Genomic DNA, 144,179 nt, shown 5'->3' on the forward strand with positions numbered 1-144,179 from the left:
TCACCAATAACGGTGATGTCCGGTATTAACCCCTTAGACATTGCGAACAAAGTTTATCACCACGTCTAAAAGGAAAAAAAATGCTTCCCAGCAGCTCAGTCGGGCTGATCAGGATCACTGCGGTACAACCGCGGTGTCTCGATCAGCTGAGAGGATGCGAGGAGGGTCCCTACCTTCCTCCTTGGCATCCGATCTGTGATCTATTGCTCCATGCCTGAGATCCAGGCTGGAGCAGCAGAGCACTGATAACACTGATCAATGCTATGCTATGGCATAGCATTGATCAGTGTATGCAATCAGAAGATTGCATGTTATAGTCCCCTATGAGGGCTATAAATGTGTAAAAAAAAAAAAAGAAAAGAAAAAAAAATGTATGAATGTGATTTTATGAGGGAAAGGATTAAAGGGGTTGTGCGCTGCCCTGACTTTCGGAGCTCCGCTCACAGCGTCTGGAAGTTCATTACTCCGAATGCTGTGTGCGGACTTCCGTGATGTCACGCCCGGCGGGCGCGAACACGGAAGCCCGCACACAGCGTTCGGAGTAATGAACTTCCAGACGCTGTGAGCGGAGCTCCAAAAGTCAGGGCAGCGCACAACCCCTTTAACCCTTTCCCTCATAAAAGTTGAATCACCCCCTTTTCCCATTTAAAAATAAAAACAATTTGCAAGCAAAAATAAATCTAAACATATGTGGTATTGCCGCATGCATAAATGTCTGAACTATAAAAATGTAATGTTAGTGGTAAAATTACTGATTGCATTAGAAATTCAAATTTGTAGCACATAAAACAAGCCCTCATATGGGTCTGTAGGTGGAAAACTGAAAGCGTTATGATTTTTAAAAGGTGAGGAGGAAAAAAAAGTGCAAAAATGGCATTCAGCAAATTCTGAGCAAATTTTCGTTTTTGCATATTCGTTTTTTCCTCCTTCCCTTCTAAAAATCATAACGCTTTCAATTTAGCACTTACAGACCCATATAAAGCCTTGTTTTTTGCATCACCAATTGAACTTTGTAATGCCATCACTTATTTTATAATATAACCTGCGGGGGAAAAAAAAAAAATATATTTGTGGGGTGAAATAAAAAAAGAAACACCATTTTGTAACTTTTGGGGCTCCTGTTTCTACGCAGTGCAATATTTGGTAAAAATTACACCTTATCTTTATTATGTCCATACGGTTACAAGAATACCCAATATATGTAGGTTTTATTTTAATACTTAAAAAATTATAAACTACATGCACCAAAATTAGTATGTTTAAAATTGGTATCTTCTGACCCCTATAACTTTTTATTTTTCCATGTATGGGGCGGTATGAGGGCTCATTTTTTGCACCATCATCTGTAGTTTTTATCGTTACCATTTTTTGTTTTGATGGGACTTTTTGATTGCTATTTATTAATATGTTTATGGTATATGAAGTGACCAAAAATGCACAAGTTTAGAATTTGGTATTTTTTTTACGTGTACGCCATCGACTGTGTTGCTTAGCTAACCTAATATTTTAATAGTTCGGACATTTACGCACATGGCAGTACCACATATGATTATTTTTATTCTTTATTACATTATTTTATTTAAAAAATGGGAAAAGGGGGGTGATTTAAACTTTTAATAGGGAAGGGTTTTTTTTAAAAAAATTCACTTTTCTTTTTGTTTGTTTTTTAGCCCCCATTTAGGTAAGCTGATTGGGACATCCAATTTTGTCAGGATAGTCCCGATCAGCTCCGCTGAGCTGCCTGGATTCTTTTACTTTTGCTTTAGACGCTGCGATCATCTTTGATTGCGGCGTCTAAAGGGTTAATGCTGGGCAGCGGCCATGGGTCCTGGCTGCCCGTAGCAACCGGGACCGACCAGGTTTAACCCGTTCTCTGCCAGTGAGAAGGATTTAAACCCGTTAAACTGGACCAGGCATACAGGTACGTACTGAGTCCTTAAGGATGGGGGATGCAGGGCGTATGCATATGCGCTGCATCCCCAAGTGGTTAAGGGGTAAAAAAAAAAAAGAAAATTTTATTTAATAAAATTAGTTTGCATAAAATTGTCCTTTCCTGATCCCTATAACTTTTTTATTTTTCAATATACAGGGATGTACAAGGGCTAATTTTTTGCTCTGTGATCTGTAGTTTTAATCTGTACCATTTTTGTTTTTATGGCACTTTTTGATAGCTTTTTATTATTTTTTTTCTGATATATGACAATGAAAAATCAGTTTTTTTGGTGGTTGGTATTTTTTTTTACATTTAAGCTATTTACTGTATGGGATCATAAACATTATATTTTGGTAGTTTGGGTATTTATGCACCAGACGATACCAAATATGTTAGTTTTTTTTTCTTTTTTAGTCAAATGGGAAAATAAGGGTAATTTTATAGTTTTTTTTAGGGGAGGGAATTTAACGGAAAATGGTCACCCATTTACCCACACTAAGCACAATACACCGGGTTATAGTGCAAGTAAACAGGAGACTGATGCGAGGTCCCTAGCTCATATACGTACCTTCTGTCCAGCACCCGGTCCTTCTGAAGATCGGCTTCTTCTGTGAATTGCGTGCTGGAGGCAGGCTCACCGGTTAGATTTGAATATTCATGGACGCTGGTCACGAGAGTGCTCAGTAGGCACAGGCGCTCATGTGACCAGTACCCATGAATATTTAAATGCAACCATTGGGCCTGCCTACAGTGTGCAATTCACAGAAGAAAGAAGAAAATCTTCAGAGGGACCAGCGCTGAACAGAAGATACGCATATGAGCTAGAGTCCCCGCTCATCCGCACTATAATCTGGTGTATTGGGTTTAGTCTGGGTGAACTGGTGACTGTTTTCATTTAATATAATTTTAGAGACTTTTCTTTATTTGTTATTTTACACTTTTTAAGTCCCATTAGATTTCATTTACTGTATAATACCTATGGCAGAGCATTACACAGTGAAACTGGCGATCCAGTAATATAGCCTTGCCAAGCTAGGATACATCAGTGAATCGGCAGGTAAGGGAGCCCGCAGATGTTTACTTTCACTTTAGACGCCGTGATCATCATTGATCACGGCATCTAAAGGGTTAAATGGCGGGTAGCAGCAGATTCGATGCTGCCCACCATAAGCAGTGAGTGTCTGGCTCCTGCGCTCACTTCAAAGCCACTTTAGGCGTCAGGCATATAGGTACACCCTGCATCCTTAAGTACCTTAAGCAGTTAATGTCACTTTTTTGTGCAGATTTTTTTGGGCGGCCATAATTTTTCATAAATGTGATAAATAATATGCTAGTCCACCAAAACTAACTCAATGACATTGTAAAGGTGCATTCATACATCTGTATTTTTGCTGCAGATTTGCTGCCCATTGAAAGCCCTGATGTCACAGTGCCCAAGACACCTCATTAGCATATTTAGAAAAAAAGAAGATAAGGAGCGATTGTAGGCATCATTTTAATCAGCATCACCTGCACTACCAGCCAGTACCACTGCTTAGTGTAGGTGACTTTGCTGACAGTTTTCCTTTATGCAGGTTTCTAAAGTAGCACTGAAGGTGGTCTATGTTTGCTGGATTTTTTCAACCATTGTGAAACCATTCAGCAGGATTTAAAAAAAATCGCAATTGATAAATGAATGAGTATTGCATGTAAAATGCCCAGCATAGACCAGTCTACAGAAATCTCTTAAATTCTAAGTTTAAACAAAATTAGCAAAAAATACGCCAATCCCAAAAAAGTAGCAAACAAACCCGCAAATTAGCCTATTGCAAGTTAAAAAAAATATTTAAAAATCTCCCCAATAAGTTTATCTGACTAAAGTAAAGGCAGTTCACTCACAGCTTTGGAAACAGGTAAAAAAAAAAACATTTTTTTTTATAAATTGTGCAAAAGAATAAATGATATCATTGTTGATAGAGTTGAAAAGTTTTTGCAGGAGGTTTAAATGGGTATTCCGCAGCTCAGCATTTGGAACAAAATGTTCCAAATGCTTAGAGCTGGCACCGGGAGCTCGTGATGTCATAGCACCGCCCCTCATGACGTCATGCCCCACCCCTCAATGTAAGTCTATGGGAGGGGGCGTGACAGCCTCCCATAGGCTTAAATTGAGGGGGCGGAGCGAGGCTATGACGTCACGAGCTCCCGGCGTCGGCTCTAAGTATTTGAAATATTTTGTTCCAAACGCTGAGCAGCGGAGTACCCCTTTAAGCAGTCCATATGTGTAAAGGTGCTTTACACTTAAGGCAATGTGGGAGCACCCAGAGGCTTGTGTGGGCAGTGGACAAGTTCTCCACCAGAACTAACAGTATAATACATCAACCTCATCTATCTAGGTATAAAAGACTTTAAGACACAAAAGAAATTAGTGATGACTTTGAGTCACATGAAAAATGCTTTCAGTCCCTGTGACACTTGCTGCCATTTAGCTACTGTCTAAAAGGGATTATTGTAGTGGAATAAACAAACGGTGATAGATTCCTTGTTTCTTAACAACAGCAGCAACACAAGTTACCTTTCAGGCTATTTTCGGCTTTACTTGTTTTTTTCAGGTCCTCCAGCATTACGAGAAAACTCTTGTTCCACTTGGGCAATAGTCTTTGTGACTCACCATGAAGAATGTTTTACTTCTGTAAGATAAGATAAATAATCATTAAATAACTATTTTCTTCAATACCAAGCATTGTTTCACATCAATCTAGAGGAAATGTTGTTTCATAATAATAATAAGGGATGGCACCATTAGGTATTTCTCACACCTTAATGTGTACCTGCTGTTTTAGAATACTTTTAAAACCTGCATGATTTTTAGACATTAACCCTTTGGAGTGGTGACAAGGTGATATTTTTGGGCTCCTACTGCTGTTATTAAACCCCTGAAAGTCTCCTGCAGGATAAACAAGTATTTCTCACTTTTATTATTTCAGGGGGCCGGATCAGAGTCTGTCTGTTTGCAAGTAGTAAGCACACAGTTACTTTGTCCCTAGTTGTCTGGCCAATCACAACACAGCACTTACTCCTCTCTGATATGCCATGGCATAGTGCTTGTGAAAGGGCACTGGACTGAACAGAAAATCACAAGTAGATTATGTTTGGCCTAAGGTTATGCCACAATATATACTTGACGTACCTAGCACAGCCACAATGAAAAAAGAGAGTGTAAACAAGAGCACTATGACCTTTTCAAAAAGATGATCAATAGAGTAACTAAGCGTTAAACCCAGGGCTCATGTCATGCAGGAAAGCATGGGAACGGAGTTCCTGCACTTTTTCCACAGCAGGAACCCTGTTCTTATTATCAAGAGTCCTGCAGGACCAGTCCTTGAGTGGAACTCTTGGGTGAGTTCCCACACTTTTTTTTCCCAGGACGTAACCACTGGTTAAATCCCCACTGATCTAATATTATTGGTTTATCCTGAGAATAGGCCAGGATGTTTTACAACCCAAATAACATCTTTAACCAATGTTCAATTTTTTGAGGATATCTCATGTCCTTAATGTGCTAATAAGAGAAGGGTGTCCCTTCTTACCAAGCCAAGTCACACATTCTCAATTTAGCACACATTTCACAGTCACCAACCCTTCCCTAATACACAGAGAGGCCTCTCTGCTTTGAGGGTTTGGTACTTTAGCACTTGTGTGCTATGAAAAAAGCATTTTTATGATGTCATTGGCTACGCTAGAGTCATCTGCAAATCCCAGAGGGCATCATCAAGGTGTGTCTGCGCTGAGAATTTCACCCTTCGTGTTCTCTGTTTGTGCTTTGGCATTTGGACGACACCCTCTAAAGCTGAGAAACAAGTTCAGGCTAAAATTAATGAGGAACTTTCTAAACCTGAGGTCATTTACAATGCAGGCAATTTTTACACCCTGCAAATTCCACTAGTTTTCATGTTCTCTTCAAACAGGCAGAATATGTTGTGGTGACTATTGAAAAGTAGTTAGCAAAAGTAAATACGGTACTAAAAAAATGGGGTAGTATTAAACAGGAATCTGTTGTCACTTTGCTGCTGCCCAGACTCAGTCATTTAGGTGGTCCCATGTGACTTCTCCCCACCCCACCAGCCTTGATTGATAGAGCTCTACCTGTTTGGATATAGGTAGAGATCTATCAATTTAGGCTGCCAGGGAAGGCAGAAGCCACCGGGGAACACCCTGATGATGCATGGTTCTTTTAGCATGAAAGTGTTGACAGGTTCCCTTTAACTGATAGTGTCCCTTTCACTTGTGACAACCTGTGAGACAGAACTATACAAAATCATTTTCCTTGGACAATGAATTGATCTGGAAAAATAGGTTGACATATCCATAGGCAGCTTGGGGTTGAATGTGAGAAATTGCAGCTGTGCATGTATTTTACACATTGACAGTACAACTTAATCCAAAATCTTAACTGTCAAGCTGCCACTATGTTAACAAAGAGTTCTATTCATTTAGATTCCTGGACATTTAGTTTTTAACAACTCAAAATAGTGCAAAGATATTTCATAATCCAACCAGGCAGCTGTGTACATACATATTTTTTATAAATTCTATTTTTAGTTTATTTAATAAATGTTAAGTGCATATATATATATATATATATATATATATATATACATATATATATATATATATATATATATACATTAATTATACAGAGAAAAAGATTGACAACTACCATATTTGCAATGTAGTTTTATTGTGCATCCAACTTCAATTTATTAAGAAAATGTAAAGATCAATTATTTATCTATATAACATCTAAAGGAAAGATATCTTTAACATGTGCATTGTAAAGATATTACTGATTTCTGTTAGAAAATTGGATGAGTTTGTTTGAAAATGTTCACTATTCCTAAATGTGTAGAAGGATATCGTCATATCTGGAAATAAAGAACTGCAACTATAATCAGACGTCATGAGGGAGGGGTGTGGTGTGAAGTCACAATTATGGCCGCCCATGTGATCAGACATCTTTTGGTGGAGAGCTAATTTCCTTTTGGTTGAGAGCTAATTTACATACTTTTTTCCCATGTATCATTGTGAGGATAAATCTCCATACACTAGCTGAGTCTCATTAATTAGAAACAGTACCTTCTCAAGCTAAAAGTCGTAAAATTTTTACACAAAAGCTATCAAACCTCCACCTTACAAAAAAAAACTAAATTGCTGTTTTGTAGTTGATTCACAAAAAACTGAGACACTACCAGTGACACATTTACACAATGAAGAACAAAGCTCTAAGTCAACAGCCAATTACAGCACAATTCCATAAAATGTCTCTGTCTTTTGGCTTAGATCAAGTGTAGCATATGTTTTGCTAGTTGGTGGTGTTGCAGATTACCAAGGCAGAATGGAGAACCACATGACGGCATGTGTTATGGTTATGCAGGTGATGGCACCTGCATCCATAACCTGGATGTCCAAATCTGGCCTTAAAGATGTACTTTGGAACATTTAGTTTCGAGTGCTGTGCACATGTTGCAGGGGTCGGCCACGATCCCTTGTGACGTCAGGCCATGCCCCCTTCAATAAAAATCTATGGCGTCAAGCCCCTTCCATAGATTTGCATTGAGGGGGCGTGGCCTTACATCACGAATGCAGCCGGAAGGCTGGCCTGTGGAGTACCCCTTAAAGGTTTAAGGTAGGGTTAGAGCTGAGGTGCAAAAGTGCCCTGTGAGTGGTGACACCAGGGGGCCAAAACTAGGTATGGGGACCCACTTGAGGGGAAGCACGTAGCACGCACTTAACTTTCACTCTTCTGAGCACTTCACCTTTAACTTCCTGTCCTGGCTGCTGGTTGTTACGAGGAATTTTATTAGATCCGACCAGATGTCGGTACATCTGATTTGTTATAGTCATCTTTTCTGTCACTGTGTTCATTTTGCGGGTTGTTTTGTCAAAAGGACTTTTTCAGGGAGCAGTGCCCTTCTAGATATTCCTTTAGAAGGTCTAGGGAAGGCTCCCCACCTCCCTGCAACCCAGGGTCCCTGCTTTTGGCATGCCAGCTGGAACTTGCCAGCTGGGTTAATGCCCATGTGGAAACTCGGCGTGTTGCTGGTCCTCCATGAGCTCCAGCGACAGGTGGTTTTGGGCAGTGGTGGTAGTTAGGGGCTTTCTCCTTTCATTAAATGACTTGCAATAGACCACACCCTTGTGCACATTTTGGGTGACACACTTACACTTTTGTTTTTGTACTTGGGTGATAGATAAACTTACTTCGGCATCATCAATACCAAATGAGCTGTATGTATCTTATACAATCACAGCAATATTTGACAGAAGAGCATAGAGGGAAATCTGTTAGCATCCATATAAAATATATTTATCTCTCAGAGCATCACTGGTTCTTTTAAAGGGGTACTCCGCTGCCCTGCTTCCAAAGCTCCGCTCCCCAGCGTCCAGAAGTTTATTGTTCCGAACGCTGTGTGTGGGCTTCTGTGTTCAGGGCCGCCCCTCGTGACGTCACGCCCGCCCTATCGTGAAGTCACGCCTGCCCCCTCAATGAGGGGGCGGGCTTGACGTCACGAGGGGTGGCCCTGAACACGGAAGCCCACACACAGCGTTCGGAACAATAAACTTCCGGATGCTGGGGAGCAGAGCTCAGGAAGCAGGGCAGCGGAGTACATCTTTAAGACATTGGGGCAGGTTTATTTTTTGCATATACACCAGAATTCCTGCTTGAGACCAAAACATACACCACTGGGGATATTTATCAAAACGTATGCAGTGAGAAAACTAATTAGTTGCCCATAGCAACCAATCAGATTGCTTCTTTTATTTTTCAGACTGCTTTTTTATAAATGAAAGAAGCAATCTGATTTGTTGCTTTGGGCAACTGGACAGAATTTCTTCTGCACAGGTTTTGATAAACCAAAGGATAGGAGATAAAGGCTGACATTTATCATTGTCTTTAGACGGTTTTTTGTGACTAGAAAAGGTGCAAAAATAGGCGCAAGCGGGGTTTTTTGTGCCTTTTGGTTTACACATTTCTGCTGATTTTGAGTTGCAATCCACTGATTTTGGCAATATACATGACATGGAAGGGTTTTATGAACTGCACCTTTTTGTGAAAAGGCACAAAAAGGTGCAAAGCCACTAATAAGAAAAATTTCAGAAAATGTTTACCTGCACAAAATTTATCAAATGCTTTGTTACCATTTAATAAATTTGGGGCTCCTACACATTACCAGCACACAAAAAAAAAAGTGGAAAAAAATTCTTCACTTACACCTACAATGATAAATGTCGGCCTTGATGTCTGTGTAATAGTTCAGACATTTAACACATGCGCTGATAATGTTCATTAATTATTTTTTTACACTTTTTGAGGAAATGGATTTTTCACATTTTCTTAAATTTTTTTTTACATTTATTTCACATTTTTTATGTCCCCATAGGGGATTGCTAATACTGTTCAGTGCTATACATAGGGATAGCACTGATCAGTATTATTGGTATTATTATCTACTTCTCTGGTCTGCTAGAAGGCTGGCCAGAGAAAAAGACCCCAGGAAAACAGTAGAGGCAGGTGAGGCTGTTTTGAAAATATGGCACATCTTACACTGTCTACTCTTAGGAGGGCATTTATCAAGACCATGCCATTCTAAAAAATGCTCCACTAGCACTCAGGCTTGCGGGATTAATGTAGATGCGGACATTTCTACATAAATCCAGCAATCCTGTGCACCCATACTGAACTCTCTGCTAGCTCTAAGACTTCCACAGCAAATTATTCTGGTTTGCCAGCATAAACTGCCATAAATCTGGCAAACAGGGAGGACCACACCCCCTTCACCTAAAAACCTTTTTTTTTATGGCATTGATAAATACTCCCCTAAGTGTGCACCATCTATTAGGTGGTACAGTTACCTGCAAAAGTTATAATATTTTTTTGGCACAATTAAAGCCTCTTGTCTGCCCTTTCCTTGAGGCCGTGCCCCCTTTTGCTGTAAACAAGGTGAAAAATGAATATGAAAACTTGCCTCTCACCATTTTTTTTTACACAATCTTGTGCAAATTACACCCAAAAAAGTTACTTTATTTTTGAAAACTATACTAAGTGTAATCTAGCTGCTCAGTGGGAACAAAACTTCCCAGTCCAGGATTATCCTGAGAGCCTGCATCTAAGGCAGGGCTGAAGTCCTGCAGGAACGCATGGAAAATGAGTTCCTGCACTTTTTCCACAGCAGGAACACCATTCCTATTAGCAGGAGTCCTGCAGGACCAGCCCTTCTGTGGAAGAGTCCCACCCTTTTTAATTCCAGAACTTGACCCCTGATCTAAGGGGTTAATCATCTGAAATTGGTGTTGTCTCTGATCCTGGCCATGTCAGCTTTAATATACAGTTGACACGTGCTGCACATGAAGTGAGCTCAACTCCATGTACTCTACACAGTCCCTACTAAATTTGTGTTAAAAGTACATAACATATACTGGGGAAGATTTATCAAAGCTTGTACAGAGGAACAGTGGTGTGGTTGCCAGTAACAACCAATCAGATCCCAGCATTCATTTTAGAGGTCTTTTTAACCCCTTCCCGCAAAATCAGGTACATGTACGTGATGATCAGGGATGACTTCCCACATAACCACCTACATGTAGCTGATGAGAATAAACTGTGACATTTTACTGAGCTCGGCTGTGCTTCACAGCCGAGCCTCCCTGAAGTTGGCCCGGGACCGACTGCAACTGCAGCTCCGATTCTGGGTTAACCCTGTAGATGCTGCAATCACTGAGACCGCAGCGTCTATTAGGGTAACAGAGGGAGAAAGCTCCCTCTGTCACTGATCGGCGCTCTGCAAAGTGAGAGCAGAGCGCCGATGGTCGCCATGGCAACCAGAGGCCTTACACTTTCCTCCGTTGTCATGGAAACTTGAGCGATCAGCCCCTACGTGATCTATCCTATGCCTGTCAGTACTGACAGACATAGGCATAATTCAATGGAGAACAGATATGCATTACAATTCAATATACATTGAATTATGTGTATAATAGTAAAAAAAAAAAAAATAAGGTGAAAAAATAATAAAATAAATTATATATGTGTATAATACACACCCAAAAATAGCCCCCCCCCCCAGATACATAAACATATCCTGCCAGAAAAGAGTCCTCACACAATTGCGTCAGTGAAAAAATTTAAGTTACAGCTCACAGAATGCGGCGACTTACAAACATGATTGTCATAAATTAACTAAAATATAATATATATATATAAATTTGGTATCGCCGTAATCGTATGAACCTGCAGTGTAACGTTAACATGTCATTTATACCGTATGACGAATTACCTAAAAAATAAAAATAAAACACAACAGCGGAATAGATTTTTTGAGTCACAAGTACCCAGGATTGGTACCAATGAAAGCGTCAACTTGTCTCCCAAAAATATTTTTGCACCCCAAGGCCCCTGTAATTTTATATGATGCCAACAAAATATCTTAAACTAAATGGATGCCCCAAAATCCACACAGCACACCTTCATGTCTGAGGCCTGTGTGAGAGACACGTAGCACACAAAGGCCACATATGGGATATTTCTAAGTACATTAGAATTCGGGGAATAAATCTTGAGTTGTATTTCTTTGTCAACACCTACTGCGTTACAGAAAAAAATGGATTTAAATGAAAAATCTACCAAAAAATGTAAAAAATGTATTCTGCCTCCAATAAGTAGTAATTCTGACTACTTTAAGGGGTGCAATTTATAAAATGGGGTGATTTATGGGCGTATCTAACATACAGGCCCCTCAATTCCACTTCAGAACTGAACTAGTCCTTGAAAAATCAGATTTTGCAATTTTCTTGAAAATCTGGAAAATTGCTACTAAACTTATAAACCCTCTAACATTCTAAAAAAGTTAAAGAATGTTTATCAAATAATAGGAACATAAAGTAGACAAATGGTAGTTGTGAATTAATCATTAATTTGGTGCGGCATGGCTATTTGTTGTACGAGCAGAAAATATCAAATCTAGAAAAATGCTAATTTTTCATTTTTTTTTACAAAAAATGCTAAATATATTAAAGGGGTATTCCAGGCCAAAGCTTTTTTTTATATATCAACTGGCTCCGGAAAGTTAAAAAGATTTGTAAATTACTTCTATTAAAAAATCTTAGTTGAGTTGTTGTTTTCTGTCTAACTGCTCTCTGATGACTCATGTCCCGGGAGCTGTGCAGTTCCTATGGGGATATTCTCCTATCATGCACAGCTCCCGGGACGTGACATCATCATTGAGCAGTTAGAAAGAAAAGTTCAGAAGCTAATAACTATTGGAAGGATTAAGATTTTTTAATAGAAGTAATTTACAAATCTGTTTAACTTTCCGGAGCCAGTTGATATATATAAAAAAAGGTTTTGCCTGGCATACCCTTTTAATCAAAACTTACCGCTAATATTAAGTACAATATTTCACGAAAAAAACAATCTCATGGGAGAGATTTATCAAAACCTGTGCAAAGGAAAAGTTGCCCATAGCAACCAATCAGATTGCTTCTTTCATTTCAAAGAGGCCTTGTTAAAAATGAAAGAAGCGAGCTGATTGGTTGCTATGGGCAACTGCGCCACTTCTCCTCTGGACAGGTTTTGATAAATCTCCCCTTATGTATCTGACTGTGCCCTGCAGTTAGCAAAAAATGTGTCACTGTACAAGTAAAAATAAAGTTATTTAAAGAGAAAAAGTTCAACTCTATTCTGTAAGGGTAACTATGGGCAAATGTATGGCAGATTACATAGTCATTATAAAACACTGTTATTTCTGTATGACATTTTATAGCAGCAATAATAGGATACTGTGGGCATGGTTATTTGCACTCTTTGTGACCTTATGGACATGACTAATAAAAAGATGCAGAAGATATAGTACATGACACCATCAAACAAGTTATGTTGACATACATCCGTTCATTCCCAATAAGGATTTCAGTTTATCTCCAACACCTTTTGATACTTGCACCACTTGAAAAATTAGCCTTGAAAACTACATTTATACACATTACAATGATTTCATTAAACTATTTTTAAAACTACCGTATTTTCAGACGCTCCGGCATATAAGACGCACCCAATTTTAAAGGATAAAAATCCAGAAAATAAATATTCTGAACCAAATACATGTATGTAAAGTATAGGACAGTGATGTTCAACCTGCGGACCTTCAGATGTTGCAAAACTACAACTCCCAGCATGCCGGGAGTTGTAGTTTTGCAACATCTGGAGGTCTGCAGGTTGAAGACTACTGGTATAGGAGGTAGTACTCACGTGTCCCCGCCGCTCCGGACCCGTCACCGCTCGTCACCGCTGCCCTGGATGTCGCCATCCATCGCTGTCGCCGCATCCCCAGCGTGTCCTCGTCCCTCCGGAATGTCACTGCTGCCCGGTATCCTCGCTCTCCGTCCCCGCCATCACGTAGCTACGCACGCCGCTCCTATTGGATGACAGGACAGCGTCGGCGACGGGACGTGATGACAACGAAGGAGAGCGCCAGCCATGCACGGAGCAGACACCGAGGAGGCAGGTAAGATCCCTCCCGGTGTCCTGTAAGCTGTTCGGGACGCAGCGATTTCACCGCAGCGGTCCCGAACAGCCCGACTGAGCAGCCGGGTTAGTAGTGTCACTTTCGCTTCAGATGCACCGGTCAGCTTTGATCGCCGTGTCTGAAGGGTTAATACAGGGCATCACCGCGATCGGTGATGTCCTGTATTAGCCGCGGGTCCTGACTGTTGATGGCCACAGGGACCGCTGCGATAGGACAGGGTTTTAATGTGTATTTGCCGTATAAGATGCACCAACTTTTCCCCCCCAGTTTTCAGTTTTGGGGAAGAAAAAGTGCGTCTTATACGGTGAAAAATACTGTACATAATCCTGCCAATGGCCAAATAAAATAGTCAACAAAATCTCAAAGATCAGGTTCATTTTCATAGCCTGCTGCCTTGTAAGACTAACGTATTTGAGAATTGCTATATATATATTTTATTTTTATTTTAGGTTTACCAAAGATTAACACACACTTTAAGCTGATGTGTCAATACAAATTATGAGGATTGTTTATACGGGTGAATGCTGTACGTGTCTGTTCTTAGTTGTTGATGTTCTAGCCTGATTTCAATGAAATAAGTATTAGGTCATTTCATTTTCTAAAGATAGGTAAACTGAGACAGGTATTAGCATCTAGCTATGCCACAACTATTGTACAACCGAATAAGGAAATGTAAATACCCACCGTGTCCTTAACTGCACATAGTAATTCACTTTTGTTGTTTTTCTAGAGCTTATTTTTACTCTATGACTGCAAGTGCTGACAATGTACTGTTATTGGATGGATAGATAGATAGATATGTAGAGAATAACACCGCAGCACTCCAGTAAGATAGATGGTGAAAAAAGGGTAAATTTATTCCATCCAAAAAGAGGCAAAGTTTCGGTCGCCCAATGCGGCCATTTTCAAGCATACAAGTGCAACATATAAATAGGATTTTCAATTAGTGACAATGATAAGAGTGATTACATATAATTATAATAAAATTTGTACAATGTGCATAAATACAAGTACATTATAATATCAATATACATAAAAAGATATGCCAGCCCAGTGATACATGATTCGTGCATAAAATACAGTGTATACAGTGGTCATAAGCTTAACAGTCATCAGGTGCAGCAGCTTATAGTGTAATTCACAATTCTCAGACAGAGCGGGAAATGATTTACACTCATCAATAGCTTAGAAACAACCTGCTCAATACTGTATGCAGGATGCGGCTTCCCACGTGTACCGATGCTAAGTACTCTGGGAGGGGATGTAACGGGAACCAACCAAGCAAAAGGAAGGAGGAACTATGGTCAACGATGTCATCACACATCCTGGCGCATGCATAGTGCGATGTATTCTTTCCCTCGTCACCATCTTAGTAAAGGGCAGCCAGTTTCTCAGTGTGTATTCATAGTAGCATGAAGTAGACTTGAGCAATGTACATCTTGGTAAGCATCATACATCCCCGTGATACACAGTATAAGCCCACTGAGTCAGTTTGCCAAGGAGAGCATGGGTAAATCCACATTTCGCCAGGGACTCATCAGCCAACACCAGATGGGGGTGTATAAACATCTCTACATCGTTGATCAGGGAGGCGGAGCTTCACTGTTACACAGTATTGCAGGCAGGAGTCATCAGTGGGGTACAAACACAAGAAAACTGCGTTAAAGTAGCAGCAAATGTGAACATGACCATGGGGGAGATTTATCAAAACCTGTCCAGAGGAAAAGTTGCCCAGTTGCCCATAGCAACCAATCAGATCACTTCTTTCATTTTTCAGAGGCCTTGTTAAAAGGGAAAGAAGCGATCTGATTGGTTGCTATGGGCAACTCAGCAGCTTTTCCTCTGGACAGGTTTTGATAAATCTCGCCCCATATGTACAAAATAAAATGATGTAAAGATGATTGGCCCGATAACATACACCTCTCATAGGAATGAAAAACTTGAATATAGGTATAGGCAAGCATTGGTGGTGTTGATCTCTATATCAATTTCCCCATCAGAGAAAGAATAGAGATAAAAGCATAATTAAAAAACACTCTCAAATAATAACAACAGGAACAAGCAAAGACATATAGGACCATGTGTGTCAAAAAGTTACATCATACCTGGAGTGACAGTAAATTCAACGATCAGACCTTTAGGACGTAAAGTGTCCAGTTAAAAAATCCAATGGAGTTCGCACCGCTTGAGCATAGCCGTGCAATCTCCGCCTCCCTTGGGCATGGGGACATGATCAATAAGTGAAAACGCAAGTCCCGTTCATTATGTCCAGCATCAACAAAATGTTTCGATACGGGCAAGTCCATGCGTTTCTTGCATATCGTATATCTATGATGGTTGATGCGGGTACGGAAATCAAGTGTGGTTTCTCCTACATATACGAGATGGCGGGCAAGATAGAACATATATAACATACTTAGATATACACGTAAGATGAAAACAAATGTTGTATGTCTTATTAGTACAAGGGTGAGTGATGGAGGATCCTTTAATCATGAGGGGACAGTTTATACATGAACAACAGGGGAAGCATCCCTTGTTTTGAAGAGTCAAGTATCTCTGATTGTCACTTGGTTTACATGACACGTTGGATTTCACCAATTTGTCCCTCGAATTGCGTGACCGACGTTAAGACATGAAAGGTGGATTGGCAAAATCCGGAACATCCGGAAAGCAATTGGGAAGAATATGCCAATGGTTGTTGATAGCTTTAGATATTCTACTTGAAAAATTGCGGGGTTTTACCTTAGTTTGACGCTTGGGTGACTGATGGATAAGGGAACACCAGTCCATCTCCATCACTTTAGATTTACTCTCTAGTAAAAGATGTGAAAAATTCTGCACCATACGATTAAGAGTAGGTTCAATTTGTGTTTCTGAGCTAAAGATGCATCTGGCCCATGTCATTTGGCTCAGAGGGAGAGATCTTTTCATGGGTCTAGGGTGGCAACTTTGGAAATGAAGTACAGAGTTGCTATCTGTAGGTTTAACATACAGTTCAGTCTCGAGCTGATTACCATAAATAAGCACCAGTGTGTCCAAAAACTGTACAGAAATCTGACACTGTGACAGAGTAAAGTTAATATTGGAATCCAAATGGTTCAAGAAATAGGTGAAGGGTGAAGGAAAGAATACATCGCACTATGCATGCGCCAGGATGTGTGATGACATTATTGACCATAACTCCTCCTTCCTTTTGCTGGATTGGTTCCCGATACATCCCCTCCCACAGTGCTCCTGCATACAGTATTGAGCATGTTGTCTTAAGCTATTGGTGAGTGCAAATTGTTTCCCGTTCCATCTGAGAATTATGAATTACACTATAAGCTGCTGCTCCTGATGACTAGTGATGAGCGGCATAGGCCATATTTGAATTTGCGATATTTCGCAAATTATATGGACGAATATTCGTCATATATTTGCGAAATTTGCATATTTTTTATATAAGTTTTTTGCATTAACTCTGTGATTTTTTGGCCATTGAAACCAATAGGCCCATTGTGGTCTATTGGGATGTAAAACAGTTAGATAAGCAGAACCGCCTCGGCAGCGCAGTGGATGGGAGACCACCACGGGTTTGAGTCCCGGGGTGGGACAGAGTGCTGCAGTGCTGTGGTTTAACTTTACTTTACTGGAAAAGCAGCTAAGTTGCCCATAGCAACCAATCAGATTGCTTCTTTCGTTTTTCACAAGGCCTCTGCAAAATGAAGGAAGCAATCTGATTGGTTGCTATGGGCAACTCAGAAACTTTTCCTCTGGACAGGTTTTGATAAATCTCCCTCTATGGGTGAGATTCATCAAAACCAGTGTAGAGGAAGATTTGTGCAGTTGCCCATAGCAACCAATCAGATTGCTTCTTTCATTTTTGAAAAGGCCTCTGAAAAATGAAGGAAGCAATCTGGTTGCTATGGGCAACTCATAAACTTTTCCAGGAAAAGTTTTATGAGTTGCCCATAGCAACCAATCAGATCGCTTCTTTCCTTTTGCAGAGGCCTTGTGAAAAATGAAAGAAGCAATCTGATTGGTTGCTATGGGCAACTCAGCAGCTTTTCCAGGAAAGTAAAGTTAAACCACAACACTGTAACACTCTGTCCCACCACGGGACTCGAACCGTAGATAGATCATGAAGAATGGGACCCTTTAAACAGTCTTTCCACAAAGCAAACAGACCCAAATAGGCACAGTTCAGTATTCCTTAGTATATTGTAAGAATGTACATACAGCAATAAGTTCCACATGCAGTACTTGGTATAACAGAAACTTAAAGGGGTACTCCCGTGGAAAACTTTTTTTTTTTTTTTAGATCAACTGGTGCCAGAAAGTTAAACATATTTGTAAATTACTTCTATTAAAAAATCTTAATCCTTCCAGTACTTTTTAGGGGCTGTATACTACAGAGAAAATGTTTTTCTTTTTTTGGATTTCTCTTATGTCACGACCATGGTGCTCTCTGCTGACCTCTGCTGTCCATTTTAGGAACTGTCCAGAGCAGGAGAAAATCCCCATGGTCGTGACATAATCCCCATGGTCGTGACATAAGAGAAATAAAAATAAAAAAAAAAAAACATTTCCTCTGGGGTACACAGCCCCTAAAAAGTACTGAAAGGATTAAGATTTTTTAATAGAAGTAATTTACAAATCTGTTTAACTTTCTGGCACCAGTTGATAAAAAAAAAAAAAAAAAAGTTTTCCACAGGAGTACCCTTTAACCCCTTAACGACCATGGAGGTGTATACACGTCAAGGGCGGATTCACGTTCCCGCACCAGGACGTGTATACTCGTCCATGGTTCTCGTGGGTGCTGCCCAGTGCACCCACAAGATCGCGGCGGGGACTCGGCTGTAACACACAGCCGGGACCCTACCGCACTGCTGCAGTCCCAGCAGTTTAACCCTTACAGCTGCGGTCGGAAGTGACCGCGGGCTGTAAGTGTTATGACAGAGGGAGGGAGATCGCAGGGTCTGTGTGTGATCCCCGGCGGGGACCTGCCGCACTGCCGGGACCGAAGACAACTTCGGTCCCGCAGTTTAACCCTTACAGCCGCGGTCGGAAGCGACCGTGAGCTGTAAGGAGTTTTGACAGAGGGAGGGGGCTCCCTCTGTCTCTCTCCTGTAGCACCCCGCAATGATCGCGGGGTGCTGCTGCTTACCTGGGCAGCCGGGGGTCTTTACAAGGACCCCCAGGTCTGCCCCGGTTATTGCCTGTGAGGACGTGCCAGAGGCACGTCCTCATATGCTGCCTGCTAGTGTAAAACTAGCAGGCAGCATATATCTGCAATGCTTTGGAATACTAAGTATTCCAAAGCATTAAAAAAAAGTGAAAAAAATAAAATAAAATAAAATAAAAGTGTATAAAAACAAGAAGTATAAAAAAAAGTGTAAAAAAAATTAATAAAAAAGTGTAAAAAAAAGTGTGAGAAAATAAATAAATAAAAGTGTAAAAAAAAAGTGTGAAAAAAGTGTAAAAAGTTAAAAGAAATAAAAACACATTTATTAAATAAATATAGTAAAAAAATGAAAATGTATAATGTGTAGTATCACAAGGCGCACATCCACAGCATATTACGTGCTGCGGATGCCCGCCAACAGTCACAATAATGAGCTCCCTGCTGCAGCTGGGTAGCTTTGTGTGTCCACTAATAGCGGTGGATTTCCCGCCGGCAGTCATGAGCGGACACACTGAGGTACCCAGCCACAGCAGTGATCTCGCCCTTGTGACTGCTGCCGGGGGCATCTGCGGTGTGAAATAGGCTGCGGATGCGCTCTATGTTACCCTACACTGCGTCCCATTCATACTGTGTTTCCGCAGTGTTAGAGGTATCCGTCAGCATCACGTCAAAAAGAGTGATGCTGACGTATACTGTAGCAGCTCCATTCATTTCTGAATGAAACGGTACAGTATACATTAGCATCCCTTTTTTTACATGACAACGGACACCGATACTGCAGAAACGCAGTATGAATGGGGACTATTCATATAATGATGCCCTGAAAGCCAAAGGGGGCTCCTCTCCTTTGGGGTCCTACCACATGGCCAAGGAACCAAATATGGCCTAAGCAGGGGTATTTCCAAACACGGGCCGAGCAGCTTAATAAAATATAGGGTGCATTTCTTGCAATATCAGAAGTGATGTACAAAAAATATGTCCCACAAATGATGCATTTGTGAAAAAAAGGCAAATTTCTAATTTTTAACACTGACATTGTAATAATTCCTGCCCAAAAACGATGGTGTTAAAATACTCACTGTACCCCCTAGCGAATACCTTGAGGGGTCTAGTTTTTAAAATTGGGCAATTTGGGGGGTGTTCCTATGTTCTACTACCTTTTAATTTCTGCAAACCTTGCATAGCACATAAAAAAAAGATGTACTTTACAAATTTTCAACATGTTCAAAATTTCAAGTTAAATTGTTAGGCTTCTAATTAATTTAAAATGTTAATTAAAAACAAAAAATGCTGTCAAAATAAAGTAGACATCTGAAAGTATAAGTTTCATAAACTATTTGGTCAGCAAGTATAAATATATGCAACCTATTAGTGTTAAAATAGCAAAAAAATCGTAATTTTTAAAAAAAAATCATGATTTTTTGCATTGTAAAAAAAAAATACAAATGATATCGGCTTACTTTTACTATGTACATGAAGAACAACTTGTGACAAAAAAACAATGTCAGAATTATCGTGATTGGCAAAACCTTACCAGAGTTATTCTCTAATAAAGACAGACATCCCCGATTTGAAAAAACAGGCCTGGTCTTTCAGGGGCGTACAGGTTTATTTGTGTTGGTCCTTAAGGGGTTAAACATGCTTTACATCAGGTTCTTTACATAAACATGAACTTCTGAGCTTCTAACTATAAACTTGGCAAAAAAAACATATCACAATGCAGCAATAGAGGTTTGAGATTATGGAATTGGGTATTGCAGTGCATGAGCTAGGGCTGCAAGTCTATGAATCACTCTCCTTTATTATCAATAGATGAATACATATCAAATGATATAATGCTGCTTTCAGCCAGCTGAAACAGTGCATGTTTCCTTCTGATAACCTTCCAAACACTGCATTTAACCCTCCATATAACAAATATGCAAATAGTACTGTATTTTAAATCCTTTGAAATTTTCCACTAAATTTCCATTCTGCAGAGTAGCTTTAGGCTGTTAATGCCTTCCTGCATAGACTATGTAATGCCAAATGAGCCATAGGCAACATTAAGTTATTAAAGTTGTTTTGCTTTAATAACTTAAAGGGCAGTGTTAAGTATATTTCGTAGTTTTATGTCTAAAATAAAATTATGGTCAACCATATTTTGTTCTGCCTAACCTGATCACGGACAGCGGGGAGATGTCTCAGTAGATATGAAACCTGCATGGTTAATAAATAGTATGTACAGCGACTATAAAGATTTCAACCTGACTCATAGTGTCCAGGTCAGTGATGTCTTGTTCTCAGTGCTTCCAAGCTTAAAAGTAAATCTCCTTGACTATACCTGTTGTCTGTTGAATCATTTAATATATACACCCAAGCAGCATGTGCAGACTAACTCGACAACAGAGAGATATTTGTAGCAGACGATAACCAGAAATCCAACTGTTACTCAAAAGGACCAGTAGGGCTAAATAAAACTATACTCACTAGATATTCACTATACTAGATACTCACTATTCAGTGTCAACAAAGAGAGTTCTAAAAATGCTATGCCTTTAAGTATACCTGAAATGCCTTTCTTTTTAGTGGAAGCATATGCCCATGTTAAGCACATAGATCCAAGTGCTACCAAAGTACAAGAGCACTTTAAGGGGTACTCCCGTGGAAAACTTTTTTTTTTTTTTTTTTTAAATCCACTGGTGGCAGAAAATTTAACAGATTTGTAAATAACTTCTATTAAAAAATCTTAATCCTCCCTGTACTTATTAGCTGCTGAATACTACACAGGAAATGGTTTTCTTTTTGGAACACAGAGCTCTATGCTGACATCATGACCACAGTGCTCTCTGCTGAAATTTCTGTCCATTTTAAGAAATGTCCAGAGTAGGAGAAAATCCTCATAGCAAACATATGCTGCTCTGGACAGTTCCTAAAATGAACAGAGATGTCAACAGAGAGCACTGTGCTCGTGATGTCTACTGAGCACTGTGTTCCAAAAAGAAAACCATTTCCTCTGTAGTATTCAGCAGCTAATAAGTACTGGAAAGATTAAGATTTTTTAATAGAAGTAATTTACAAATCTGTTTACATTTCTGGCACCAGTTGATTAAAAAAAAAAAAGTTTTCCATGGGAGTACCCCTTTAACACCTTAACCCCTTAATGACCCGGGGTTTTTCCATTTTTGCATTTTCGTTTTTTCCTCCTTATCTTTAAAAAATCATAACTCTTTCAATTTTGCACCTAAAAGTCCATATGATGGCTTATTTTTTGCGCCACCAATTCTACTTTGTAATGACGTCAGTCATTTTACCAAAAAATCTACGGAGAAATGGAAAAAAAATAATTGTGAGACAAAATTGAAAAAAAAAAAAGCCATTTTGTAAATTTTGGGGGCTTCCGTTTCTATGTAGTAAATTTTTCGGTAAAAATTACACTTCTCTTTATTCTCTAGGTCCATACGATAGCTGTTCAGTATGCTGCGATTTCGCTGCGGCTATCCCGACAAGCTCCCTGAGCTAACCGGCATGCTTTCACTTTCACTTTAGATGCGGTGTTCAACTTTCAGTGTCTAAAGGGTTAATAGCGCGCAGCACCGCGATCAATGCCGCGCGCTATTAGCCATGGGGCCCGCATTATAGATCGGGAGCGTACTCATGACGTGCGCGTACGTCATGGGTCCTTAACAGGTTTAGGACGCAGGGTTTTTCAGTTTTTGCATTTTTGTTTTTTCCTCCTTACATTTTAAAAATCATAACCCTTTCAATTTTCCACCTAAAAATCCATATTATGACTTATTTTTTACACCACCAATTCTACTTTGCAGTGACATTAGTCATTTTACCCAAAAATTCACGGCGAAATGGGAAAAAGAATTATTGTGCGACAAAATCGCAGAAAAAACACAATTTTGTCATTTTGGGGGCTTCCGTCTCTACACAGTGCATATTTCGGTAAAAATGACACCTTATCATTATTCTGTAGGTCCATACGGTTAAAATGATACCCTACTTATATAGGTTGGATATTGTCGTACTTCTGGAAAAAATCATAACTACATGCAGGAAAACTTATATTGTCAGCTTCTGACCCCTATAACTTTTTTATTTTTCCACATACATTAGGCGGTTCCACGTGCATTTTTTGCGCCGTGATCTGAAGTTTTTATCGGTACCATTTTTGTTTTGATTGGACTTTTTGATCACTTTTTATTTATTTTTTAATTGTATAAAAAGTGACCAAAAATACGCTTTTTTGGACCTTGGAATTTTTTTACGCGTACGCCATTGACCGTGCAGTTTAATTAATGATATATTTTTATAGTTCGGACATTTACACACACAGCAATACCACATATGTTTATTTTTATTTTTATTTACACTGTTTTATTTTTTGTATGGGAAAAGGGGGGTGATTCAAACTTTTATTAGGGAAGGGGTTAAATGATCTTTATTAACACTTTTTTTTACTTTTTTTTTGCAGTGTTATAGCTCCCATAGGGACCTATAACATTACATACACTGATCTTTTACACAGATCACTGGCGTGTATTAACATGTGTCACGATTCGGCTGGCTGGAGGTGGATCCTCTGTGCCAGAGAGGGATTGGCGTGGACCGTGTCAGTGGACCGGTTCTAAGTTGCTACTGGTTTTCACCAGAGCCCGTCGCAAAGCGGGATGGTCTTGCAGCGGCGGGAGCAACCAGGTCGTATCCACCGGCAACGGCTCAACCTCTCTGACTGTTGAGATAAGCGCGGTACAAGGGAGTAGACAAGAGCAAGGTCGGACGTAGCAGAAGGTCAGGGCAGGCAGCAAGGATCGTAGTCAGGGGCAACGGCAGAAGGTCTGGAACACAGGCTAGGAACACACAAGGAAACGCTTTCACTGGCACAATGGCAACAAGATCCGGCAAGGGAGTGCAGGGGAAGTGAGGTATAAATAGGGAAGTGCACAGGTGAAGGTACTGATTAAAACTCATGCACCAATCAGTGGCGCACCGGCCCTTTAAATCGCAAAGACCCGGCGCGCGCGCCCTAGGGAGTGGGGCCGCGCGCGCCGGGACAGCACAGACGGGGAACTAGTCTGGTAAGCGGGTCGGGATGCGCATCGTGAGTGGGCGCGTCCCGCATCGCAAATCGCATCCCGGCTGGGAACATTATCACAGCGCACCCGGTCAGCAGGTCTGACCGGGGTGCTGCGAATAGGAGAACGCTGTGAGCGCTCCAGGGAGGAGCGGGGACCCGGAGCGCTCGGCGTAACAGTACCCCCCCCCCCCTTGGGTCTCCCCCTCTTTTTGGAACCTGAGAATTTGAGGATGAGGTTCTTGTCAAGGATGTTGTCCTCGGGTTCCCATGACCTCTCCTCTGGGCCGCAATTCTCCCAATCAACAAGAAAATTTTTTTTATACCTCTGACCGGCTTGGATGCCAGAATTTCTTTCACCGAAAAGATGACCCGGAAACAGGAGTGGGAGCAACAACCTTGGGAGAGAAGCGGTTAAGGATGAGTGGTTTAAGGAGAGAGACATAGAAAGCATTGGGAATACGGAGAGAAGGAGGAAGAAGGAGTTTGTAAGAGACAGGGTTGATTTGGCACTTGATTTTGAAAGGACCAGGATAACGTGGTCCCAGTTTATAACTGGGGACACGAAAGCGGACATACTTGGCGGAGAGCCATACTTTGTCTCCGGTAGAAAAAACATTGGGAATTCTTCTTTTTTTATCGGCATGTTTCTTCATCCGGGATGAGGCCTGTAGGAGAGAATTTTGAGTCTCTTTCCAGATGGTGGAGAATACTCAGAGATACTGAAATTGTACGAGAATTCGCCCCATGGTAGAAGATCAGCCCAGTCATCCTGGCGGGAGGAAACAAAATGTCGCAAATAGTCACCCAGAACCTGATTAATTCTTTCCACTTGCCCATTGGATTGGGGATGATAAGAAGACGAGAAGTTTAATTTGATTTTAAGTTGATTACAGAGGGCCCTCCAGAATTTTGACACAATTTGAACTCCTCTATCTGAGACGATATGCGTAGGAAGCCCGTGAAGGCGAAAAATGTGTATAAAAAATTGTTTCGCCAACTGAGGCACAGAAGGAAGACCTGGAAGAGGGATAAAATGTGCCATCTTGGAGAATCGATCAACGACCACCTAAATAACTGTGTTGCCATGGGATAAAGGTAAGTCAGTAATAAAGTCCATACCAATCTGAGACCATGGTTGCTCAGGAACAGGCAGAGGATGGAGGAGACCAGCAGGCTTCTGGCGAGGGGTCTTGTCCCGGGCACAGACTGTACAAGCCCGCACAAAATCTACAACATCAGCTTCCAGGGTAGGCCACCAATAAAATCGAAAGATGAGCTGGATGGATTTTTTGATGCCAGCATGGCCTGCGAGGTGTGAGGAGTTTCCCCACTTGAGAATCCTGAGGCGCTGGCATGGAGAGACGAAGGTCTTCCCTGGAGGAGTTTGTCTGATGGAGGCTGGAGAAGTGGAGATCAGATAGTCCGGAGGAATAATGTGTTGCGGGGAAGATTCCACTTCAGAGGCATCCGATGAACGAGAGAGGGCGTAAGCCCTAATGTTCTTGTCAGCAGGGCGAAAATGAATTTCAAAGTTAAAATGGGCAAAGAACAACGACCACCTAGCCTGGCGAGGGTTCAGCCGTTGGGCAGACTGAAGATAAGAGAGATTCCTGTGATCAGTGTATATAATAACTGGATATTTGGATCCCTCCAGCAGGTGCCTCCATTCTTCAAGCGCCAATTTTATGGCCAGTAGTTCTCGATCACCAATGGAGTAGTTTTTCTCCGCCGGAGAGAAGGTCCTAGAAAAGAAACCACAAGTAACAGCATGTCCGGAAGAATTTTTCTGTAGGAGTACTGCTCCAGCTCCCACTGAGGAGGCGTCTACCTCCAGTGAGAAGGGCCTAGATGGATCAGGTCGGGAGAGTACGGGAGCAGAAGAAAAGGCAGTTTTGAGATGATTGAATGCATCTTCCGCTTGAGGAGGCCAGGACTTAGGGTTGGCATTTTTCTTGGTTAGGGCCACGATAGGGGCCACAATAGTGGAAAAATGTGGAATAAATTGTCTGTAATAATTGGCAAACCCCAAGAAACGTTGGATAGCACGGAGTCCGGAGGGGCGTGGCCAATCCAATACGGCTGATAGTTTGTCTGGGTCCATTTGGAGTCCCTGGCCAGAGACTAAGTATCCTAGGAAGGGAAGAGATTGACATTCAAAGAGACATTTTTCCATTTTGGCATATAATTGATTGTCCCGAAGTCTCTGAAGAACCATGCGGACATGCCGGCGGTGTTCTTCTAGGTTAGCAGAAAAAATCAAAATATCGTCCAGGTAGACCACAACACAGGTACATAGAAGATCACGAAAAATTTCATTTACAAAGTCTTGGAAGACGGCAGGGGCGTTGCAAAGCCCAAAGGGCATAACCAGATATTCAAAGTGTCCATCTCTGGTGTTAAACGCAGTCTTCCACTCGTCCCCCTCCCTGATGCGGATGAGATTATATGCACCTCTTAAGTCCAGCTTGGTAAAGATGTTGGCGCCTCGTAGGCGGTCAAAGAGTTCCGAGATAAGAGGTAGGGGATAGCGTTTTTTTACAGTGATTTTATTAAGTCTGCGGTAATCAATGCAAGGACGTAAGGAGCCGTCTTTTTTGGAAACAAAGAAAAATCCAGCTCCGGCAGGGGAGGAAGACTTGCTGATAAACCCCTTTTTTAAATTCTCTTGGATGTACTCCGACATGGCTTGTGTTTCCGGAGCAGACAGAGGATAGATTCTGCCCCGGGGTGGAGTAGTACCAGGGAGGAGGTCAATAGGACAGTCATAAGGCCTGTGAGGAGGCAAAGTCTCTGCTTGTTTTTTGCAAAAAACATCAGCACAGTCCAGATAGGCCTTGAGGAGACCAGGTATCGGAGGAGCCACAGGGTCTTAACTGACAGTACTGGGAGCAGGCTTAAGACAGTTCTTGTGGCAAGTAGTACCCCAGTTCTTGATCTCCCCGGTGGTCCAATCAAGGGTTGGGGAATGGCGTTGAAGCCACGGTAGTCCAAGAATTTCCGAAGAGCAGTTTGAGAGGACCAGAAATTAAATCTTTTCGTGATGGGGTCCAATGCACATTAAGAGGGGTTCCGTGCGGTAACGCACAGTACAGTCCAATCTTTCATTATTAACAGAGGCGATGTAGAGGGGTCTGGCGAGACTGGTCACCGGGATGTTGAACCTGTTGATGAAAGAGGCCAAAATAAAATTTCCTGCAGATCCGGAATCCAAGAAGGCCACAGCTGAGAAGGAGAAGGTGGAAGAAGAAATCCGCACAGGCACAGTAAGACGTGGAGAAGCAGAGTTAACATCTAGAGCTGTCTCACCTTTGTGCGGAGTTGGAGTGCGTCTTTCCTGACGTGGAGGTCGGATAGGACAATCTTTCAAGAAGTGTTCGGTACTGGCACAGTACAGGCAAAGGTTCTCCATGCGGCGTCGTGTCCTCTCTTGAGGTGTCAAGCGAGACCGGTCAACTTGCATAGCCTCCACGGCAGAAGGCACAGGATTGCAGTGGACCAGAGGAGAGAGGAGCCGGGGAGAGAAACCGCCTCGTGCGAACAAAGTGCATATCCTGGCGGAGCTCCTGACGCCTTTCGGAAAAATGCATGTCAATGCAGGTGACAAGATGAATAAGTTCATGCAGGTTAGCAGGGATTTCTCGTGCGGCCAGCACATCTTTGATGTTACTGGATAGGCCTTTTTTAAAGGTCGCGCAGAGGGCCTCGTTATTCCAGGACAATTCGGAGGCGAGAGTACGGAATTGGATGGCGTACTCGCCAACAGAAGAATTACCCTGGACCAGGTTCAGCAGGGCAGTCTCGGCAGAAGAGGCTCGGGCTGGTTCCTCGAAGACACTTCGAATCTCCGTGAAGAAAGAGTGTACAGAGGCAGTGACAGGATCATTGCGGTCCCAGAGCGGTGTGGCCCATGACAGGGCTTTCCCAGACAGAAGGCTGACTACGAAAGCCACCTTTGACCTTTCAGTTGGAAATTGGTCTGACATCATCTCCAAATGCAGGGAACATTGTGAAAGAAAACCACGGCAAAATTTAGAGTCCCCATCAAATTTGTCCGGCAATGATAAACGGAGGCTGGATGCGGCCACTCGCTGCGGAGGAGGTGCAGGAGCTGGCGGAGGAGATGGTTGCTGAAGCTGCTGTAGCATCACGGTCAGTTGAGACAGCTGGTGGCCTTGTTGCGCTATCTGTTGCGACTGCTGGGCGACCACCGTGGTGAGGTCAGCGACAACTGGCAGCGGGACCTCAGCGGGATCCATGGCCGGATCTACTGTCACGATTCGGCTGGCTGGAGGTGGATCCTCTGTGCCAGAGAGACATGGACCGTGTCGGTGGATCGGTTCTAAGTTGCCACTGGTATTCACCAGAGCCCGCCACAAAGCGGGATGGTCTTGCAGCGGCGGTAGCAACCAGGTCGTATCCACCGGCAACGGCTCAACCTCTCTGACTGCTGAGATAAGCGCGGTACAAGGGAGTAGACAAGAGCAAGGTCGGACGTAGCAGAAGGTCAGGGCAGGCAGCAAGGATCGTAGTCAGGGGCAACGGCAGAAGGTCTGGAACACAGGCTAGGAACACACAAGGAAACGCTTTCACTGGCACAATGGCAAGTGCACAGGTGAAGGTACTGATTAAAACCCATGCGCCAATACGTGGCGCACCGGCCCTTTAAATCGCAAAGACCCGGCGCGCGCGCGCCCTAGGGAGCGGGGCCGCGCACGCTGGGACAGCACAGACGGGGAATGAGTCTGGTAAGCGGGTCGGGATGCGCAACTCGAGTGGGCACGTCCAGCATCGCGAATCGCATCCCGGCTGGGAACATTATCGCAGCGCACCCGGTCAGCAGGTCTGACCGAGGTGCAGCGAATAGGAGAACGCTGTGAGCGCTCCGGGGAGGAGCGGGGACCCGGAGCGCTCGGCGTAACAACATGCCTGTGATCAGTGTTATTGGCGCTTGACTGCTCCTGCCTGGATCCCAGGCATGGAGCAGTCATTCGCCGATCGGACACCGAGGAGGCAGGTATGGGCCCTCCGGGTGTCCTGTAAGCTGTTCTGAGCAGCCAGGATACTTTCACCTTCGCTTCAGACACGGCGGTCATCTTTGATCGCCGTGTCTGAAGGGTTAATACAGGGCATCACCACGATCGGTGATGTCCTTTATTAGCCGCGGGTCCCGGCCATTGATGGGTGCCGGGACCGACCCGATGTGACTGCGTGACCCCGCGGCATATCGCAGGAGCCGGCGGAGGACGTAATTATACGTCCTTCGTCATTAAGGGGTTAAAGGGGTTAGTCAGGAAAAAAAAAATTTTATAATTCAACTGGCTCCAGAAAGCTAAACAGATTTGTAAATGACTTCTGTTAAAAAAAAATCTTAATCCTTTCAGTACTTATGAGCTGCTGAAGGTGAGTGGTTCTTTTCTGTCTAAGTGCTCTCTGATGACACCTGTCTCGGGAACTGTCCAGAGTAGAAGCAAATCCCCATAGCAAACCTCTTCTACTCTGTGCAGTTCCCGAGACAAGCAGAGATGTCAGCAGAGAGCACTGTTGCCAGAGAGAAAGGAACAACTGAACTTCAGCAGCTGATAATTATTGTAAGGATTAAGATTTTTTAATAGAAGAAATTTACAAATCTGTTTAAATTTCTAGAGCCAATTGATATAAACAAAAACTTTTTTCCTGGAATACCCCTTTAAGCGAGTACTTGAGCCCCATTGTTCTACTATACAATAGGGGTGTCCTGGATTATCCAGTATACATGTAAAATTAGTTCCAATAAGAGGTGCCCTTTAAATAGGTCCTGTAGTCAAAATTTAACTTGGGAACAAACTCTACCCTTTCCCTCAGAACTTCAACTCTGATCATGACTCCCTGCCTTTGTGTCTTCTGCAACACCAATGGCATTGCTCGATAGCTATGGTTACAAGCACACAGTGCTTCCCTCATGTTACAGTATACATGAATCTGCCTTGGTCTGACTACCTAGTTTCTCCTCTTGTCTCTTGATGCTGGTATTTACATTCATGAATGGCTACCTGACCCCTGACTTGGCTTCTGACTCTTCTCTGGTACGTGACTTTTACTGACATTACTTCCTGGCTTTTGTGACAGGCTCTGATTTTGACCACACCTCTGACTTTGGTTCTGTCCTTGACATGCCTATTGTCCATTTGCTCACTGGAGGATACTTATGTAGGTTTTACCTCTCTGACCAACATCTATACTTCTTTTCAAGGATGTTGCCCAAGGTTCTGGTGAAGACACAGGGATTACCTTGCCTTTGCAAATAAGGGAAGTGTTGGAGTGCTGGCTGTTCAATGAAGGCTAAAGAAGGTGGGACTGAAACAGGCACAGTACTTGCATAAAATAAAATAAAAAGTACCCTACCCATGATGCACCTTTCTACACCAGTTGTCAGGCCAGAGCCACATTGTGTCTCCTATCAGGCAGCATGGTAATATATATTTCACATGCCCCATTCTTCTCCTGTCAATTAACCTTCACTAGAGGAACCCAAAGCCGCTAGAACCCAAATCAATGGGTTAGTCATTTAACAACAACACTTATTTTATGATTTTCAACTTAAACCAATCATATTTGTAAAATCTTTAAACACTAAAGCGCAAAAAATTGATGTTTGCATCTAGTTTGACCCAAATGTTCTATTGTGACTGAGAATATATTTCTCCAATATAAATTCTGTTATTTATTCAATTTAAGAGAGTTATATTTTAATCAATAATTTGTTAGATCACAGATATGATGATTCAGATCATGTTTTACCATACAGTTATGCCCCAACGCCACACAATGACTCATAGTAACTGTTTATTTCTTCTAATCGGCTTATAGAATTTTTCTCCTTTTATAATAAGTGGATGTAAAGTATATATTAATAAAGATATTTTCAATATTGTTTGTTTCACAATATATCCGACAAAAACATATCCTTACTGCTAAAGAAATGTAAATATAATTGTGTAAAATAAAAATTCAATTATTTATAAAAGAGTATCCACCAAACAGCTATTAATACATACAATATAATAATTTTTTAAGTTCTTTTCCCAGCCGCTAATTCCAGCTGTAAAGTTGCATTGAGCACAATATAATTAACAATCTTTCCAATGCAGATGTACATAGTGTAAATTATAGTAATTCTGCTTCTGGTTAAATAAAAGTATGTTGCAAATAATTTTACTCTTCATTCTAGAATGCACAATTTTTGAAAACTGAGAGCGCCAAATGTCCCAGGGCAGAATACCAAAAGACATAGATATAGGCAGATCAATAGTATTTGAAATAAGATGCATTTATTAGTATTGCTTATCTGTAAATGACTGGTCACTGCTATTATGCAGTTTACTATAGTAGTAAATGTAACAGAATAAGAAAAGAAGTCTGCCTACTAGAGGGTTACAAAATTAATTACTAAACCCTTAACCACTTAAGACAGCAGGGCATACAAATTTTGGTCCCGCCACTGCCTGTCATTTAACCCTTTAGACACCGTGATCAATAGCGATCATGAAGTCTAAAGTAAGAGTAAGAGGTTTCCAGTAGGTCAGTGGAGCTCACGGAAACCCCGCAACATGATCATGGAGGTTCAGTGAGCTAAAATTGCAGAGGAGGGTCCCCTTACCTGCCTCTTGCCACCGATCGCCGATTCACTGATGTAGCATGGGCTTAGCAAGGCTACATCAGTGGATTGTCGATTTTACTAAGTAAATGCATTACAGTAAATGCAATCTAATGATTGCATATAAAAGTTTCTTATGGGGAGTTAAAAAGTGTGAAATAAAAAAAAGTATTTAAAATTATATAAAACCCCATCCCCTATTTAAAAATAAAATTACCCTTATTTTCCTATTTTACAACAACAAAAAAAGAAAAAATTTGAGCCCTCATACATCTCCGTATATGGAAAAATAAAAATCTTATTAGGGTCACAAAAGGTCATTATGCACACCAATTTTGTTAAATAAAGTTAGCATTTTTTAAAGTAGTAATAGTAGAATAATAGTAGTAAGAATAGAAAAACTCTATAAATTGGGTTTCATTTTAATCGCATCGGCCTACAGAATAAAGGTATTGTATCATTTTTACCATTAAGTGCACTACGTAAAAGCCAAAACCCTTAAAAGTTGCAAGATTGCAGTTTTCATATACATTTCTGCCCACAAATTATATATATATTTTTTGGTTTTGCCGTACATTTTATGTTAAAGTGAAAGATGTCATTACATAGTCTAAATGTTGCACAAAAAACAAGCCCTAATATGGGTCTGTAGGTGGAAAAATAAGAGTTATGGATTTTAAAAAGAGAGGAGGAAAAACCGAGAGTTAGATACAATAAATTTTTATATGTTGTACATCTTGGCAAAACATTAACTTTTCTAATGTGCTTCATAAGAAATTTTTTATTCCTTTTTATAGAAATCATGGCTTATAAAATCATATCCAATAATGTCACTGTCCAACCTCAAGCACAGGCATGGACAATGTCCAGTAAGTAAGGGTGGGCTAGCACTCCTCTGTGCTCTCTCCTGTCTGATAGTACTCCTCTGTGCTCTCTCCTGTCTGAAAGGACTCATCTGTGCTCTTTCCTGTCTGTTAGTACTCCTGTGTGCTCTCTCCTGTCTGATAGGACTCCTATGTGCTCTCTCCTGTCTGATAGGACTCCTCTGTAATCTCTCCTGTCTGATAGTACTCCTCAGTGCTCTGAGAGAAAGCATAGCTGAGAGTTGCCTTGCCATGTATCTGATCCTTTGCTCTGTGACCTGACCTTGCTCCTCTGCCGCCTGCCTACTGATCTCCTGCTACATCCTGACTACGCTACTGTGCTGCCTTATCCCTCCTGTGTCTCGCATCTCCTCAGCCTCCTGTGTGGTTGAACCATGCCAGGGGTAGCGACCTGGTTGCCGCCTGCCATAGCAAGTCCATCCCACTTTGCGGCGGGCTCTGGTGAAAACCAGCGGCACCTTAGACTCTGCTCCCTGGTACGGTCCGAGTCATCTGCCACACAGGTCCAGCGGATCCACATCCACCAGTGTTCCTGTCTTCTGGATCCCGCTGAGATACCCCTGCCTGAAGTCATGGATCTTCCCTCCGTTGTGGTACGTCAGTCTCAGCAATTGGCACGAGAAGCGCAGCAACTTACCCAACTGTCTGCTATGATACAAGCTTGTGGCCTTGCAACAGCAGCAGCACCCACAACATGTCCCACTCCCTCCTCCAGCTCCTGCAGTGTCTTCTGGCTCCCAGCTATGTCTACCATTACCCTCTAAATATGACGGTGATTCCAAGTTATGCAGAGGCTTCATTACACAGTGCTCCATGAATTTGAAGCTCATGTCTGAACTGTTTCCAACGGAACAAGCTAAGGTGGCCTTTGTTATTAGCCTACTGTACGGAAAAGCCCTGGCCTAAACCCCTTTGGGACCACAGTGATCCGATAGCTTCCAACTTGACGGCTTTACTTGTACAATTTGTCTGTGTCTTTGAGGAACCCAATTGTGCCTCTTCTGCTGAGATGGCTTTGCTGAACCTATGTCAAGGGAATTCTTCCGTTGGTGACTATGCGGTTCAATTCCGCACTCTAGCCTCAGAACTAGCATGGAATGATGAGGCCTTGTGTGTACATTCAAAAATGAACTGTCTAGCAGAATTAAAGATGCCCTGGCTGCACGTGATCCTCCTTCTTCTCTAACTGAACTTATCCACCTTTCCACACTTATTGATGTGCGCTTTGCTGAAGGTAGGAAGAACTGTGCTTAGAGAGGGAACGTACAAGAAACAGGCTGAGTCTCTGCCTCCACATCGTCCTTACGACTCCCCTATAGATCTTCTGCCTGGTACCAACTCCTCCTCATGGAAGGATATGCCCTCTATCAGTTCCCGAGACCAAAGCCATGGCTGAGTATATTCAGGAGAATCTCCAAAAGGGATTTATCCGTAAGTCCGCTTCACCTGCTGGAGCTGTTTTTTTCTTTGTAGGGAAGAAGGATGGATCACTCCGTCCATGCATTGATTACAGGGAACTTAACAAAATCACGGTCAAGAACTGTTATCCATTACATTTTATCTCAGAACTTTTTGACCGTCTACGCGGTGTCATGGTCTTCTCCAAGTTGGACTTATGTGGAGCGTATAACCTCGTTGGTATCCACAAGGGAGATGAATGGAAAATGTCCTTCAATACTTGTGACGGACATTTTGAGTATCTCGTAATGCCTTTTGGTCTCTGCAATGCTCCAGACGTTTTTCAAGAGTTTGTCAATGATATCTTCCGTGATCTTCTCTACACCTGTGTTGTCACATACCTAGATGACATCCTGATCTTCTCTTCCAACTTAGAGGAACATCGTACTTATGTTCGTCTGGTTCTTCAGCGGCTACGGAAGAGTCATCTCTATGTCAAACTGGAGAAATGACTGTTTGAGAAGTCTAGTCTTCCGTTTCTTGGCTACATTGTCTCTTATCGGGGCCTGCAGATGGATCCAGATAAATTGTCTGTAGTATTGGATTGGCCTCGTCCTTCGGGCCTACGTGCTATTCAACGCTTTCTGGGATTTGCTAACTATTATCATCAATTTATCCCCCTGTAACTTTTTTATTTTTCCATGTACGGGCCGATATGAGGGCTCATTTTATCGGTACCATTTTTGTGTTGATCGGCCTTTTTGATGAATTTTTTTATGATATAAAAAGTGACCAAAAATACGCTATTTTGGACTTTGGAAAGTTAGTATGAGCAGTCTGTGCGAGAAAGTTGTTCTAGTGGAGTCTGTAAGGAAGTCGAGTGTCAAACAACTACCCTACAAAAGCAAACATCTTTCCATTCAGGTCAAGTCAGTCCAATTGTGGGGAGAAGTTATCTTAGAGCTGAAAGAGCCCCATAAAGCAAGTCAAGGATAACAAGAGTGAACGCCTCCAGTGGCACTGGTCCAAAAGTCAAAGTTATCCCCTGGCGGTAAGCAACTCTGTGAAAGCTTTGTGGAGTACTCCAAGTATGTGTAAGCTGTCTCCCAAGTCAGTCTAAAGTACAGCTAAGACAAGTTAAGACGTCACAGCTGCACTATAACTACAACTCCAAGAGTGCCCAGTGATTTAATGGGACATCCTATGTAACATTATCCAATTATTGCACTACCAAAGTTTGCTGGTATAATACATGGACTGTAACATCTGCCTGCAAGACCTTTTCAGTAAATGTAGTTTTCCTAACCCTGAAGTATTTTTTGCCCCAGCGACTGGCCCGGGAAGCTGGTATCCTTGAAATGTGAAGATTAACACTATCCTGGTGTCACAAACTCTATTCCAGTCACAACACCCTGTTAATACACTACAACACGCCACCCTGTTAGCCAACACATATGGATATTGGTATATGTAATCTTGCAATCATTCATATGAATTTTTTTAAGCTGTCTCCATATAACACCCCTTTGCATGTGTACTAGCCAGCATTGCAATCAGCAAAGAGTCATCAATGATAATCAGCAAACAAAGATTGTCCAGCAGCAGGTGGAAATGCAAATGCTCACTTTATTGAGATCCTGATAAAATACAGAGGCAGATATAGTAACCAACACATTTGGAGTCTCATGAACTCCTTTACTGCCATAATGAAGCGTCAATAAACTAGGACATGAGTTGGTTATTATCAGGATTTCAATAAAGTGAGCATTTGCATTTATACCCACTGCTGCTGGACGATCATCATTTGCTTTTTACAGTCTAACCCCATGACACAAAACCTGTCTGTTCCTCTGTATATGACGTGACCTCATATATGTGTTTCATATGTTTTTTTGTATTTCATAAATTATAATAAAGATATATATATATATTTTTTTTATTAAGAATGCTTATTGCCTTTTGCGTGGTTTGGGCCTTTTGATGGTGTTTATTATAAAATCGAATGTTCCATATGCTGCCGCTGGGACTCCACAACAAGTTCATGTCATCTTCAAATTGAAAAATATCTTTTTATATATACATAATCCACATGGTGCTTTATTACAATTACTCTAAGATTGTAATAGATTTACTGTAAAAATAAATAAACACTGACACTTCTTGTGTATGTACTCAATATTCACTGCTGCTCTGGAGCATCCCTCCAAAGTGGTGCTCAGCAGTCACAGAAACAGAAAATCCCCCTAAAAATGAAGAAAGAGGATATAGGAAACTTGCAGAACTAGGATGGAGCTCAAATCGTGAGTAACCTGTTAATGATGCAGGGCGTACAGATATGCCCTGAATCCCGATTGAATGAGGGGCGCACCTGTACGGTCTGATCCCGTTAACAGAGTTTAAATCGTTCTCACCAGGGGCGAGCGGGTTAAACCTCGTGGCTCCCGGTCGCTACTGGCAGCCAGGACCCACGGCTAATGATGGGCATCACCGATCGGGCCGATGCCCATCATTAACCCCTTAGATGGCGTGATTGTCCCGGCAGCTCAGCGGAGCTCATCGGGACTATTGCGACATAATCGCGACAATGTCCCAATCAGCTTTCCAGACAAAGAAAGGGTCCTCACCTGTGTCTCCGTCGTCCGATCGGCGATCTACTGCTCCATGCCTAGTATATGCAATCAGAAGATTGCATGTTGTAGCCCCCTATTGGCAAAAAAAAAAGTTAATAAAAGTTCATTAACCCCTTCCCTATTTAAAGTTTAAATCACCCCCCTTTTCCCATTTTTTAAATAATATAATGTAATAAAGAATAAAAATAATCATATGTGGTATTGCCGAATGTGTAAATGTCTATACTATTAAAATATAAGGTTAGCTAAACTGCAGGGTCGATGACGGACACGTAAAAAAAATACCAAAGTCCAAAATTGTGAATGTTTGGTCACTTCATTTACAATAAAAATATTAATAAAAAGCAATCAAAAAGTCCCATAAAAAAAACAAAAATGGTACCGATAAAAACTGGAGACAATGGCACAAAAAATGAGCCCTCATATAGCACCATATATGGAAAAGTAAAAAAAAAGTTATAGGGGTCAGAAGATGCCAATTTTAAATATACTAATTTAGGTGCATGTAGTTTATAATTTTTCAAAGTATTAAATTAAAATATAACCCATATATATTGGGTATCCTTGTAACCGTATGGACCTACAGAAAAAAAGATAATGTGTCATATTTACCAAAAAGTGCACTGTGTAGAAACGGGAGCCACCAAAAGTTACAAAATGGCATCTTTTTATTTTTTATTTCACCCCACAAAATATTTTTTTTCATTTTGCCACAGATTATATTATAAAATAGGTGATTTCATTACAAAGTACAATTGGTGTCGGTAAAAAGAAGGGAAGGGGGAAAAAACGAAAATGCAAAAACGAAAATTTGCCGGGTGCCAAAAACATTATTACCATACAGGTAAAGATTAAAGAATGCAAAACAAGTAACTTCCTAAGGGATAAACAGGATTTCGATTCAGAAAAGAACTTCATGTGGAACAGAAGGATATATAAAAAAAAAAAAAAAAAACAGCAACAAAGGAGACAATCCGAAGAGTTCTGGATATTGGAGTTAGGAGATTATACCCCTGAAGACACCACTCAGGTAAAAGAGTCTGCTTTGAGCAATGAAAACATTTTGGTAAATTTTTCAGGTGCTGTACTGTCTGAGGGTATAAAATCACTGTAGACTAAGAGTCTGAATTACTGTGTAAACTGACTTTGATCATTCTGCATTTACAACTGATTTACAAAAAGGTATATGTCAGATGAATTTTCATCATATTATTGTTCAACTAAATGCAGGTAGTGGAGCAGTGGTAGAAGGACTAGTTGCAATAAGTAATCTGGGATTGAGCATGAGTTTTAATTTTGACGATTTGAACAGAGAAGTGTCAATAACCCTTTTGGGTCTGCAAGATTGTGACCATGCGTATGTAGTAGATACTGCTTATGGGTATGTTCACATGGGAGGATTGCCAGCAGAATTTCCATAGCATATTTGCTGCATAATATCCGCAGCGGATTTTGCTACCATTGACTTCAATGGGTACAAAGGAAAATCTGCAAATCTGTCTCTATTGTGGATTTTCTGCTGACCTATTGAACCGAATGGTAGCAAAATCCACTGCAGAATTTCCGCAGTTTCCCCTTGGCCTGCCGGATTAGTTTAGAAATGTCAAGGTTTTAATATATCTGAGATTGAGTCTAAGTGCAGAGGAAAGGGATGTCTTGACTTGGCTTAAGTCTAATAATAAAATAGTTATAAAGCCAGAAGACAAGGGCAGCAATATTGTGATGTTGTCCAGAGAATACTATGAACAGTAAGCTAATAGGCAAGTGATGGAGCTAGTGAAAAACCCTACGGAGACCTATCAATCTAAAGTGTGGTCTATGTTGCATCAGGGAGTTGAGAGAATCATATCTATATCAAAACTTGCCACTTTGCTGACAGTGGAGTGCCATGAAAAAACCATATTGCTACTGGATCCCCAAGATCCATAAGTCAATGGAGCTGCCACCTGGCCGCCCTATTGCTGCAATTCTGAGTTTTAAGACTACATTTGTGTATTGTTGGATTTTGTATTGGATCATTACAGTTCGCTTGTAGGTGGGGCTGGACCTGACATGGGAAGCTCAGTGGCACCTACTTTTGCAAATGTATTTTGGTCAGACTTTGAAAGGAGTAAGATCATTAATTTTTTAAATACCTTTGTCAGCAACACTGCCTTATTTTTACAGTATTGGTGTTATTTTAATTGTATGGTTTCATTGAACAGTTCCTCCAGTTTGTGACATAAATATATAGTCATGGCCGTAAATGTTGGCACCCCTGAAATTTTTCTAGAAAATTTTGTATTTCTCACAGAAAAGGATTGCAGTAACAAATGTTTTGCTATACACATGTTTATCTCCTTTGTGTGAATAAGAACTAAACCAAAAAAGGGAGGAAAAAAAGCAAATTGGACATAATGTCACACCAAACTGGAAAAAAAAATGGGCTGGACAAAATTATTGGCACCCTTAACTTAATATTTGGTTGCACACCCTTTTGAAAAAATAACTGTAATCAGTGGCTTCCTATAAACATCAATAAGCTTCTTACACCTCTCAGCCGGAACATTGGACCACTCTTCCTTTGCAAACTGCTCCAGGTCTCTCTTATTGGAAGGGCGTCTTTTCCCAACAGCAATTTTAAGATCTCACTACAGGTGTTCAATGGGATTTAGATCTGGACTCATTGCTTGCCACTTCAGAACTCTCCAGCGCTTTATTGCCATCCATTTCTGGGTGTTTTTTGCCATATGTTTGGGGTCATTGTCCTGCTGGAAGACCCAAGATCTCGGACGCAAACCCAGCATTCTGACACTAGGCTGTACAGTGCGACCGAAAATCAGATGGTAATCCTCAGATTTCAAGATGCCTTGTACACATTCAAGGCACCCAGGGCCAGAGGCAGCAAAACAACACCAAAACATCATTGAACCTCCACAATATTTCACTGTAGGTACTGTGTTCTTTTCTTTGTAGGCATCATTCCATTTTCGGTAAACAATAAAATGATGGGACCCGTACAACACACAATACAGGACCTTATTACCTGTCGCACCAAAAATGTTATTTATGCTATCCTATGTCCCTGCGACTTCTTTTACATAGGACAGACAAAACGCCAACTCCAGATACGTATAAGGGAACAAATATATGCAATACGTACTGGGAGACCAGGCGCTTCACGTCTCCAAGCCCATGTAAAAGAAGCGCATGGTAACAATGCAGAAGTCCTGCGGTTTTTGGGTCTGGAGCGAATAAAATGAAGCAAATTTCAGCGCACCGACCAAAAATTATTGCGTGCAGAAACTTTATGGATACTAAAGACGCACGCAACAGGTAACATGGGGTTAAACGATAGGACTGAACTATCAGCTTGTTTTTAGCTAGAACACACCTTCTTACTCTCACGTCAGTCGAACACATGACTGGAGTCCGAAGACGTGATTGGATGAACATTGCACTCACCTGTGTATTTATATGAAGCACAGACAGGAATAGATATGGCCGGAGGAAGCACACTTAGTGTGCGAAAAGGAGCTCGGTCGCACATCACTATCCCCCCACTACCCTCTCCCTCTGTTACATTGTTATGTGAGTATGCTTCAATAAAGAAGAACATACCAGCTGAGATGGTGAGTTGCCAATTTCTTCTCTTCTCTTTGAATATCATATGAAAATCTCATTGTATCAGAGCACCATCAGCAGCACCCAGCTACACCGACGCATATCCAACACGTTAGTTTCCTCCACAAGCGCAGTGCCGTGCTACTTCTTGTATGAACAGTAAAATGATGTGCTTTACCAAAAAGCTCTATCTTGGTCTCATCTGTCCACAAGACATTTTCCCACAAGGATATTAGCTTACTTAAGTTCATTTTGGCAAAATTTAGTCTATTTTTTGCTATGTCTCTGTGTCAGCAGTGGGGTCCTCCTGGGTCTCCTGCCATAGCGTTTCATTTCATTTAAATGTCGACGGATAGTTCACGCTGACATTGATGCTCCCTGAGCCTGCAGGACAGCTTGAATATCTTTGGAACTTGTTTGGGGCTGCTTATCCACCATCCGGACTATGCTGCGTTGACACCTTTCATCAATTTTTCTCTTTCGTCCATGCCCAGGGAGATTAGCTACAGTGCCATGGGTTGCAAACTTCTTGATAGTGTTGCGCACTGTGGACAAAGGCAAATCTAGATCTCTGGAGATGGACTTGTTACCTTGAGATTGTTGATATTTTTCCACAATTTTGGTTCTCAACTCCTCAGACAGTTCTCTTCTCCTCTTTCTGTTGTCCATGCTTAGTGTGGCACCCACAGACACACAATGCAAAGACTAAGGGAACTTCTCTCCTTTTTATCTACTTTCAAGTGTGGTTTTTATATTGCCCACTCCTGTTACTTGCCCCAGGTGAGTTTAAATGAGCATCACATGCTTGAAACAATCTTATTTTTCAACAATTTTGAAAGGGTGCCAGTAATTTTGTCCACCCCATTTTTGGAGTTTAATGTGACATTATGTCCAATTTGCTTTTTTTCCTCCTTTTTTTGGTTTAGTTCCAATACACACAAAGGGAATAAACATGTGTATAGCAAAACATGTGTTACTGCAATCCTTTTCTGTGAGAAATACTTCATTTTGTAGAAAAATTTCAGTGGTGCCAACATTTACAGCCATGGCTGTAAATGACAATTATGTAAACATGGCCTTTAGGCTAATTCTGGTTTTGACCATTTAGAATTTTTAAATGTGAATATTACAGCTGTGGGGTTACAATTCTGTATTAGTGGAAATTGTAAACCCCCTACTAACAATTCTCCTATCAGATGTGATAGTTACCATCCATACCACATAAAAAGATCTGTCCGAGAATAATAACACCAATGAGTTCTTGGAATAACAGGCTGAAGTGTTACAAAATACCCGATGTGGACGGACTTATCCTTTGGGGTTAGTAAGAGAAACACTAAGCAAAGCTAGGGAGAAAAAAAAAACATTAAAATTAGGTATAATAAAATATTTGTGTTCACTTTTCAATATGGCCCGATGGATGAAAAAAATAAATAAAAAGGAACAAGCACTTGGTAATGCAGGAGGCTGCATTAAATCAGACGGCCATTAGAAAACATTTGGTAGCATTTCAAGTTTATCCTCGGACTCAAGGAGGGACATTTATCAATGTTTGCTTATGTATTCCTTTTTTTTAGTATTTTTTTCCTTACTTTTTTTTGCTTATGTGTGACTTATTTATCAACTGGTTTCAGCCTGTTGATAATTTTCTTTCACGTAAGCATTTTTTTCTTTTTTAATTTGGTAGTAGCTTTTTCTGCTCCATGTTTGAGCTGGAGTAAATTTAGTCAATTTTTTTTACCTTGTTGCGACTTTTTTTTGCGCAGTTTCGACTGTCGCAGTTAATAAATACCAGACTACCCGTAGTCCATTTTAAAATTATTACTACGTAGTTAAGTTTTGGAAAACTTGCTTTTCTCGCTTTCCAGTCAAAATGTTGCATGAAAAATCGCGTAGTCGCAGGTGCGACATTTTTGCGACATTTTTAGTAAAGAAAAATTAACTAAATCGCTTGATAAATGCCTGTCAATGTTGCTAAATAATGGAAGATTTTTTTTTTTACTTCACTGGTAAATGGTACAAGTTTCCTATTGCCTCTTTCTACATGTGTACCAGATTTACCAACACTAATTCTTTTGGCGTAACATTTTTTAAGTAAAGTAATTTAACTTGGTCTAAACAAGATAGCATAAGAATACACCAGATTTATCACATTGGCTCAGGTTATCATCTTTAGCTTGTCTAGTCTAAGTTTAGGCAGTTGGCTTACTTTATTCTAAAAAAGCAATGGCACAATTTTGGTACAATCTTTGACACATAGGGGGACATTTATCATTGTTGCCTTTGGTAAGTAAGTTCTCAAGTCACTTTTTTGCTTATGTGCCACATATTTATCATACTAACACAGTTAGTCGGAGTTGAGACTTTTTTGCGACTTTTCAAAAGTGCTCACAAAAGACAGTTTTGTAAACTAGGTCAGACCTGGCTTTGACTTGCATCATTTTGAATGGGTTTGCAGCTTCTTTTTTTTTTTTTTGCCTACTTGCAACATTCACACATTATAAATTCGCGATCACTGCAAAGTGAAAACTAAAAGTTGTTTACGTAAGGCTGCAACTTTATGCATACCCACAAAAGTCACAAAAAAATGCTTATATGCACGTGGAACTTTTTGTGCTACCATGATAAATGTTCCCCACAGAGTTACATTTGAATCAATGCTTCCCTTTCCTGTGAAGCCATGTTCTTCAGGGAAGGATTATTTTTTTTTTAAGTGTCTAAAACTTATAAATGTTGCACAAGTTTTGTAAGACAGCATTTATGTGCACATTACCCCAGAATTCTCACATATACTGTATGTAATAGTAAACCTGTGCCCCAATATTGTTATAAATAAGAAACACAACTTAATTTCTTTTTCTATTTACTCTTCTTTAGTCTTGTTACTCTTTGAATAGAGTATTTACTTTTGTTAAACAAAGTCTGTCTTAGTGAATGACATTTTTACAATATTCCACGGTTTAAATCTATAAAGCCACATTAAAAGTAAAGATACTCTGTAAATCATTTGCTACACTTATCTTATTCAACTATATATATATATAAAAAAAAACTAGGGCAAAACTAATAAGCAAAGTACTTATATATTTACTTTTTTTGGTTTATTGACAAGAATTTTGTAACTTTCCATCTTTACATACATACCTGCTGTCGATATTACCTTAACCCCTTGTGTCCTATTGGTAATAGACAGAAAGGTGGGCTTTGTATGTTACTGCTGTATTACTTACCTTGGCACTTTGCCACCTTGCTTGTTAACTGTTATCTAGTGTGTGTGTGTGTGTGTGTGTACAGTATCTCACATAAGTGAGTACACCCCTTGCCTACAAAATGGTGCTGCAGCAAACACATTGGGGGATTTTCAAGCTGAGTTCACATTTTCCAGTATGTTATTTGTGCCAGGTTGAGTGAAAAAAACAAAGACAAATTTGTAAATAAATGTTGCTTTGTTTAAAGGGGTACTCCACCCATAGACATTTTATTCCCTATCCAACGGGGGGGGGGGGGGGGGGTCCATCTGCGGGGAACCCCATGATCTCTGGTCCTGCAATGCGGCACAACAGTCATGGTAGCCTGGGTCATGATGTCTCACCCCCTGTATTCATGTCTATGGGGGGGGGGCATGATGGCTAGTAGACAGCAGTCATGAAGGGGGCGTGGCGGCTGTGTTTACTGAAGTTTGCTCTGTGCACTGGATGATTGGGGTGCCGCGACAGAGATTTCTGGACCCCCGTGACCAGCCATGTTATCCCCTATCCAAAGGATAGGGGATAACATGTCAAGCAGCAGAGTACCCCTTTAAGCCATATGAACCAATTTTTTTGTACGGAGTGTGGCCTTTGGAAAAAAAAATGTGTCAGGGCGCAAATTTCCTCCAAAAAAAAAATCATAATATGCACCAAAATAATCCCTGAGATTAACTATACCCCCTGAAAGGCGATGCAGACTTACATTAGACAGTGTAAAATTCACTTTTAAATATTTGGCGCCATCTGCCTAGACAAGTTTTTAAAAATCTCCTCCATTGTTTGTTACACTTTCAATTTAATACTTAAGTTTTAAATACTGCAGGAGTGTTCTGACTTATTTGGGGGGTAGGTGAAGGAAGGGCCACAGCTGAGGACTTAAGTGTTCCTCTTATTGAAAGTTACATGGTGGGTTATTTTTCCCACTCATCTGTCATGAGTAGATAACACATGAAGAGTAAGGCATGTATTGGGAAGGTTAAGATGTCATTCTTACGTGAGACATCACATAGTATTTGTGGTATTCTATGTCATGGAACAGCACCTGCAGGACTGGGCGAGTGCACTCTAATTTTCTCATGACCTGAACTATGTATATATAGTAATCCTTACATTGTTAAACTATCCTGGTTATTCTATAAGACGGTAGGGTGGGGTATAGTTCACAGATTGTCAGCTCAGTCACATTTAAATGTAGCAATATTCCAGGCTACTATTTTCTTTCATCTATGTCTATCCATTATACAATTACAAGCTTTGAGACCCGACCTATACTATCAGGTCTCCAGCTATTCTCATTAACCCCCAGGACACATCTTTACATGATATTATGAGTGATATATTTGAAATATTCAGTAAATGACATTCTTCTCTTACTGAGCACCATCACGCTGACGTGAATATTGCTTGTAAAGCTAACTGTGTCATAGTGTGTAACATGGAGAAGGATTTTCCCATCTCAAAGCATCCCTAGTAAGTATTTGCCATCACTTTATGATCCATGGGTGTCCAAACTTTTGGACCCTCACCAATGAATGTGAAAATGAAGGTGGTGTCCTCTTCACTGTTGTCTCCTACAAAGCTTTTCAACAGGATTATGATGCAGTTTCCTGCACAGTTTGGTGCGCATTGACAGAGTGACATATAAATAAGATGTAAAGGAGAAGTATCATGCCTTAGGGGATAAGGATAGAGGATAAGTTTTAGATCACAACCTCTGGGAACACCCGCGATCTCCTGTACGGGCCCCAGCTTTCCCCGGGAATGGAGTGTGTCGACCCCCACACAAAGTGGCTGCCGACATGCTGAATGGCTCTCCAATAGAGATAGAGATAGAGTCCAAGCATTCGGACCCTCCATGATCTTAAACTTTTTTCTAAAAGTTTTTCGGCTTTAGCTATTGCCTTTAATTACTGCTCTATACAAGTTTCAAATGAAATGTCAATTTTCATATTCCATCAGATACCATATTACAGAGCATTGTTTCTTTTTTTTGTTTAAAGGAGTATTCCGGGACTGGAAAACGTATCCCCCATCCTAAGGATAGGCAATATGTTTCAGATCGTGGGGGGTCCTTCCGCGGGAAGGGGGCGTGTTGACCACCACACGAAGAGGCAGCTGACATGCCCCCTCAATACAACACTATGGGAGAGCCAGAGCTCTGCCTTCAGCAATCTCCAGCTCTGCCATAGCGCTGTATTGAGGGGGGTATCGGCCGCTGCTTCGTGCGTTGGTCGACACACGTTATCTGGTCGGAGAGCAGGGGCCCCGTATGAGAGATCCTTAGGATAGGGTAAACGTTTTTCAATACTGGACTACTCCTTTAAGAATCAAAAGTTTTTTTTAACAGAACATTGCTTCTAGGAGAAACTATGTTACAAGTGAGTAAATGAGACAAGAAGACATTCATCTTTTTTCAACTAAATATCCATCTGGAAGACAGCTGCCGGTATTGTCAGCCACTTGGAGAAACATTTGTAGGGTAGATTATGTGTGTACTTATAATGAACTCTGGTTACTGGTATTTAACTAGTCACAGATGATAATGCTGATGAAGATTCTGCACGGTCTTCAGCAAAGAATTAAAGTATCAAATATTGTCTTCACTCTAAACTTCATATTCTAAGTATATTGGATGAGAACAGATAAGGAAATTGAGAAGATTTCAAGACTTGAATATATTAGGATATTGGATAAATAGCGAATCTCTGGTATAATGTCAGAATTGCACTGCAGCCATAAATGGATTCCAGCATTTTTAATAATATGTCCTGCAGACCTGTCAACTAAATACCGCGGTCCCCTTGGTTCCAGGACAGTCACTGTAAACTTTATGGTGCCATAACTGTATGAAAAAACAAATTGGCTCCACAGCCCCAAAATGTCAATAAAAAAAAGATTGAATGTATAATATTTTTAAAGGGGTACTCCACTTAGTTTTTTTTTTCATTCTGCCTAGCTGTAAAAATAAAAATAACAAACTTTAAGTCACCTCCCCAGTGTGCCAATGTTTCCCTCCTGTCTTCTGGGCCCGGTCTTCTTCCACATTCTGGGGCCTGACGCTTCAGCCTTCGCTGAGCTTATCGCCGGCCACAGTGATGTGCTGAGCGGCAGTGTCAAGTAATGGGCTCGGCCATCTTCCTAGTGACAAGGCACGTTACGTCACACTGCTGCTCAGTGTATCACCAGCCAAGGCAGGACATTGCTGCATCCGGCGATGAGCTCAGTGCAGTCTGACAAGTCACTCCTAGAATGCGAGGGAAAAAATGGGGCCCAGCAGACAGGAGAGCGACCGTGGGAGTGGCGGGAGGTCAGTGAAAGTTTGTTATTTTTCTTTTTGCAGCCATGTAGAATTAAAAATTCAGCAGAGCATCCCTTTAATATTTTTCTTGAGGTGGTATGGAAAAAAAAGTAAAACTTACCTATCCTGGTCTATTGCAGCTCCAATTTCAAGGAGTTCCAGCCCCCCCCCCCCCCCCCCCACTGCTTACCATATCGCCTTGCTTGCCAAATGAGATGTCTCAAAGGATCTGCAGGTCAGCCAACAATAACTGGCCGATATGGGACACTGCTGCAGCCAATTTGATTTTTATATTCCCCCTAGCAAAATATAAAATCAAATTGGAATACCAATAAAGACTTTGGACACTTAGAGACTTTTGACACCCTTAAAAAGTTTTTTCTTTTTTGCTTTGTTTTTGCTTTGTTTGGCAAAAAAAAAAATTAAAAAAAAAAAAAAAAAAAAATATATATATATATATATATATATATATACATTTATCCATGGATCTTTATTACAAACTCATTGGAGAATATGACTCAGCAATAAAAACATAGAAACAGTTTGTTTGAAATTCAAAACATATGATTTTAACTACAAGAGGCATGTATGCTTGTCAGTTACAGTGATATTTACACAAGGTACAGAATGTGTGGCATTTCTAAAAAAAAATAAAAAAAAAATAAAAAAATATTTTACAGTAAGTGGGCATAAACAGTGCAGCTTGGCTAAACTTAAAGTCAAACCCCCGGGACTCACTGAACACACAATCTTTAACCCATGTGGCCAAGGCTCTCACTACCAAGACAGGACCCTTGTAATTAGGACTCCTAGTATATAGAATCAATGGATCTCACTTCAAGAGCTATTGACAGTTCATTTGACTCCTGCTCCAGGATCTATATATCCACTTGGTCATATAACTATCTCGGGTGCTTACTGTAACTTCCATAGCAAACACACACCTGTATTGAAGTTTGCCCTGCCCTTCACATATTCACCTTTACTTTAGAAGCCTTCTGACCAGGGGCTCTCCCAGTAAAAATCATGTGGCGTCTCTGCAATTGACAGCACACATAACAAGGCCCTTAAATACAGAGCTATTCTCCTACAGCAGCTCACAGCTTCTCTTTCTCTGTCACCCATACTGCTATCACAACTGGCTTTCTTTCAGGACAAACTTCTCTCAGGCTTTCTTAGCCATACACAGTATAGCTTCCCTTGCTAAAAACTAACGTTACACACCATTTGGTCTGAGACCCTGCCTGTGTTATGCAAACTTGGGAGTTTGCCCACCATTCATTCACCAATGAGTGTCTACCTAACAAAGTCCCCAATCTAAGCCCCTGCTACTCCTTACAGCAGCATAGTGCATAAGGCTGGAATTTTCTGGTGCCATGTTGCTTAAAGGGTACCTTTGATGTATTATAGGTTAATGTATGCAGAATAACTTTCCAATTGATTGTTATTAAAAAATATTCTTCTTTCTATTAAATTTTCCACTTTGAAAAAATGACCACTAAGGGTCTCCCTACCAGTCCTGGCTGAAAGCCCTTTTTATAGATTTCAGACTCATGCTGGAGTCCAAAAACTCAGACTGCAGGCGAGACACAGACAAGCTCAGCTGGCTGCTATGAATCTTCTCTTCTCTGTTTACAACTGCATGTGCAGAGAGAAGAAAGATCGGAGCTCAGATAGTAAAATGAATGAGGGCATACAGTAAGACAGAGTCAGGAGTATGCTTTGCTGTGCTATGAGCACAGTGCTGGCTCCTGCCTGTCTGATTGACAGGCAGGGGGCAGTGCTGAGCTTGTCTGTGTCCCGGCTGCAGTCTGAGATTTAGGACTCCAGGACTTTTAGGGAGACCTCTATTGGTCATTTTTTCAAAGTGGAAAATTAAATAGAAAGAAGCATATTTTTTAATAACATGCAATTGGAAAGTTATTCTGCATACATTAATTTATAATATATTAAAAGTTTTTTTGATGAAAGGTACCCTTTAATCGCATAGAAACTGCAGCCCTATGAACACAGTTGAACCCTGTACAATTATATATACTGTTTGCACAGAAAACTATGTTTTGCTAAAAATGTTTCATTTTCACAGCAAATAAACATATGAAAAGTGTAAGCACAGCAAAATAAGCAGTTGGGGAGGAAGCACATGTCATTTACAACTCTCCAATTTGCATTCTCCTTACATGCCTTCTGCTCTGTGACTAGCAGCTGCAGACATATGCAGAAGCCACAAGCTTGTAAGAAATCCTGGTCAGAAAACAGCCAATTGACTTTTATGGGGAGGGTGATGTAAGCATGCTCTGTGACCTGTGCAGAAGGTACTATGCAAAGATGGGAGGGACATCTTAAGTGTGCTCATCACTTGCTATGTAATTGCTGTAATTCCATGTTACCAGCCCCCAGCTTTATAATAGAGGTGCTACCGTTCATTGTAATTCCTTTCCTCTGATGATACTGAAAGGACTGTTTTGTTTTCAAAAGGATTGTTCACTTGTTTTAACACATTTAAGAAAACATTTAGGAAAACCAAAATGAACAGAAAGTGATATCTGCCTTTAGCTTAGACACTAATATTAACATTTCAACCGCATTTACTGTGAATTCTAAAATTATATTTACAATTACAACCTGCACAACCTTCACCTGCTTAAAAAGAAATTGCAACAATTCAGTTTTACAGACAGTAAAAGAAAATCTCCCATTATCTAGAACAGTCTGTTCACTCATGGATGGTCGGCAAGTCCTTCCCTCACATACTCAGCACAAGCTTAAAAAATTATAGGAAGTGTTCAGTGGCCAGTGCAAAAACTACAACATTTATTTTCCTATATTGACATTAAAGTGACAAATGTTCTACATTAAACCTGATTCAAACAAAATGATCACACTTTCGGACAATAGATTCTCTATAAAAACAATACATTAATGCATGTATAGGTGACATTGAGCTGTCTTCAGGTTAGAAACTATTAAATCACATAGTTTCAGGCAACACAAATCCTATATAAGTAGTAAGGTGCTTTAGTCTAGTGGTGCACTTCCTTCCCACCAAGAAATACAATCCATATTAGAGATTGAGACGGCACACTGATGTTAAGTGACAATGCCAGTTTAGCTAATTTTTATTACTCTTAAATAGTCATGAGCAGCAGGGGCTATATTCGAAATTGATATATTTCACAAATATACAGTATGGACGAATATTCGTCCTATGCTCGCGAAATCCGCATATTCGCTATGTTCACTTTATTTTCTATGCGAAAATCGTAATGAAAACTGTATAGTGCGCATGCACGATTATATCTTTCAACTCACTAACACTATACCCTACACTAGAACCTATCTGCTAAACTAACCTACCCTATCTAACACTAACTATCAATTCAGTATATAATTTGATTTGCTTTAAAAAAAAAAAAAAAAAATGCCCAGCACAGGCAGTGTTCAATCTTCTCTCACAACAACATGAAACTGCAAAAAAACGCTGCTGGGAAGAATTTTATATAGTGAAGGGGTGGGAAAATTTCCTATTGGTTGCTAGGGATGTATTTGCATCCTTCTCATCCTTCTCATTGGCCCACAAGCTGAAAGAAGGGAGGGATCAGTGTCCTTTGGAAGTGCTGATATTCGTGAATATCTGCCTATTCACATATACGAAATATTCGCGCTCCACACCGACTCACACAGTAAATAATATTGGAGCCTTCTTTGGACCACAAGCTGGAAGCAGGGAGGGATGATCACTTTTTTTTTACACAGTACACATCATTGTTGTGATGTGAACTGTGAAGAAGAAAAAAAACGAATATTCGTCATTACGAATATGTGGCATTATATTCTACAATTCCAAAAGAACAGGGCAGCACTCCAGGTATTTTTCAAGAATTAGCATTATATTCTAAATGAATGGACGCAAACACAGCAGTCGGCACTCCAACCCAACGAGGTCCTGACAATCGTTAGCAATGAAGGTAGCGGCAGCAGGTAACAAAGTGCGGGTGCGTATTCGAGAAATGCAGATATAATGAATCCAGTGATAGAGAAATGAAATTGCACTCACCGCTCCAATGCAGACAAAGGTGTTCACAGACAAGGTGAATGGGTGACAGCCGTCCCCATTCATGTGAAAGAAGCCACGTCTCGTCTTTGTAAGCACCATGCACCTTGTCTGTGAACATTGGTTATATTCTAAATATTTGCGGTAAAAATTTGCATTTTGAATATGCGCGCTCAACACTACTCTAAATCTTTTGACAGATTACACAGACATGGAAAAAGCTTAAAACAGTTGGGGTCTCAGTTCTGAGACCCACTCTGATTGGGGTCACATTTCCAGCAATTAGATGAGGAGCTGAGGAGTGAAGTGTGCTGTTGCATGTTTCTAACCACTGTATTTAGCAATCGGAGGAGGCCCTGGGAAACGTGAAATGTTTAATTTCTTGTCAGCAACACTTCAAGCAAAACACATTTTGGGTAGTAGGCTGGCAGGGGTCAGGCTAGTTGTGCATCAATGCATGAGTGTGATAAAACCACATACAAATTATGTAATTTTTCCCACACAATGGATATTGTATGAAAATTCAAGTTGTTAAATAATGTGGTAGATGAAATGGTGCCACTGAAGAGTAGTCCTGTGGCCCGTGTGAGAAAGGTTTAAGAGTGTTGAGAAGATAACAAGAGTTAAAAGGAGGAGTCCCGAAGAAAGAAACCCTTAAAGGGGTACTCCCGTGGAAAACTTTTTTTCTTTTAAATCAACTGGTGCCAGAGAGTTAAACAGATTTGTAAATCACTTCTATTAAAATCTTAATCCTTCCAGTACTTTTTAGAGGCTGTATACTAAAGAGAAATCCAAAAAATAAATGCATTTCCTCTGATGTCCTGACCACAGTGCTCTCTGCTGACCTCTGCTGCCCATTTTAGGAACTGTCCAGAGCAGCATATGTTTGCTTTGGGGATTTTCTCCTGTTCTGGACAGTTCCTAAAATGGACAGCAGAGGTCAGCAGAGAGCACTGTCGTCATGACATCAGAGGAAATTAATTTCTTTTTTGGATTTCTCTTTAGTATACAACCCCTAAAAAGTACTGGAAGGATTAAGATTTTTTAATAGAAGTGATTTACAAATCTGTTTAACTTTCTGGCATCAGTTGATTTAAATTTTTTTTTTTACATGGGAGTACCCCTGGGTTTCATTTGGAGATAGATTAATAGCAACAGAAAAGGATGCGTCTAGGAGACTATTGTAAGGGTTATAGTAGCTAGTACATACTATCAGGAGCATTGGAAATAACCCAACAAGTTCACTGGTTACCATGGCCTAGTCAAAGGCAGTGATTCAGACTGGAATAAAGCATGTGATGGAAGAAGGTGCTGGGTCTACAGGTGTCTGCACTAGGAGATTATTATTAGACAGTAAGGCATCAGAGACAAGGAGTGTGAATGCAAAGTGATTGACATGTTTACGGTGTGTTGTAAAAGTTAAAAGTTCTTTTCTGTTACAGGCAATAACCTGTAAAATAAATTGTGCACCAGGAGGCTTAAACTGTAGAAAAAGATACTGCACTCAGCTTCTTAACTAACACCAATTCCATTGGAGGTGCCAGGGCACTGTTAAACATTTAAGGCAGATTTGTGCAGAATAACCAAAGATTATTGCAGTAGCAGAATTGTGGATGAGATTTTAAGCATCAGCATGGTAATAAGTTGCACAACATAGACCTAGTTGTTTATAAGGGCGTTCTTTATTTTCTGTATTAACCATATACCATGTTATTCTACTGGTCAAACCTTCTCATAGTTATGTATTATGCAGAGTTATAGGGCAGTATTGGTTATTGCATATGTCTGTAGGACAACTATGAGCATGTTATGTAAATGCTGTATGTAGAGTAAGGCATATTATGAGCCTGCACCATATGGGTAATTTATACGTGGAGTGCAAATGATGGAAGTACGCAGATAGTATGATGTGTACTATCTGCATTTCTGTTTGGTCTTCATCTCGATGCACCATCCTGATGTTTCACTACTAGGGTTATCTCATTTTACCACCCAATGTTCTACGCCTCCCTTTTAGCACACAAACATCAAATAACTTACAATCATTGTGTGCTTTGTGTGCACTGATTCATGTGCTATCTTCTGCTGCTACCTTTAGCCTAACTGAAAAGAAGCCAAAACAAGTCTGTGCAGCATGGCCGGCAGCTATCATATTGTATAACAGATGACATTCTGCAGAAGTGGCTATTTAGTATTTTATTTATCATCTCACATAATAGTCACCCAAATAGTAGGACCAAAGGATTGTTGGAGAACCTGAGCTCACACAACCTGAAAATTACATTAAAAGGGAGGTGCAAGGAAAGAAAAAACGCCATATAATATGTTTATACTGGGGAGTACATAGGGAAATATTCAAATGGTGCTCTGTTATACCATATTCCAATCACCTGAAATAAATGGCTTGGCCTTTATATATTTTACGAGGTATAAAGACAAATCCGTAATATATCCGCACTCACCACTCAATATGCGTCTCGATGCTCTTAGTACCGGGACTGACCAAGAATACGGGCTGCAGAGATGAACGGCGCTCAGAGACTAACTACCGGTGTTTTCGGCCTCGGATGAAGCACGAAAACACCGGTAGTTAGCCTCTGAGCGCCGTTCATCTCTGCAGCCCGTATCCTTGGTCAGCCTCGGTCCTAGGAGCATTGAGTCGCATATTGAGTGGTGAGTGCGGATATATTTCGGATCTGTCTTTATACCTCGTACATTGATATCTATTTCATTACATCATAGCACCACCGCTGACTCACTATAGGATAGAGGACTGGTCAGAGCTACTATTTCTCCACACCAGGTCACCTGTTAATGGCTGAATTGAGCAGTGCCGCCCCAGCCTTTTCCTCTTTTCTTTATATATTTTACATAATCCATGGGTAAGTTGGGGAACCCTTACAGAGGCTAATACTGGACAGGCATCCTAAGTATATGTGATGAGGCCAAACTAGTCTGGGCTCATCTCTCCAAGGCTCCGTCTTAGCTGTCTATTAGCTGTCATTTTTGCCCTGTAACATGGTGCTCCATCATGCTCCTGGTTGGTGGAGAGAAATTGCTCTTGTAGGATGTTTGGATACCATTCTTTATTCATGGTAGTGTTCTTTGGCAAAATTGTGAGTGACCCAGTCCCTTGGAAGAAAAGCAACCCCACACATGAATGGTCTCAGAATGCTTTACTGCTGGAGCCGGCGCCGGGAGCTTGTGATATCATAGCCCCGCCCCCCATGACATCAGGTCCCCTCAATGCAAGTCTATGGGAGACTCCCATAGACTTGCATTGAGGGGGCGGGACGTGATGGCATGAGGGGGTGGGGCTATGACGTCACAAGCTCCCGGCGCCGGCTCCAGCATTCGGAACAGTTTGTTCCAAACGCAAAGCAGCGGAGTACCCCTTTAACTTTTCTTCTCTGGATAATCATTCTTTCAGATATCCCAAACAGTGTGAAGGGGGCTTCATCAAACAATATAACTTTACCCCAGTCCCATACAGTCCAATCCCTATAATTCCTGTAGAAGTCAGTCTGCCCTTGAAGTTCATCTTGGCGAGAAGTGGCATCTTTGCTACCATGCTTAACACCATGCCATCCTTAAAAAGCCTTTACTGCTGCCATTCCTGAGCAAGCTCTCCACTGGTGTTCAAACTATCCCATAGCTGAATCCTCTTTAGAAGACTGTCCATGTGGTCGCTGGAATCTAAACATCCTTCAAGACCAACTACTGCCAACAATCCAGAAGCAATGATGATCAATACTTTTACATCATGATGGAGCACTGTGTCACAAGGCAAAAGTGATAACTTAGTGGCTCAATGAACAAAACATTGACATTTTTGGACCATGGCCAGGAAACTACCCAGATCACAGTCTCATTTAAAAACTATGATCAATCCTCAAAAGAGGGTGGACAAACAAAAACATAGGAATTGTGATAAACACCAAGCACAATTTAGGCAAGAATGTGTTTCCATCAGTCAGGATTTGGCCCAGAAGCTGATATTTTTGCATAAACTTGATGTATTTGTCACTATAAGTTAAAAAACTAATAAAATGCTTATAATTTTACTTTTGTATTTACCATAGAAATATACCTTAGTTACTACAGTGGATATAGGTCTGAACAGAGTACTGTGGTGCAGTAAAACATACTCCCTATCCAAAGGATTGGGGATAAGTGTTAGATAGAGGGGGGTCTGACCGCTGGGACCCCCCATGATCATGGCATCCTGGCTCTCCTCTGGAAGGGAGCATGTCGACCCCCGCATAAAGCAGCGGCCAACATGCCCTCTCAATGTATCTCTATGGGAGAGCTGGAGATACATGGAGGGGCCGTGTCAGCTTTGTTTGGGGGTCGACACGCTCCCTTCCTGGAAAGAGTTGGGATGATGTTCAGGAGATCACAGGAGCTCCCAGGAGTTGAACCCCTGTAATCTAAAACATTGACATTTACCTTCTTTGGCTTACTTTTTTTTTGTTCTAAAAGAAAAACCATAAATGTCATTTGTATGGTTACAAAATATTTATTTTAACATTATTACTGAAGGCAAGAAGCTCTTTTTTTCATACAGAAATACAAACATGCATAGACCAATATGGCCTATTGAAATGTATATTTAACACAGTAAATATAGTCATTTTACAAATAATAATATAAATATTTTTAAAAATATTCACATAATAAATTTAGATAAAAGCAGATTAAATAACTGCTATGAAAAACCCAGTTTTAGCTTGTGTGAGTAGCTGTCAGTACTACCCTCTGCTTACAGTGACCACATCTACCAGTCACTAAACAAATCAGGGATTATTGCAGATCAAAGATTTGATTAGTTCCAGTGAAGAAGATACAACCAAGAATAAAAGGGGTACTCGGGTGGATAACTTTTTTATTTTTTATTTTTTTTAATCAACTAGTGCCAGAAAGTTAAACAGATTTGTAAATTACTTCTATTAAAAAATCTTTATCCTTCCAGTACTTATTAGCGGCTGTATATTACAGAGAAAGTTCTTTTGTTTTTGGATTTCTTTTTTTCTGTCCACAGTGCTCTCTGCTGACACCTCTGTCTGTATCAGGAACTGTCTAGAGCAGCATAGGTTTGCTATGGGCATTTGCTCCTGTTCTGGACAGTTCCTGATACGGACAGAGGTGTCAGCAGAGAGCACCGTGGACAGGAAAAAAAAAAAAGAGATCCATAGAATGTGTGTCGGCAGATAAGAACCATTTGGCCCATCTAGTCGGCCCATCTAGATCCAAAAAGAAAATAACTTTCTCTGCAGTTTATAGCAGCTAATAAGTACTGGAAGGATAAAGATTTTTTTAACATAAGTAATTTACAAATCTGTTTAACTTTCTGGCACCAGTTGATTTAAAAAAAAAATAAAAAACAATAATGTTTTCCACCGGCGTACCCCTTTAAGGCATAAGGTCAAGGACAAGCTAAAATATAGGCAGGAATGAAGCCCTTCAGAAGGAGTAAACCTGAGGTAGACTTGTATGTGATATGTAATACGTCCACAAACAATGGCATAGCTTTAATAGTCTATCTGCAATGCACATATATCCATATGCAGCATTTCATGTAGAATAAGGCATGTAATTTTCAATATTATATTCCAGTGTTTTACTGTCAGTGTCAGTAGCAATGAATGTGGTTTGGCAGGTTATTCAAAAATTCTGTTCTAACACAGACGTTCCTGTGGCATTCATCTCCATAACCAGCAGCATTATTGCAGCAAAGATTTTTGCCTCCTCATCCATCTGACATGTCCATCTCGAAGCTGGATGCTAGTTCCAGATCTTCTACTTTATATCTTCATATATTAAGTGCACTTCGCCACCAAGAAAAACAAAATGTGCGCACTGAACACGTTCACTGACAGTAATGTCTCCCACACTATGGAAAAAAGGCGACAGTTCTCAACCGCTTCAACTATGATGTTGTTATCGTATGTTTCCAAATTCCTCTCTTTCTATGTGCCCAAGGACGCGTCTCATCTTTCATCTCTTGAAGCTTCTTTAGTAGGCTGGCAAAGACGTATGAACTTTTGATGGCTTGCCTGATGGACTCCGTTCTGGAACATCAAATGGGATTTTTACATTAATTTCATAGTGGAAATATTTAAAAAAAAAAATAAGTCATAGATATAACTATAGATTATTGTTACAAATGCAACATGTTGTTCTACTGAATAAAAATGCCACTGTTTGGGTTTAAACATATCAATTTATTAAAGGGAAGATTTGCTCTTAAACTACTTCTGTGATGTCACTATTTGTCAAAAGATGTCATCTGCCCTTGGACCACAGTCTGTATTGGCATATCTCTCTTTTATTGCCATTGGACTATTAATATACAAGTAAACTTTCCCTTTAATTAGTAGGATTAATGGCCTATCCAGGCATCGCTTTTCAGCACCCCAGACGATCAGCTGTAAAGCACCCACACTACACAGTCAACGGGGTTAGAAGCAGGGTTAGAGGACGCTGCATAGTGGTCGGAGCTGGTTACTGCAGTTCAGCTCTTGTTCACTTGATGGCTGAGCTGCAGTTACGCAGCGCCACCACTACACAGTTAACGGAGCCCGCTGCTTCCAGCCCCATTCAATGTGTAGTGCCGGAGCCGAACAGCTGATCAGCAAGAGTTCCAGTTGTTGTACCCTACTGATCAGTGAATGATGGACTGTCCTAAGGATAAGCCATCATTCATAAAGTCCAGAAAAAACTTTAAGCTTATAGTATGTACCCCTTTATATACTCAACATTATTAAAGACTTAAAGGGGTATTCCAGGCAAAAACATTTTATCCCCTATCCTATAAGATGTCTGATCGCGGGGGCCCGCTGCTGAGTCCCCTGCAGCACCCGCATTCAATGTGGGTGCTGAATATCCAGTTTCGGAAACCTCCGGGTTTCGGGGATGTGACGTCACGCCACGCTCCCTCCCATAGACATGAATGGAGGGGGCGTGGTGTGACGTGACGTCCCCAGTCCCGGAAACCCGGAGGTTTCCAAAACTGGAGGTTCAGCACCCACATTGAATGCGGGTGCTGCAGGGAGATCACGGGGGTCTCAGCAGCGGGCCCCCCGTGATCAGACATCTTATCCCCTATCCTTTGGATAGGGGATAAAATGTTTTTGCCCAGAATACCCCTTTAACAGCAATATATTCACAAATAATTCAACTGCCTCATACTGGCAATAGTGCCCACAAACTGAAAAAAACTAACTGCAACATCTTGTGGGGGAAATTTGTTTGGGTGAACCTAAAGTTTAATTTTCTTCTACATAGTGGGGGGGATATTCAATGGCTCTTAATTTTGTGCCTCAATGAGTGTTAACTGCGCCTCATTTTCAGAATTGTGTCTGGTCTTTGGGGTGAATAGCACATCATTTAATACCAGGTCTACTTGGTATTAACTGATACACTTTGTGAACCAGAAACTTGTGGTAAACCTTTAAAAATAGGGGGTGCTTATGGCGCAAAAGGCCTAGCCACGCACTTAAAAAAAAATTGTGAACAGGGACCTGAAATACCTGAATATGTGACGGTAATAGTGTGCACCACATTTTAAGCAACTCATGTTAAGCACCTATCATGTTCACTGCTGAGCAACACACAAGTAACTTTTTGTAAAAATTGCAAAGAGGTGCTGCAAAAGTTAAAAGCAGAAACCAACACTGAAAACTCCCACCAGATTCGAAACGTCTATTGACTGATGCTCTCTAAAAATAGGTGTAATCGTCTTAGCAGGTCAATAAGATACTGTTTGCAAACATCTGATAAAATGCTACAGTTACGTTTGCTCACCTTTTGGAGTCAGCATGAAGTTTTTCAACACACCGTGCTCCCCAGAGGAGTCCTTTGCAGACTTTGCCTTTCTGAACCTGGCCAGTTTCTTTCTCTGTGGAAGGTTGGATACTGTGTACAGAAACAAAGCATTGTAAGGCTCAATTGAAGAAACACCTTTTCTCCACACATGCTTCTGAGATAAAGGCAGCCTCTGGTACAGGTGTACTCAGGGCTTGCTCTGTCATTTTTTCAGACTTAAAATATTTGCACACACCTGAGATCTGCAGCACTTTGGCAGAAGTCCAGGCATTTCTTGTCCTCACGCTTGGCACAGATACACCTGCTAGCAGACTCAAGAACTTTCTCAGTCTTTGTGTCTTGCAGTGAACGTTTTAGGCGAGGACCTCCAAGTCCATAAGGCACTGTTTTTCTGTAAAATAAAAGTTGCATTCTGAGTGGTGCAATACAACAAATCTAAATTTCACACAGTGGAAAGGTCATAAACATAACTTAAAGGGGTTATCCAGGAAAAAACTTTTTTTTTACATATCAACTGGCTCCAGAAAGTTAAACAAATTTGTAAATTACTTATATTAAAAAATCTTAATCCTTTCAGTACTTATGAGCTTCTGAAGTTAAGGTTCTTCTTTTCTATCTAAGTGCTCTCTGATGACACCTGTCTCGGGTCTCGGGAACCACCCAGTTTAGAAGAGGTTTGCTATGGGGATTTGCTTCTAAACTGGGCGGTTCCCGAGACACGTGTCATCAGAGAGCTCTTAGACAGAAAAGAACAACCTTAACTTCAGAAGCTCATAAGTACTTAAAGGATTAAGATTTTTTTAATAGAAGTAATATACAAATCTGTTTAACTTTCTGGAGCCAACTTTCTGGAGCCAACTTCCGGGTGAGAATGATCGATGTATGATCGATGTCCGTCACTCCCCCTCCCATAGACATGAGGGGGTGTGCTGTGACATCACTAGGATGCGTGAGTGTGACGTCACGTACCCGTCTCGAAAGCAGAGCCCAGCACAGAATGCTGGAGGCTGCACCAAGATCGCGGGTGTCCTCAGTGGCGAGACCCCTGCGATCATACATATTATCCCCTATCCTTTGGATAGGGGACAAGATGTGAAAACCGGAATACCCCTTTAAATGATAAAATCAAAATCTCAGTTTTTGGAACACAGGTAGAATAAATGACTGACTAGCAATATTATCCACTTGTTTCCATGCCATTGTATTTCAAGACATACTCCATGTCCCACTTAGCAATGTCAGTGTATAGAGACACTTCTCACACCGTACATGTTACACCTAACCGTTGCACACACAAAAAAACACCTTAATTTTTGGCTCATTTAATGACATACAATTTCAGAAATTGCAAGCCTCAGTTTCACAGCGGCATACCAGCAAGTTATACAGGTTGCAACCTGTATTTCAATTAATAGCTTGTTAATGGTTCTTAAATCACAGTTTAGGAGTATTTCACTGTAAATGCCTGAGAGGTAAAGAGTAAGGCAAATATTTACAGCTTAGCATATTATGATATCAGTTTGAGCACATTATACATAGTTACTGCTTTTGAAAACTCTCTAGTTATGTGTCAACAAATAACAAGGCCGCTGCGTTTCCATTAGTCACACTTTGTCCTGTGAAGCGCTAACATAAGCACCTAAATCAGGATTCTCTTTTTGGAACATATAGTAATTCTTTAACTCTCCAATATGTCTACAATATATATATATATATTTATATATATATATATATATATATATATATATATATATATTATACAAAACAGAAAGAAGAGAAAGCGGAGCACTCACCAATAGAGTTGTTAGACAGGCATAGGAAGCTAATCCATAGACCGGGTTGTTCCCGAGCAGGGAGGCGGCAGGTGGATCCGGGGGAGTACAGACGTCGGGCCATGGACCATATCACGCCCCTAGGCGCTTCGTCAGGTCGCTGAAGCGGCCTGATGAAGCGCCTAGGGGAGTGATACGGTCTGTGGCCCGACGTCTGTACTCCCCCGGATCCACCTGCCGCCTCCCTGCTCGGGAACAACCCGGTCTATGGATTAGCTTCCTATGCCTGTCTAACAACTCTATTGGTGAGTGCTCTGCTTTCTCTTCTTTCTGTGTTGTATATTCAGTTGTTACTATAGTGTGTAGTGCTACCTGGACCTTTCACACTGTAACACCTGTATCGCTTACATGCACAGTTCATTATTGGACTTTTAGGGTTAAGGCAGTGCCGGCTTTTCAAGTTCATTTTCTTTTAGTGTTTCATGCAATATATATATTAGTTTACAGCAGATGCTCATTGGTGGGTTTAAGATGATATAGAAATCACTATCTTTAGGTGACTTTTAATTGCTATTTATTTTTTTAGGTGTTGGCTACTTGGCTGCCTTGTCTGGTCTATTACAACATAGCTACGAACACTAACTATAAGATATCTGCATTGTCTACTAGTCTTAAAGGGGTTATCCAGGAAAAAACTTTTTTTTTATATGTCAACTGGCTCCAGAAAGTTAAACAGATTTGTAAATTACTTCTATTAAAAAATCTTCATCCTTTCAGTACGTATGAGCTTCTGAAGTTGAGTTGTTCTTTTCTGTCTAAGTGCTCTCTGATGACATGTGTCTCGGAAACCGCCCAGTTTAGAAGCAAATCCTCATAGCAAACCTCTTCTACTCTGTGCAGTTCCCGAGACAAGCAGAGATGTCAGCAGAGAGCACTGTTGCCAGACAGAAAACAACAACTCAACTTCAGCATCTGATAATTATTGAAAGGATTGAGATTTTTTAATAGAAGTAATTTACATATCTGTTTAACTATCTGGAGCCAGTTGATATAGAAAAAAAAGTTTTTTCCTGGAATACCCCTTTAAATCTACCTCCTGTGGTTTACATTGTAGTTCTATTTGTACAGACTGATTGCTGCAAATAAGTGCAACCACAATTCAATGCACTGAGAGTTATTGTTTTTTTGTTTTTGTTTTTTATTTAAAAAAGCATAATATATGGAAATTATAAATAGACTACCAATGATATTAGGTACTTGCTTCATATACGCTAAGCAAAAGAGATTCAGTAGGAGAATCCTGTATTTCTACCTAAAGTCCTATTGTTCATGTTAATAAAAACTCCATTAATGTCCTTAAGGATTTAGCACTACAATAATTAGCATATATGCAGAAAATCCACCTGTAGTGCTTCAAAATGCTGGGATAGGTGTGGGGTTAGCAAACAACCATAAAAGGATATCCTATGTAAGCTCTGAGTATGTGAGAGAAAGCAGATGAATTGGCCAGACTGGGTGTGCCAAATGGTCATTACTTGCTGTCAATTGTCAAACTACCTAAAGTTTTATGACACAGAATTGCGCAATCTCCCCACTGTTTTCTTCATTACACACATTACGTTTTATCCATATAGAGCGGATAACGTTTCTTATCTACTCATCACATGATACTTCTGCTATGCAGATTATCAAAACAACTACATCAAAAGCTTGGGTTCTATAACTTAATTCTAGAAAGTCAGATTTATAGGTGTAAAGTAGCAAATAAGATCAGCCTTGGGGTGCGTTCACACGCTCTTTGTTTTTGTGGGTTTTCCGCAGCGTATTTGAAAGGGGGCGGGCTCTTCTCGGCTGTTCGCAGCAGATTTTCCATGAAGGAATTTACGCTGCGGAAAATCTGCTGCAAGCCCCATTGAAGTCAGTAGGGACTGCGGCGGATTTTCCGCAGCATAAATTCCGCCGCGGACAATCTGCTATGGACAGCCGAGAAGAGCCCGCCCCTTTCAAATACGCTGCGGAAAACCCGCAAAAACAAAGAGCGTATGAACGCACCCTAAAGATGCCAAAATAACTGAAGCAGTATAGCACTTACTCTGGAGTGTTTATCCAAATGATATCTAGGTGGCAGAAGTAGACACATTCTTTATCCATAAGTGAAGAACATGAACAGCGTTTAAATCTGCGTGGCCTCAAGGGGGCACCAGAGGACTGATGAGCACCTGTAGCATCTGCCAGAGAGGAGTCTTCAGAGGATAGGAAAGTGCTGCTTAACCCTGCAAAGAAATAAGAAAAGGATTTTGAGTCTTGGTCTATAAGATACATTCATGTTACACATCTCCAAGAAATAATATTGATCGTTCCATTAAATAGAGTAAAGCACATTGTCCGTGATCCAAAAACGTGAAGATTGTTAGCGGTAACAATGATCGGTCATATATTAGGAACCTCACGTGGTGATTGTGAGGATAAGGAAATGTAACTCCAGCTGGAGCTTATTGTTGTGCAATGCCGTGTATGCATTCCTGTCATGATAATAGCAGCAGGCAGGACTAAACATGTCACCGCATACATGATATTGATTTATATGTGGGTACTACACGGCATGGATGAGGAGAAGGCAGCTCACTACAGCGCTTATCTTCTCCAGACCTAATGTTCTGCAAGGAGAAAATGAAGACCGGGGTAAAAAGCTGCCAATAACCCAACAAATTAGGAAGCTCTCAGCAAAAGTGTCACATCTCGCACATATTTGTTTTTGCTGCAGCGCTACTGAATCAAATGTTAGCATAAAACATGTCGCTATCGGTTTACAGTAGTCTTATAGTCAGTTATCTGCTCAGCCTTCTGCTTTTATGAGACCACAGATTATATTCTCTTTCTGTGCCAGGAACAAGCGCTGGGCTGTCACCATTTGTAGACTACTCTGGATGCCGAGTAATTCTATCAAATGTATCATACCAGAAATTAAACAGTATCTATCTATCTATCTCATATCTATCTATCTATCTAATATCTATCTCCTATCTATCTATCTCATATCTATCTATCCATCTATCTCATATCTATCTATCTATCTATCTATCTATCTATCTATCTCATATCTATCTATCTCATATCTATCTATCTCATATCTATCTATCTATCTCTATCTATCTATCTATCTATCTCCTATCTATCTCCTATCTATCTATCTATCTATCTATCCATCTATCCATCTATCTCATATCTATCTATCTATCTATCCATCTATCTCATATCTATCTATCTCATATCTATCTATCTCATATCTATCTATCTCTATCTATCTCAGTTTTTCCCAACCAGGATGCCTCCAGCTGTGGCCAAACTACAACTCCCAGCATGCATGCTGGGTGTTGTAGTTTGGCCACAGCTGGAGGCACCCTGGTTAGGAAATACTGATCTATCTATCTCATATATATCTATCAATCACCTATCTATCTAATATCTATCTCACATCTATCTATCTATCTATCTAATATCTATCTCACATCTATCTATCTATCTATCTATCTATCTCATATCTATCTATTTATCTATTTATCTATCTATCTCATATCTATCTCATATCTATCTATCTATCTATCTCATATCTATCTATCTATCTCATATCTATCTATCTCTATCTATCTCAGTTTTTCCCAACCAGGGTGTCTCCAGCTGTGGCCAAACTACAACTCCCAGCATGCCCGGACAGCCTTTGGCTGTCCGGGCATGCTGGGTGTTGTAGTTTGGCCACAGCTGGAGGCACCCTGGTTGGAAAATACTGATCTATCCAGCTCATATATATCTATCTATCTCATATCTATCATCTATCTATCTATCTATCTATCTATCTATCTATCTATCTCATATCTATCATCTATCTATCTATCTATCACCTATGTATCTATGTATCACCTATGTATATCTATCTTTCACCTATGTATGTATCTATCTATCTATCTCATATCTATCTATCTATCACCTATGTATCTATGTATCACCTATGTATATCTATCTTTCACCTATGTATGTATGTATGTATCTATCTATCTATCTATCTCATATCTATCTATCTCATATCTATCTATCTATCTATCTATCTATCATCACCTATCTATCAATCTCTACTTCTCTCGCCCCATTCTTAGGGTATGTTCACACATGCTGGATTTCCCTATGGCTGGTATATACAAGAGGATCTGCAGCAGCAAACCAAGGCTGACACCTGGCTATCTGTTGCGGATATACAGTGATGAGAAGCTCCATTCAACACAGCTAATCCTCAACTTTTCTTTGTAGAAGCTGCAGGTAGAATGGGCATGCTTATTCATCTCATGGATACATTCATTATTTTCTATTGCACCTGTTTTTACCCCCTGTATGCCAGTTGGGGTATAAAACCTCATTCACTTACACTGAATGCAGAATGTTAGCAGGGTCAACTCCTGAGCATGTGAATGGAACCTTACTAACCTGAATCACACTTACTATTTTCTACTTATTTTGTCTCTATCATAAATCAATTTAATTTTTTTTTCTATCTCTGTATCAGATTACCTATCTAGTCATAGATCATGGACCTTCAGATGCTGCCATACTACAACTCCCAGCATACCCAGACATCCAATGGTTAGGAGTTGTAGTTTTGCAACATCGGAGGGTCCACAGTTGAAGACCACTGTCATAAATCTTTCCTCTTGTTCTCCTTCCCTACTCACTGGTCACTTATTTCTTCTCTCTGTTTCTTTTCTTTCTTAATATTTCTTGTTTTCCCCCCTAGCCTATTACATTTATTTCATATCTAGTATCTACCTTCTATCTATCTACCTACCTATATCTATCTTATCCATCCATATTCGCAATTTTCCTTCTTTCTTTTCTTTTCTGTCTTTCCTATTGTCTACCTTTTATCTATCTGCCTCTCCTTTTTATCTATCTACCTATCTCCTTTATATCAACCAAAAAGACAAGGAACTACAACAGGGGAATAGCAAAAAGTAGTAAAAAGTAAATAGTATAGTACTAGTAATATTATAAGCCGTTTATAACCTCCTTTATTATCTTATCCATCCATATTCTTTCTTTCTTTCTCTTTCTTTCTTATTGTCTACCTTCTATCTTTCTACCTATCTCCTTTATAATCTATATTATCCATCCACATTCTAACTATCTATCCATCTATCTTATATATCTACCTATCTGTCTATCTACCTACCAACCTATCTACCTACCTACATACCTATCTCTACCTATCTACCTACCTATCTAATTTCTCTCTTATCTATTTTATTTATTTTTCTATCTACCTACCTACCTATTTCATCTTTCATATCTATTCTATCTATCTATCTACCTACCTATCTATCCACCTACCTAACAACCTACCTATCTAATTTCTCTGGTCTCTATTTCATTTATTTATCTATCTACCTTCCTATCTAATTTCTTTATTATCTATTTTATTTATGTATCTTATATCTTTCATATCTATTCTAGCTATCTACCTACCTACCTACCTGTCTATCTATCTATCTATCTATCTATCTATCTACCTACCTACCTATCCACCTACCAGCCTACTTATTAAATTCTTTATCATCTATTTTATCTATTTATCTTACATCTTTCATATCTACCTACCTAATTTCTCTCTAATGTATTTGATCTATCTTATATCTTTCACATCTATTCTATCTAATCTATCTTCTTTCATATCTATTTCATCTATCTATCTATCTATCCATGGACCTGGCTGAGCAGGAGCCGCAGCCTCCACTCTTCTAATCCCGGTTCCAGGCACAACCCGTCCGCAGTGAGCTCCGGTTCCCTATAAACACCCACAACAATCCGCATCCGCAGCCATCTAATCCCGAGCCTCCTGAGCTCCGTGCACATGATCGCTATAAAGAGCCATTAGCCCTGTTTATAGGGGTGATGCATTGTCTCCACAATACCTTTACCTGTGCACTAACAAGAGAGGGATTATCCAGGGAATACTCCGATAATCTCATGTCATGGGCTGTACACAAGTGTCAGGAGTCACAGATCCCCATGAAATTAAAGTAGTAGTTCCCAGAGCAGTATTATTGACGGGTCGGGTGGCAGGGTCATACCACCTGTACAATGTCAATGCCGCCCATACATGTCCCATACTGCACTGCTATGTGCCCGGGGCTGTAAAGTGTGCACAGCACATTTCATGGGAAGAATGCATTTCAGGCTAAACTTATGTTACCAAGAAAAGATGACTAAATACCTAGCAGGAACTCTTCTATAGGCTAATACCAGGTGTCCAGTGCAACCAGTCCTAGAAATCAATGTTTCCCAACCAGGGTGCCTCCAGCTGTTGCAAAACTACAACTCCCAGCATGCCCAGACAGCCTTTGGCTGTCTGGGCATGCTGGGAGTTGTAGTTTTGCAACAGCTGGAGGCACCCTGGTTGGGAAAGACTGCTATAAATATTACCAATTGACCATAACATGGGCATTTATTGTGCCCAGCAGCCTCAATCCTACCTGTTCCGCAGGTGCCTTGAAGAAGAGCCAACAGGAGATAAATGAACTTCTCCACATCCATGGTTAAGGTAAAGGGATGTCTTCTCAATGGGTAGAAAAAGTAATTCCCAAAAGGTAAAGAAAATATTTTTTTTAAAATCAATAAATAATCAAATAAATGTGATTGCTGAAAAAAAGATTAAAAATAAAAAAGAATAAAAAAAAGTCTTCCAGTATGGATAAATAAAAAGTAAATGTCCCCAATCCAGAGTCCACTCAGAAGAAGGTGAGTGCTGCTTATTCCTGAGAGCTCCCAAAGTGACTAAGATGCTGCCAGCTGCCCTGCTCCTTTTTATATTCAAGCGCCATAGAGTTTGTAAACAGCCTCAATTTCTATCATCCTCAGACATTGTTATTGTGCTATTAGTCACCGAGAAGCAACGTGCATACTAAGATAAGGGGAGGCTGGAAAGGAAACCTCTGCAAACTCCACAAGGGGAGACGCCAGTCTGACAAAATCATGGGCGGGGCTTAAATCCTCGTTCTCTACCGCCGGCCTGCAGAGACGGCTTTCTGCCGCTAGAGGGGGTGAGTTCTCCACTCTGCGCAGGGTCCGAGCGCTGCTCTAATTACAGTTCTTATTACAAGTACTGGAAGAACTGGAAAGGTGCAGGAAATGCTCTCTTAGAAATAGGAATGTACCATTATTAGTGGTGTTCTTTTCCTTCACAGCACCTTACATAATGACCTGGGGATTCTTAAGGAATATGACACCTTATTGCGTGAACCTGCTGCCTACTACATTCAGGAGCTGTATGGTCAGGGATCAAGTCTTGGAAAAAAAAGTGAGGGAACTTATCCAAGATTTCCACTCAAGGGTTGATCCTGCTCATGGGAATGGTGTTCCTGCTGGGAAAAAAGTGCAGAAACTCATCCAGGATTTCTACTCAAGGGCTGAGCCCTCATACCGCCCCATACGCAGAAAAATAAAAAAGTTATAGGGGTCAGAAGATGACAATTTTAAACGTATACATTTTCGTGCATGTAGTTATGATTTTTTCCAGAAGTACTACAAAATCAAACCTATATAAGTAGGGTATCATTTTAATTGTATGGACCTACAGAATAAATATCAGGTGTAATTTTTACCGAAAAATGTACTACGTAGAAACGAAAGCCCCCAAAAGTTACAAAATGGCGTTTGTTTTTTTTTCAATTTTGTCTCACAATGATTTTTTTCTCCATTTCACCGTAGATTTTTGGGCACAATGACTGACATCATTACAAAGTAGAATTGGCGACGCAAAAAATAAGCCATAATATGGATTTTTAGGTGCAAAATTTAAAGAGTTATGATTTTTTAAAGGCAAGGAGCAAAAAACGAAAATGGAAAAAACCCCGGTCCTTAAGGGGTTAAAAACGCCTATCTGCAACTTAAAGGCTTCTGCACAGGTATCACAACAAACGCAGGATGGGTACATGAGTCAAGTTTTGACCATGAAGGGAAGTCTTTCCCAACCAGGGTTCCTCCAGCTGTTGCAAAACTACAGCTCCCAGCATTCCCGGACAGCCAACGGCTGTCCGGGCATGCTAGGAGCTGTAGTTTTGCAACAGCTGAAGGCACCCTGGATGAGAAACATGCTGGGAGTTGTAGTTTTGCAACAGCTGGAGGCACCCTGGTTGGGAAACATGCTGGGAGTTGTAGTTTTGCAACAGCTGGAGGCACCCTGGTTGGGAAACACTGATGTAGTACACTGATGACAGAATGGGTACATGGGTCAAGTTTTGACCATGTAGGTAAGTGTTTCCCAAACAGGGTGCCTCCAGCTGTTGCAAAACTACAGCTCCCAGCATGCCCGGACAGCCAATGGCTGTCTGGGCATGCTGGGAGCTGTAGTTTTGCAACAGCTGGAGGCACCCTGGTTGGGAAACATGCTGGGAGTTGTAGTTTTGCAACAGCTGGAGGCACCCTGGTTGGGAAACACTGATGTAGGGTATCACGTGTCCCGTGTATACCATGTGCTGAAATAAATCAAGCTAATATACAATAACTCCCTCCCCTCCAATTATTTGCTTGGTTTATTTCAGCACATGGTATACACAGGACGCTTGATACCCTACATCAGTGTTTCCCAACCAGGGTGCCTCTAGCTGTTGCAAAACTACAATTCCCAGCATGCCTGGACAGCCTAAGGCTGTTTCACAACAGCTGAAAGCACACTGGTTGGGAAAGACTGCTTTAAAGAGTAATAATCACATATGATAAAACTAGAAGTAATAGAATTGATTAAAGTTTGGCTAATAAACAAATTGTGAGCTTTTCTTTTAGGAAAAGCTAGTTTTTCCCAACCAGTGTGCCTCCAGCTGTTGCAAAACTACAACTCCCAGCATGCCCGGATAGCCTAAGGCTGTTTCACAACAGCTGGAGGCACCTTGGTTGGGAAACTCTGCTTTAAACTGTAGAAAAACTGAGTAATAATCGCATATAATAAAACTAGGAGTAATAGAATTGATAAAAGTTTGTCTAGAAGACAAATCGTGAGCTTTTCTTTTTCTTTTATAAAATAAAAGTATATATTTGTCGCACATTTTGCGCAGCTATTTGGTTTACATTTTCTCTTCACAAACTATGTACAATCCCCCTGTAAAGGTCACTATTATGCAGTGGTAATGAATTTATCAACTGCGACTTTGATAAATTACTCACCACTGCATGAGACAATACTTTTTTGCGCGGGAACCGTCAAAAAGTCGCAAAAATACACCAGCCCAGACTTAGCCTAGCTTTTTGGTGTATGTAAAGAGTGAAATTTCAGAAAATGTGTACCTGCCAAAAATGAATAAATGCTCTGTGACCATTTAATGGCGCTCATTTACTATTGCAAACCCGATATGTTATGTCGGGTTGTGTGCCAGATTCTGTCTGCGTCAGAATTTGCGCCAGAAATGAAAAAAACCCCGACTAACTCTCCATTTTGCTAAGAAAACCCAAAAAAGGGGAGTGGCCGTCAGGAAAAGGGAGCGTGGTCACAGAAAAGAGGCGTGTTTCCGACATTTTCACAAAATCCCAACATATTTACTAAGGTTTCCACAGAAAATGTCCCTTATTTACTAAGAGTGGAGTGTAGGTTTCTTTGTGGGTTTTAATTCCCTACAATTTATTTTCCACGGTATTTACTAAGGTTTCCCTACATTTTCCACTTTCCCTACACTTTGCTTTTTTTACACATGCTCTGATCTGTCTGGTTTTTCTCAGCTCAAATACAACACTTTTTGTGTGGAATCCTTAGTAAATATGTTGGGATTTTTCAAAACGGTCGGGACCACGCCCCTTTTGTCGGGACCACGCCCACTTTACCCAGTGACCACGCCCCTTTTCGGGGTTTTTCTTGTAAAATGGAGGGTTTTGGTTTTTTTGGTCGCAAATTGTGTCGCAAGGGACGTGCGACACAATTTGGGCGCAAAACCCGACAAAAAAGAGTCGGGATCACGAAAGTAAATGAACCCCAATGTGTACAATGAGAATATTGGAGGGAAATTCTCAGAACCTCTAACAAGCTTCAAGGCAAGAATCAGAATATAAATACCTTACTTGAAGTGCCTAAAATGTAACCTTTATTCTAAGTTACAGTAAAAATATCATGCTGGGAGCTGTACTTTTGCAACAGCTGGAGGCACCCTTGTTGGGAAACACTGCCCTAAATGGTCAAAACTTGACCCATGTACCCATCCTGTGTTTGTTGTGATACCTGTGCAGAAGCCATTAGGTTGCATGCAGGGGCCTTTAATGGTGCTGGTATTTGCACTATTTATTTGATATTTTTACTGTAACTTTAGAATAAAGGTGATATTTTAGGAAATGTATTTATATTCAGATTCTTGCCTTGAAGCTTGTTAGAGGTTCTGAGAATTTCCCAACAATCATTATGATTCTCTTTGTGCACATTAAATGGTCACAGAGCTTTTATTAATATTTTTGCAGGTAAACATTTTCTGAAATTTCACTCTTTACATATACCAAAAAGCTAGGCTTAGTCTGGGCTGGTGTATTTTTGCGACTTTTTGACGGCACCTGCGCAAAAAATAATGTCTCATGCAGTGGTGATGAGTTTATCAACTGCTACTTTTAAAAAGTCGCAGTTGACAAACTCACTACCCCTGCATAAGAGTAAGGCTGGGTTCACACTACGTTTTTGCCATACTGTATTCAATCCGTTTTTCTAAAGAAAACCGTATGGCAAAAAAACGAATGGAACAGTATGGAAAAAAGTAAACCGTATGCGTTTTTAAACAGTATACTGTTTTTAAAAGTGCATACAGTTCCGTCAGTTTTTATTTTAAAAAAACCCATACGTTTTAGAAAATTTTGTCCATTTTAAATGGGAAGGGTCTTGGGTGGGGACTTTAAGATTCAAATGCGCATGTGCAAAGTAAAAACGTATACGGTTTAAAAACGCATACGGTTTACTTTTTTCCATACTGTTCCATCCGTTTTTTTTGCCATACGGTTTTCTTTAGAGAAACGGATTGAAAACTGTATGGCAAAAACATAGTGTGAACCCAGCCTAACCTTTATAGGGGGATTGTACATACTTTTTAAAGAGAAAATGTAAACCGAAAAGCTGCGCAAAATGTGCACGGAAAAACTGCTTTTTCATAAAAGCTCACGATTTATCTTCTAGACAAACTTTTATCAATTCTATTACTCCTAGTTTTATTATATGCGATTATTACTTTTTTCTACGGTTTAAAGCAGTGTTTCCCAACCAGGGTGCCTCCAGCTATTGTGAAACTACAACTCCCAGCATGCCCGGACAGCCTTAGGCTGTCCGGGCATGCTGGGAGTTGTAGTTTTGCAACAGCTGGAGGCACACTGGTTGGGAAAAACTGATCTTAAGCCAGAAATGTACCTAGTAATGCAGCGGTGTGGTGGATATTACATGCTGTTCTGGGTTCAAGGAAAGCTGGGTTAAAATCTTGTGAGGGAAGTGTCTCTATACATCGACATTTACTAAGTGGGACATTGAGTATGTCCTGAAGTACAAAGTCATAGATACAGAGTGGTCAATATTGCTAGCCAATTATCTATTCTACTTTTACTCCAAAAACAGGGATTTAGGGGGAGATTTATCAAAACCTGTCTAGAGGAAAAGTTGCTGAGTTGCCCATAGCAACCAATCAGATCGCTTCTTTCATTTTTCAGAGGCCTTTTCAAAAATGAAAGAAGTGATCTGGTTGGTTGCTATGGGCAACTCAGTAACTTTTCCTCTGGACAGGTTTTGATAAATCTCCCCCTTAGATTCTATTTTTTAGGTTGTGTCTATGGGGGAGATTTATCAAAACCTGTCCAGAGAAAAAGTTACTGAGTTCCCCATAGCAACCAATCCGATCTCTTCTTTCATTTTTAAAGAGGCCTGTGAAAAATGAAAGAAGTGATCTGATTGGTTGCTATGGGCAACTCAGCAACTTTTCCTCTGGACAGGTTTTGATAAATCTCTCCCTGTGTCCTTTCTGCTTTGTGAAATTTAGATTTGTTGTATTGCACAATTAAGAATGTAACTTTTATTTTACAGAAACACAGTGCCTTATGGACTTGGAGGTCCTCGCCTAAAACTTCACTGCAAGACACAAAGACTGAGAAAGTTCTTGAGTCTGCTAGCAGGTTCAAATTCAAGAAAAGCTGGGTTAAAGGGGTACTCTGCTGCAAACAATTTTTTGTATATCAACTGATGCCAGAAAGTTAATTAGATTTGTAAATGACTTCTAATTAAAAATCTTAATCCTTCCAGTACTTATCAGCTGCTGTATGCTCCACAGGAAGTTCTTTTCTTTTAGAATTTCCTTTCTCTCTGACCACGGTGCTCTCTGCTGACACCTCTGTCCATGTCAGGAACTGTCCAGAGCAGGGTAGGTTTGCTGCTATACTCTGGACAGTTCCTAAAATGGACAGAGGTGTCAGCAGAGAGCACTGTGGTCAGCCAGAAAGGAAATTCAAAAAGAAAAGAACTTCCTCTGTATTATACAGCAGCTGATAAGTACTGGAAAGATTAAGATTTTTAAATAGAAGTGATTTACAAATCTGTTTCTGGCACCAGTTGATTTAAGAAAAAATATATATGTTTTCCAGCAGAGTACCCCTTTAAAATCCTTAGACAACTGTATTGATGGCCACCTGTTCTACCTAGAAAGAGCTATTCTGCAAAGAAGAAAGAAACAAATGTAATTTTTAAAAGCTTGAGGTCAGTTTAGTGATTGCATTTTTTCAGTTTCCTGTTTGTTCTTAGGCTTTTTGCTGTTGGACATGCTGGGGGTTGTAGTTTTGCAACAGCTGAAGGCACACTGGTTGGGAAACACTGGGCTAGAGCCAGAAATGTACCTAGTGATGCAACGGTGTGATGCATATCACTGCAAAACTAGGCAAATATGCTGCTCAGGATTCAAGGAAAGCTGGGTTTCACAACTTTATTGCGGGTCATCTGTTCTGTAAATAAGAAAGAAATGAATGGAATTTTTAAAAGCTTGAGGTCAATATAGTGACTGATATGCAAGTGATTTTATTTTCTCCTTTTCAGTTTCCTGCTTCTTCTTAGTTATTGCCAGTCAGTGAAATTCATCTGCACCATTTTTATAGCTTGCTGTCAGTCAACGAAACACGATACTGGTAAAGCCCAGCCGGAGAGCTGCTAATTCATCCATATGTAACATAGTTCATAAGGTTGAAAAAAGACCGGAGTCCATCAAGTTCAACCTATATTCCTAATGAGTCCCTACTGAGTTGATCCAGAGGAAGGCAAAAAACCCTCATACTAGAGGTAAAAATTCCTTCCCAACTCCAAATATGGCAGTCAGAATAAATCCCTGGATCAACCTTCTGTCCCTATAAATCTAGTATACATAACCATCAATGTTATTATTCTCCAAAAATGCATCCAGACCCCTTTTTAATTCTTTTACAGAGTTCACCATGACCACCTCCTCCGGGAGAGAATTCCACAGTCTCACTGCTCTTACAGTAAAGAACCTCCGTCTGTGCTGGTGTAGAAACCTTCTTTCCTCTAGACGTAGAGGATGCCCCCTTGTTATAGATACAGTCCTGGGTATAAATAGATCATGGGAGAGATCTCTGTACTGTCCCCCGATATATTTATACATAGTTATTAGGTCTCCCCTAAGCCTTCTTTTTTCTAAACTAAATAACCCTAATTCTGATAATCTTTCTGGGTACTGTAGTCCTCCCATTCTCCGTATTACCCTGGTTGCCCGTCTTTGAACCCTCTCCAGCTCCACTATATCTTTCTTGTACACTGGTGCCCAGTACTGTACATAATATTCTATGTGTGGTCTGACTAGTGATTTGTACAGCGGTAGAATTATTTCCTTGTCGGGGGCATCTATGCCCTTATTGATGCACCCCATGTATGTGTAGATATGTAGGAGTTCTCAGGACTGGTAATAGGTGAGTAATAACGTGGGGATGATCATAGCGGAGAGATATTCTTCTGATGTTTGAGTCACTAAGCCATCAAAGCTTACAAGATAGCCATAAGCCAATATAGCCACTGTGCAACCACATGTGGAGAATAAAAATGTAGGTTTATAATGGTTAACCCCACTTTTCCATATTATGGATACATATTATGTGTAGAACAGTGTTTCCCAACCAGGGTGTCTCCAGATGTTACAAAACTACAACTCCCATCATGCCCAGACAGCCTTTGGCCAGCCAAGGTAAAGGCACAAAACTATCTATCTATGTATGCTTACCAAAAGGATTTCAGTACATGGCTTTCTGTGTGCCGATGTGCAGTTGTTGCATAAGATCTAATGGATTCACAACACATTTTTGCAAGTTGGCTGCCGGATATGGTGGGGGAATTTAAAAACTGTCCGTTGCCGTTTCCCTGCCGAACCCTTGCCACATCCCACTCATTTGTATGATCCGGACATAGTCAGATAGTGACTCCGGTTGACTCATTTATGAACCGTATCAGTTCTATGGCAGAGCATGTTTTTTAGGGAGGCAACAAAACTGGATAAGGTCCAAAAAATGAGCCGACTGGAGTCACTATCTGACTATGTCCAGCTCATTCAAATGGGATACGGCAGCGGATGGTTTTTAAACTTCTGCTCTGGATCCGGCTAGTGCTACTAAAGGTATGGCTGGGTTCACATCACATTTTTCCCCATACGGGAGCACATACGGCAGGGGAGAGCTAAAAACTTGCTCTCCCGTATCCCTGCGTATGCGGTCCCGTATGTAATTAATTTCAATGAGCTGACCGGAGTGAACCGTTCGGCTCATTTTTCCCCGTATGCCGTTTTCTACTGTACCTAAAACCGTGGTTGACTACGGTTTTAGTTATGGTGGAAAACGGCATATGGGGAAAAATGGGACAACCAGTTCACTCCGGTCGGCTCATTGAAATGGATTACATACGGGACCGCATACACAGGGATACGGGAGAGCAAGTTTTTAGCTCTCCCCTGCCGTATGCGCTCCCATATGGGGAAAAACGTGATGTGAACCCTAGAGATGACTATGAGTGCTTGTTGAACAGTTCCCCGAGCTGAGCATTCCTGTGACTCCTGACAGGATTCAAACGTTGCCCTCACTTCCTTGTATACAGACTATGGTCAGGTGCACTCGCAAAATCCGAACGTGTAATGGCCATCGCTTAGATATTAGTCATATAGCTTTATATTGGAATACTTCAAGAGTGCAGCATTTGAAAAGTTAAAGCTTAGCTCTTTTTACAATGACATCAGTCGTTCCTGGTAAGAAAATGGTTAAGGTGTCAGTGGCATAATGTGTAATAATAACGTAATGTACTATTTATACATACATATGTGTTTACAATAAGATGGAGCAGCTGGATTACTTCTCTGCAGACGTGCACAGATCCAGCAACTTCATCTAATCGCCAAGTAGAAAAGCAGCTTTTTTTAATTTGATATCCAAGGGCAAGCCTGGTGTGTCACGTCTGTAGAATTACAGTCCAGCAGGCAACGTTGGTATGTGCAGGTCCTTCATTGGGTCAACACAGAATAGGAAACAAATCTGCAGCACGGTGACGCTTACCTGTGTAACTGTATATTTTATTGTTGTATGTTATGGATAGGATTAGTGACGATCCTTATCATTCACTACCAGCAGTTACATAAACTGAGGAGACAAATACATTCCTGAAGCATGCTAACACTTCGCTCAGTGTAATACCCAGCTCATATGGGTGTCCACTGTCCATACTTAACAATACCATGAATGGTAAAAATAAATGTCCACATTTATCTAGTAGGTTGTGGCAATTTTCCATGTAAAATGTGCCAAAATACATTCAGATTGTGGTTTAACCCCTTAAGGACGCAGGACGTAAATGTACGTCTAAGGTGAGGTGGTACTTAACACACCAGGACGTACATTTACGTCCTGTGCATAACCGCGGGCATCGGAGCGATGCCCGTGTCATGCGCGGCTGATCCCGGCTGCTGATCGCGGGCGTCCGCGCGGCTGATCCCGGCTGCCATCTCGCGGGCGTCCGCCATTAACCCCTCAGGTGCCGGGATCAATACAGATCCCGGCATCTGCGGCAGTGCGCGATTTGAATGAATGATCGGATCGCCCGCAGCGCTGCTGCGGGGATCCGATTATTCATAACGCCGCACGGAGGTCCCCTCTCCTTCCTCCGTCCGGCTCCCGGCGTCTCCTGCTCTGGTCTGTGATCGAGCAGACCAGGGCAGAAGATAGCCGATAACACTGATCTGTTCTATGTCCTATACATAGAACAGACCAGTATTAGCAATCATGGTATTGCTATGAATAGTCCCCTATGGGGACTATTCAAGTGTAAAAAAAAAATGTAAAAAAATGTAAAAGTAAAAAATAAGTGAAGAATCCCCTCCCCCAATAAAAAAGTAAAACGTCCGTTTTTTCCTATTTTACCCCCAAAAAGCGTAAAAATTTTTTTTATAGACATATTTGGTATCGCCGCGTGCGTAAGTGTCCGAACTATTAAAATAAAATGTTAATGATCCCGTACGGTGAACGGCGTGAACGAAAAAAAAAAAGTCAAAAATTCCTACTTTTTTAATACATTTTATTAAAAAAAATTATAAAAAATTAATTAAAAGTTTTTTATATGCAAATGTGGTATAAAAAAAAACTACAGATCATGGCGCAAAAAATGAGCCCCCATACCGCCGCTTATACGGAAAAATAAAAAAGTTAGAGGTCATCAAAATAAAGGGATTATAAACGTACTAATTTGGTTAAAAAGTTTGTGATTTTTTTTAAGCGCAACAATAATATAAAAGTATGTAATAATGGGTATCATTTTAATCATATTGACCCTCAGAATAAAGAACACATGTCATTTTTACCATAAATTGTACGGCGTGAAAACGAAACCTTCCAAAATTTGCAAAATTGCGTTTTTCGTTTTAATTTCCCCACAAAAATTGTGTTATTTGGTTGCGCCATACATTTTATGATATAATGAGTGATGTCATTACAAAGGACAACTGGTCGCGCAAAAAACAAGCCCTCATACTAGTCTGTGGATGAAAATATAAAAGAGTTATGATTTTTAGAAGGCGAGGAGGAAAAAATGAAAACATAAAAATTTTATTGTCTGAGTCCTTAAGGCCAAAATGGGCTGAGTCCTTAAGGGGTTAATTGTTAAAGGGGTACTCTGGTGAAAACCTTTTTTCTTTTAAATCAACTGGTGGCAGAAAGTTAAACATATTTGTAAATTACTTCTATTAAAAAATCTTAATCCTTCCTGTACTTATTAGCTGCTGAATACTACAGAGGAAATTATTTTCTTTTTGGAATGCTCTCTGATGACATCATGAGCATAGTTCTCTCTGCTGACGTTATTAGAATAATAATAATGCTTTATTTATTGTTGTCCTTAGTGGGATTTGAACCCAAGTCCCCAACACTGCAAGGCAGCAGTGCTAACCACTGAGCCACCATGCTGCCCTTAGCATGCATCTGCTATGCATCTGCTATGCATCTGCTATGCATCTGCTATGCATGGTTGCTAAAATGGACAGAGATGGCAGCAGAGAGCACTGTGCTCGTGATGTCATCAGTGTTCCAAAAAGAAAGGAATTTCCTCTGTAGCATTCAGCAGCTAATAAGTACTGGAAGGATTAAGATTTTTTAATAGAAGTAATTTACAAATATGTTTAACTTTCTGCCACCAGTTGATTTAAAAGAAAAAAGGTTTTCACAGGAGTACCCCTTTAAAAGGAATTAAAGGGGTACTCCGGTCCTGAGACATCTTATCCCCTATCCAGAGAATAGGGGATAAGATGTCTCACCACGGGGGTCCCGCCGCTGGGGATCTTGTATTCGCCACCCACCTGTTTGAGCTGCCAGCTCACAAACAGCCGGGTGGCGACCACGGGGCCAGAGTATCGTGACGTCAAGACTCTGCCCCCGTGTGACGTCACCCCCCCCCCCCCCCGTTATGCAAGTCTATGGGAGGGGGCGTGACGGCCGTCACTCCCCCTCCCATAGATTTGCATAGCGGTGGTGACGTCACACGGGGGCGGAGTCGTGATGTCACGATAAGAAGTTGTACAGGATAAGAAAGTCAGGGCTACTTCTTTCCAAAACCAGTGCAACACCTGTCCACACTCCTCAGGTTGTGAGTGATATTGCAGCTCATCCCCATATACTACAGTGAAGCTGAGCTGAAATACTCGATACAACCCATGAACAAGATCCATTAATAACAAACATCGTAGTGTTGCTCGCGAATATTCACAATACGAATTTTATTCGCGAATATCGCATATTCGCGAATTCGCGAATATTCGCGAATATAGCACTATATATTCGTAATTACGAATATTCTTCTTTTTTTTTTTTCACAGTACACATAACAGTGATCATCCCTCTCTGCTTCCAGCTTGTGTAGTGTAAAGAAGGCTCTAATACTACTGTGTGAGACTGGTGTGCGAATTTTCGTATATGCGAAAATTAACACATACTAATTTTCGCATATACGAATTTATTTTGTACGGGTTTTATATATGCAAATTTTCGCATATGTTAATTTTTGCACATGCGAATATTTGCATATACGAAAATAAACCGCGAATATTCGCAAATATATGATGAATATTCGTCCATATATTCGCGAATATTCGCGAATTCGAATATGGCCTATGCCGCTCAACACTACAAACATGTAGGTAAATGGGAAATTACAGACCAGCAAGTGTAACATTCATTATTATAATACAGTTTGAGAGGCTTTTATGGGACTAAGAGGGGAATTCATCAAGCTTTTTAGACCATTTTTTTCTATCTAAAAAAAAGCCGCATCAAAAGTCTCCTGTGACTTTTGTGTGACTTTTGCTATAGATCCTAAGGCTAAGTTTCTACTTGTTTTTTTTTTTTTTTTTTTTTAAACGCCAAGAAAAATACCAATTCTGCCGCATGGCGTTTTTTTTGGTCAAAAAACGCTGTGGCCAGATGTTAGCTGTAAATCAATGAGAAATCGCAAAATTCTTATTCCACTTGGCGTTTTTCACTTTGGCATTTTTTTAAATCCTTTTGGCATTTTTTTCACTCTTTTTGGCGTTTTTCAGCTCCTTGGGGGTTTTCCAAAATTGCAGCATGTTGAGCCACTGGCGATTTTTTTGTCAAAATCACATATAGAAAAACGATATGTGGGTTTTAACTCTGGCATTTTTGCAGGCGGTTTTTATTCTTTTTTGGACTTTAGCGATCCAAAAAAGTGATGGAGATACCTGTTTTAATAAAATTTCGTATGGTACCATTAAAAAAATAAAATAAAGATACAGTAGTGAAGGAAAAAATTGTATCTATCGAAATGTATCTTTTTATTACAAAATTTCTATAAATTTTTAAAACAGGGATCAATATATGTGGGCGGGTGGGGATCTAAAAATGTAGCCGACAATAATAAAACATTTTTACATTTTTTTAGGTAGTACTACTACTCCCAGCATGGAACACACTGTTCCATGATGGGAGTAGTAGTACCTGTACTAATTGACAGATCACCCGTTTTGATCCTCCTGTATAATTTATAGATGCGTCCGGCCGCTCTTCTATGGTCCCCTGCACTGACGTATATATACACATATTCATATTTCCTGCAGAGAGCTGTGATTGGTCAGATGGTTCCAGCCAATCACAGCTCTCTGTGGGATATATGAATATGTGTATATATACGGCAGTGCAGGGGACCATAGAAGAGCGGCCTTATCTATACATTCTACAGGAGGATCACAGTGGGTGTCAGGAGTGACATCCGCTGTGATCTTTCCTTAACTGCAGGCACTACTACTCCCAACATGGTGCACACTCTGCTCCATGCTGGAAGCTGTAGTACCTGCATTAATAGATAGATCGCAACAGGTGTCAGAGGTTACACTCACTGCAATCTGTCTATTAATGCAGGTACTACAGCTCCCAGCATGGAGCAGAGTGTGCTCCATGTTGGGAGTAGTAGTACTACCAAAAAAATTTAAAAAATAGAGAAAAAAATGAAACACACACACACACTTTATTAACAATTAATTAACATTTTGTAATAAAATATAAAAGTTTCATTAAATAGTTTTTTTTCCATCACTATTGCATCTTTTTTATTTTATTTATTTTTTTTTTTGGTACCCCACAAATTTTGTGTACTAAAAAAAACTGCCAAGGTGCAATTTCCGCACAAATGAAAAAATGCCAGAAAAAACACCAGAAAAAAATGCCAGACACAGGAAATTGCACTGTTGTTTTTTCAGGCGTTTTTTCTTACATTTTTTTCAAACCAAAGAATGCAGGACAAAAACCAAGTGGAAACTTAGCCTAAAAGTGAAAGTGAACTACCATGTGCAGTGCTTTAGACTAGTTTTATGCAGTAATGATCGATTCATGATGTGCGACTTTTCTCTGAAAGTCGCACAAAAGTCCCAGATCCCATCCTTTACACACTAACCCACACTAATTTACTTCAGCCCTGAAAAGTACTCTAAACACCTGCACACCACCACCCCCCTCGCCGCCCCACCCCGCACTGTGAATATTATCAATAATATCAATTTTAAAAAGGAAGATTTTCAACAAGTTGGTGAGTGCCGCTTTTTTTCTAATGTGAATTGGATTGCACTGTGAACTGTGTCTACAAGCTGAGTACTGCTATGAATAAGTAAGCTCTATCCCTGTGTAATAAAGAGATATAACTAAAAGTCAGCAATGCCAGACAGATTTTCTTTGGAGCTTGTAAAAAGACAAAGTAGCACTTCTACTGTCTCAAGAAGAAAAGGTTCTGTCCGGAGGTGAGAAGTCCAATTTACCGTAAGAAGTTTAAGTTCGTGGAATAGATATGTCCGGAGCTTGTCCCAGTAGAAACAGTTAAGGGTTGAAAAAAATGGACTAGACAAAATAACATCAGCGCTCTGGATCCATGGAGGGTAACACATTTTTATATTTACCCATACTTCTTCCCATCATCCACATCCTCTCCCGTACACTGGTTGAGCTTGATGGAGATATGTCATTTTTGTACCATACTATGTAACTTATGTATGTAGTATCTTTCTAAAATAGCAGGGTACGTCGGTGGAAAACATTTTTGTTCAAATCAACTGGTGCCAGAAAGTTAAACAGATTTGTAAATTACTTTTATTAAAAAATCTTAACCCTTCCAGTACTTATCAGCTGCTGTATGCTCCAGAGGAAGTTGAATTGTTCTTTTCTGTCTGACCAAAGTGCTCTCTGCTGCCACCTCTGTCCATGTCAGGAATTGTGCTATAAACTACAGAGAAAGTTATTTTCTTTTTGGATCTAGATGGGCAGACTAGATGGGCCAAATGGTTCTTATCTGCTGACACATTCTATGGATCTCTTTTTTTTTTTTTCTGTCCACGGTGCTCTCTGCTGACACCTCTATGCGTATCAGGAACTGTCCAGAGCAGGACACAGAGAGAGGTGTCAGCGGAGAGCACTGTGGTCAGACAGAAAAGAACAATTCAACTTTCTCTGTAGTGTTCAGCAGCTGATTTGTACTGGAAGGATTAAGATTTTTTTAATAGAAGTAATTTACAAATCTGCTTAACTTTCTGGAGCCAGTTGTTTTCCACTGGAGTACCCCATTAACAGATAATTATTGGATAGGTTTCAGTCTCCATGAGCTGGTACATTAAATCTTTAATAAAATTTCAAATGTGATTAGTCAGATAATTACTCTTAATCATTTAATAATCATAATATAGTAACATTATATCATAGGAAAAAAAAAAAAAACATCAAGAAAAAGAATTCAAAGCTAATTCCTGGGGAGGAGCGAAACCCTTCTATGGAGTGGATCAGTTTACACTCACAGAATATGATACAATATATTCCATAAATGTCTGGAAAAGGCCTTACTGGTTTCCATAATAATGCATGTTAAAAGGGTACTCCAGTGCAAAACATTTCTTTTATATCTACTGGCTCCAGAAAGTTAAACAGATTTGTAAATTACTTCAATTAAAAATCCTAATCCTTCCAGTACTTATCAGCTGCTGTATGCTTCACAGGAAGTTCTTTTCTGTTTGAATATCTTTTCTATCTGACCACAGTGCTCTCTGCTGACACCTCTGTCTGTGTCAGGTACTGTCCAGAGTAGGAGCAAATCCCCACAGCAAACCTCTCCTTCTCCGGACAGTTCCTGACATAACAGAGGTGTCAGCAGAGAGCACTGTGGTCAGCCAGAAAACAACTATACAACTTCCTGTAGAGAATGCAGCAGTTGATGAGTATTGGAAGGATTAAGATTTTTTAATAGAAGTAATTTAGAAATCTGTTTAACTTTCTGGCACCAGTTAATTTGAAAAAAATAAAATAAAAATTGTTTTCCACCGGAGTACCTCTTTAAAATGGTATATCTTATATGATACTGATTTAGGGCACGTTCCCACTTATTCACGCTGCACAAAATCTGCAGAAGCAGCGGGAAATACGCTGCATATCCCTCGCTCACCAAACACATAAGGCTTTCCAGCGGCAGCCCTATGTGTGTAGTGAGTTTTGGAGGCGGAGCCACGCATCACAGTCACACCGACACAGGGCCCCGCCTCCAAAACTCACTGCACACATTGGGCTGCCGCAGGAAGGCCCTGTGTGAATGGTGAGCGAGGGATACGCAGCATATTTCCCGCTGCTTCTGCAGATTTTGTGCAGCATGAAAAACACTGCACATACGCCAAGTGGGAACGTGCCCTAAAAGAGAATTTTAAAAAAGACATACATACCTTTTAATGTGTCTTTTTCATGCATTTTCTAATTTTTCATGCTTATTTTGCTGCATATTTTGACACATATTTTGGCAATTTCTTTTGAGAATACATCTCACGCACAACAATATATGACTTCTATTTTTATTTTCCATTGAAATCAATAAGACTGGGCTTTCGGCATCTATTCCATCTCTGCTTGGATGCAGCAACCAACAGACCCTGTTCTTCCAGTAGGTGGCGGACACAGAGGTGGACCAGACATTTTTGTATGCATCAGATAGTCCTTACAATAATAAAATGTACTATGCCTATGTGGCACTTTTCTTATTTTGCTTATGTTGTTTTTTGTTTTTGTCTAATAACTTGCATTCACATAGAATGGATTCAGATAAAAGGAACACAGTACCTTTGTACGAACAATAGCATATTTTGGGAGCTTTACTAGACTTTAGCCCAAGAGAATGCAGACTGCATTCCAGGTCTCTCTGTCATCATTTCCCTAGAGGAAATTCTATTGCTCACTGATTTACTTATGATTAAGTACCAACATAATCCCCGATATATCTAACTCATACTAGTCTAACATGGAAAATGCTTAGAACTGCTTTTTCTTTAAAAATTAGTTGTAAAACAAGAATACTAACTACTAAATTACCTCAGGCTCCTTATCTATTTTCATATACTGTAGATCAATGTTGTATAAACAACGTGCTTCAAGCTGTTGCAGGACTACAACTTCCAGCAGACCCGGACAGCCTTCGGCTGTCCGGGCCTGCTGGAGGTTGTAGTTCTGCAACAGCTGGAGGCACTGCTGAAGATGCAGGCTAAGAATATGGAGCTGCCACACACTTCATGGCAGATAATAGTTTACAATTCTTTTCACATATTCTTAATGGAACTATTTCATCAGAAAATGACCAATTGTTTAAATCACCTTTTTATGTTAAACTTAGAAACATAGAATGTGTAGCAATTTGGCCCATCTAGTCTGCCCAATATTCCTAATACCAATGAATAGTCCCTGGCCCTATCTTATTTGAAGGATAGCCTTATGCTTATCCCATGCATGTTTAAACTCCTTCACTGTATTTGCAGCGACCACTTCTGCAGGAAGGCTATTCCATGCATCCACTGCTCTCTCAGTAAAGTAATACTTCCTGATATTACTGCATGAACCTTTGCCCCTCTAATAAAAAAAAGTATGTCCTGTTGTGGTAGTTTTTCTTCTTTTAAATATGCTCTCCTCCTTTACCGTGTTGATTCCCTTTGTGTATTTAAAAGTTTCTATCTTATCCCCTCTGTCTCGTCTTTCCAGGGCTGCCATCAAGGAGGTACAGGTGGTACCCCAGTAAGGGGCTCGGGTCCCCAAGGCTGCCATTCACCGGTAATTGCCATGATGGGACCAGCACGGTTCCTGCAGTGGCATAACCGGATATTTTGCCTGCAGGCCCCATTGTACCCTCTGCGACCAGGCCTGCAGGTGAAGTGGGAGTGCTGCCAAGGGATGCAGGACACCTGTCCCCAATCCCCCAGCAACTGCAACTTTCAACACTGTGTGCCCCTTTACGACGCACAGTGTTGAGCGTGCACTTAGGTGCGGCGGCCGACGAGACAGGAAGGAGCCGGCGGCTCCATCCTGTCACTCCAGCCCGGACTTCCTGCATGGCACCAGCTCTGCATGAGGCTGTCCGCACAGGAAGAGAAAGAAGAAAAAGAGACAAGAGGAGCGACGGGAGCTGTTGGGGAACGAAGTAGAGGTGAGTTTTTTTTTTGTTTGTTTTTTCTCCATGGTGTGAGGAGCAATATACAATGAGATGTGTAGGGAATATGACGGGGATAATGACAATCGGGGCCAATATGAGGGGAATAATGACAATGGGGGCCAATATGAGGGGAATAATGACAATGGGGCCAATATTAGGGAAATAATAACAATGGGGCCAATAAGAGGAGAATAATGACAATGGGGGCCAATATGAGGGGCATAATGACAATGAAGGCCGATATGAGGGGAATAATGACAATGGGGGGGCCAATATGAGGGGAATAATGACAATGGGGGCCAATATGAGGGGAATAACAACAATGGGGGCCAATATGAGGGGAATAATGACAATGGGGGCCAATATGAGGGGATTAATGTACAATGGGGCCGATATGAGGGGAGCAATGTACAATAGGGGCCAATATGAGGGGAGTAATGTACAATGGGGGCCAATATGAGGGGAGTAATGCACAATGGGGCCAATATGAGGGGAGTAATGTACAATGGGGGGCCAATATGAGGGGAGTAATGTACAATGGGGGCCAATATGAGGGGAGTAATGTACTGTGGGGGGCAATATGAGGGGAGTAATGCACAATGGGGCCAATATGAGGGGAGTAGTGTACAATGGGGGCCAATATGAGGGAAATATTGTACAATAGGGGCCAAAATAGGGGGAATAATTTTTTTTCTCTCTTCTCCTGTCTCTTCTTCTCCCTAGCCTTATGGGTGGGGAAGGGGAAGGAAGAGGAGGGATTAGTTATAGAAGTAAATGAAACTAACATATGAATATATGTGGGTTGGGTGGGTTGGACAGGGCACTGAACCCAGATTTGAGAATTGTAAGGGGAGGGGTCTATTTGTAAATTGTTATAATATGTGAAGATTGAAGGGGACATTTTTTTGAGAACTTATAATTATTGTAATTGAAATATTATAAAGAATTCAAAGAGAAAAAAATTACAATGGGGAGGGGCACAAGATACTATGGGGGGCAAAGTCAGAGGCATAATTTATATGGGGGAAGTAATACACTATTGGGACAATTTAAGGGGCATAATATTCTATGGGGGCAATGTTTGGGGCATAATATACTATCGGGCAATGTGATGGGCATAATATACTACGGGGCAATGTGATGGGCATAATATACTATGGGGCAATGTGATGGGCATAATATACTATGGTGGGCAATGTGAGAGGACAAAATATTCTATGGGGAAAAAATTAGGGACATAATATACTATGGGAGCAATGTTTCTGGGATAATACTCTATGGGGGCAATGTTGAGGCCTAATACTATATGGTGCAGTGGAATACATATGGGGGTTTGTATTGTGAGGTGAGAATTGTGCTGTAGCAAAAAGCCTAATTTGTTTGTCCGGCAGAAACAGTGGATATGAGTTGTGGTCAGGAGACATCTTCATGATTATCCAGGACAGAATGTGAAGAAAGAGAAAAGTGAACAACTCTGATCAGAGATGACGCCCCCGTGAGTATGTAACTGTAATCGCTTATATGGAATCACTTATACAGTCTATAGAACCTGTGTACAACTGGTATCTATTTTATTTGGTCCCTCTATGAGGGGATATTGGTCTTTGTATTGTGTTTTTTATTCAATAACAATAAAGCAGTATTAGTCCGTGGTAAACCCGACATGTTTTGTCGGGTTGTGCGCCAGATTCTGTCGCATTGCACCAAATTCTGTCCCATTGTGCCAGATATTCTGTCTGCGCCAGATTTTGTGCCAGAATTGAAAAAACCCTGACAAACTCTCAATTTTTCTAAGAAAAAACGAATAAGGGGCGTGGCTGCCAGGAAAAGGGGGTGTGGTCTCCCAAAAGGGGCATGTTACCGACATTTTCACAAAAACACAACATATTTACTAAGGTTTCCACGGAAAAAGTGGTGGATTTGAGCTGAGGAAAACCAGACAGATCAGAGTATGTGTAAAAAAAAGCAAAGCGTAGTGAAAGTAGAAAATGTAGGGAAACCTTAGTAAATACCATGGAAAATAAATTGTAGGGAATTATAACCCACAAAGAAACCTACACTCCACTCTTAGTAAATAAGGGCCATTGTATAGTAGTGTGGTGATACTGGTCTGTGTATAGTGGTTTTTATTTCCTTACAGTATGATTGTATTATAAAGTCACTGCAGAAGTAATATGCTGTCCCGGAGTGGAGGTATTGTTTTATACCGATACGCTGATAAAATTCACTGTGTGCCACAGGGAGGGGGGGGAGCTGACTTCAAATTGTGGAAGGGGCCCCAAAATTTCTGATGGAAGCCCTGCGTCTTTCTGTCCCTATCTTATATGAAGGGTAGCATTATACCTATTCCATGCATGCTTAAACTCCTTTTCTGCATTTGTAGCTACCACTTCTGCAGGAAGGCTATTCCATGCATCCACTACTCTCTCAGTAAAGTAATACTTCCTCTTATTACTGCATAAACCTTTCCGCCTCTAATAAAAAAAAAAAACTATGTCCTCTTGTGGTAGTTTTTCTTCTTTTAAATATGCTCTCCTCCTTTACCGTGTTGATTCCCATTATGTATTTAAAAGTCTCTATCATATCCCCTCTGTCTCTTCTTTCTTCCAAGCTATACATGTTAAGGTCCTTTAACCTTCCTGGTAAGTTTTATCCTGCAATCCATGCACTAGTTTAGTATCTCTTCTTTGAACTCTCTCTAGAGTATCTATATCCTTTTGGAGATACGGCCTCCAGTACTGTGCACAATACTCCAAATGAGGTCTCACCAGTGATCTGTACAGCGGCATGAGCACTTCCCTCTTTCTACTGCTTATACCTCTCCCTATACATCCAAGCATTCTGCTAGCATTTCCTGCTGCTCTATTACATTGTCTTCCTACCTTTCAGTCTTCTGAAATAATAACCCCTGAATCCCTTTCCTCAGATACTGAGGTTAGGACTGTATCACATATTCTATATTCTGCCCTAGGGTTTTTACGCCCCAGGTGCATTATCTTGCAATTATCTACATTAAACTTTAGTTGCCAGAGTTCTGGCCATTCTTCTAGTTCACCTAAATCCTTTTCCATTTGGCGTATCCCTCCAGGAACATCAACCCTGTTACATATCTTTGTGTCATTAGCAAAAAGACCAATACCTTACCATCAACACCTTCTGCAATATCACTAATGAAGATATTAAACAAAATGGGTCCCAGTACAGATCCCTGAGGTACCCCACTGGTAACAAGACCTTGCTTGGAATATACTCTTTTAACAACAACTGTTTTCTGTCCCTGATCCATAAACATGTTTATTAAGAATTTTGGTAATCTATTTTCTAACTTTCCATTCTACATATCCAGTATTATAAAATACTTATGGCATCTTGCACCACTAAGCCTAATAAGCCTAATAATAAGCTTTTACTTCTTTTTCTGTAGATAATAACTTTCCAACAGTCTCCTCCTTATCATCACACATAGGTGAACAGAGAAACATAATAAAAACAATTATAACCTCGGTACCTCTTTACATCTTTATACTTGACCTGTTTGGTAAGCTTCTTGATCTTCATGCTGCTGTTTGTCCAGTAATGCTCTCTAACAAACTCTGAGATCTACACAGAGCTATTGAACTTAATGAACAGTACCCTCATTGCCAGCTTAAAGCACATGCTATAAATGAATCCCTGCTCCCCCCCTTTGTGCTAGTAGTCGATAAGGCACAGTGTAGCTACAGCCATGACTTCCTTAGGCACAAAAATGTAATGAAGGTGGCTATGTGATGCCTCTCATACAGTATATAGGGAAACATTAAAATAAGCTCTTGATTTATATTCATTTTAATAATGGCAGAATGTGCAAAAAAAAAATTTCCACCATTGCTTTATTTTACTTTGGCTTTGCACCATTTACTGTGCACATTAAATTATATAATATTTTAATACGGATGTAAAATATTTAATAAAAAAATACATTGTATTTTCCTTTAAATTATATCTTGTTTCATGATGTTTTTTAACAATACCGTTTTGGGTGTGTTTTTTTGTCTGTCTGTAAATAGTTCTCTACATGTACATCATGGGGAAAGGTTTAAACATAGATAAGTACTACTTATTGAATACATTTTATGGTTATATAATTAGGGATCTGTCAGTGGAGATGTTTTATAAATCAAGAGATATGTCCAAGTAATGTATTTTGGTCTCAGACTGCCCATTTTGGAACTGCTACAAGAATATCCACATTGTACATCTCATTACACATGCAGAAGTGTGTTGAATGACACTGGAGCCAATAAGAACAAAGGTTTACTTTTTAGCCAAAACAGATCCTTGCTTAGATTACATTTCTACATTGTAATTAGATTATACTTTTGTTTTATATGTTTTGTATATTCTCAGATTGAAATTATTATTTTTATTTTTGAACTAGCTATTCAGCTGTCCAATTGTAGCACATGTTGTAAAACTATTTATCTGGTATTATTATTTCTTTAGTCATATAAATCTTTTTTTTTAATGGAAGTCTTTAAAAGAATGATGAAATGTTATCCATTTACCCTAACATACCACATAATTCAGTTTTCTCTATCTACTCCATCAGAGCCAAATTTAAAGGGGTACTCCAGTGGAAAACTTTTTATTTATTTATTTATTTTTTAATCAACTGGTGCCAGAAAGTTAAAAAGATTTATAAATGACTTCTATTAAAATAAATCTTAATCCTTCCAGTACTTATTAGCTGCTGAATACTACAGAGGAAAGGATTTTCTTTTTGGAACACAGAGCTCTCAGCTGACATCACAAGCACAGTGCTCTCTGCTGACATCACAAGCACATCTCCGTCCATTTTAGGAACTGTCCAGAGCAGCATATGTTTGCTATGGGGATTTTCTCCTACTCTGGACAGTTCTTAAAATGGACAGAGATGTCAGCAGAGAGCACTGTGCTTGTGATGTCAGCAGAGAGCTCTGTGTTCCAAAAAGAAAATAAGTTCCTCTGTAGTATTCAGCAGCTAATAAGTACTTGAAGGATTAAGATTTTTACAAATCTGTTTAACTTTCTGGCACCAGTTAATAAAAAAATAAAAAAAATAAAAAAGTTTTCCACCAGAGTACCCCTTTAACTGGTTTACTTCAATATTCTAACCAGGCATCAATATTTCTTCCAGAAATATTTTTTTTCCCAGAATCAAAGCAAATGGGGCAGCAGTTCTGTCAGTTAACTATATCTATGGGAGAGCTCCTCTGGGGGAGGGGGTCAGAGGAAATTTAAGAAAGGACCACCCCTATGTTTCTAACAATCCACCAGTAATTGTAAATCATACAATTTATTAGATTCGTCTCCTAGATTTAGTCTGTAGACATTAAGAAGCTGCTTTTAAGATTAAAGATGACCCCCTCAGTTTCTGTTCCTTTGTGCAACTGCATAATTTGTACATCAGGTACAAAGCCATGCACCATTTATAGAACACTGGAGAAAACAACATTGTCTTAAGGCAGGCATAGTTATATATGTAGCCTACTAGAGGTCAAGATCATTTTAGGAATTCTACATCTTGGTGCAGACAGACACAATGAGGCCTCTTATTGTGCTACCTACACCATAGTGGAAGAGAAGACTGTATGGTGTGAAGTGAGTTTATTTTTGTTGTCACACAATGGGCATTGTTATTAGACAGGGGGCCTACCTACATACTTGGGTACCTATTGGGGCCCATCTACCTACTGGGGGGACCTGACTTGTAAGGGTACCAATCAGCCTAACCAGGGAACCTACTTACTTGGAATGAGCTATATAAGGGGTGACCAGCCTATTATCTAGGGGCAACTACTTACCTATCTATATAGAGCTTACCTACTGGGGGGCCTACTTACTCTTTGGGTGACATACTTACTCACTGGGAGACCTACCTACTTAATAGAGGGACCTACCAATTTAAACTGGACAAAGCCACCTCATGGAGGGTCTTACCTACTGATAGGATCTACCTAAAGGGAGGAATTACCTACACAATGGGGGTCCTACCTACCTACTTAATGGGGGGACCTGCCATCTTAATGGGAGGACCTACCTATATACTCAATGGGGATCTACTGTGACATGATCAAACATTTATTACCATGGCAACATGTTTTGTGTGTTCTGCAAAAGTACAGATGGAGCTCATCAAAACATGTTTCAACATAGAGCAACACCATGGAGCTTATGTCACCCATGACTGTGGCTCTATTAAAGAAGGATACAGTCCTTTTTGTTTTGTGCTCTGTGTGTTTTTACAAGAAATATGTCATCACTATTCGGAAAGAGGCCAAATGTAATTTTCAACTATAAGGAATTAAATCAAAGAAAATATCTGACAATAGGTTCCAGCTACCTGAATGAGGCGCTACTGTTCGGGTCTCTATTTCTGAATGTGACAAAAAATTAGGAGATGAAATTTGATCATCGTTATGAAAGTCCTGTGTGATGCCAATTGACTGGGCAGAACACAAAAGGTGCTAAAACAGCTTTATGCCAGATTGCAGTTTGAATGTGTGTAACATAATACAAAAATGTATTATGCAAAATATACTACTCAAAATGTCAAGTTAAGACTGTCACAATAAATAAAATACTAAAATGATATAATAACTAGTGTTGAGCGGCATAGGCCATATTTGAATTCGCAAATATTCGCGAATATATGGACGAATATTCGTCATATATTCGCGAATATTCGCATATTCGTAATATTCTCATTTTATTTTCGCATATGCAAATATTCGCGTATGCGACAAATTAACATATGCGAAAATTAATATATACAAAATTAACATACACGAAAATTCGCGTATGCGAAAATTCGCATATGCTAATTTTTGCATATGCGAATTTTCGCACGCCAATCTCACACAGTAGTATTAGAGCCTTCTTTACATCACACAAGCTGGAAGCAGAGAGGGGTGATCACTGTGATGTATACTGTGAAAAAAAAAAAAAAAAAACGAATATTCGTAATTACGAATATATAGCGCTATATTCGCGAAATTCGCGAATTCGCGAATATGCGATATTCGCGAACAATATTCAAATTGCGAATATTCGCGAGCAACACTAATAATAACAGCTTTCAGAAATCTGTTTATTAATAAAACAAATGTCCTCTCTGTCAAAATGGCCTCCTGCTTGTCTATTATAATAAATGTTTCAAAAAATTTTAGACATTCTGTAGAGTAACTAGGCGTGCTATCAAAATCCCTAGGTAAAGTATATAAGGTCAGAATGAAATAACCTTATCGCATACTTGGTAAAAAGATTCCAAAGAATGCTACGCATTGTAGAAAAAAAGGCATTTGATACAAAGAAAGATAAAAAAAAACCAGTTTAATTCATTGTACAGTGTAAACTTAGACTAGACAGTGTACAAATACAACAGATTTAAAGCAGTGGCAAATTCTAATGCTAGTGCATCATTATACTGTCTAGTTTAAAGGGGTACTCCACCCCTAGACATCTTATCCCCTATCCAAAGGATAGGGGATAAGATGTTTGATCGCGGGGGTCCCTCCGCTGGGGACCCCCGCAATATAGCATGCGGCACCCACCTGTTTCTGCTCCGGAAGCGCTGGAGGGTCTGGGTCCCGACCACCGGAATGGAAGTCCGGGACATCACGACTCGGGTCTAGGGGTGGAGTATCCCTTTAAATATCCCTTTAAATATTCAACATTAGGTGGCTTAGTTGTACTCCAGAAATGTGCCCCAAAATTTGGTGTTGGTTTTTTTGTGCATATTTGACCCAAAACATCCTTTATAGCTTTTGCTATAAGCCATGTCTCCCCATCCAGCAAGGTGCAGACTATTCCAAAAAGTTTCTAAAAACTATTAATAAAAAGAAGTTTATTTAATAACAGTCCATTATCAAACCCTTTATATTAAACCCAGTCCAGTAACCGGTAAGTTTATTAGTCCGCTGATGCCATATTGTGATCTACTATACATACTACTCCAATTCAGATCCCGGCATGCGAGGCTGGCTGCTTTAGGTCATCAGCAATATATATATGGTATATCACAAAACCCCTCACAGATGCTCAGTAAGGTTAGGACTGGAGACATGCTTGGCCAGTCCATCACCTTTACCCTCAGCTTCTTTAGCAAGGCAGTGGTCGTCTTGGAGGTGTGTTTGGGGTGGTTATCATATTGGAATACTGCCCTGCGGTCAAGTCTTGGGAGGGAGTGGATCATGTTTTGCTTCAGTATGTCACATAGTAAATGTTGGTATTCATGGTTCCTTTAATGAACTGTAGCTCCCCAGTACCAGCAGCACTCATGCAGGCCCAGACCATGACATTCCAACCACCATACTTTACTGTAGGCAAGACACACATGTCTTTGTACTCCTCACCTGGTTGCCACCACACACGTTCAACACCATCTGAATGAAGTTTAGCTTGGTCTTAAATTACTAAAGTACATGGTTCCAGCAATCCATGTCTTTAGGGGCTTTTTGTGTTGTCCCAGAAGGAAGAGACTTCCTTCTGGGACAACAGCCATGCAGACCAATTTGATGCAGTGTGCGGCATTAGGGTCTAAGTAGTGATAGGCTGAGACCACCCCACCCCTCCAACCTCTGCAGCAATGTTGGCAGCACTCATATGTCTGTTTCCCATAGAATATGACACTGAGCACATGCACTCTGGATATGACACTGAGCACATGCACTCAGCTTCTTTTTTCGACAATGGAGAGGCCTGTTCTGAGTGGAACCTGTCCTGTGAAATCACTGCATGGTCTTGCCCACAAAGCTGCAGCCCAGTTTTGGGGTCTTGGCAATCTTCCTATAGCATAGACCATCTTTATGTAGAGCAACAATTCTTTTTTTGGATCACCAGAGAATTTTTTGCCATAAGGTGCCATACTGAACTTCCAATGACCACTATTAGAGATTGTGGAAGTGATAACACAAAAGACACTTGCTCCCTATTCACACCTGAGATATTGTAACATTGACAAGTCACATGACACCAGGGAGAAAAATAGCTAATTGGACCCAATTGTGAGGAGTGTACTCACTTATGTGAGATACTGTGTGTTGTGTCTGCAGCGCAACACAATAAGGTAAGCGTACATCCACCTTTGCTGTCCACCTCTATACACCTAGAGGATAAAAGCACTTAGTGGCATTTTTCTTTTTTCTATATTTCTTGACCAATGGGGACAAAGACTGATGTGAGTAATGAAAAGTGCTGTGAAATATGTTTTCTCTATTTAAATAAATGAATAATTATTCTTTTGGCTCAGACCACAGTCAAAGTCACCAGAATTCTCACTCTTCCTCACTAAATAACCATATGTTATTTATTTTTATAAAGTATATAATCTCTTCCCGTATTATTGTTAAAATCTAGTAGAATAGTTTAAGGCCCTTTTCACTTCCATGATGTAAGGGCCCCCTGCGATGCTCTGCTGCTGGTCACACTTCTGCCCCTATTCTACCCAAATCCCTCCACCAGCCCTGCACATAAAATAAACTATATTTTATATAAAAGAAATACTTTAAAGGTAGATAATTTTCCATGACCAAAAATAGCAGTATACAAGGAGTAAATATATACCATCACACAATAACTGGATAATACCACCATACTGTACTGAATAAAACCACTATACAGAGGCCAGTATACTATACAGGATCTGTATACAATATAAGTGATTATATGTAGGACCATATGGCGGTAGATACCAGCTGTACACAGGATGTGTATACCATGTAAGTGATTACAGTTACATTTTGGGACTCACAATTATGTCTTTTATGATCGGCGGCGTCCTCTTTCCTTTTCTTCTCCATCCAGATCAGACCGCCATGTCCATCTCTTACCATCTGCAGGACAAGCATGTCAGACATTTTTCCATTCCCTACCCCTCCTCTACATAAGCTTTACATCTATAAACCCACAAACTGTAATAATGTCCTCCTTGGTGTCCTGCTCAGTAAAATGGCAGGTAGGTAGCCAGGTAAATAGTTAACTAGGTATGTATATCAGGAAGTCAGATATGTCAGATATGTTGGTAGGTGACTAGCCAGGTCGGTAGGTTGCTAGCTAGGTAGTTAGGCAGCCATGTATGAAGGCCAGGTATGTACATAGTTAGGTAGCCAGATATGTAGTTAGGAAGCCAGGTATGTAGGTAGTCAGATAGCCAGGTATGTAGGTAAGTAGTTAGGCATCCAGGTACAAAGTTAGGTAGCCAGGGAGTTAGTCAAGTAGGTAGCCAGCACCCCCTCCACCCAGTGGCAGATCCACAGTCTAGTCTCGGGAGAGGCACTATGAAAACCCACTATGTAGTTAGTAGGTAGCCCTCCTATTAGTTTGGTAGTTTGTCCCCATATTAGCTAGAGATGAATGGACTTCCAAGGTGCAGTGGGTCTTTTGCGGTCCATTCATCTCTGTCTACTTGGTTGGGAGGCTGCAGACCGGGCCCTAACGATCCATATATACGCTGTCCATTGTTGTGTGTGAGCTCACACAACCACCTGGGGTAAGAGGCTCTAAAAAGAATCCCTTTGCCATTACACACCCAGTCAGTTTTACGCTATGGAGTGCTCTTATTTGTATTTTTAGTTCCCATATTAGCTAGGCAGGAACATAGTAGATAGTCCCCCATAGTAGGTGTAGGCAGCAGAGTTCCCTCACATTAGGTGTAGGCAGCAGAGTTTACCTCACATTAGGTGTAGGCAGCAGAGTTCCCCGACAGTGGGTGTAGGCAGCAGAGTTCCCCCACAGTGAGTGTAGGCAGCAGGATCCCCCCACAGTAGGTGTAGTCAGCAGGGTCCCCCCCCCAACAGTAGATGTAGGCAGCAGGATCCCCCCACAGTAGGCATCCGAATACCCCCCACAGTAGGCATAGGCATCATAATCCCCCTCCCACAGTAGGCATAGGCATCAGAATTCCCCTCACAGTAGGTGTAGGCAGCAGAGTTTTCTTTCCCCCAAGTTGGTGTAGGCAGTAGATGCAGGCAGCAGAGTTAAGTCCCCCCCCCCCGTAGGTGTAGACAGCAGAGTTAGAGTCCCCCCCCCTGTAGGTGTATACAGCAGAGTTACAGTCCTCCCCAGTAGGTATATACAGATAAGTGTAGGCAGCAGAGTTAGAGTCCCCCCATTAGGGGTATATACAGCAGAGTTAGAGTCCCCCCCCAGTACATGCGGGCAGCAGAGTTTTCCCCCGTCCAACCCCCTTCCCAGGTTGAAAAAAAAATTATGCTCACCTGATGTCCCACGCAGCAATCTTCTGCGGAGCGCAGCAGGGGCCCGCGTCTTTCATCCTACACAATGCAGGTGCCAATGAGTGACTTAATCGGTACCTGTGCAAGTGTCCCGGATCCCCAGGAGCGGTGGCAGTGGCAGGCCCTGTACCTGGCCAGCCCCTCGGACAACGTTCGATCAGACCAGCCGGTCAGCCAGCCCTTGGTTAGAATTGATTCTCACACACGTATGGTATGTTCACACTATGCGGCATGTCACATAGTTATCTGTGGGTATGCGGTTCTACATCTCTTTTTTCGGTTGTTTAACAGAAATTTAATATTCATACGATATGGAGGCATGTGATGGCTCATTATACAAGGGTGCTTCTGTTATTGAAATGTATATTCATATATGATACAGAGGCATACTATCTGGCTCATCGTACAAGTGTTGCTGCTGTTGGTGAAATGTATGTTCACATATAATACGAAGGTATATTATCTGGTTCATTGTGCCACTGTTGTTACGCCGAGCGCTCCGGGTCCCCGCTCCTCCCCGGAGCGCTCGCTACACTTCCCTCACTGCAGCGCCCCGGTCGGTTCCACGGACCCGGGGCGCTGCGTTACCACCTCCGGCCGGGATGCGATTCGCGATGCGGGTAGCGCCCGCTCGCGATGCGCACCCCGGCTCCCGTACCTGACTCGCTCCCCGTCAGTTCTGTCCCGGCGCGCGCGGCCCCGCTCCCTAGGGCGCGCGCGCGCCGGGTCTTTGCGATTTAAAGGGCCACTGCACCGCTGATTGGTGCAGTGGTTCCAATTAGTGTTTACACCTGTGCACTTCCCTATATCACCTCACTTCCCCTTCACTCCCTCGCCGGATCTTGTTGCCCTAGTGCCAGTGAAAGCGTTCCTTGTGTGTTCCTTGCCTGTGATTCCAGACCTTCTGCCGTTGCCCCTGACTACGATCCTTGCTGCCTGCCCCGACCTTCTGCTACGTCCGACCTCGCTTCTGTCTACTCCCTTGTACCGCGCCTTTCTTCAGCAGCCAGAGAGGTTGAGCCGTTGCTAGGGGATACGACCTGGTCACTACCGCCGCAGCAAGACCATCCCGCTTTGCGGCGGGCTCTGGTGAAAACCAGTAGTGACTTAGAACCGATCCTCTAGCACGGTCCACGCCAATCCCTCTCTGGCACAGAGGATCCACCACCTGCCAGCCGGCATCGTGACAGTAGATCCGGCCATGGATCCCGCTGAAGTTCCTCTGCCAGTTGTCGCTGACCTCACCACGGTGGTCGCCCAGCAGTCACAACAGATTGCGCAACAAGGCCAACAGCTGTCTCAACTGACTGTTATGCTACAACAGTTACTACCACAGCTCCAGCAATCATCTCCTCCGCCAGCTCCTGTACCTCCTCCGCAGCGAGTGGCCGCTTCTGGAATACGACTATCCTTGCCGGATAAATTTGATGGGGACTCTAAGTTTTGCCGTGGCTTTCTTTCCCAATGTTCATTACACTTGGAGATGATGTCGGACCAGTTCCCCACCGAAAGGTCTAAAGTGGCTTTCGTAGTCAGCCTGCTGTCTGGAAAAGCCCTGGCTTGGGCCACACCGCTCTGGGACCGCAATGACCCCGTCACTGCCTCTGTACACTCCTTCTTCTCGGAAATTCGAAGTGTTTTTGAGGAACCTGCCCGAGCCTCTTCTGCTGAGACTGCCCTGTTGAACCTGGTCCAGGGTAATTCTTCCGTTGGCGAGTATGCCGTACAGTTCCGTACCCTTGCTTCAGAATTATCCTGGAATAATGAGGCACTCTGCGCGACCTTTAAAAAAGGCCTATCCAGCAACATTAAAGATGTTCTGGCCGCACGAGAAATCCCTGCTAACCTACATGAACTCATCCATCTTGCCACTCGCATTGACATGCGTTTTTCCGAACGGCGTCAGGAGCTCCGCCAGGATATGGACTCTGTTCGCACGAGGCGTTTCTTCTCCCCGGCTCCTCTCTCCTCTGGTCCCCTGCAACCTGTTCCTGTGCCTCCCGCCGTGGAGGCTATGCAGGTCGACCGGTCTCGCCTGACACCCCAAGAGAGGACACGACGCCGCATGGAGAATCTCTGCCTGTACTGTGCTAGTACCGAACACTTCCTGAGGGATTGTCCTATCCGTCCTCCCCGCCTGGAAAGACGTCCGCTGACTCCGCACAAAGGTGAGACAGTCCTTGATGTCTACTCTGCTTCTCCACGTCTTACTGTGCCTGTGCGGATGTCTGCCTCTGCCTTCTCCTTCTCTGCTGTGGCCTTCTTGGACTCTGGATCTGCAGGAAATTTTATCTTGGCCTCTCTCGTCAACAGGTTCAACATCCCGGTGACCAGTCTCGCCAGACCCCTCTACATCAATTGTGTAAACAATGAAAGATTGGACTGTACTATACGTTTCCGCACGGAGCCCCTTCTAATGTGCATCGGATCTCATCATGAGAGGATTGAACTGTTGGTCCTCCCCAATTGCACTTCTGAAATCCTTCTTGGACTTCCCTGGCTTCAACTCCATTCCCCAATCCTGGATTGGTCCACTGGGGAGATCAAGAGTTGGGGGCCCTCTTGTTCCAAGGACTGCTTAAAACCGGTTCCCAGTAAACCTTGCCGTGTCCCTGTGCTTCCTCATGTAACCGGTCTCCCTAAGGCCTATATGGACTTTGCGGACGTTTTTTGCAAAAAACAAGCTGAGACTCTACCTCCTCACAGGCCTTATGATTGTCCCATTGACCTCCTCCCGGGCACTACTCCACCCCGGGGCAGAATCTATCCTCTGTCCGTCCCAGAGACTCTTGCCATGTCTGAATACGTCCAAGAAAATTTAAAAAAGGGCTTTATCCGTAAATCCTCCTCTCCTGCCGGAGCCGGATTTTTCTTTGTGTCCAAAAAAGATGGCTCTCTACGTCCTTGCATTGACTACCGCGGTCTCAATAAAATCACGGTTAAGAACCGCTACCCCCTACCCCTCATCTCTGAACTCTTTGATCGTCTCCAAGGTGCCCATATTTTTACCAAACTGGACTTAAGAGGTGCTTATAATCTCATCCGCATCAGAGAGGGGGATGAATGGAAAACGGCATTTAACACCAGAGATGGACACTTTGAGTATCTGGTCATGCCCTTTGGTCTATGCAACGCCCCTGCCGTCTTCCAAGACTTTGTTAATGAAATTTTTCGTGATCTCCTATACTCCTGTGTTGTTGTATATCTGGACGATATCCTGATTTTTTCTGCCAATCTTGAAGAACACCGCCAGCATGTCCGTATGGTTCTTCAGAGACTTCGTGATAATCAACTCTATGCCAAAATAGAGAAATGTCTGTTTGAATGCCAATCTCTTCCTTTTCTAGGATACTTGGTCTCTGGCCAGGGACTACAAATGGACCCAGATAAACTCTCTGCCGTCTTAGATTGGCCACGCCCCTCCGGACTCCGTGCCATCCAACGTTTTTTGGGGTTCGCCAATTATTACAGGCAATTTATTCCACATTTTTCTACCATTGTGGCTCCTATTGTGGCTTTAACAAAAAAAAATGCCGATCCCAAGTCTTGGCCTCCTCAAGCGGAAGACGCCTTTAAACGACTCAAGTCTGCCTTTTCTTCGGCTCCCGTGCTCTCCAGACCTGACCCATCTAAACCCTTCCTATTGGAGGTTGATGCCTCCTCAGTGGGAGCTGGAGCTGTCCTTCTACAAAAAAACTCTTCCGGGCATGCTGTTACTTGTGGTTTTTTTTCCAGGACCTTCTCTCCGGCGGAGAGGAACTACTCCATCGGGGATCGAGAGCTTCTAGCCATTAAATTAGCACTTGAGGAATGGAGGCATCTGCTGGAGGGATCAAGATTTCCAGTTATTATTTACACCGATCACAAGAACCTCTCCTACCTCCAGTCTGCCCAACGGCTGAATCCTCGTCAGGCCAGGTGGTCTCTGTTCTTTGCCCGATTTAATTTTGAAATTCACTTTCGGCCTGCTGATAAGAACATTAGGGCCGATGCTCTCTCTCGTTCCTCAGATGCCTCTGAAATTGAACTCTCTCCTCAACACATCATTCCTCCTGACTGCCTGATTTCCACTTCTCCAGCCTCCATCAGGCAAACTCCTCCAGGAAAGACCTTTGTTTCTCCACGCCAACGCCTTGGGATCCTCAAATGGGGTCACTCCTCCCATCTCGCAGGTCATGCGGGCATTAAGAAATCTGTGCAACTCATCTCTCGCTTCTATTGGTGGCCGACTCTAGAGACTGATGTGGTGGACTTTGTGCGAGCCTGCACTATCTGTGCCCGGGATAAGACTCCTCGCCAGAAGCCCGCTGGTTTTCTTCATCCTCTACCTGTCCCCGAACAACCTTGGTCTCTGATTGGTATGGATTTTATTACTGACTTACCCCCATCCCATGGCAACACTGTTATTTGGGTGGTCGTTGATCGATTCTCCAAAATGGCACATTTCATCCCTCTTCCTGGTCTTCCTTCAGCGCCTCAGTTGGCTAAACAATTTTTTGTACACATTTTTCGTCTTCACGGGTTGCCTACACAGATCGTCTCGGATAGAGGCGTCCAATTTGTGTCTAAATTCTGGAGGGCTCTCTGTAAACAACTCAAGATTAAATTAAATTTTTCTTCTGCATACCATCCTCAATCCAATGGACAAGTAGAGAGAATTAACCAGATCTTGGGTGACTATTTACGACATTTTGTTTCCTCCCGCCAGGATGACTGGGCAGATCTTCTACCTTGGGCCGAATTCTCGTATAATTTCAGAATCTCTGAATCTTCCTCCAAATCTCCGTTTTTCGTGGTGTACGGCCGTCACCCTCTTCCCCCCCTCCCTACCCCCTTGCCCTCTGGTCTGCCCGCTGTGGATGAAATTTCTCGTGATCTTTCCACCATATGGAAAGAGACCCAAAATTCTCTCTTACAGGCTTCTTCTCGCATGAAAAGATTCGCAGATAAGAAAAGAAGAGCTCCTCCCATTTTTTCCCCTGGAGACAAGGTATGGCTCTCCGCTAAATATGTCCGTTTCCGTGTCCCGAGCTATAAGTTGGGACCACGCTATCTTGGTCCTTTTAAAGTTTTGTGTCAAATTAATCCTGTCTCTTACAAACTTCTTCTTCCTCCTTCTCTTCGTATCCCTAATGCCTTTCACGTCTCTCTTCTTAAACCTCTCATCCTCAACCGTTTTTCTCCTAAATCTGTTCCTCCCACTCCTGTTTCCGGCTCCTCGGACATCTTCTCTGTCAAAGAGATCTTAGCCTCAAAAAAGGTCAGAGGAAAAACTTTTTTTTTAGTGGATTGGGAGGGTTGTGGTCCAGAAGAGAGGTCCTGGGAACCTGAGGACAATATCCTGGACAAAAGTCTGATCCTCAGGTTCTCAGGCCCCAAGAAGAGGGGGAGACCCAAGGGGGGGGGTACTGTTACGCCGAGCGCTCCGGGTCCCCGCTCCTCCCCGGAGCGCTCGCTACACTTCCCTCACTGCAGCGCCCCGGTCGGTTCCACGGACCCGGGGCGCTGCGTTACCACCTCCGGCCGGGATGCGATTCGCGATGCGGGTAGCGCCCGCTCGCGATGCGCACCCCGGCTCCCGTACCTGACTCGCTCCCCGTCAGTTCTGTCCCGGCGCGCGCGGCCCCGCTCCCTAGGGCGCGCGCGCGCCGGGTCTTTGCGATTTAAAGGGCCACTGCACCGCTGATTGGTGCAGTGGTTCCAATTAGTGTTTACACCTGTGCACTTCCCTATATCACCTCACTTCCCCTTCACTCCCTCGCCGGATCTTGTTGCCCTAGTGCCAGTGAAAGCGTTCCTTGTGTGTTCCTTGCCTGTGATTCCAGACCTTCTGCCGTTGCCCCTGACTACGATCCTTGCTGCCTGCCCCGACCTTCTGCTACGTCCGACCTCGCTTCTGTCTACTCCCTTGTACCGCGCCTTTCTTCAGCAGCCAGAGAGGTTGAGCCGTTGCTAGGGGATACGACCTGGTCACTACCGCCGCAGCAAGACCATCCCGCTTTGCGGCGGGCTCTGGTGAAAACCAGTAGTGACTTAGAACCGATCCTCTAGCACGGTCCACGCCAATCCCTCTCTGGCACAGAGGATCCACCACCTGCCAGCCGGCATCGTGACAACTGTCATCAGAAATATGCTCTCACACGTATCGTATGAGATTAATATGTTTAATAAACCGCAGACCACGATTCATACACTACGGCAATGGGGCAATACACAGGACTGCACACACTGCCTTTTTCCTTTTGATCCAGGGATGGGCAGTGGGTGTGATCTGATGATGTTTTGAAGCTGACGCTCTGCTGGTGTTACGTCAGTTCCGATTTTAAGATGCCAGGAAGCGGATTTGCAACAAGGTGTGTTTTTCATTTTTTATTTGTATTTTGATATATAAACTCACTTGTTAGGTGGTATCACTGCCATGATTGAGAGCTTAGGCATGAAACGCGTCGGATTTTCACTCCTATGTTTTAGAGTGACATGTCACTTTCTGTGGTTTACTGGAAGATCCATTTTTAATATGAAATAATTAAATGTTACGTTTTATTGGACCTATTTCTCCTGGGAGCTGGATCCACACTTTCTTCATACTAAAACAGCCTGCCTGAGGTTGTTCATACCAGTAGAGTGTCGATCTAATAGATCAGTTTAATGCATATGCATTTTATTTATATACATAATGAGTTGAATAATTGTTTTTAATAAGGCCACTAGGGTGGCGCAAAAATTTTTTTTTTACAAATAGATCCCCCCACCCCAAATAAAGATTTACACCTTATTGATAGAATACCAATAAGAGTACCAGTAAAAACTACAAATCACAGCTAAAAAAATAAGCCCTCACACAGCTATGTTGGTTGAAAAATTAAAAAAAATGTATAAGGGTCAGAGCATGGCAATGTGCAACTAGTTTAGTGTTGGTGAATTGATACAGACTAGTACAGTAGAATAAATTTAGCATGTCAGTGTACTGTGAACCATAAAAAATGTATTGCCCCACAAAAAAAAGCAATCCTTAATTTTTTTCAATGTTGCCTTACAAATATTTTTTGGGGGCTTTTTAATACATTATACAGTATAGTAAAATAACAGGTTCCAGTAAAACTACACAGCGAATGGTCAAAGCAAAATGAACGTTAGAGATCCGGATGTCAAACAGGCTACATAATACTGATCAGTGTATTCAATCAGTGTGTGCAGTGTTATAGCCCACTATGGGACCTATAACATTGCAAAAAAAAAAGTGTAAAAAAAAAGTTAATAAAGATCATTTAACCCCTCCCTTGATAAAAGTTTGAATCACCCCATTTCCCCATTTAAAAAAACAAAACTGTGTAAATAAAAATAAACATATGTGGTATCGCCGCGTGCATAAATGTCCCAACTATAAAAATATATCATTAATTAAACCACACGGTCAATGGCGTAGACGTAAACAAAATTCCAAAGTCCAAAATAGCATATACCATAAAAAAATGAATAAAAAGTGAGAAAAATTTCAGATCAAAACAAAAATGGTACTGATAAAAACTTCAGATCACGGTGCAAAAAATGAGCACTCATACCACCCCGTATATGAAAGAATAAAAAAAAGGAATAGGGGTTAGAAAAGGACAATTTTTAACATATTAATTTTGGTGCACATAGTTATAATCTTTTTTTAACAGTAAAATAAAATCAAACATAGTAACATAGTTCATAAGGTCGAAAAAAGACCAGAGTCCATCAAGTTCAACCTATAACCCTAATGAGTCCCTACTGAGTTGATCCAGAGGAATGCAAAAAAAAAATTCCTGGATCAACCTTCTGTCCATATAAATCTAGAATCCATAACTTGTAATGTTATTATTCTCCAATAATGCATCAAGACCCCTTTTAGATGCTTTTACAGAGTTAACCATGACCCCTTCCTCTGGCAGAGAATTCCACAGTCTCACTGCTCTTACAGTAAAGAACCCCCGTCTGTGCTGGTGTAAAAACCTTCTTTCCTCTAGACGTAGAGGATGCCCCCTTGTTATAGATACAGTCCTGGGTATAAATAGATCATGGGAGAGAACTCTGTACTGCCCCCTGATATATTTATACATAGTTATTAGGTCGCCCCTAAGCCTTCTTTTTTCTAAACTAAATAACCCTAATTCTGATAATCTTTCTGGGTATTGTAGTCCTCCCATTCCCCGTATTACTCTGGTTGCCCGTCTTTGAGCCCTCTCCAGCTCCACTATATCTTTCTTGTACACTGGTGCCCAGTACTGTGCACAGTATTCTATGTGAGGTCTGACTAGTGATTTGTACAGCGGTAGAATTATTTCCTTGTTGTGGGCATCTATGCCCCTATTGATGCACCCCATGATTTTATTTGCCTTGGCAGCAGCTGCCCGACACTGGTCACTACAGCTAAATTTACTGTTAACTAAGACTCCCAAGTCCTTTTCCACGTCAGTTGTCCCAAGTGTTCTCCCATTTAATACATAATCCCAGCCCAGATTTTTCCTCCCCATGTGCATTACCTTATTGCCATGCGCCAGTCCTAGGGAACAGTCCCTGTTACTATAGAGTCCCTGAATATTAAAAATAGGGGTTTGTCTATTACATTACTTAATTCCTTAAGGACATGAGGGTGAATGCCATCTAGACCAGGCAATTTGTCTATTTAGATTTTTTGTAGGTGACACTGTACTTCTTCCTTGGTCAGGGTGTGTTCACACCACGATTTTACTATACCATTTCGGCATATGGTTTCATAAAAAAAAACGTATGCAACCGTACAGAAAACCGTGCCCATAGACTTCCCATTCAAAACCGTATGCACCATAATGTATACGGTTGTCTCCGTTTTTCAAACCATACGGTCTTCTACCATATACAAATAAAAATTTGTACACAAACATTTTGATACAGTTTAGTCAGGTTTTGAGGAATCTGTTTTTTTTTTAAATCAAAAACCTGATACAAAACTGTATTGCAAAAACGTGGTGTGAACCCACCCTTAGACAGGTGACATGTAAAGGGGAGTTTACCTTATCTTGCTGTATTTCACCTGTCATTTCATTTTCCTCGTTGAATGCAGTGGAGAAGAATTTGTTTAAAATATTTGCTTTTTCCTGATCCCCGTTTATAATTTCCTCCTCTTCATTTTTTCAAGAGCAAACATTTTCATTTTTAACCTTTTTGCTATTTATATAGTTAAAAACATTTTGGGGTTAGTTTTACTCTCTTTGGCAATAAGTCATTCTGTCTCTATTGTTGCGGCTTTTATCTGTTTTTTACATAATTTACATTTTTCTCTATAGCTTTTTAATGCTTCTTCACTGCTATCCTGTTTTAGTAGTTGAAATGATTTATTTTTGTAATTTTTTGCCCTTTTAACATTTTTATTCGTCACCATTGGTTTCTTTTATTTCTGACCCTTTTATTCCCATAAGGTATATACATCTTACAGTGAGAATTGAAGATATTTTTTAAAGTCTCCCATTTAGTGACAGTATTCTTGTTTTTGAGGACATTGGCCCATTTTATATTGTTAAGGGCTTCTCCGAGTTGGTCAAACTTTGCCTTCCTAAAGTTCATTGTTTTATGTGGCCCCTCATGAGGTTCCCTTATTGAAGAACAAGTTATAATGGATTATATTATGATCACTATCTCCTAGGTGTCCTTTTACCTGCACATTAATTACTCTGTCAGGTCTGTTCGTTAATATTGAGTGTAATAGGTGCCCCCTCTGGTCGGGCCCTGCACCATTTGGGACAGATAATTGTCTTTAGCTTTAGTCAGAAACCTGTTTCCTTTATGAGATTCACAGGTCTCAGTTTCCCAGTTTATATCAGGATAGTTAAAGTCCCCCATTATTATCACCTCATTCTGTTTTGCGGCCTTGTTTATTTGCCTCAGTAATTGATCTTCTGCTTCTTCCATTATGTTTGTTGGCTTATAGCAAACCCTTATCAGAATTTTTTTTATTTTTATCTCCAAATATTTCTACCCATAGTGACTCCACATTATCATTTCCCTCCCGTATACATAAAGACAAACTCCTCCCGCTTTCCGTTTTGTCCGATCCCTCCTGAATAGACTATAACCCTGTATGTTGACCGCACAGTCACAGCTATCGTCCAACCAAGTCTCTGTTATACCCACTATGTTATAATTCTCCTCAGACATCAACCACTCCAGTTCCTCTGTTTTATTGGACAGACTTCTGGCATTAGTCAACATGCAATTCAAAGGTGTATCTTTTTTCTTCCTATGAAGCCTATCCCTATTAACTATACTAACCCTTTCCTCCGCTCCACCCCAGGTACATTAATAAGTCCCCCCTCTCTATCTATACTATCTTCCCCCTCTAATTTTTAAATCCCCCCCAGTCCCTAGTTTAAACACTCCTCCACCCTTCTAGCCATCTTCTCCCCGAGCACAGCTGTACCCTCCCCATTGAGGTGTAGCCCGCCCCTACGGTAGAGCCAAAATCCCCCAATACCAGTACCTGTCTGGCCTGCCCTGCACTCCTCCATCCCTCCTTACTGGAGCAGACACCCCCTGGCAGCCAGAGGCAGAGTCCTGCTGCAGTACTGCTAGCTCTGAAATGGCATCCCCCTCATCTGCCAACCGGGCAAACTTCTTGGGGTATGCTAGTTCAGGACTAGCCTCCCTGACACTTTTCCCTCTACCCCATTTTCTAACTGTAACCCAGCTAACTGCCTGACTGTCTTGCACCTCCGTACCACTATCCTCCCCCACCTGTACCCCAGAGAGTACTTGCTCAGTGAGCAGGAGACTCCTTTCCAAGTTGTCAATACATCTCAATGTTGCCAGTTGCTCCAGGATCCAGGATTCCAAATTAACAACTCATACAGATCTCGCACAACAATATGCACTCTCAAACTGATGTTCAAGAATTGCATACATTGTGCAAGATGTACACTGGACTGGCTTTTCCAATATGGAGGCCATACTAGATTTGGGGATTGCAAAGATTAACAGTAAAAAAAAACAATCAAATATTTCAATTAAACTCCCTGAATTTTTGCTGAAAACTGCACTGCGTAGAAACGGAAGCCGTCAAAAATTACAAAATGGCTTTTTTTTTTTGTCCCACATATAAGTTTTTTTCTGGTTTCGCAGTAGATTTTGTAGTGAAATTATTAATGGTATTACAAAGTAAAATTGTTGGCGCAAAGAACAAGCCCTCAAAAGGTTTTTGTAGGTGGAAAATTGAAAGTGTTATTATTTTTAGAAGGTGAGGAGGAAAAAACTAAAGTGCAAAAAGGAAAAATCACCACAGAGGGAAGGGGTTAAACAAAAACCTCTACCCTCACACATAGGGGTAGGTTACGGTTAAATTAACTATCCTATATTTTTTGTGGACATATAAGTAACACGTGACCAAGTATTATCGAAATATCTCCAGATGTTTGGAAGTTATGCAGTAACATATATTTCCCATAGACTTGCATGGAACTTTAAATAAAAACCCCGACCCTGACAAATGTGGGTGAGTAAGGGTTAAATTATCTATCCTATGTTTGTTTTTCACATATTAGTAACATGTGTACCAAGTTTCATGTTAATATCTTTAGTCTTTGGAAGTGATGCTGGAACATACACATGCACACACATACACACATTGAGGGGAATTCATCAAGCTGTGCTTACATACACGACTTATGTACACTGTTTTCAATGGTGTTTCTTACATGTGACACATTTATCATACTATCACAGGGGAGGTTGATTAATTTGGCATACATAAGCAAAAACACTTTTTTTTAGCATACATAAATTACTTCAGAACACCACTTTGTAACACCTCCTCTTCTCCTCTGTGACTTTTCTGCCCTAAAGCCACATTTGTGAAAAAAATGTGCAATATATTTGTATTTATTACATTTTTTTTACCACTTTTTTCCCCTAAATGTACTAACCCATTTATTGTTTTTTTTTTTTTTCTCATTTTAGTTCCGTGTGTGTCATTTTTTTTTTTTCTGCACAGGATTAGTAGTGGAAGCTGTCTAATAGATGGAATCCATTACTAAGCCGGGGCTTAGCGTTAGCCCCAAAAACATCTAGCGCTAACTCCCAATTATTACCCTGGTACCCACCACCACAGGGGTGCCGGGAAGAGGAGCTCCTGGGCCTAGGCAGTAACAGGCTGGTGTTATTTAGACTGGGGAGTGCAAGTAACAATGGTCCTCGCCCACCCTGCTTGGTTGGTATCGTGCTGAGAATGAAAATATGGAGAGCCACACACGTTTTTTGCATAAATAATTTAAAAGAAAAACGCATAGGGTTCCCCGTATTTTCATTCTCAGCATGAAACCAACCAAGCAGCAACAGCCTGACATTACCAATGTTACTGGTCCTCCCCAGCCTAAATACCACCAGCCTGTTATCACATAGGCCCAGGAGCACCTCTTCCCAGCACCCCTGTGGGCCCCGGTAATAATTGGGAGTTAGCGCTAGCTGTTTTTGGGGGCTCACACTAAGCCCGGCTTAGTAATGGAGTAAAAAAAAAAAGTTATATTCCAAAAAACACTCCCACACAAGACCTTGTTCACCATTTTATGAATATAAAGAAAAAGCATAGAGTTCCCCTGTATTTTCATTCTCAGCATGATACCAACCGAGCAGCAACAGCTGGACGTTATCAGGGTGGGCGAGGACCATTGTTACTGGCCCTCCCCAGCCTAAATAACACCAGCCTGTTACCACCTAGGCCCAGGAGCGCCTCCTCCCTGCACCGCTGTGGTGGTGGGTATCGGGGTAATAATTGGGGGTTAGTGGTAGCTGTTTTTGGGGCTAAAGCTAAGCCCTGGCTTAATGGTGATTTAATTCGCCCATGGATGTATCCATATGCGACTATATACCTTGTTGATATGATGATGGGCCCCTCCTTCTAATCTCATTATTTCTTGGCTATTGCTCCAATATTTTTATGCTATATTCTATTACCCCTGATGAAGTGCGGGGAATAGCAATCTGTATCGGTTGCCCGCATGGAAACGCGTTGGGAATAAGGACTTAGTAGTACGTGTTTGTGATTAGCGAGCACTGTCTTTGAATAGTCAGTGGAGTATGGTGTACTCTATTAAATCAAAACTCCACTGTGATAATAAATAGGAGCATATTTTGTACCATCTGTGTGAACACACGGCTGTATTTACTGCTACATAACAGATAGTATATTTTGTATCTTTTTTGTTTTCCACCACTTTTGTGCACTATTATTAGTTTTTTTTCATCTATTCTTAATCATTTCTAGTAAAAGTTATGTTTTAATAAGGCACCTCTGTCCAAGTTTGGACATTAGTTCTTTCCTATTATCTATTGCCGAGAGGTTTAGTGACTACTAGGCACATGTATGGCCTGAGACTCCTTACATACATTTAACTATTTTTTAAGCCCTGGCTTAGTAATGGATTCTGTCTATTAGACAGCTTCCACTACTAATGCTGTTAAGAAAACTAAAAGAAAACACCACACGCTTAAAAAGATTTTATTCCAAAAAACACTCCCCCACAAGCCCTCGTTAACCATTTTATGAATATTAAGAAAGAAAAAAAAACGCTGATCATCGATGTAATCCACCGAATGCGAAGTCCTCCACATACACGGATCTGAAATGAGCAGAAAAGAACACAAAACATATGTAAATACATTTATGTTGCCTCCAAAAGTTGCTAAACTACAACCTTCATCCCATGATGGGATTGGTAGTTTAGCAACAGCGAGCCTCCTGTTTAACAACAGCTGGAGGCACCCTGTTCCTAAACTACAACTCCCATCATGGGAGTTGTAGTTTAGCAACACCTGGAGTCACCCTGTTCCTAAACTACAACATCCATCATGAGAGTTGTAGTTTAGCAGCAGTCAGGGAAGCCCGCTTATCTCCCACCAGCCTGAGCTGTGAGGACAGCTCCCAGCATGTCCTCACTGTAAAGGCATGCTGGGAGTTGTAGTTGCAGGGAAGCTTGTCACCCACTCGCACATCTCCCACCCGCTTGCGCCGCATGACTACAACTCCCAGCATGCCCTTACAGGCAAGGAACCATGAATATAATACTACGGCATTGTCATTTCATGTCTCCACCACCTTCCCGCATCTATCAACCGCTGCCCCCCCCCCCCCCCCCGCATACACCCACCACCCGCAGTATGCCACCCCCATGCTCCCCCCCCCAATATACCACCCGCTGCCTGGCCACATTTAACCCCCACCAGCTAGCTACTGCAAGACTACAACTCCCAGCATGTCCTCACTGTAAGGGCATGCTGGAAGTTGTAGTCTTCCAACAGTGGGTGGCAGGTGGTATATGCTGGCAGCCAGTGATTGATGCAGGCAGAGTGTGTTATATTCAGGCGGGACTTTGCAGGACTTTTTGTAAGCCAAATTATTTTGGTGCAGCTTTGCAAATTTTTAGGCCGTTTGCAACTTTTTATCAAATGGCGCAGTTAGTAAATCCCTGTCTACAGCTAGGTAAAAAACAGATCTGGTGTAAAACAGCAGGATTGTGAGAATTTGCGCAGGCCGGTGTACCACTAAAAGTCGCACATGCTACTTTTTTTGCGCCAAATATACACCAAAAATCCTGTGTAAATCCCTTGATAAATTTCCCTCATTGAGTTTTATATGTATAGATGGACTAGCTGAGTACCCGCCGTTGCTGAGTTTTTCCTACCTAATCCTTGTGGGGGAGGAAAAGCAACAAAGGAGGAAGCTTTTGTCCTCATATCCCGACCCAAAATCTCTTCTTTATATCCCTACCCCAAATCCTCTCCTCATATACCGACCTCATATCCTGTCCTCGTATCCCGACCTCATTTCTCGTCCTCATATTTTGTCCTCATATCCAGTCCACATATCTCGACATCATATCCCGACCTCATATCCCGTCCTTATATCCTGTCCTCATTTCCTGACCTCCTATCACATCTAATATATAGTCCACATATCCTGACCCCAAATCCCCTCCTCATATGCCGACCCCAAATCTCCTCTTCATATCCCTACCCCTAATCGTCTCCTCATATACCGACCTCATCTCCTGTCCTCGTATCCCAACCTAATATCTCATCCTCATATTTTGTCCTCATATCTGGTCCATGTATCTTAACCTTATATCCAAACCTCATATCCCGTCCTCATATCCTGTTCTCATATCCCACCCTTATATCCCATCCTCATATCCTGTCCTCATATCCCATCCTCATATCCTGACCTCATATCCCGTCCTCATATACTGTCCTCTTATCCCGTCCTAATATCCTGTCCTCATATCCAGACCTCATATCCTGTCCTCATATCCTGACCCCAAATCCCCTCCTCATATCTCACCATATCTGGTCCACATATCTCAACCTTATATCCCAACCTCATATCCCGACTTTATATCCCGTCCTCATATCCCATCCTCATATCCTGTCCTCATATCCCGTCCTCATATCTAATCCTCATATCTAATCCTCATATCCCATCCTCATATCCTGTCCTCATATCCCGTCCTCATATCTAATCCTCATATCTAATCCTCATATCCCATCCTCATATCCTGTCCTCATATCCCGTCCTCATATCTAATCCTCATATCTAATCCTCATATCCCATCCTCATATCCTGTCCTCATATCCCGTCCTCATATCTAATCCTCATATCTAATCTTCATATCCCATCCTCATATCCTGTCCTCATATCCCGTCCTCATATCTAATCCTCATATCCCATCCTGATATCCCGTCCTCATATCCCGTCCTCATATCCTGTCCTCATAGCCTGTCCTTATATCCTGTCGTCATATACCGTCCTCATATCCTGACCTCATATCCTAGCCTCATATCCTGTCCTCATATCCCGTCCTCACATCTAAACCTCATATCCTGTCCTCAGGTGGGGCTGCGTTGTGATGAAGATATTGCAAGCCGAAAATAGAAGGGGGTGTGGCTTTGTGGGAGTGGGCATGATTTGCAAGCTGGACTTTAAGACCTGTGCTGAGAAAAAGTTGAACAGTTGCCACCATCAGATGGCTTCTTTTATTTTTCAGAGGCCTTTTAAAAAATAAAACATGAAAGAAGCGATCGGATTGGTTGCTATGGGCAATTGGCAATCATCCTCATTGTTCTTGTACACAGGATTTGGCTTTTTGAATTAAACTCTTGGGCCAGTGCTGTGTGCTTGCCCCCAAGGCAAAATTTTGCCAGCCAGATACCTATGCATGAAGGCTATACCTGAGAATGAAATTGGCTTGGCATTTAATATAATGTAGCTGATACTGTAGCCAATTAATGGTAGTAATGGTAGATCAGCATTTTTTTACTTGATAGAGGTGGTATTGCATTGCCGAAACAGGGTATGTCTTTGGTGACCATTAAAAGTTTTTTGCAGCAATTTTTAAAACACAAGCAAGGAGTTCCGCGGTGTCTTTACAAGTATTAAATATGGCTGTATTTGCTAATCTCGAGTTTAGCTCATGCCGAGCTAAACTTTCTCTTATGGTGCTTTGGATGCGAGCATAAAGTGCAGTATTAAAGAGATATATATACATCAGTAGAACTTGGCACAAAACTTACCCATTTATGTCCTGGGTTAAGCCATCTACTGAGCTGAAGAGACAGTCAAGTGCCATGCAGGAGCTGTTAAAGCAACTGACACAAGTCAGAAAGCAGGATGCCACGACTTCACCACACTCAAGGCTGCATGTGCACGCTGAGTGCACATCCGGACAAAACATATTTTATTATCCTTTTTATAATCCTGTGCTGTTTGAACTGTTAGGGTATGTTCACACTGAGGAATTGGAGAGGAATTTCCACGAGTAATTCTGCTTCCTTTTTCCTCTCCAATTCATTCAGCAGTGAAAATCCCCATAGAACTGTGCAGTATTTCTGCCACTCAGTTCACACTGAGGAATTTCCTCAAGCAGAATTCTGACGAGGAAGTCTGTTCCACTTGAAGAAAGAACATGTTCTTTCTTTCAGGCGGAATCAGCGTCTTACTCCCATAGAGATCAATGTAAAAAAAATTTTTCAATCAGAATCATTTCCATGCGGAATTGGTGCAGAATTGGCGTGGAAATGGCGGGGAATTGGTGCGGAATTGGCAAGGAATTTCCGCATGAAAAAAAAGAGGATAATATATATATATATATATATATATATATATATATATATATATATATATATTATACTCTTCTCTTCCTCCGCTTGAAATTTTCATTTCCGCGAGTGGAATTCCGCTCTAATTCCGCTCGAATTCCACGCCAATTCCGCACCAATTCCGTGCCAATTCCGCACCAATTCCGCACCAATTCTGCTCCAATTCCGCGCGAAATCTCTGTGAGTTTTTATAGAAAAGTAACAATATCTTGAGGCAGAATATTTCTGCTTGGTTTCCGCCCCAATTCCTCAGTGTGAACATACCCTTAGGTTTTTTGTATGTTAAAATCAACCAGTCTAGAAAGGGTTACAAAGCTATTGCAAAGGCTTTAAGACTTAAATGCCATTATTGACAAAAGGAAAAAACCTGGAACAGTGATGTTGGAGAACTTTCCCTGTAGTGGCCGTCCGACAAAATGTCACCAAGGGCGCATCAACAACTCATCCAGAGGTTATAAAATAATCCAGATAACCATTTCAACAACCACATGATTCACTTAGCCTGTGGTCACATGGTGCAGTTTTTCTGTGATCTTGATCTGTTTTCTTGTGATTTTTAGTAAAATTGCAGCACAAATGACATTATTTAATGATGATGGCACAAATTGCAGTAAATTTGCCAAAATCAATCGAAAAGGTGCATAAAAAAAAGCACAAAAAAAGGCGGGAAAAAAGGTGAAATAATGCTTGTTAACACAGCCTTTCCATTCCACAATAAGAAAAACACTAATCAAAATGGCATTACCTAATTACCATAATTAACTATTCCTTATTTTGCATTTGTTTAGCCTAAGACAATATTTTGTAAACTATTAGTTAAAGGTGGAACTTTTTGGAAGATGTGGATCTTATTATCTCTGGCGTAAAATCAAAATCACATTCTACAATAAGAACCACCTAATAGTGGGGGTTTAAAGGGGTTAACAAGGAATCAATAAACAGACGTCATTCCTTTCAAATACCACTCCCTGTCTTTCTCCACTTTGGGTGTGGTATTACAACTTGGCTTTATTCACTTCAATGGAACTGAGCTGCAGAACCACACCCAACCTGGAAACAGACCAGGAGCGGTCTTTGAAAAAAATTATCTCTGTTTTTCGATTCCTGGATAATCCCTTTAATTGTTTGGGGCTACTTTTTCTTCTGCAGGACTTGGACAACCTGTCATTATTGATGGAACCACTAATTCTGCTATCAGAACATCCTGAAGGACAATGGGGGGTATTCAACAAGAGTGGTGTAGGTGCACGTCTTTTACCCCATTAATTTGTGTGGTGGAAACTATGTACCTGGACCAGATTTATTACATGGTGTAGGGCAAGTGATAAATCTGGTGCTGATCACATTTCTGACTTTAGTACTCCACTTTGTATGGTACCCTTCTGCAACTTTTTGTGTAACTTTTTATCCTGTGCAACAAAATGTGTGACTTTTTAATAATGCTGTTTGCAATTATTTAGATAAGCCAAGTCAGTGCTGGTGTAGACTTGCGCCTAAGTTAGCGCAATTGCAACAAAAGATGCAACAAACTGAAAAGTTGAACATAATAAATTCCTGGCCACTGCATGATATCAACTGAAATCCCGACTTGGAATGTTCTTTCTGAAAAACCTTTTAAAGCAAAAGTCGCTAAATTCCCCCACTGTTCACCCATCAGTTTGCAAATTAGGGAAGTGAGGTTATGCAGCAGTACAATGTTGTAAAACACACTACCACTACCTTTGAATGGCCCAAAAAGCAAAATTAAAGGGGTACTCCACTGGCCAGCATTTGGAACATTTAGTTCCAAATGCTGTGTGCGCGCTACAGTGGTCGGTCATTCCCCCTCGTGTAGTCAGGCCACGCCCCTCAATGCAAGTTTATGGGAGGGGCATTTTGGATGTCACCGCCCCTCCCATAGACTTGCATTGAGGGGCGTGGCCTGATGTAACGAGGGGGTGTAGCCGACCCCGCAGTGCACACACATCGTTTGGAACTAAAGGTTCCAAACACTGGCCAGTGGAGTACCCCTTTAAGGTTTTGAAGTGGCTGAATCAAAGTATTGAATTTAATCCCATTGAGAAGCAGTGACAAGACCTAAAAGGCATGCCTGAAAATGCTCCAATGTAACCAAATTCAAACAATTCTTCAAGAAGAATAGACTAAATTTCCTCAATAGAATGGCAGTGATTTGTTTGCAAAGATTGATAGATAGATGATAGACAGAGAGATAAATAGATAGATAGATAGGTAGGTAGGTAGGTAGATAGATAGATAGATTGATTGATAGATAGATAGATAGATAGATAGATAGATAGATAGATAGATAGGTAGGTAGGTAGGTAGGTAGATGGATAGATTAAACATTCTATTCTGATCAATGACTGCAATGGAGATTATTAAGGATAAATAACTAATGCTTCTTTTAATAAACATATAATAATACCTTCTAATAAATATTATTGCTAGTTAACCAGAACAGTGAAATAAGGCAATAGCTTGTATGTGGAAATTAGGAAACAAGGACATAGAGACTTTAGTTACAGCATACAACAATGTCAAATGCTGGCATTTAAGGGTAATTTGTAGGTTAACACATGTAATTTGGATTTATAGGTTAATTTTCCAATGCAGTCAGGACTAATTTCTTCCTGACAAGAAGAAAATTACAAAGCCAAGGGGTCACAATATTATTCTTTTAAGCTGTCTAAATACTTCACACAGTTGAGCATTGTAAGTTGCTTCAAAAATACATTTGTTCTGAGAGCTAAGATAATCGGTACTAATAATAATAACGGGAAAGGGATGAAAAAGCATACAAATTTTAAGGAAAGTTTTAACATAGATCAAAACATGTGAATAATTGATTTACCTATTTCATATAGATATAATCGATTAATGATTCACATTTTTATTATTTTTGCCCAAGCTAAGTTTTTGCACAATATTTTAGCTGAATGTTTCCACTCTGAGGTGCTGCTGGAACCTGCAGTCATCACCCCCCTCTAGTCATCACCTTCCTGTGTCACTACATGTCCCAGCATTATCTCTCTAGAGAACTACACATCCCAGCATCCCTTACCTGTTTTACTACACGTCTCAGCATGTGTCACTACAGGTCCCATAATCACTTCCCTGTGTCTTTACAAATCCCAGGATGTGTCACTAAAGTGACACAGGAAGGTCATTCTGCGACCTGTACTGGCACTAGGAGGTGATGCTGGGACTTGTAATGACACTGAGAGGTGACACTGGGACTAATAGTAGCAGGGATTAAAGCAAGAGCACCACACATCCCAGAAGGCCTGTCCTCAGCTGTGCTGTGGGGGTACTCCAAAGTACTCCAAGGCTGTTCGATGACCTCCCCCTTGTCCTGGGCTACCAGGCTGAACAGGAGGCGCCCGAGGCTGGGTTACGGGCAAGGCAGCTGCAGCGGTAGCAGATGAAGGGAGTCCGGGGCAGGTGGCTGGGGCTGAGCCAGGGAGACGATCATCTTTGATGCAGTGTTAGCATCCTTCTCCTGCTCACTGCTCAGGTGTTTATTTCATTTCCCCCTTCCACAGGAAGTGGCTCACTAACCCACATCACCAGAGCAGCTTCTTCCCCAGGGAAACCTTTTTCTCCTTCACAACCCATCTCTGCCGCCCCTAAACTGCCACCATTATATCCTACCTCTCTTGACCACCCTAAGTGCCACATGATTTACCCCCCACCCCCGTTGATTCCCCATTGCGCCATTGTATTCTCACATGGCCTTTGCCTCTTGGTGCGCTCCAGCAGGCCCAGGTGATGGCTCGGCATCTAGGCAGGTCTCGGCGGCTCCCCAGTCATGGGCATTGTGCCAATTTAAAGTGGCCACAGGCCCAATTGCCTTTCAAGATTAACAGCAGGGCTGTGCCCACTTAATAACAGTGATCAGCTGCGGCTGCTGCTGCGCAATGAGACGGTCCTGCGACACACCTGGGGACTGCCACCGACACACCAATGTGTCTTGTCACAGCACCCAGTGAGAAAAGCCCTGCTGTTATCTATAACTTGTGAAACCCTATACAGTCAGTGCCAACTGAGGTCACTCATTTTTTCTATGAAAATACCCAGCTTCCCTTGTTGGCTGTGAAACCAACTCATATAAAAGATTGGTCCTTGGTTAAAGAGCCTTTACATGGCTCGATGATCATGCAGGCAGAGTCTTACAAGGAATCATTGGATTTTTTTTGTAACTCTTTAACCTCATTATTATCAGGCGAACATGCTTCATTTACATGGGGCAATGTGTGGCCAATATTGATGACTTAATGGCCTGCACAAAAGATGTGATTGGCGGATAAAAGAGCGTTTCTGATTCTTCAGTTGACTGCTGGCCCTGTGAGGCTGCTCTTACACACAGTGTTCGTGGCTAGTGTTGTATTAATGATAACTTGGATTTGCCACTTTAAGCAGTGGCATGTCCAGGCACAGCCCGCAAATGTCTTTAAATTGCCACTGCTATTGGTCCAGCCTGCAATTATCACTGATGCAGCACTAGCCGCAGCCTCTAGTGCAGCATGTAATAACCAGGAAAGAAACCTTCCTATGAACTTATTCCGCTGATGATTGGCCTGTGTAAAGAAGCCTTTAGGTTTATATTTTACTAATCCAGAAGGGCTTCTGTCAGACCTCATATGTAGGCATCCTGCCAAAAATGGGATGCCAACATATTCTGTAACAGAGAGTGAATGCCATTTATTTGAGTGGCCTGAGTGGAGTCGCCTAGTGACTACGTTCAGACGTGTGCCCTAGTTTACCTGAGTATGCCTGAGATCAGTTTGAAAACTGTGCTAATCAGGACAGTTTAGCCCCTCGTAGCATCATGCCCACTACATGGGAACCCCACCTGCACTTTACTCAATAATAGGAGTGGAAGCGCTTACTGTGCATAGGGCAGCACAAAGTCTATTTATGGCACTGGTCCTATGTTATATACTGTACATGATGGAAAAGCGGACAAACCATTGTAAGCAATATGCCAGCTAACATATTCCCAGCACCGACATCTGAATACCACCCATTTAGCCTAATCCTTTTTTGAAATTGAAGAGCTTTATAAGTAGATGGAGTAGCGGTTTACTGTCTGCATTGGAAATGCCTTTAGGGAAATCTCTAGCATTAAATTTCAAGTACAAGCATAAAATAAGTAAAGTGGTTTATTCTAAGTTTTTCAAGGTCTTAATCCTTCTTACTGTTTACATCATTATTTCCTAACCTTATCATTTTTAAGGATGCTGTAGGAACAAAAAGACATGGAAAATTCAAGGTATTATTAAATTCAAAATGGAAATACTGCAAAAAGAAAGATACAGATTTAAAAAAAATCAATGAGTTCAGTATGAACAGATTCCAACATGGAAAGTTCACATATCCTAACAGAGTTATGTATTTGTCTAAATATCATTCATTAGCTATATACAGCAGTTTCTCTTTTTCAGAGGTCACTTACATGCAGCAAGTGAGAGAAAAATTTAATTTTTAGATCCATTTTGTCTCCTCAGTGAGAACAAGCCCCAACCCTTCAAGACAACACCACCTGATTTCTGTCTGATTTATGTTTGGTCTAGAGCTCTGGCTGTACAGCCACACCTCCCCACACCCTCCCTGTGTGAGGGGCTTGTGAGCTACGAGAGAAGAGCAGTGAAGATTTTCAGTCACAACTGAGCACATAGCTGCTGTTTTTCTGCTGAAAATCTAATCACTGACTTCTGCTATTCAGAGCACAGCATGATTTATTGCTGGAGGAAGGATAGTTTGAAAGAAAAGACATGTACAGTGTTTGTGAACTGCAGTGTGAACATGCAGACAGATAGTGAAATGAGTTGGCTGGAAGCCATTACACAGAGCTGCATTGACGTCTGGGAGTTGTAGTCTGTGCTGCAAACAAGGAAAAAGTATTCAGGAGACATCAGGGGCCAAAGGAGCTGCAAAAATCACATGGATAACTACAGAGGACACAGAAGAGGTATTGTGTTGGCTTTGGGGCATGTTTATGTTTCTTAAGTTCCCTGGAGTACCCCTTTAAGCAAACTTTTTAAAAGTCCTGCTTGGCGGGCTGCCAATCTTTAAAAAAAAATCTGGTTTGCGACAAACAGGTTCTACACAAACCGGCAATGCAATAAGCCTCAAAACAGTGTTTAACCCCTTAAGGACCAAGCCCATTTTAACCTTAAGGACCAGGCCAATTTTATTTTTGCATTTTCGTTTCTTCCTCCTCGCCTTCTAAAATCCATAACTCCTTTACACTTCCATCTATAGACCCATATGAGGGCTTGTTTTTTGCATGACCAATTGTACTTTGTAATGAAACCTCTCATTTTACCATAAAATGTACGTCAAACCCCCCCCCAAAAAATTTAGGGAGGAAATATAAATGAAAATTTAAATTTTGCACATTTTGGAGGGTTTTGTTTTCACACTATACACTTTACGGTAAAAATGACATGTGTTCTTTATTCTGTGGGTCACTACGATTAAAATGATACCCATTGCTAGATACTTTTATATTTTTGTACCACTTAAAAAAAATGTAAACCTTTTTGTACAAAATCATCAATCTAAAATCGCCCTATTTTGACCACCTATAACGTTTTCATTTTTCCATATATAGGGCGGTATACATTTTTTTGCACCATCATCTGTTCTTTTTATCGATACCACATTTGCATTTATAACATTTTTAGATAATTTTTTATAAATTTTTTTTAAATAAAATGTGACAAAAAAGCTGCATATTTTTTACGTTTACGCCATTCACCGTACGGGACAATTAACATTATATTTTGATGTTAGCCGCGGCACCGCTGTGGGTGATCTGACCATCCATTCAAAGTACCACACTGCCGCAGATGCTGTGATCTGTATTGATTACAACATCTGAGGGGTTATTAGCCGACATCCGTTCCGATGCTCGCGGTCATACACAGGATGTCCCGCCAAACCAGGACGTACATTTAAGGGGTTAATGGAAAACTGTCATATGTTTTCTCTCGCACTATCCACAGGTACTGATGGATAGTGCGGGAGATGCTGAACATTTTGAGTCCTACCTTGCCCGGATGCACTGCGCCGTTCGCCCGTTGTAGCAGTTTTTCTGTATATTTAAATTAGCTGCTAACTGGCACGGGCGGGGTTACTGCCTACTCTCCTTCTCATCCCGGCTGATACTGCGCATGTGCGGGATTTCCTACTATACGCGGAAGCGGTCTTCAGCGCTGCTTCATTAGTCCAGAGCAGCGCTGGAGTAAGGTTGTAGGCAGGTTGTAGGTTGTAGTTCATGCCTACTATCTATTAGCAATATAATGAAGCAGCGCTGAAGACCGCTTCGGGTATAGTAGGAAATCCCGCACATGCGCAGTACCGTCCGTAATGAGAAGGAGAGTGTAAGACATTATATGAATATTCATTAGCCGGGCGGTGCTGCGGGCAGTGCGGCGATCACGTCACAGTGCCAGATGAAGGCAGTAACCCCACCCATGTCAGTTAGCAGCTAATTAAAATATACAGAAAAACTGCTATAACGGGTGAACTGCGCAGTGCATCCGGGCAAAGTAGGACTCAAAATGTTCTGCGTCTCCCGCACTATCCATCAGTACCTGGGGATAGTGTGGGAGAAAACATATGACAGTTTTCCTTTAACAATACCTAAGAGCTCTAAAGCAAAACTCTGCTAACATCATCTAGGAATGTATTAAAATAGTTTTAAGGATAAGTGAATGTCAAAATTACTGCAACATGCAGTAACCAATGGTAATGTAATGCTTGTAGAAAAAAGCTGCATAATGTATCCCTGCCGGTGTTGTAATGCACATAGAGGTATCGGAAGACATAATAGCTTTTTCCAAGCATTACAAAAATGTTGTGGTGGACTGTTGGTAGTTGTAGTATCTAGCGGATGGCAGGCAATGGTGGACTGGTGGGAGTTGTAGTAGCCAGTGGGCAGAAGGCAGTGGTGGACTAGTGATATTTGTATGTAGTTTGGGGCTGCAAATCTGTGGCAAGCTGTCTGCGTAGATTCGCCATTTAAAAATCCAATGTATTCTTCTCAAACGATGAAAAAAAAATCCCCCATTTTGCCTTTATACCAAGGGTCTACCAGTGTGGCTATCCAGTGCTCATCTCTTTCCTTCCAGTGTGCAATATTTCCATGCGTAAGCAAAAAAACATACAGCTTGTCATCTTTGCCAGCTTTTCCATGGCCACTGCTTCTTCTACCTCCATCACATACAGCTAAGGTTGGTCATCAAGATCCTTGTCATTATCATTAGAGATGAGCTAAGTTACAGTAATTCAATTCATCATGAACCTCGCGGCTCAGCGTTTGCTGACTTTAGCCTGCATAAATTAGTTCAGCTTTCAGGTTCTCCGATGGGCTGGAAAAGGTGGATACCGTCCTAGGAGAGAGTCTTCTAGGACTGTATCCACCTTTTCCAGCCCACCGGAGCACCTGAAAGCTGAACTGATTTATGTGGGCTAAAGTCAGCAAACGCAGAGGTTCATGACGAATCAAATCACGGTTATTTGGCTCATCTCTAATCATTATCATCGTCATTATCACTGTCACCTTATGTAGGCTCCTTGTCCCCTATTCCTTTAACAGATCCGATCTCAAAAATCCTCAACAGGTCCCACTACCTCATCCTCCTCCTCCAACACCTCCTTGAGAAGAACATCCATACTGCTGCCAGCCAGATGTGAACATTCCTCCATCCCTCCCTGCTCAATCATGACTGTAAGCATTTGCTCCTAAAGAAATATTAGTTGCATTACATCACTAATTCCTCTGTTGTCCTCACTGACAAATCTTGTTGCCTTGTCAAAAAGCCTGAGCATGCGACAGGTGTCTCTGATTAGCTGTCAATGCCTCGGCTGAAAGCCACACTGGCTCCAAAAACTGTCTGCTGCATTAAGAAGTACGTCACTGCTTTGCACTGCAGGTATAGAAGGGGCAATATGGGTAAAGTTGGGTTCCAATATGTTGGAACTTAGTAAATATTTACCGAGAAAATAAAGGTAAATTGGCCTAAATGCATATTCCACATTCACTCACAACTCTTTTATTGCATATTTATGATACACTTTCTACAAATACTATGTTTTATTAAACCCAGAAAATACAGGTAACTTGATGTTTTTTCAATATTCACTCTCAATGCTATATATATGTGTATTAATGTTAAAATACAGGTCAGCGCATTGCTTTGCACAACTTGCTGTGTATTGTATTGTGAAAGCTTTCATGGGCTCGTTCTGCTGTGATACCATAATGCAGGTGACATGTTATTGTCTGAGGTGAGCCCACTGCTCAATGCTTTGCTCAGCTTGCTATGTATGTATTGTAATGTGCTAGCTTTTAAGGGCTTGGTCTGCAGTGACACTGCCACCATTTGTCTTACCAGCGTCTGGTGACATCTTTTGTGCCATCTGTCTGATGTGCTTCCTTGCTTTTCTCCTCTGGACTGTGTACTGCTGCTTCTGTAATTGCTGCATTTCCCCCTCTGCCCTCTAGGGGCCGTGCGTGAGCATTGGCTGAAACATATAGAGCCAGTGTGCAGTCGCTAATAGATCCCCCCTCTAATCCCTGCCAGACATTGCCTATATATATCTGCTCCGCCTGATCCCTGAGCAAGAGTGTAGCTCCTGTTCCTGCACAGCTAAGATCTCTATGTAAAAGGTGGGTTCAATACTAATGCAGCCATATCTTTGCTAGATATCTTTGTATGATCCTAAAAACAGCTTTTATAAGGAGTCACCCACAGTAAGATAGGTGTGGTCCGGGGTTTGCAATGCGCCACATCAGCCATGCCTATCTTGTTGACTTAATAGTTGGAACCACTGTGTGATTGACACACAGGTCTACAACGCATGCACCCTCCATCGGTTTGCAGTGTTCATAGCGAGTATCAGAGTGTTTGATGTCAGCACACAGATCATGTGGTATTCTGGAGGTAGAGAGGTTGTTCACTAGAGGCAGAGAGTGAATGACAGGAGGATTCTTAGTCTGACAAAGGTTCCTATTTAATTGTTCAATTATTCAAATGACCTGCATGCTACAGAGGTTACAGGTTACAATGCAATAAATAACAAACCAACACTTGTTCTCTGCAGCTAATTGAGTAAAACTAACAATGACTTCATTTAGTGGGATCAATGTAACACACTATCAGGGAAGTATGGATAGATTCAAAGGACATGGATCAAGGTCCAACTATCCTTTAGTGCCAGGTTGGACACACCAAAATAGAAGTGAGTCTTCTTCATCCCCAGTTTTAACCATTCAGTGTCAGGGACCGACCAGGGGACAGGGAGAGTGAGCCCTAAACTGACCCTAAAACCGCTCTCCCTGCCTAATTGCCCATCCACCCTAACTTGACAACTGGGCGCCGGTCCCTTCCTGAACTAAAGCGCAGGGGCCTAATAAAAACACATACTAACAACTAGTCGGTTGTAGGTTGTTGTTTCAGTCGCTCTTTTAGTGAATAATTAACCCCCCCTATCTATGAATTATTTTATTTGAGCCCTTGAGGAAAGTTTGTTTCGGTTACCTACTTGCCCATCCACCCTAACAGGTGGATCGACAACTGGGCGCTGTTCCCTCCCTGAACTAAAGTGCAGGGGCCTAATAAAAACACATACTAACAACTAGTCGGTCACAAAGCAGAAACATAACAGGAGCATAGAACTCTATGGTATAAAGTTCAGAGGACACAGATCAGAGAGTAAGTACAGAGGACACTATATCAGCGGACATGAACAGAGGACTCAGTGGTCGTGAACAGAGGACACTATAGATAAGCAGTCATGAACAGAACTCCAAGATCTGAATAAAGAACTAATAAACATATAGAGTTCAAAACACCAGACAGGTAAACGGATAAGTTTCAACATACTCCAGAACAAAACAGGAATAAGCTGAATCCCCTAGAAAAACCTCCGGTAGACACAGGAATAACAATGCCCTCTGAATCCCCACGGACAGGTAACAGGGATCTATAGCTAAACAAGAATATTCGTAATCCCACATAAAAACTCCAGTAGACACGGAGTCCCCATGGACAGGTAACAGGGATGCCTAGATACACAGGATATATTTATAGAACACTGTTCAAACTGAACACAAGACAGGAATAATAGCAATCCCTTCAGAACACCTCCAGTAGATGCAGGAATAACAATACCCTCTAAGTCCCCAAGGGACAGGTAACTGGGATTCCTAAATACACAGGATATAATATAGAACACTGTTCACACTGAACACAAGACAGGCATAGCAATCCCTCCAAACACCTTCAGTAGACATGGAGTCTCCATGGAGTGGTAACAGGGATTTAACATAGGACACTGTTCACACTGGACACACAAACTGGACACTCCACTCAACTAAACAGTAGCCATAATAATAAATCCAAATAGACTAACAGCCAGCGACACACTCACCAGTATGGACAGGATGCTGGCCCAGTAGGAAAACAGAAATATAAAACACAGAACTTCATATAAACGGATACAAGAGAAAACACAGTGTGAACAGACACATAGCAAAAAGGACATAAAAATCCTAAAACCGACTAAATAAACACAGCTTAAAATCTACTAAGAGCATTCCACAGAACATAGGCTAAAACCAGAAAATACAAAGTGCATGCTAAAACAGAGATAGTAGATTAAAAGCTCAAACAAAGAGTGTTTCAGCAAGAGCTCCATGCAGCATGTCCAGCATCTTAGCAAGTCAGGATATAATGAAGTCAATCACCAGCCCAGAGGCTAGACATTAAACTGGGCTGACATTAAATAGAAACATACTATTGCAAGAAATTCTGGGGTGGCACCACTTGTCAATCTAATGCCCTCTGTGAACAGTACTCACTAATGGGAAGGCGAACAGACAGGTGTCCTATAATATGCAATATGAGCTGCGTGCGGTGGTGCTGGAAAAAGATAAAGGGAAGTACCATTCAATGTATAGATAATGACACTAAGGCCAAACAGTACCGGCACTCAACGCACATCTAGTGTCTTCAGGTTCCATACGTGGACATCACCCGACGGGATACTCGGCAGGAACGGGGGGCGCTCAGGGAGGAGGCGACTGCCGGCGGTTTCGCGTTATGAGAAGCGCTTCATCCGGCCTCATTTTAGACACACCCTAGGAGCTATTGGCTAGCAAGCAAAAGGCTATTAACTATTTCCGGTCGGAGAATCATAAAAACGTTCACACACAAGCAGGCCAATACAGTCATGACACTCAGTGTGGCTTACAAATATATAAAAGTAATTCTAGCCCATTTTTATGCAATAGATTAGAACATTTTAGAATCAAAATGTGAACTTAGACCGTAGCTAATACATATGAATTCACATGTAAAAGACTGGAAGTTGGAGTTCTTTTTGATCACTAGAATTCATCTAACCTCCCATTTAGGACATAATAACACATGCCAAAAAATTTATATTCTTTATTACTGACATGTTCTCACACTTTATCTTCATTTTTCTCATTTTGCCCCAAGCAAAGCACAAGATAGAACAAAAATAATAAAATAAAAAGGGTTTTACCATCTTATAATGTTAGTTCATTCCAGTTGATGTTGAATTTAGCAAGCACTGACTGCAGTCCTTGTGCTATTGCCCCAAGCATAATACCAGAATATGCTGATATTTAAATATAAATATTAGAAAGAAGCAGAATGTCTTATATGCAGCATTATTTTTACTATAGGAATTCTATATATATCCAGCAACAACATTATCCATTAGTCTTGTGTGATGACTAGTCAGGTGATATTGCAACCACAATGAAATAAGGTTTTGTATTCTATCTTGGTCCACTCTTGCAAGGTTGGCATGTCATGGGAAAAAGGAAGAAGGACTGGGAATCTAGACCTGTCCAATCTGTAGAAGTGGAAGATTTTTTATTATACTATAAATAAGTTCAATTGAAGAAAAAAAATACCTCTGAAATAAACACTGCTATTCCTGGTCAATAAAAATTGAGAAATGAAGTGCGGAAGATTGCTTGCACCAAGTAAAGGAATAGGTTTTAGGGATTACAGATAACTAGTGACTAGGGTGTTGATCTTATTATCAATGAAAATCACATACTTATGTTAGTTAAAGGTGTTTTCTGGGCATACAAAAAGTTTTACTCTTTTGTAAACACCATACACTTTTGTAAACGCCATACACTTTTGTAAACGCCGTAAACGCCATTAATCAGACAGTCAGATTACCAACATCTTGGGCAGCTCTCATGTGTTTGACCAGAGACTCCACTACTCCAGGTCTCAGTCCAAATTCACACCAGAAATTAAACATGCACACTGAGATTGTATTTAAGTTTGCTTTTTATCCAAAACTTCTTTGTGTACCAAATTTAAGCTTTAAGTCTGATGTAAAGAGGATACAAACATTTATATTCACCCAGTGTCAAAGAGTACAAAAGTCCTTAAGGAAGCAGCGTCTTTAGAATTGTCATTCACCTCATCTGAGATCTTTCATTCCTGGCCGTCCTTTCTGCTTGGAGAAGCTGAATCATTCACAAAGCCTGTGAACTGAAGTAGTCCGGTAACGTTTCAGGAGAGTTACCTCCCTTTCCCAAACCTGACGCAAGTACACCTATCGCCATGTTATTTACTAGACTGATCTCGCAAGATCATAAAATCATAAAAAATGTATTACAATAACAACTAGATGGAGACAGTACTTCTATTTATAGAAAAACATTAAAATTACAGCTTTCATTTATACCATTTGGCACTAATGACCCCATATGCTGAATCCAGTGTACCTCTCGCAGATGCATTTTCCTTTTAACCTGTTTCTGTCCTGATGCCTGTACCTCCTCAAGAACAATCCACCTTAGCTCACATATCTGATGTCCCTTTTCTATGAAATGTCTAGCCAAGCATGTTTCATCATATTTCTCCTTACTTTCTTCTATTTTTCCAAGTCTTTTCATGTAATTTCTGATAGAACACTTATTCTCATTCAATCTAATTTTAATAGGCTTAAATGTTTGCTCAGTATATACCAGACCCCATGGGCATTTCAGCATATAGACCACTTGTTTTGTGTCACACGTAAACCAACATTTTTTCGGGAACTTACTGCCTCTTATGGGATGGATAATCACACCTCCCTTATTATACTGTTACAGTTTTGGCACGCCCTGCATGAAAAGGTACTTTTATTCCTTGATCCTGATGATTTTGCAGGTTTTCCTACTTGGAAAGCATGTTCCAGATCTTTCAGGTTTCAGGGCTGTTGCTGGGCAATACAGACAGCTCCCTCCAAAGATTTTCTTTTGGGTTCAGGTCTGGAGACTGGCGAGGCCAATCAGGACCTTGAGATGCTTCTTACAGAGCCACTCTTTAGTTGCCTTGGCTGTCTGTTTCGAGGTCGTCATGCTGGAAGACCCAGCCACGACCCATCTTCAATGCTTTTACTGTGGGAAGGAGGTTGTTGGCCAAGATCTCGCGATACATGGCCCCATCCATCCTCCCCTCAATATGGTGAAGTCATTCTGTCCCCTTTGCAGAAAAGCAGCCCCAAAGAAAGATGTTTCCACCTCCATGTTTCAGGGTTGGGATGGTATTATTGGGGTTGTGCTCATCCTTCTTCTTCCTCCAAACATAGCGAGCGGAATTTAATCCAAAAAGCTCAGTTATTTTTGTCTTATCAGACCACATGACCTTCATCCATGATAGTGTAGTGTGTTACTAATGGTTTTCTTGGAGACTTTGGTCCCAGCTCTCTTCAGGTCATTGACAAGGACCTGCCGTGTAGTTCTGGGCTGATCCCTCACCTTCCTTATGATCATTGATGCCCTACAAGGTGAGATCTTGCATGGAGCCCCAGACCGAGGGAGATTGACCGTAATCTTGAACTTCTTCCATTTTCTAATAATTGCGCCAACAGTTGTTGCCTTCTTACCAAGCTGCTTGCTTATTGTCCTGTAGCCCATCTCAGCCTTGTGCAGGTCTACAATTGTATCCTTGATGTCCTCACACAGCTCTCTGGTCTTGGCCATTGTGAAGATATTGGAGGTAACAAGTTCAAACAGGTGCAGCTAATACAGGTAATGAGTGGAGAACAGGAGGGCTACTTAAAGAAAAAATAACAGGTCTGAGGGAGCCAGAATTTTTACTTATTGATAGGTGATCAAATACTTATGCCATGCAATAAAATGCAAATAAATTTTTTTTTAATCATACAATGTGATTTTTCTGGATTTTTGTTTTAGATTCCATCTCTCACACGTGAATTATTGGGTGGCATCCATTCAAGTATTTAATGTACTCTGTAAGCTGTGGACGCGTGCCCGTCCAAAGGACGAACACGTCGTCCACATACCTTAACCATTTCTTTACATGAATACTCAGTGGGTGTGTTGGAACATATTTTTCCTCAAATTTATTCATAAAAATATTTGCGAGACTTGGGGCCACTGGGGAATCCATCGAAGTCCCTTGCTTGCTTCTGGAGATAATGCTCCTCACCAAAAAGAAAGTAATTTTTATTCAATATAAGTTCCAGCAGACTCATGAGTCACCCAAACTTTATTAGTTTTTCTCTAACTGACAACATCCCTTCTTGTGTAGGGATATTTGTATAGAGACTCTTGATATCTAAAGAACATAATAACATGTCATCATAAGTGCTCAATTCAGAAATATGTTTCATTCATTAGTATCCCTCAAACATTAGTGAATTTCTTAACTATTTTCTGTAGATATCCATCCACATAAACTGCCAAATGGTACAAGACTGAGTCAACCTCGGACACGATAAGACGGCCCGGGGGACAACTCAGATCCTTATGCACCTTTGGAAGTAAGTATAATACCGGTGTTCAGGGAGTCTTACTTTTCAAAATTCCTTTTAACTCCTCAATGATTAATCTGTTTTTACATGACTCAATTTCAGATTTAATTTCCTCTGTAGGGTCTTTCCTTAATCTTACATACACTTTTGGATCATTTAACTGGTTTTGCGCATAAATACCTAGAAAATAGTTAAGAAATTCACAAATTCACTAATGAATTCTAGGACCATATTTCTGAATTGAGCACTAATGATGACATGTTATTATATACTTTAGACATCAAGTGTCTCTATACCAATATCACTAAACAAGAAGGGATGCCAGCAATTAGAGAAGAACTGACAAAGGATGTCACATTAGACAATGCTAAGATCGGGTTACTCATGAGTCTGTTGGAACTTATATTCTCAGCGGGAAATATGAATGGTGAGTGGCTGGCCGGAGTACAGAGCAGAGATGTGAGCGCAGGAGAAAGCCGCTCCGCATCTCAGGGATGAAGGATGATCTCATCCGGTATCAGGAGTGACACCCACTGTGATCTATCTTTAACTGCAGGTACTACTGCTCCCAACATGGAGCACACTCTGCTCCATGCCGGGAGCTGTAGTACCTGCATTTATAGACAGATCGCAGCGAGTGTCACTCATGACACCCGCTGTGATCCTCCTGTATAATGTTTAGCTGCGGGCAGGCGGCCGCTCTTCTATGGTCCCCTGCACTGATGTATATATATTCCTATTCATATTTCCAGCAGAGAGTTGTGATTGGCTGGAACATCTGGCCAATCACAGCTCTCTGCGGGAAATTTGAATAGGTGTATATATATACGGCAGTGCAGGGGACCATAGAAGAGCGGCTGCACGCCTGCATCTATACATTATACAGGAGGATTGCAACAGGTGTCAGAAGTGACAAGGGCGATATGTCAATTAGTACAGGTACTACTACTCTCATCATGGAACAGTGTGTTCCATGCTGGGAGAAGTAGTACTACCTAAAAAATGTAAAAATAAAAAGTGAAAAACACACACACACACTACATTTTTAGTATTGTCAGCTACTTTTTTAGTGCACTGCCTGCCCATATAAATTGATCCCTGTTTAAAATTAATTTAAATTTCGCTATGATAAAGATACATTTAGTTAAATACAATTTTTTCGATCACTACTGTATCTTTTTTAATCCATTTTTTAATGGTACCCTACAAAATGTTATTTAAAAAGGTATCTCCATCACTTTTTTGGATCGCTAAAGTCCAAAAAAGAATAAAAACCGCCTACAAAAACGTCAAAGTTAAAACCCAAAAGTTGTTCTGTTACTCCCATAGACTTCCATGGGAGAAAAACAGCATGATTTCAGGGGGGAAAAAAATGCCATAGGCTCGACATGCTGTGACTTTGCAAAACCACCAAGGAGCTGAAAAACGCCAAAACAGAGTGAAAAAACGCCGAAAGGATAAAAAAAAAACCAAGCTGAAAAACACAAAGTGGAAAAAGAATTTTGCGCTATCTCATTGATTTACAGCTAACATTTGACCACAGCATTATTTGGCAGAAACTTAGCCTCAAAACACCGCTTCCTTAACCCCTTAAGGATCGGGGCCCCAGGAGCGGCGGCGACAAATGTGCGGGAGCAGCAGTAGGTGGTGAGTGGCAGCCTCCTGCTGTTGCTTAGCAACAGCTCCCTAGCATGCAAAAAGGGCATGCTGGGAGCTGTAGTTATGCAACAGGAGGAGGCAGACCACCACAACTCCCTGCATTCCCTTATGGGCATGCTGGGACTTATAGTTTTGCAACAGCTGGAGGCACATTTTTACTATGGAAAAGTGTACCTTCAGCTGTTGTATAACTACAACTCCCAGCTTGCACAAACAGCCAAAGTTCATGCTGGGAGTTGCAGTGGTGCATCTGCTGGTTGCATAACTACAACTCCCAGCATGCCCGTTGGCTGTCGGTGACTGCTGAGAGTTGTAGTTTTGCAACAGCTGAAGGCACACTGGTTGTGAAACACTGAGTTAAGTAGCAAACCAGTGTGTCTCCAGCTGTTGCATAACTACAATCCCCAGCATCCCCAGCCAAAGTGGTATGCCTCCAGCTGTTGCATAACTACAACTCCCAGCATGTACGGTCTATCAGTGCATGCTGGGAGTTGTAGTTTTGCAACAGCTGAAGGCACACTGGTTGCAAAACACTGAGTTTGTTACTAAACTTGGTGTTTCACAATCAGTGTGCCTCCAGCTGTTGCAAAACTACAACTCCCAGCATGCACTGATAGACCGTACATGCTGGGAGTTGTAGTTTTGCAACAACTGGATGTTCCCCCCTCCCCAATGTGAACGTACAGGGTACACTCACATGGGCGGAGGTTTACAGTAAGTATCCGGCTGCAAGTTTGAGCTGCAGCTAATTTTCTGCCGCAGCTCAAACTGCTAGCGAGAAACTACTGTGAACCCCCGCCCGTGCGACTGTATCCTAAAAACACTACACTACACTGACACAAAATAAAATAAAAAGTAAAACAACACTACATATACCCCTACACAGCCCCCCTCCCCAATAAAAATGACAAACGTCTTGTACGCCACCGTTTCCAAAACGGAGCCTCCAGCTGTTGCAAAACAACTACTCCCAGTATTGTCAGACAGCCACTGACTGTCCAGGCATGCTGGCAGTTTTACCACAGCTGGAGGCACCCTGTTTGGGAATCACTGGCGTAGAATACCCCTATGTCCACCCCTATGCAAATCCCTAATTCAGGCCTCAAATGCGCATTGCGCTCTCACTTTGGAGCCCTGTTGTATTTCAAGGCAACAGTTTAGGGTCACATATGGGGTATCGCCGTACTCGGGAGAAATTGTGTTACAAATTTTTTTTTTCTTCTGCTATTACACTTTTTAAAAAATGTAACATTTTTGGGAAACCAAGCATTTTAGGTAAAAAGTTTTTTATTTTTTTCACATATGCAAAAGTCGTGAAACACCTGTGGGGTATTAAGGTTCACTTTACCCCTTGTTACGTTCCCCGAGGGGTCTAGTTTCCAAAATGGTATGCTATGTGGTTTCTTTTTTGCTGTTCTGGCACCATAGGGGCTTCCTAAATGCGGCATGCTCCCAGAGCAAAATTTGCTTCCAAAATGCCAAATGTGACTCCTTCTCTTCTGAGAACTGTAGGGCGCCAGCAGAGCACTTTTCACCCCCATATGGGGTGTTTTCTGAATCAGGAGAAATTGGGCTTTCAAGGTTGGGAGTTATTTTCTGCTATTACCCTTTTTAAAAATGTAAAATTTTTGGAAAACCAAGCATTTTAGGTACATTTTTTTTAATTTTTTTACATATGCAAAAGTCGTGAAACACCTGTGGTGTATTAAGGTTCACATTACCCCTTGTTACATTCCCAGAGGGGTCTAGTTTCCAAAATGGTATGCCATGTGTTTTTTTTTTTTTTTTTGCTGTTCTGGCACCATAGGGGCTTCCTAAAGGTGACATGCCCCCCAAAAACCATTTGTCGCTCCTTCCCTTCTGAGCCCTCTACTGCGCCCACCGAACAATTAACATAGACATATGAGGTATGTCCTTACTCAAGAAAAATTGGGTTTCAAATGCAAGTAAAAATTTTCTCCTTTTTACCCCTTGCAAAAATTCTAAAATTGGGTCTACAAGAACATGTAAGTATAAAAAATGAAGATTTTGAATTTTCTCCTTCACTTTGCTGCTATTCCTGTGAAACACCTAAACGGTTAAAACACTTACTGAATGTCATTTTGAATACTTTGGGGGTGCAGTTTTTATAATGGGGTCATTTGTGGGGTATTTCTAATATGAAGACCCTTCAAATCCACTTCAAAACTGAACTGGTCCCTGAAAAAGAATGAGTTTGAAATTTTTGTGAAAAATTTGAAAATTGCTGCTGAACTTTGAAGCCCTCTGATGTCTTCCAAAAGTAAAAACTCATACATTTTATGATGCAAACATAAAGTAGACATATTGTATATGTGAACCCCAAAAAATGTATTTTGAATATCCATTTTCCTTACAAGCAGAGAGCTTCAAAGTTAGAAAAATGCAAAATTTTTATTTTTTTCATCAAATTTGGGGATTTTTCACCAGGAAAGGATGCAATTTCCCACAAAAATTTACCACTATGTTAAAGTAGAATATGTCACGAAAAAACTGTCTCAGAATCAGAATGATAAGTAAAAGCATTCCAGAGTTATTAATGTTTAAAGTGACAGTGGTCAGAATTGCAAAAAACGGCCGAGTCCTTAAGGTGAAAAAGAGCTAAGTCCTTAAGGGGTTAAGGACTTGTGTACGCTTTGATACTGGGGGAATATAAATGTTTGTATCCTCTTCTACCTAATGAAGAGAGGATTATCTACCTACTTGGGTCTTCTACCTAATTGGAAAATTACCAACCTACTGGGGTTTCTATCTAATAGGGGAGGATTATCTACCTAATGGGGTTTCTTCTTAATAGGCAGGGATAACCTTCCTATCTGGGCCATCTTCCAAATGGGGAAATTACTTACATACTAGTGGCATCTACCTAAGGAGGGAATTATCAACCTACAGCAGGCATTAACCAAATGAGGGGAATTATCTACCTACTGGGCGCTTCCATCTAATGGGGGGAATTGTCTACCTACAGGAGGAATTTACAAAATGGAGAGTAAACAATCTACCGACTGGAGGAAGCTTTCTGAAGGGGGCCAATTACCTACCCACTGGCGACATCTACCAAATGGGAGAGGGGGATTTCCTACCTACTGGAGACCTACATACTCACTATTATGGGAGACATTATTGTGGGCAATTGCATTAGGGAAATAGTGCAAATGTGCTGAAAAAGTGCCAAGCTTAACATGTTTGCCAGACTTTACAGAGTCATGTTTGAAAGAATTCTTCATGGCACTCAAAGACAAATAGAGATTAAACAGATAAATTCTAAGAAGATGCCACTTGTTAATCACTGCATGTAACTGCATTGTAATCACTGATACGGTCTGTAGAGCCTGTGCAGAGCTGGGATCACAACTATATGGTCACTGTATTGGAACATACTGACCTGTTTGTACTGCGGTTTTTATTTAGTATCAGCATAGTGAAATAATCTAGCCATTAGAATGCATTTAGAAAGTTTTCAGACGCTTTTACCTTTTTCACATTTTGCTGTGTTGGGGACATATGCTAAAATAAAATAAAAATAGTTTTCCCCCAATAATTCTGCCCTAGATACACCAAAAAGTGGGGGAAAAAATTCTGAGAAAAAGTTGACCATTCGCCAATAGCAACCAATCAGATTGCCTCTTTATTCAGAGGCCTTTTAAAAAATAAAAGAAGCAAGCTGATTGTGTGCTATAGTAAACTGCTCATCTTTTCTTCTAGCCAAATTGTCTTGTTGAAAGGTGAATCTTCAACCAACTCTTATCATTAAAATATATCTCTGTACTTTGCTCCATTCAGCTTTCCCCCCAACCCTGACCAGTCTCCCTGTTCCAGCGAATAAAAAACCCCTACAGCATGATGCTGCCACAACCATGTTTCACTGTCGGGATTATATAGGTCAGGTGATAAGTAGTGTCTGGTGTTCTGCAGACATGATGCTTAAAATTGAGACAGAGACTTCAATCTTGGTTTTAGTAGACCAGGAGTCTGGTTTCTTAAAGTATGATAGTCATTTAGGTGTTTTTTTTTTTGTGCAAAATATTGGCAGGCTTTTATGTGTTGCTCACTGAGTAGAGGCTTTATGAAGTACATTCTGCAATCAAAAGTGAGGCATTCAGCTCTAGATGAGTCCTTGCGGTTTAAAAAATCTTCCATTTAAGAATTATGGAAGCCACTGTGCTCTTTTATCTTTGAGTGCAGCTTAATTTGTTGTACCCTTCTCCAGATCTGTGCCTCAACCTAATCCTGTATCTGAGCTCTACAGACAATTCTTTCCCCCTCGAAGCTTGATTTTTGCTCTGCAATGCATTATCATTTATCAGACCTTTTTAAGCTGTAGATAAGATGTAAAGATAAAGCTTGCACTCACTATTCCTGTATAGACTCTTCACATGGTCATTCCATTCTAGCAGGGAGACCTCGGTGATGCGGGGTGCTCAGAGGCGAACAGCCATTTCCGCACACAGCTGTGTGCTTCTTCCGGCCTCTGTTACGTCACTGCACCCATGTGTTAAATAGGGAGGGGAGAGCTGTCACCAAGGGAACGTATAAACAATTTATCCCAAGTGTATTAAAACCAGTTAAAAATGCTGAATATTCATGCACATAGCATATTATTAGGGACAGCAGAATGAACTATAGAAAGAAACTTTACAAAAATGGCATCAAGTCAATTCTATCATTTAATACTGTTGGACCTTGTGCATCCACCTGTAGGATCCAACGTGCCTCCCATTCAAGCAGGAGATCATGTCGATCACCATGTTGCTGCCATGTTCATTCTTGATGTGCTCGATCAACCTAGTGGCACCTACTCCAGTTTTTATTGAATACATGTGCTCTCTAAATCGCAATGCCAACTTTCGTTTTGTCTTCCCTATATAATACCTGTGACAAGGGTAATCAATATAATAAACGACATAGCTAGACTTGCAAGTGATTAAATGTCCTATCTCGTGTGAATAGCCTCCTAAATTGCAGCATGCGCTGTTCACATTAAAGCGGCAATAGTTACAGCGTTCACATTTTTTATTTCCTTTCGGAAAGTTTTTGGTAAGCCAGTTTTCTTTTCTTTTATAACTTTTTGAATTGTTTCTTTTGTTGTTAATATAATCTTAAATAGATTTATTTCTCCTGTATGTTATTACAGGTTTTCTTTATGTAACTTCTTTATGTTCCGAATCTTGTTCAATCATGTACCAGTATTTTCTTATGACCCGTGGGGGAGGCAGCGGGGCAGCGGTACCCATTGCCGGCGCCGCTGCCCCGCTGCCTCCCCCATCCCCGGTGGCATAATCACCTGTTGCCGGGGTCGGGTCCGCGCTGCTGCAGGCCTCCGGCGTGCGTCCCCTGCGTCGTTGCTATGCGCTGCGCGGCGCATGACGTCAGTGCACCACGCCGTGCATAGCAACGACACAGGGGACGCACGCCTGAGGCCTGCAGCAGCGCGGACCCGACCCCGGCAACAGGTGATTATGCCACTGGGGATGGGGGAGGCAGCGGGGCAGCGGCGCCGGCAATGGGTACCGCTGCCCCTTCTCTCCTCCTGGCTGTCGGTGCCGCTTCTCTCCCCTTGGCTATTGGCGCCGGCACCGATAGTCAGGGGGACAGAACGGGCAGCGGCGCCGATAGCCAGGGGGAGAGAAGGGCCGGCAGCAGGGCTCTAGACCCCAGGAAAGGCAGGGGGAGAGAAGCGGGCAACGACGGCCTCTCTCCCCCTGCCTTTCCTGGGGGGTGTATCGGGGTATACACGCGCACACACGCACCCTCATTTTACCATGGATATTTGGGTAAAAAACTTTTTTTACCCAAATATCCTTGGTAAAATGAGGGTGCGTATTATAGGCCAGTGCGTGGTATACCCCGATAAATACGGTACATAATTATTCATTTGTGTATTCCTGAAGGAAAAAAATAACTTTTTTTCATGTTCTTGTCGTTTTCTTTTAGATCCTTGTAGGAGTTCTTCTCTTGTCATACGCTCCACTTTATCATACGCTGTCTGTATTACTGCTTCAGGATAACCTCTTCTTTTTAATAGTTCTTTTAATTCAGTTGCTTGTACTTGATAAATGTCTAAGCTGGTGTTATTTCTTTTTAACCTAATGAATTGACTAAATGGTATGCCGTTTCATACATGACTTGGATGTGAACTTGCATAATGTAATATAGAATTTCTTGCGATTTGTTTTCTGTACCCTTGTATTTCCAAACATTGTTGCTTACTATCAATTTAATGTCCAGAAATTCTAATTTTTTTATTGCCATAGACACTGGTGAAGATCATATTTACTTTATTCACATAATTTAAATATCCAACAAAATTGTTGAAATCGGTCTCTGTCCCTTCCCATATAATTAATACGTCATCCACGTATCTGTGGTATGACTTAATATTGCTCACAAAAGGATTCAATGTTGAATAAATATATTCTCTCTCCTTTATTGCCAAAAAAAATTTTCATAGGTGCATGATATTGGGGGGCCCATAGCACATCCTGATATCTGTTTATATCATTGATCTTCATACTTAAAATAATTATTATTAAGAATGAGCAAGATGGCATCACATATGAATTCAATACACTCAGGACTTTTATCTGTTTCAGTAAGGAGTGTGCGGATAGCTTGTACACCAGCATCATGTGGGATGCGGGTTTACAGGCTCTCTATATCAATAGAAGCCTAGGTAAACAAAACTTTCCATGCATAATCTTCGAAAAAATTGATAATATCTCCTGTGTCCTTCACATAAGAAGGCATTGTATTAAGAAGTGGACGGAGCATCCAATCTATGTATTTAGATAAGTTCATAGTCGCAGAGCCAATCCCAGCCATCCATCGCAATTTCAAAAAGATGTAGCATTCCAAGATGCATGGAAAAACACACACTTAATGCAATCAGCAACATTAAGAGATCTAATTCTGGAAAAGAACCAAAAAGATTATTTACAGACAACAGAAGATCTCTGTAAGTCAAAAACAGAACTCCGAAGATTGACAGAACTTTTTTTTTTAAATCGGGAGAAAAAAATAGCAATAGTTCAAGCAAAAGTGAAATAAAAGAAACGCGATAAGTTTGTATGTGATGAAAAAGATTATGAAACAAGAGCTATTTTTTCATGGAAGGAGAACACACCATTCATAAATAGAAACAAAGAGAATAGAAGAACACGATACAATAAAAAAAAGGAGCAATGACTATTGGACAACAGATTTCGACACCAGTTTGTCTGATGACAATTAAAAGAATGTATCTAAAAAAGACCACTCCCTTTAGGCGCAAAACAAGGAGAGGAAAACGCAAGAAGAGAGTACGAAGGGAAGAACTATCAGAAACGCAAGAGCGTTTCTTGGAGATAGATAATAATGTAATAAATCTTACTAATGTAGTTTTGTCTCCGGTCTGTATTGGAGCTCTAGAAAAACGTTTAAACTTCGGGATCACAGAGAACTTTGATCATACACAATTTTAAATTGATATGTTTAAGTACAGAAGGAAAATTAATCTGTACAAATTTTTTCAAGAGAGAAAGTCCATACAACATAAAATGGAGCCCAAAAAAAATCTGGTGAAGTACAATGTCATATTGCCCCTTAGGCTTCATGGTTACAAGAGAATGCGATCCACAAAATTTGGAAAATATACATACTCTGGCACATCTTGCCGATGAACAAGAAATAGTAGTTATGGATGATAATTCCAAATCGAGCACATTCATAGGAGGAGTGCCCTCAAAGTTTAATCCCCCAAACAACAAGGGAGTTCTTTAGATTTGTTTAATAAAGCAGTACTTAAGGATTTGAAATGTTTGATTTACCCTGAGTGCGCAAAAAATCTTTCTGTACAGGAACAAAAAGAGTTAAAATGGTTCGCAGAACAGGATGACATCTTAGTAAGTCGGGCTGATAAAGGAGGAGGTGTCATAGTCTGGTATTCAGCACAGTACAGAGCAGAGGCAGAAGGCCAAATAAGTAACACCTCAATATACAAAAAAATAAGAACAGACTCTCTCTCAGTTACGGTCAGTTTTGAGAGTGAGTCTGAATGAAGGAGTCATTGGGGAAAAAACTGCAGAAAAACTCATCCCATTGCATCCAGCAAAACCTAAGTGGTATCTGCTTCCAAAGGTGCAGACTATACACCTATCTAAATACATAGATTGGATGCTCCGTCCACTCCTTAATACAATGCCTTCTTATGTGAAGGACACAGGAGATGTTATCAATTTTTTCGAAGATTAAGCATGGCAAGATTAGTTTACCTTGGCTGCAACTGAATTTAAAGGGGTTCTCCGGTGCTTAGACATCTTATTCCCTATCCAAAGGATAGGCCCATTGTGCCCATTGTGAGAGTTGATGCATACATTGTATGTACCGCTACTACATGCTTAGTTTGAGGGGCCGCACACAGTACTATCCTTTGGCTTACAAATACTTGCAAAACACTGACCGAGATACTACCGTGTGAAAGTAGAATAATATTTTCAATTTTTCTGAAAAAAGTATCATCCACAAATATTGTGGTTTTCCTTCCTGATACACATAGCAGGATGTGACAAAAAGTTAAGTTTCTGCCACCCTCCCTTAAAGGGGTTCTCCGGTGCTTACACATCTTGTGTGGCTTGTGACATCACGCCTCCGCCCCCGTGTGATGGCACGCTCCGCCCCCTTAATGCAAGCCTACGGGAGGGGGCGTGACAGCTAGCCTACGGGAGGGGGTGTGACGTCACACGCCACCGGCCCGGTGGTCGCCTGTAATCAGACCAGGAGCGAACACACTCCGGGGACTGATTACAAACGGGGTGCCACGTGCAAGATCCCGGGGGTCCCCAACGGCGGGACTCCCGCAATCAGGCATCTTATCCCCTATCCTTTGGATAGGGGAAAAGATGTGTGAGCACCGGAGAACCCCTTTAAGATTTGAAAATATGTGAGCCAAATTTTATTTTACAGTAAACCAACATCTTGGAAGAAATTACGTGAATAATGAGAAAAACTACTGTACTGCAACATAGTTAGAAGTGTCCATACATCATGATATCCTCTTTCCTAAGATTTTAACACATAGATAGTTCTAGTTCTGGCTTTTCAGGTCTGTAGACCAAATCATTGTCTAATATTCTATAATAACCATGCTTTGGCAATATATGATGCTCTGCACTTTAAAGGGGTACTCCGCCCTTAGATATCTTATTTTCTATCCAAAAGATAGGGGATAACATGTCTTAACGTGGACGGCCGATTGCTGGGTACCCCGCAATCTCTCCTGCAGCATCCCCTGTCATCTTGTGCACCCACACCGTGCCTGATGATTGGTGATACAGGGACCGGAAGATCGTGACATCACAGCCCCACCCCTCGTGACATCACGCCCCCCTCCCCTCAATGCAAGTCTATGGGAGGGGGTGCGTGGTAGCCAACTTACATTGAGGGGGGGGGGATGTGGGCCATGACGTCACAATCCTCTGACCCCTGTATCCTCTGAAGTTCGATCTTACAAAATTAAAATGTTATTAGTAAAAAACAATAAGAAGAATATGATATAGTTCTGGTTCAAGACGATGATGAGAAGAAACATGAATGTTGTTTCCACTGAACAGTATTACAGTCCCAAATTTCAAGGACATAGAAAAGGATTTATAATGCACAATAAGGACACTTATGGTACACTATAAGGAAAATCTTAATATATGTAAGAAATGCTGCTTTGTTTATCCTTTTATGTCTGAATTTTTATTAATAATCTACTGTATCTTGCAATTAGACCCCCATAAATATCTAGATTAGTAGAATCAGAGAACTGTTACTGTGGGGGGGTCACTCTGGGGAAAAGCTGGATTTTCAAAATATTCCTGGATGATTACTTAAGTTGAAAAGAAGAGGCATATAAGAGTGCGGGTACAGCAAATGTACTTTTCAGACTTCATAGGTATTTACCATTGAACTGTACTCTTAATTGTGTATGCTATGTAATGTGTATGCTGTATATGTCTTCCCTTTTTATGTCTAATGTCCCTTTACTTTGCAGGTTATTTCGGTTGTTAGAGATAATGAGATAAAAAAAAAATAATAATAATAATATTTGGGTGAAATGCAAAGGTTTAAAAGTTTATTAATAATTGCTTTCTAAGCTCATCCAATGAGGGGGTGCTAGCCCTGGTATGCAGAGAATATAGCCGAATTATGAGACTACTTGGGCCTGAGGGTGGTCTTGTGCCTTGGAGTACATCTGAGTTTCACAACTTTCCCACAGGATGGCACTCAAGATTATAAAAGGAGGCAAATGGAGTTTAAGGAGAATGTGCTGCTATCGACAATAATAAGCAGTGGAAGAACATGGCTGGTCTCTAGAGATGCTGATGTGGGAGCCACAGTTGTTACGCCGAGCGCTCCGGGTCCCTGCTCCTCCCCGGAGCGCTCGCGGCGTCTCTCTCTCTGCAGCGCCCCGGTCAGACCCGCTGATCGGGAGCGCTGCACTGACATTGCCGGCGGGGATGCGATTCGCATAGCGGGACGCGCCCGCTCGCGAATCGCATCCCAAGTCACTCACCTGTCCCGGTCCCCGGCTGTCACGTCCTGGCGCGCGCGGCTCCACTCCTTAGGGCGCGCGTGCGCCAGCTCTCTGAGATTTAAAGGGCCAGTGCACCAATGATTGGTGCCTGGCCCAATCAGCCTAATTAGCTTCCACCTGCTCCCTGTCCATATTACCTCACTTCCCCTGCACTTCCTTGCCGGATCTTGTTGCCATTGTGCCAGTGAAAGCGTTTCCTTGCGTGTTCCTAGCCTGTGTCCAGGCCTCCTGACGTTGCCCCTGACTACGATCCTTGCTGCCTGCCCTGACCTTCTGCTACATCCGACCCTGCTCTTTTCTACTCCCTTGTACCGTGCCTATCTCAGCAGTCAGAGAGGTTGAGCCGTGGATATGACCTGGTTGCTACCGCCGCTGCAAGACCATCCCGCTTTGCGGCGGGCTCTGGTTAATACCAGTAGCAACTTAGAACCGGTCCACCGACACGGTCCACGCCAATCCCTCTCTGGCACAGAGGATCCACCTCCAGTCTGCCGAATCCTGACAACAGTGCAAGCCATGCAGCTACAGAGAGAGGAGACAATGCCCAAAAGGGCTATATACACACACACACACATATGTATATATATATATATATATATATATATATATATATATATATATATGAACCATTATTACACATTACATCCACATTACACATTACATCCAGTGGATGTAAAGTACGCATGCACATATCCAGAGCTTATGATGAATAACTTGTGCTGCTAAGCATTGGGTCAAACTTTTTGTGGCATCAGCTAGTCAGTAGGAAGCCTAGGAATAGTCCATTCCAGAGCTAAGAAACAAGCCTTTTATTAAAATGTTAATTAGGCTTAAATGCCTGGAGGTTGCTTCCGAGCACTGCAAGAGCCCAGGGTTAGCCAGCCCACCTCCTCTTATGCACTGCCTCCTTGCCCACCTGCATAAACTTTCCCTGCCTTTGACTTGACTACGGGCATGAAAGCGAAGAATGAGTTGGGCTGGCTTTTGCAGTGCAAAAATACCCTCTAGGCATTTTAGCCAAATAACATACTAATAAATAGGCTTGTATCTTGGCAATAAAGATGACTGTTAAATTTAAAAAAGGTATGCCGAGAATCATGATGACAGGCATTATCTAGTCATGTGCCTATTTACACCTGTGTAAAGTCCACTTTAAAAAAAGAAAAGAAAAAAGAATGGGTGATACAAGGAGCACAGCAGCAAAACTAAAATATATTACTACCTGTAAAGTAGTATTCATGTACATCTGTAGATTCCCAACAATTAGGCAATAATGTGTTATCAAGATAATTATTACTGAAACAAAACCAACAATGGCAGAAATTCCCCTCTTATGAAATTCTTCTTTACAATCTGTTTTGCAATTCATATCCTCCACAAGTTCTCTCTCTGTCGCTGTATGACAAAACAATGTATAAATAGATTCATGTAAAAAAAAAATTGTAAGAGGGCACTGCTTGGTTTCTGTTTATACAAATGTCTGCTTCCGTATTCTTTAAGACGATATATGAATAAATAGCAGTGACCAAAAATAGAATTTAAGAATTCCAATTTAGTAAAGCAATAAGTAATGGAGCATCTCTATGTTAATCGTCTGTTTCGGGCCATTGACAAAAAACTATTTTTGCTCTTCACTAGTGCAAATCAGTGAAATCTTGGTATACAAATCTTTCCAGTATAATGTCTTAGCATAAGCTTCACTATTTGCTTAAGAAAGCCGAATTGTTTAAAAATATAAACCAAATGTTTGAGTCATAAGAATGGCCGCACTTCATGGTCAGTACCAATCTGCTATGTGCTTCTTCTATCGATTGTTTGATGACTTGTGCTAGTGACGCCGACAGGAAAAAGAAAATGATGCCAGCATTTCTTGCATACTTTTACCATTCATCTGGTACATTACAACATTTTTGCTATGCACTTTAAAAGTCATTTCCTCCAGTTCCTTGTAGAGGTCGATGTTTCTAAGATACTTAGTATATATCAAGTGAGTAAAATGAAGAAACAATATAAGTATTTTGGTGACATAATGGTGATATAGAAATGTCAAAATGTATCTATTCAAACCACAAATAAATGAGAGGGGGGCCAGGACCTAAGAGGGGGCCCATTATGTGAACAGAATGTCATTGTTCAACACCTTAAATCCATATGGCAGAGCACCACCCACTGAGCATTGCAAAGCCTCTATTTTATCTATACAGAACATATAGCATCTGGGACTCAAGTGAGACTGTCTTCCTGAACCTCCACCATTGAAAAAGGGGACGCAGCTCCCCAAAACGCGTCTGGTGTTCAGAAAACCCTGCACATCATCTGAGACAATCGTTACCACTTTGCCGGTCCTCACCTACCCTCTCACCTGCTCCCCATGCCGTCGGGGTAGAGAGGATACCTCCAGTGCTGCCATACGCTGCTACGATCGCTAGGCTTCACAGCGCTGCCACACGCTGCTTCCCAGCCATCATCTCCGACCCCCAGCACCGGATCCTATCACCCCTCCTACATTTCTCCCGTGCCGTCGGGACAGAGGGACGTGCATCCGGATCGCAAGCACAGCCACACATATCTGACCGTGCACACTGTAGCCGGTAAGAGGCACAAAGTGCCTGAACTGTATAACGATTGCCCTCTTGCATTCAGTCGCCGTGCCGCCGGGGTAGAGGGGGCATCGCCTGTATCTCTACACCAAAAAACATTTATAGTGGGCCCCAATCTGGGAGGCTCCAGCACTACTGAAAATTGCCCTATTGGATTATTAACTTTTTTGCCTTGCACTTTCATCTGGATTAATCCCAGCTCCTATAATATGACTTTACAGTATAACTAAACAGATACTATTTGCACTGTCCCATTGCCCCACTTTCATTGTCTCATTGTCCAATTGTTGAAGTGCAATATCACTATTCATATTTTATATTTTTAGTATTTTATACCATTGTAAATATTTTATCTAATGACCAGTCTGCGACAAGGGCCCTGCCGCAGACCTCAAATCATTTTCTAAAGAAATGTCATTATTTTATGCTATTTTAGACACATTTTCTCTTTCTCTTCTTTCTAATTTTTGACCATATATCTTTTACTCTTACCTAGCCTAGCAGGACTGCCTCCCTTTTTATACTATTAGTTTACATG

The 144,179-nt window shown here is 41.3% G+C and overlaps 1 protein-coding gene across 1 annotated transcript; it reads right to left on the minus strand.

The window, feature by feature from the left end:
* Positions 1-55,478: 55,478 nt before the first annotated feature.
* Positions 55,479-112,482, minus strand: EDN1 (endothelin 1). Its single transcript, XM_056518491.1, has 6 exons — positions 112,394-112,482; positions 66,589-66,668; positions 62,163-62,343; positions 58,534-58,689; positions 58,278-58,388; positions 55,479-56,542 (listed from the first exon to the last, which is right to left on the minus strand). The coding sequence occupies exons 1-6, from the start codon at positions 112,447-112,449 to the stop codon at positions 56,401-56,403; spliced, it is 726 nt and encodes a 241-aa protein (XP_056374466.1). The 5' UTR covers positions 112,450-112,482; the 3' UTR covers positions 55,479-56,400.
* Positions 112,483-144,179: the final 31,697 nt, after the last annotated feature.

This window comes from Hyla sarda, chromosome 5 (genome assembly GCF_029499605.1).
Source record: "Hyla sarda isolate aHylSar1 chromosome 5, aHylSar1.hap1, whole genome shotgun sequence".
Taxonomy (NCBI): Eukaryota; Metazoa; Chordata; class Amphibia; order Anura; family Hylidae; genus Hyla; species Hyla sarda.

What these genes read in the sequence shown, in the direction of transcription:
- EDN1 (XM_056518491.1), bottom strand. Translation starts at nt 112,449, where the DNA reads ATGGCACTTGACTGTCTCTTCAGCTCAGTAGATGGCTTAACCCAGGAC. An exon ending in TTAACCCAGGACATAAATGG is followed by an intron (nt 66,669 to 112,393) that starts GTAAGTTTTGTG and finishes CCCATTGAGAAG; the next exon opens with ACATCCCTTTACCTTAACCA. An exon ending in ATTTGGATAAACACTCCAGA is followed by an intron (nt 58,690 to 62,162) that starts GTAAGTGCTATA and finishes TTTATTTTACAG; the next exon opens with AAAAACAGTGCCTTATGGAC.